Here is a 134,744-nt window from a genome sequence, read left to right as displayed (position 1 = left end):
GAAATCAAGATTTTGAGGAAAGTATTTTAAGAATAAAAAAAAAAATCAGATTTCAGAAGTTTCGTCCAGCATCCCCCTATTACAGGTTTAAAACTTCTGAATTTTAGTTCTAAAGTCTGGAATTTGAACCAAAACAAACGGAAATAAAACTTCTAAAGTCTGAATTTTAAGGTGGATCACCTCCGTTTAGACTAAAAAAGTGTTATCAAACACACACTTTAGTAAGTTAGTAAAACAAATGTTTCTCAAAGAAAAAAGTGAAATAGAGGGAGGGAGAGACGTACATTGAAAAATATTGAAATTAGAGTTTAATTATGTGAGGCTTTCTTCAACTTTTACAACGAATTTGAAAAAATAAAATAAAATTTTTTTTCTTTAAAGAAAAATAGAAATTTACAAAAGTGGGAAAGAGGAATTCGGGGTTTTGGTGGGACCTCTACTTCCAAGTTTTTTGGTCACGCTAAGTTTCTATTGATTTACGTTAAATCGAACAAACACAAATTTCAAGGATAGTGTATCTTATATCGAAAGTCAGAAGCACTTAAAAAGTCAATCCACACGTGCCCTAGACTTGTGCGTAGCTCAACCAATAAAATTCTTCCTCAAATAATTCCGTAACTTTTTTTGTCGTAATAATTTGTGGTAATTTTAAGTATTTTTTGGGGAGAAAAATCAAACAATATGGTGGAACTCACTTCTCATTTTAGCAAACAATCATGCATAAAATGTGAAAGCGCGAAATAATTTGTATATACAACTTTTTATGATCTTTCACAAAACAAACAAGCATAACTTTAGTTAATCTTCTTTTAATTTATATTCACATTACGTTTATACTCTTCTATCTTTCTTACCCAATAGTATATAGAAGAGTTGGATTTTTATAAATATGTAGAGTAAAAGGATAGAAGAAATAAATAAGGGCATTTTTTGTAAGAAAAATATAGAATTATAGTTCATTTTATTTTTTATCTTTATTATTTTCAAAAATAGTAAATTTTATGATTTTCAGACTAAGAAACCACCATTAGTGGGTCTAGGGTTGGAAACGGATCGATTCGATACCGGACTAGTGCCACTCCAATCCTAATTTTTTTAAAAGATGTACCTAATCCAATCCGAATGGTTAATGAATATGTGAACTGAATCCGATCTGTTTCATTTCATCCTTAACCCGAAATCGATCCGATTAGATCCGAATGCATGCCTTATTTTCAAATTATCAATGTTCAAAATTTTTAAAAAATATACTTTCCTACTACAAATATAGAAGGAAATAATTTTTAAAACATCATATATATAAATATATATATATATATATATATATAGATATCATTCAATAGCAAACTTTTTGGCAAAACATTTTTCAAAACATGAGTTAGAAGTTTTGGAATGGGCTAATTTTTGGTGATGATGATCTCCTCACCGTAGAGATCATCCTCACCAAAATCCAGCCCATTCCAAAACCTCTAACTCATGTTTTGAAAAATGTTTTGCCAAAAAGTTGGCCATTGAACGCCCCCCATATCTATATATATATGAAATTAAGAATAATAATAAAAATTATTGAAATATGTTCAGATTGGATTGGGGTAGATCCGAATCCGATCTAAAATTATTTCGGATCTAGGATATCAATCAGAGTCCAATTTTTCATGTTTTTTGGATCGAACCGGTTAGGACATCCGATATATTTCAGATCATTGCCAACCCTAAGTGGGTACCTTTTAGATTTTTTTATTTTTATCAGGGGTCCTTTATAGATTGAACTATTTAGTTAGTTCTTCAACCAGATTGACTAGGTTGGAACCATCTATTATTTGAAATTTTCTTTTGTCCATCATAATCGTCTAAAGTAATAAAATGGGTGAGCTAATTGCTTGCGTCCATCATAACCGTCCTGAACAATAATGGGTAAGTTATTGCTTGAAGTAGTATCAAGAAAAGGACACCAAGAAGGGTCTTCCATAACAACTCTCAGGTGCGTCCATCTCTCTCTTTATTATTTTTGTCTCTATGTTTGGGATACAAATAGATTACAGGTCTGAAATAAAATTAGAATTTTTTTTTTCTTTTTTGCACTTTTCTTGTGATTTGAGTATAAAAAATTAGTGGGTTTTGTTTCTTATCTAAATCGTTTCTTGAATTTTTCTCTATTGATTGATGCAAAGATAATTCCGCAACTTTTTTTGTTGTAATAGTTTGTAGTAATTTTAAGTATTTTTTGGGAAGAAAAATCAAACAATATGGTGGAACCCACTTCTCATTTTAGCAACCAAACACGCATAAAACATGAAAGCACAGAATAATTTATGTATACAACTTTTCACAAAATAAACAAGCATAACCTTATATTCACATTACGTTTATACCCTCCTATCTTTGTTACCCAATAGTATATAGAAGAGTTGGGTTTTGATAAATATGAAGAGTAAAAGATAGAAGAAAGATATAAGGACATTTTTGGTAAGAAAAACGTAGAAATTACGGTTCATTTTATTTTATCTTTCTTATTTCCAAAAACAGTTAATTTTATGATTTTCAGAATTAATTTGAATAGTGCAGCATTTTTGGAAAATTTTCAATTTTCGTGTTCCGATTAAGTAATTTGTTCATAATGATAATAATAATAATACAACAAAATTGGAATTCTCTTTTCGGTCTCAGACTAAAAAGCCACCATCAGTGGGTTTAAGGTTGGAAACGAATCGATTCAGTACAAGATTAGTGCCATTCCGATCCAATTCGAATTTTTTTTAAAGATGTACCTGATCCGATCCGAACAGTTAATGACTATGTGAACCGAATTCGATTCGTTTCATTTCATCCTTAACCCGAAACCTATTCGGTGAGATCCGAACACATGCCTTATTATCAATGTTCAAAAAAATTAAAATATAAAATTTTAAAATCAACTTTCCTACTACAAATATAGAGGGAAATAAAAAAAAAAAACTAAAACGTTTTATCTATTTATATTTATATGAAATTAAGAATAATAACAAAAATTATTGAAATATGTTTGGATCGGATTGGGGTAGATCCAAGTTCGATCTGAAATTATTTCGGATCTAGGATTGCAATCCGAATCCAATCCGAAAATCTGATTTTTCATGTTTTTTTCAAATAGGATTGATTTGGACATCCGATATATTTCGAATCATTTCCAGACCTAAGTGGGTACCTTTTATATTTTTATTTATTTTTATCAGGGGTCCCTTTTAGATTGAATTATTTAATTAGTTCTTCAACCAGATTGACTAGGTTGGAAACGTCTATTATTTGAGATTTTCTTCCATCCATCACAGTCGTCCAAAACAATAAAATGGGTGAGCTAATTGCTTGCGTCCATCATAACCTTTCATAACAATAATTGGTAAGTTATTGCTTGCAATAGTACCAGGTAAAGGACACCAGGAAGAGTCTTCATAACAACTCTCAGGTGGGGGTGTGTGTGTGTGTGTGTGCGTGTCTCTCTCTCTCTCTATTTATTTTTCTTGTCTCTATGTTTGGAATACAAATAGATTATAGGTCTGAAATCAAATTAGATTTTTTTTTTTTTTTTGCACTTTTCTGGTAATTTGAGTATAAAAAATTAGTGGATTTTGTTTCTTATCTAAATCATGTCTTGAATTTCTCTCTGTTGATTGATGCAAAGAGAATCAAGGATCTTATGCCAGAAAAACTTCATATGTTTAAGAAATTTCATTTGGTTTTGTTCATTTTTTAATTTTACAATCTAAGGGTTTTGATTAGAACTTTAATTATTCCAAATATCATCTTCGAAACTTTATCCCTAAGATTTGGGGTCAGAGCCACTGACTTCTTTTATTAAAAGAATGCTCATCTATGCTCTTTTGTCTCTCTCTCTCTCTCTCACTCTATCTCTTTAGAATCTTCAAATTGGGAAAATGCTCAAATCATTTCTATTGATTTTTTCTATTAGTTTATCGTGTATTGGAGCTACTCCTACATTTTCTCAAAAGCATTCGATTCTACTCAAAATCCTCATAACCATTACATTCAATTTATTAATATTCAGTAAGATTCATAGTGATGACCCCAATATTCAAGATGAGGTATGATCATTGTGGAGGGAAAAAATCCTATCCCATATGGATTGCTCATTCGCACCTTCATCACACATCTAAAAGTGGACACGTGACATCGTTTGATGATGACTTTATCTAATTAGGAAAGAATCTCAATTTAAGAAGATTCTTCCCTTTTTAGGTGATTATTAATTTGAATAAAGGGTAAAATGATTTAGTATAATTTAACTAGGATTAAAGTTTTTTTATTTAAAGAGTCAAAGGCCATTGTAAAAGGAAGGGTTTTTTATATATTAATGAATGAAGAACGATGACGAAAAAGAAAGCTTAGGTTTGATCTTCCCAATAATAGGTGAGGTGTGAGTCCATTTTGGAGTGAGTCCAATATAACATTCTTTTCTTCTAATATATATATTTTTAATTCTTTTATTTTTTTTATATTTTTTTAGTTCTTTACTCTTGATTTTCTTGATTCTAGAAATCCCTCTCTTGATTATTGATTCTTGAAACTTACAAACCTCAACCCTTAATCATTTCCTTACCCTACTAACCTTTAACCATTTTTATTAGGATTGTGGTTATACTTGTAAAAGTTTATAATTAAATACTTTAAACCTTCCCCTAATCATAATTTCAAAATGTTGTAATTAAAAAACTTTGGCCAATTGAGATTTTTGAAACCTTATTCCTATTGTTTCCCAAATCCTTAACCTAATTCCAAAATCATCCCCCAACTAAATTTTCCTAAATCTCTTTATTTTCCCTTTCTTCTCTCATCGTCCTACCTCAGGAATCCATCCAATCAACCCCGATCTATCCATTACCGAAGCTAGATCAGAACCCCTAAACTCACAAGATTGATTTTTGGGGTAGCCCTTATTCTTAATTGAGATCCTCACCATTAATGATGATTCCTCGTGGTTCTATGTTCATTATTCTTTACTATGGTTTCGTCGTGTCCCTTGTTATGTTTCCCATAGACGACACTATTTGTAAAGGTCGATTTTGTGATAAATTGACATCGATCATGATCACATCATTAAACTAACAAAACAATAGAAAAACATGAAAAAATAAAGAACACAAGGGTTTTTTACGTAGTTCAGCAAGCGTGCTTATGTCTACGGGCTCGGAGAACTGTTCCACCATATTCAACTTCCATTACATGACCTCTTCTCCTCAGTCTCCCTCATTTTTCCATCCCTCCCCTTTTACAATGGCCTTTGGTCACCCTAATTAGATAGAATCCTCATCAAATGATGCCACGTGCCTACATCAAAATGTGTGTTAAAAGTGCAAATGAGCAATTCATATGGGAGAGGATTTTATCCCTCCACAATTATCATGCCTAATCTTGAATATTAGGGTAGGCACCATGAATCTTACTGAATGTTAATAAATTGAATGTAATAGATATGGGAATTTTGAGTAGAATTGAATGCTTTTGAGGATTTTGAGTAACTCCAATACATGATAAACTAATAGAAAAAATCAATAGAAATGATTTGAGCATTTTCCCAATTTGATGATTTTAAAGAGAGGGAGGAAGCTCCAAAACAACATAGTTGAGCATTCTTTCAATAAAACAATGACAGTGGCTCTAACCCAAATCTTAGGGATAAAGTTTCAAAAGATGAAATTTGGAATAATTAAAGTTCTCAGAACACTTAGATTGTAAAATTAAAAAAATAAACAAAACCAAATGAAATTTCCCAAGCATATGAAGTTTTTCTGACATATGATCATTGGTTCTCTTTGCATAAATCAACAAAGAGAAATTCAAGAAACAATTCAGATAAGAAACAAAACCCACTAATGTGCTATACTCAAATCACCATAAAAGTGATATATATATATATATATATATATATATATAGGGTCAGGTTCAAGGGCCATGTGAGAAAACATGTAAGAAAACTTTCGACGGTAAATAAAATTTTAAAATATGGGTTAGAAATTTTGGATTGAGCTGATTTTTTGTGAGGATGATCTCTATGATGGGAAGATCATCCAAACAAAAAATCATCCCAATCTGAAACTTCTAACCCCATTAAAAGGGATTTAGAATGTGGACCATCGATTTTTTACCAATTTTTATCATTAATTTGTAAATCACTTTTGATGGATTTAGAAGTTTCTGATTGAGCTGATTTTTTGTGAGGATGATCTTTTCATCATAGTGACCATCCTTGCAAAAAATCAGCTCAATCCAAAACCTCTAACCCTTATTTTGAAAAACGAAAGTTTTCTTACATGTTTTCTCACATGGCCCTTGAACCTGACCCATATATATATATATAGGGTCGCGTTCCTAAGACTCATATCGCGACTCACGAAGACAGCCGTTCGATATTCACTTGATAGACGGTCCAGATCGCGATTTGATTTTAAAACGATGAAGTTTCTAAATTTAGAACTACCTCCCCGTTAACAAAATAAAAAAATAAAAAAATAAAAACGAAATTTCAGATCTGATTTCTCCATCCATCTTGGTCTTCTTCTTCACTCTCTTCCTCTCTCTTCCTCTTCGACGGATCGAACGGCATCTTCGTCTTCGTTTCTTCACTCTCTTCCTCTTCGACAGATCGAACGACATCTTCGTCTTCTTCTTCACTCTCTTCCTCTTCGACAGAGAGTTCTCCATCTTCGTCTTCTTCTTCCACTTCTTCGTTTCTAACCTCGTTTCAGCACAAATCGATCTCCATCTTTGTCTTCTTCTTCCTCTTCAAACTCACATCACCGTCTTGGATGATGGGTACCGCTGGCGCAAATATGGGCAGAAAGTGGTGAAAAGGAGCCCTAATCCTAGGTATGTGATTACATAGTCTACAAGACATACAGTTACAGAGAAAATTATCTTATTTATTTTGGGTTTGTTTCCCACCTTTAGTTTCTATACCCACCCAATCGATTTTATGAAATTTCAAGGTGCACATTTGGCTTTTTTCTTCCACTATACAGACTATGGACGATCATTAGTGCTCTGATTGTGACTGATTTCACACCGAGTCATTTAAATAAAATAAAATAGATTATTATTATCCATTAAGGCTTCCATGAGATCCAAACCTTAATCAGTCATTGGTCAAAAACTTTAAGAAGTAAGCACACTGTGTTAGATTTGTCTATGTCAAATGCTTGAGTTGGTCTGTGACGAGATTTGTTGCTATCCTTCCCAAAAATTTGGGGTTGACTCTTTGTTTTTCTATAATTTTGTTTTTAACAAAAATAAATGGGAATTATTTTTATTACAAGAAACCACACAGATTACTCGAATATGCACAAGTGGAATGTCTGTGGATCAAGACTATGATGTTCTCAATTAATAGAATTTTTGAAAAAAGAAGATTGTGAAATCAAATATGCCACCATTTGCACTCCACAAACTTCACTCAAAAATCCTCTTTGCACTTAGTGTATGATTGCACTCAGAAAAGAAAAAAAAAAACAAATGAGATAGCTGGGCCAAAAGCACAGATTGGTCAAGAGGAAGAGAAAGAGAAAGGCAGAGTTGGTCTTCAAGTGTACTGGAAATTTATTACTATGGCATATAAAAAAGCTCTCATGCCATTGATATTGTTATCACAGATTCTCTTTCAGATTCTTCAGATTGCGAGCAATTATTGGATGGTTGATGAGAAAATATCTATTTTCCTCCAACTGCAGCTTTTAATTCCTGTGGTTGATGAGAAACTACTGCATGTTCTCATGTAGGTAATTATGGTTAGTTCACATCCCTCTACCGTACTACAAATACAGCACTGCTTAGTATTTTGATGTTAAGTTGTTTTGGTTTGAATTTCTTTTATAATGGTACAAGAGTAACTGGTTGCTACTCATCCACAAGGACAAGTTACATTAACTCATATCCTGATTCCTGAGCATTCTCACATTGACTTATGTACTGAATTTTTTTTGGGTTTGTGACATATAACTAAATATGATGTCATCCTTCTCTTTGATTTGGTGATGATTTTCTTGGCTGAAATTATTTGGAGAGGAATCTGAAACAGATAGTGAAGAGTCGGATGTTAGTGGATCTGATGGGGATGACACATCTTGGATCTCATGGTTCTGTAATCTTCGAGGGAATGAATTCTTCTGTGAAGTTGATGATGATTACATCCAAGACGATTTCAATCTTTGCAACTTAAGTGGTCAAGTCCCTTACTATGATTATGCACTTGATTTGATTTTGGATGTTGAGTCCTCTCATGGTATGCATTGTTCTTTCTTTTGGTTCAAATGCTTTCTTATGGCTAGATTATTGTTATTTAATACATGATACTAATTGGAGTGACTGTAGAATTATGTATGCTTTGGCTGTTGATCGCATTAGCTCTAATGTTCCGCTACATTGTGAAGCACTATGAGCGATTGACCCACTGAAAGAACATTAATCTATTTTTTTTCTTTCTCTTTTGTTTTATAGGCATTGCGAGATTAGCGGTGACATATGGACTTAATTTGAACATGTTACAAGCCAGAGTCATATGGAATCTTTGCAATGTTGAGAACAGAATTATATCTGTGGAGAGAATACTTCAGTACACAGGTATCCCAAGTGAACCTCCTCTTGTTATAGAAGCAAATAGGCCAGACAGTCGTTGGCCATCAAATGGAGAAGTTGATATTTGTGATCTGCAGGTACTATGTGTTCTATGTCAAACATAAGCAATGCTCACTTGTACACATGACTCCTAGTCATATCGAATCTCTATGCCACATGTATGTAGGTCCGTTATGCCCCACACATGCCACTTGTCTTACGGGGTCTCACGTGCAAGACGGGTATTGTTGGGAGAACGGGTAGTGGTAAATCAACTCTAATTCAGACACTCTTTCGCATTGTCGAACCCGCCGCTGGTCAGATTCTGATAGATGGTATCAACATCTCCCCGATTTAGGAAGCAACCTCGACCCACTCAAAGAGTACACTAATGAACAGATGTGGGAGGTGGGTTTTCATTTATACGAATACTAAAAACTGTGTTGAACTTTAACTTGCACAAAGGTTTCACCAATAGGATACTCTTCTACATAGATGCTATTACATGAGGGTTCAGTTCGGTCAAAATAATATGATGATTGCTCACGGCCAATTTGCACCCATTATGCACATCCATCATATCTGCTTCATCAATGATGCTATTTACATCTTACATTAGCTTAAGTTGCTGAAACAAATCACTCTGTTGTTTTAGGCTCTGGATAGGTGCCAACTTGGAGACGAAATTAGGAAGGAGGCGAAGCTTGATTCTACAGGTTTTTTCCTTCTGATGTTTGCTAATATCTAATTTGCAGAAGCTGAAGCACGATTTCAGATCTCTACAGAAGGTGTTACTGATGTAAAGGACTGATCCATGAGAATCTAACACTAACACTGCTCCATTCTTCCAACGGTTCCTCGAGACACTTGGCTATTATACTGCTATGTTCGAGTCGATTGATCTGGCACTCCCGAGGGATCACAAGGAGCGGATCAATGTTGAGCAGCACTGCCTGGCCCGAGACGTCGTCAATATCATAGCGTGCGAGGGGGCCAAGAGAATTGAACTACACGAGCTTCATGGGAAGTGGAGGTCTAGGTTGACAATGGCTGGGTTTACTCCTTATCCATTGAGCTCAGTGGTCAATGGCACCATCAAGACTCTGTTGGAGAACTACTGCAACAAATATAGCCTTGAAGAAAGAGATGGAGCGCTCTATCTTGGCTGGATGAACAGGGAGTTGGTTGCATGTAGTGCATGGAGATGAAGATCAGAAGCTGATTAATGCTTGTTTTTCGGGGTCGAGGGACATTGAACAAGTAAAAAAAAAATTGTAATCTAATTATAGCTTTCGTTACTAATTATAACCATGGGCAGCAATTGGTTGCTGAGATTGTGTATATTTGTGTAGCTCTTTTCCTAAAGGGGCCATATCTTAAAAGCTTCAAACTTCGAAAATTTGGTGTAAAACCTCGAAATCTTGAAATGAAGCAGAATGGTTCTCTGGTTTATAATTCCTAGTCATATTTTATTTCTTGGATGAACAATATTCATTAACAAGGGTACAACAACAGACTGGGAAACATGTTTAGATAGAATGTTTTAAAACTTAGTAGATAAAATAGCAGAGAAAGCAAAATAAGGAGGTGCGAATGAGGTTTTTTTCCTGTGTGTAGCAACTTCGAGGCAGTGAGATAATAACCTACTAAGAATTGAACTATGAATTAGCAAAGGAGCTCCTCTTTGCTATGCTGGTCATAAATTTCACACATTTTGAAGCAGGATTCTATGTAGAGGAACTACTTATGTGATGTTCTTCTTTCATCATTTTTCTTGATAGTAATTAAGTGAATAAGCAATTATAGTTCTCCTTCATGTTTTTAAATAATTAATTTCATTTCAACATCAGATGGCTAAGAAGATACGTGCTCAATATGATGTGTGGTTTATGATGCATCATCAGGTTTTTAATTAAGGAGAATCTTGAAGTGCTTTGGTTTTAAAAGCATGTAACAGATAAAATTCTTTCAAGGGGAATATTTGCTTAACCATTACAATCAATGTGTGGGTCCATTGCACTATCTAAGAAGGAAATTACAATGAAAAATGGTTATAGTTAGTGGGATTGATTTTGCTTATATTCTAATTATTTCAAGATTCTATTATGCTTGGAGGAACCTGGTTGTAATAATGCCTACATTCAGTTTAAGTGGAGTCCATTTTCTGATGATGAACTTTGTCATTTTTATCATTAAGAATAGCAGGAGTCAAAGAACTAAAGAGAAAATAGAACCTGATAGGTTTAAGCACTAGGGCTTGTTTGAATTGGCCTAAAAAATAATGTTTAAAAAAAAAAAAAAAAACTACCAATTAGAAAGAAAAAAAAAATCTGCTTTAGCACCTATTTTTTTGGTACATTATGACAATCCATCTCAACTCTCTATGTCCAATAGGGTGACTTATCCATATCTTGAAACTGGAATCTGAATGGTTTGGAACTTCTTTCCAATTTTGTTTTTCAACTGATGTGTTATAGTGAATGCAGCATGAAATACTACCTAGATCTTTAAATAAGAATGACAGCTTAAAGCCTCAAAAGACTTAATATGCCCCTCGTATCAATTTTAAGCAGAGACCTTTGAGTAATACAACTTCAAAGACTGGCAGGCATGCATCCAGCTACAAAGCATCCAACGGTGTGTGCTCGCGTGTGAGACAGTTAAACATCCTTAAGTTTAGGTGGTGTCTGCAATTTGGGGGAGCAACAATCATGAAGAATAGCTAGGAAAGGACAAATATAACATTCGTTGTATCAACTTTATCCAAAGTAAAATGGGGAGGTACAGAATTGTATTTGTTTATCCTTGATCGTATTGATTTCAGAAATATTTTGTACAAAAATCTTCTACTTACAGATGTAAATGCACAATAATATACAGCTTTTAGACAAGGAAGAAAGCGCAAAACAGTGCTCATAAATAGGAAACCACGATGCATACACTTTCAACAAGAAAATTTTGCCTATCTTGATGAACGTATTTTATTTTATTTTTTCCAGTACCCATTGGAATAGCTTATAGACCTGTATTAATCATCCCATATCCCGCCGATTAGGTTTAGGGGAATGATTTAAAGATGAGAGTCTAGTCTGGAAGCTAAAGATTCCGTCCCCCATTTTCCTTGGATCCACGCAGATCTACACTGTTATTTAAACCGCCACAATATGTTGAAACTGGGGTTGCTTGAATCACCTTACTGCAGCCATGGCTGGCAATGTGGGATTGGCCTCGGGCAGGTTCCACATTTGGTGCTTGCTGCTTCTCATTGGATCTATTTTCAGGACTTGAACTGATACCAACCCCAAGACTAAGGCTAATTGGGTTGTTTTCTTCTGATCTAGTCCTCGACAAAACGTTTGTAACTGTGACATAAATTGTACGTCCTGCTGTGTCATGGCTACTAGTATTTACAGCAGGCACATCATGATTATGTTTTCCCTCGTATGTGGTTATAACTTTTTTCAGATCATGTGACGCCCTTTCCACATGTTTCCTAACTGGGCATCCGACATTTGTGCATTTATAGTAACTCCTACACAATAAGAGATCATGTTAAGAATCATCATAAACCTAGAAAAACAGAATAAAAGGAGCAATCCTACCCAAAATACGGTGGATGTATCTCTTAGGGTAAACTTACAATGTTGCAAGGGGAACGAGTGCAGCCTCTCTTTCTTTCTTTTTGCCTTTTTTTTTTTTTTTTTTTTTTTTTTTTTTTTTTCTTTTCTGAGTGCAATCATACACTAAGTGCAAAGAGGATTTTTGAGTGAAGTTTGTGGAGTGCAAATGGTGGCATATTTGATTTCACAATCTTCTTTTTTCAAAAATTCTATTAATTGAGAACATCATAGTCTTTATCCACAGACATTCCACTTGTGCATATAGGAGTAATCTGTGTGGTTTCTTGTAATAAAAATAATTCCCATTTATTTTTGTTAAAAACAAAATTATAGAAAAACAAAGAGTCGACCCCAAATTTTTGGGAAGGATAGAAACAAATCTCGTCACAGACCAACTCAAGCATTTGACATAGACAAATCTAACACAGTGTGCTTACTTCTTAAAGTTTTTGACCAATGACTGATTAAGGTTTGGATCTCATGGAAGCCTTAATGGATAATAATAATCTATTTCATTTTATTTAAATGACTCGGTGTGAAATCAGTCACAATCAGAGCACTAATGATCGTCCATAGTCTGTATAGTGGAAGAAAAAAGCCAAATGTGCACCTTGAAATTTCATAAAATCGATTGGGTGGGTATAAAACTAAAGGTGGGAAACAAACCCAAAATAAATAAGATAATTTTCTTTGCAACTGTATGTCTTGTAGACTATGTAATCACATACCTAGGATTAGGGTTCCTTTTCACCACTTTCTGCCCATATTTGCGCCAGCGGTACCCATCATCCAAGACGGTGATGTGAGTTTGAAGAGGAAGAAGAAGACAAAGATGGAGATCGATTTGTGCTGAAACGAGGTTAGAAACGAAGAAGTGGAAGAAGAAGACGAAGATGGAGAACTCTCTGTCGAAGAGGAAGAGAGTGAAGAAGAAGACGAAGATGTCGTTCGATCTGTCGAAGAGGAAGAGAGTGAAGAAACGAAGACGAAGATGCCGTTCGATCTGTCGAAGAGGAAGAGAGTGAAGAAGAAGACCAAGATGGATGGAGAAATCAGATCTGAAATTTCGTTTTTATTTTGTTAACGGGGAGGTAGTTCTAAATTTAGAAACTTCATCGTTTTAAAATCAAATCGCGATCTGGACCGTCTATCAAGTGAATAACGAACGGCTGTCTTCGTGAGTCGCGATATGAGTCTTAGGAACGCGACCCATATATATATATATATATACTATATACTATATAATTTGATTTCAGACTTGTAATCTATTTCTATACCAAACATAAAGAAAAGAAGAATAAAGAGAGACAGAGAGATAGGCATACCTGAGAGTTGTTATGGAAGACCCTTCTGGATGTCCTTTGCCTGGTATTATTCTAGCAATAGCTTACCCATTATTGTTTAGGACGGTTATGATGGATGCAAACAATTAGCTCACCTATTTTATTATTTTGGACGGTTGTAATGGACGAAAGAAAATCTCAAATAATAAATACACTACGTCACAAGCAATTAGAAATGACTAAATAAAGTGGAAAAAATGACAGACTAAAGCCGTTGTTTATATACGACGGGTTTTATCAGTTGTTTAGCCCTTAATGACGTCTATAATTATCGATTATAAACAACTAATTTAATCCGTCATTAAATAACTAAGCGAGCCATTATTGTCGCACCCACTTTTACTAATGCTACAGCGATTGGAGTGGCGTTAATAAAAATTTAATCTTCAAGTATTTATGTAGATCGATTAAAATTCAATGTTAATTAAAATTTGATTCGAATGTTCTTCTCTAAGAAACCCTAGAATCTCAAATCTCAGACTCAATTCGATTTGCTCTCTCATGATTCTAAGGTTTTTTATTTTCGATCTCCGCTCACAAGTTCCTCTTTTGTGATTTTGAGTTTCAGACTTACAATCTTCTCTCTCTCTCTAGAAATCAAGCGAGGTTCGACACCATCTTCTTCAGCACAAACTGTCCAAGTAGTTCTCTCTCTCTCTCTCTCTCTCTCTCTCTCTCTCTCTCCACGTTGTTGTATTTGTAATCCTAGGAAGAGGAAGAGATAATGTTCTTCCTCTTATTAGATCGGTTGCTAGAGACTACAAGTTGAAGATCTATTTCATCTTATTAGATCAGTTTTCAATTAGAATTTTTTCAAATCAATCTTATCTAATAAGATTTGTTTCAAGTCAAGACGAATGACATTGAGAACAATTTTAGGTTCAAGTTGAGACGATTGGCTTCATCTTTCTCTTAAGATCTGATCTAATAAGATATGTTTCATGTTAAGACGAATAATTTCATCTCTCTCTTTCTTGGTGAAAATCAGGTGTTTAGACTTGATGATGAAAATAATGCCATCGGATTCGAATTGAATTATCAGAAGTCCGAATGCGAATTTAAATGTTGAATATAGGTATCTAATTGGATTCAAATACGGAGATTGGTGATTTTCATATTTGAATTTGTACAATTCATTTTACTTATAAAAAAAAATGTTTTGACCTTCCTTCAAGTTTGCTTTGTGTGATAATAAGTTACTTCTATTTATTTAGAGAAAAAAAAACTCCAAAAGTTATAAAGACCAATACGCAAGTTCTAGCATGTTTGGTGAACTAATGCTTATACTATAGTTTTTATTCATTATTTTTTTACTGAAGTATTAGTTCATAGTGCAATGAAACTTATCTCTCTTTTGCTATTTTAAGTTCATAGTGAATGTATGTCTCAGTTGGTTACATTTTTTATTTTTGTGGTTGTGATTTATGTTCTTCTTAGCCTCTAATTATAATGTGAATAAAACTCAAACAAGTACCAAATTGTTGGCTGTTCGAAGGTGTATTGAACCCCAACCTCAAAGTCAATTCGAAAGTTATTCTATGTTTCTCGTTAACACTGTTGATTGGTTCTAAAAATAGATCGGCAAGGTTAGTGCTTTTACGACTTTCAACTCGAAACAAAAGTTTGTTTAGATAAATTGCAAACCATTTCTTCTACTGCATAAAAAGTACTTCTAAAGAAGATGTGACAAAAAGAATGGATTTAAATATTTTAATTTTGAACTATAAATGATTCAAGGAATTACATCAGTAACTTGGTTTTGGATTGAAACTTGGGACAATAAGTCCAATGGACAATGAGGTTTGGGTTGGGTTTAGATTTTTTTTCTCCAGTCTCCACCTTAAGTTAGACTCATGTTGGGATCTTATATATTATCCAAATATAGATATTAACATTTTGATGGGATGTATTGTACTTTGCAATCTATGTAACAATGATGCTTCTTATAAAATTCAATGGAAAGAGAAGTTTGATGGTAAAACTTCTTTACAACCTAACAACGTTATGAAACTTTTAATTTTTTTTTCATGTCAATTGTTGACATAGTTACAGTTAGCTCTGATAACCTGTCTTTTTATTAGTCTACTTTTTTTTATATTAAGTTACTGGATAGCTCTATGGTGTATGATAGGTTTCTTTGGTGATGTATGACTGTGAAAACTATCTTGAGATCAAGAACATATTAATACGGACAACTCAAAGTATGAAATAAAGCTCAATCAATCACAAATTAATTTAAGGTCTAATCACAATGAGATAGTAATAAACATTTAAGTAGTGAACAAAGGTCTTATGAAAGTTAGGACTTCCACTAGCCTAAGGTTCCCAGCCAATGGCAATCAGATTTCTTAGTGGAGGGTTTATTTTCAAAATTGTTAAATGAAAATCAGTTTTAGAAATACATATTAATTATCTTGGGTTGTTAATGGGTTGAGTTTTGGTCGGTCTGATATGTCATGATATATTATAACTTGTTATAACTTGAAAGCATTAAGTTTAATATTATATTACTGTTGTCAATCACTAAATTTCTTTCATTTTAGCAAGGTGAGTAGAAAAATTCAAGATTTTGATATTTCAAAAAACACAATGAACACGTCGTTATTGAATATTTAGAAGATGTCTTCGAAGCTATGGGTGTCAATGGATGGTCGAAATCCGAATCCGAATTCGAACTCGAATTCGAAAAATAAGATATTATCTGAAATTTTTGGATATCGGATTCGAATTCGGATGTTATTTTAACATTCGAATTAGTTTCAGATACGAATTCGGATGTTACGAAATCCGATTCGATAATATTCGTTCTGATTATAAAGACATGTGTTACGTATTCATGTTGCACAACAAAACTTATTTATATATACATATTTATTCTCGTGTATTCAAGTTTCACAACGAAACTAAAGTTCAAATGTTATCTTCTCAACCCATAACACAGAACCAACAAAAAACGCAGAACCAACTAATGGGTTTCGGTTGTGCAAGCTCCCACCGGCGAATATCAAGATAAGTATTTCCTCCCTCTCTCTCTCTCTCTCAAAATAAAACTAAAACCCTTTTGTTTTATTGTGCGAGCTCCATAACAGCATAACCACCATCTTCTTCGGCCGGCGAGCATCAGGTAGATGAATCGGCGTCGGAATCTCTTTCTCTTTCTCTCTCTCAAAAGCTCAACAACATCGTCAGGTTAGGGTTTTTTTTTTCGGATAAATTTTGGATATTTTGAATAGTAAATAATTTTGGATAATTTTCGAATAATAAATTTCGGATTCGAATCGGATAATACCGGATATCTGATAATTTATTCGGATACGAATTCGAATATTTGTTAGTGGTATCTGATCGGATTCAAATTCGAATTTGGATATCATTGAAAAAATTTGGATTCGAATTCGAATATAGTACTATTCGATCGGATATGTATCCGTTGACAGGCCTATTCGAAGCCCATACCCTCAAGTAAGACATGGATGACTGCGCCAAGGCTTTCTATTGAATACTTGGAAAGAATCAATTCATTTTTTGATTTCATAAAGGTTAATACACATAAATTAGGGGATGATGATTGGTATTGTTATCCTTGTGTGAAGTGTCGTGATCTGGTCGAAGGGAAGAAAACGATAAACGATATTCGTATTCATTTAATATGTGATGGTATCGATGCATCTTACACTACATAGATCCATCATGAAAAAACTCATCCTAGAAGTTGTGTAAACATTGGGGATGATACACCTGTTAGTAATCATATTGAAGATGTAGTCCCAAAAATGGTTGATATGGTAAATGATGCATTTGGATGTGTTTGTGACAAGGATAATGCTCAAGTTTATATGGGATCTAGTACATCTACATATATGGATGAAATTAATGATGTAGATGACGTTCATGTTGAGAATAATTCTTTTGAGAATATTCAGTATGAGAAGTTGATGGAAGATGTGATATAGTCCTTATATCCATCGTGTCGAATTGATGATACAAAATTATCGGTGACAGTTGAATTGCTGAGTATAAAGACTAGACATTAATGGTCTAATAGAAATTTCACAGAATTGTTGCAACTAATCAAAAGAATTCTACCAAAGGAGAATATTTTGCGTGATAGAACCTTCACTGTTAAGAAGATGATCAAGTCTTTGCATATAAAATATGAGATTATTCATGCATGTCGTAACGATTGCATACTATATTAAAGAAAAAATGAAAATAAAGACAATTATCCTACGTGTAGTGAAAGTAGATAGAAATCGATGAACTCATTAAAGTCAAGAAGTTCACGTCTACCTTGGAAAAAATTGAGATATTTTTCATTAACGCCAAGGTGGCAAAAAATGTACCATGGATTGCAAAAAACATGACATGACATGCAAATCCTAACTTAGTATCGAACGTATTAATTATGAATCACCCAAAAGATTCTTCTTGTTGGAAACAAGTAAATCGTAAATAGAGTAACTTTGGTAATGAGGCACGTAATGTTCGGTTGGGACTTGCAACTAATGGATTCAATCATTTTGAAAATAATAATAACTCTTATAGTTGTTGGCATGTTATAATTGTTCCATACAATCTTCATCCATCTTTATACATGCGAATGGAGTTTACTATCCTAACATTATTGATTCCGAAAAAGAAATGTACATGATACGATATTGATGTTTACTTGCAACCATTGATCGTAGAGTTGAAAGAATTTTGGTCCACAAGAGCTATAACATATGACCCTTACACTAAGAGTAGGTTCACCATGAAAGTAATTTTGTTGTGGACCATACACAATTTTTCAGCATATAGTCATTTGTCAAGTTGTAAGATCGTTAGAAAGTATGATTGCCCTGTATGTAGTGAAAATAGAATAAATATGACTAAAACATGAGAAAAGTTTGCTTATATGAGACATAAAAGATTTTTATCAGATTCGAGACATCCATTCAAGAGTCAAAAATCACAATTTAATGGGCATGAAGAACATGATAAACATCTTCTACGTTTGAATGGTTTTGAAGTATTAAATAAAATGGAAACCATTCAGACTAACTTCGAAAAGGCAAAAGACAATAAAAATAAAAGGTTCACGAATCAGAATGAACCTAGTACATGGTCAAAAAGATCGATCCTTTTTTAATTGACGTATTGGAATATGCGTTAGGATTATCTTTCTAAACATTAATGTAATGCGGTATATATTAATTCACTCATGCTAACATATGTTTTGTCAATCTATAGGATCTACCTATTCGTCACAATTTGAATGTAATGCATGTGAAAAAATGTGGCAAAAAATCTCTTAACAACAATTATGAATACAAAGAATAAGACGAAGGATGGTTTTCAAGCTTGTCAAAAACTAAAGGCTATGAAAATAACGAAAAAGTTGTGACCTGTAGAGATGAATGGCAAGTTGACTTATCCAAAAACTCCTTTCATATTGTTTCAATCAAAAAAAATTAATTTGTACAACTTTGTATCATTTGAATGTTTCTATTGGATATAGTTTAAATTAAAAACATAATGTGAGTTTAGAAGACAACGAATTCAAGAACCTAAAGTCACATGATTATCACATCCTTATGCAACAATTGTTACCAGTGTTATTGATGCATGCATTCAAGGGTCATAAGTCATTGCGGGCTATTATTCAACAATTATCAATATTTTTCAATGTCTTATATTCGAAGATTATTAATCGTGTGAAACTTTCGAAGATGAAAGACCAAATTGTGGAAACACTATGTGTGTTTGAAAAGTACTTTCCTCATTTTTTTTTGTTTCCATGACACACCTTGTTGTACACTTGACGGAGGAGGCGTAAGTTTGTGGACCCGTTAAATATCAATGGATGTATCCTTTTGAGAGGTAAATAAAATCTTAAATTAATGAGTTTATTTTTATAATTAAATTTTACGTCAAAATCTAATATATGATTCATGTATTAGGAAGATGAAAACATATAAGCGATATGTAGTGAATCAAACATATTCAAAAATATGTATTATAGAATGTTACCTTATGGATGAATCAATGATGTATGCCATGAATTACATATTCAATGGAGAAAGAGGAAGCCATATGAATGTGACTATCCTATTGATAAAAAAAGGAAGATTTTTCTTCTTGAAAATGTACAGTACCAACAAGCGCTCAAATGGGTACTGCATCAATCAATTGAAAATGTTAAGTGGGAAAAGTAAGAAATAATTTGATTTTTCTATATACTTATTTTGTTGTGATGATATATAGTTCATAATGCATTAATGTTGTATTTATATGTAGAAATTACATTACCTACTTTCAAAGTCACGTATCTAGTTGTCAAACTCAAAGATGTAATTCAATAATAGAAAAGTTAATAGATTACATACCTTGACTTAAACAACAATTATAGAATGAGGAGAACTATACCTTGAAAAGGCTGGTTGATGGTCCAAAATTTGAAGTCATATCATATAGTGCATACAAAGTAAATGATTATGTATTTTGTATAACGGATTCAAAAATGAACAAAACAATGGGATCTCTATGAAGACTGTGACTAGCTTCAGGTCAAGTACCAGGGATAATAATGTTTTTAAGAAAAAAATTACTTACTATAGAATTGTCAAATAAATCTTAGAGTTGGATTATCATGACTTTAGAATACTGATATTTTATTGTGATTGGGTTCATGTAGAAGACACAAACAGATATATAAATGAAACTTGATTTATGTTAATTTCAGGAGGTTACAGATAACTACAAGGGAAGTTGATGAGTCATTTATTCTTACTTCTCAAGAAACTCAAGTATTTTATTGCAAAGATTGTAGTAGGCTTACAGAAGATTGGCATATTTTTTGAAAGTTCCATAGAAATTGAATCGAGATGTTGATTCTTACGAAGATCCTTTAGTATTTGAGGCAAGAATGAATGAAAATTCATTAACATCAGCACTAGAAGAAGATATCATAGATTATAATAACATGGATGGAGATGAATGAAAATATTTGTAAAATGCATTTAATTTATTTATTTTTACTGTCATTGCCATTATTTAAATTACTTGACTTGAAAATACTATTTGTGATTTCATTATCAGCATCAGCATCTACGTCTACAGTTGAGAATATGTATAAATGGTGAATAAATTATATTCATTTGTTCAATATTTGTTATCAAGTTTTTGTTAATTCTTTTCATTTTTCATAGGTAATCTTATCCAAGTTCAGTTCAATCTAAATAGGCAGCCCATCGGCTTTAACTCATCTCAATTATACACTACCATTGGGCAGGTAGCAAAGACACATGTGCCACCTATATATGATAGGTGGACTAATGTGCCTACTAGGCTCAGGGAGCAAATTTGGGAGTCTATTAGTGTGAGTGCATGTGCATTAAATGATTTATTTTTACTTGTAAATTGTAACTATGACTTATTACAAATATAATACAACTTGTTTAATTTTCTTTGTAGAGCACCTATAAAGTTCAAAAGTGGCATAAGGATTGGATAATCAAAAAAGCAAACGTGTGTTGGAAAGAATAGAAAAGTAACCTCCGTCAAAATATATATGATAAATATCCAACGGATACGAAAAGAAAAAAATATGTACCCCATTACATAAGAAAAGAAGATTAACAGAGGTTTGTCGACTTCAACTTGATACCTGAGAGCCAAACTTAGAGGGCGACTGGGAAACGTGTTAGACAAGAAAATAAAAACACTCATACCTCTGGTAGAAAGAGATAAGTCCGGCTTGCCAATGAATTGGTAAGTTCAATATCATGTTAGGAATGAAATATATATATCATGTTCATTTATATTTAATTGTTTCATTTATAGAGTAAAGAAAATCCTCATAAGAAGATTACCAAGATAGATATATACATTGCTAGTCATGCCAAGAGTCAACAAACGGTGCGAACAATTTATTTATTTATTCTCATGATTTCTAAATAGTAGATATTTTGATAGAATCAAACATTTTTATTTATGTTTGTCTCTTCAATGTGAGGTTACTCTTTTTTAATCCTAGATCATTGATTGAATAGGTGTAAGCATAATACCATATATTGACTTATTGAGTATTTTTTTTTTATGTCGTCACTTAGTACATAGAAAGAAAAATGAGTTGTAAATATAAGACAAATGCCTTGATTGATCAAATTAAAGTCCGAGTTGTACCCAATGACAAACCTATGAAGTTTGCAATAATGAGATGTTTATTCATTTTACTAAGCTGAATTATATTAAGCTCAAATAAGCAAATTTATTATAGCTAATTGGCCATTGCAACAGTTAGGACTTGAGTTCTGTTTTACCACCCTTGTGACACTAGTCTTGTAGTTCAACTCGTTTGAAAAAGTGAAAGATAAAAAAGATAATGGAATCATGATGATGGAGAATAATTGAATGATCATACACTTGGATAGACACTGGTCTATCCAAATTTTTTGTTGTTATTTTGAAGGTTAGTAAGCTTAGCTTCTATGTTACGTGCAATTCTTTCATTCTTTTTTTCTTGAACACAAAAGATGCAATGAAGAATAGTATTGCCTTGTCAAGTAAACTATAATCTTGAGTAAAGCATCTCAAATTTGTATTTCTTGCTAAGACTCTCATTCTTTTTGTTTAGTTTAAAGGGGACTTGTTTTGTTCATTTTTTTAATAGTTGTTATTCTTAATATTTCTTAATTATTATTTATTTTGCAGGAGGCCATCAATAGAATGATTGCTAGTTACCCTTCTAATAAACATAATGATTTAGATCATGACCTTGTGACTGTGATATGTGTATCATTTTGATTAGGATATTTTGTAATTATGATATGATGTCGTGTATTAGGTATTGATATTAGTAAGTATGATATAAGTTTGTTAGCAGGAATTGATATTATACATTTTTTGTACAGGTTTGTGGTCCTGATGATCGAGGTTGTGTCTGAGGAATGGGTTTAGGTGTTTCTAAGACTGTTGTGTGTGCTTCAATTCCTTACAAGCAAGCCTTAACGTATGAGACGACAATTCTTCATAATAGAGTGGATAAGTTGGCGGAAGAGATGGAAACAGTGAATGAGACTTTATAATAATCTACTTTTTCTACTAGTACACAAATGCGGTCTTCCACCAATCTCGACAGTTCTTCATAGGTAGAACACTGGCATTTTAGCATTGAATCATGAATTTTTGTGTTTTGATAGAAATACTATAGTTTTTACATCAAAATTAGATAATAGAAAATGACTCCTTCAAAATCTACTCTAAGCTAGAATTTGTTAATGGGGAACTACAAATTGACTTGATTAAGATTCTTTGACATCTCACAATTTAAGCAATCTATTTTTCTGCCTTAATTATCCAATTACTCCTCTTCTCTCCAACATAGACAGGAAAATGGCCTATATGTTGCTAATCGAGATAGGTAACTTTTTAAATTTTAGGATAGATGGTTTCTTGAATATTGGGATTAGTGGTAGGAATGACTTTTTGTACACTGTCAGATGAGAAAACACTAATGGATAAGCAAAATTTTAGCTTGCAAAATTGTACATTGAATTAGCCACTTTCTAATATTCCAATAAATTATCTTGCTAACATTTAGCTTGCAAAACCCATGGTTTTCGTTCGAACGCAACTTATGCTTGAATTAGTGACATGTTAGGAAATGGAAGGATGTGATAGGTTCTAATATATCATAGAGCTGAGATTCATCTAGTTTATCAAAAAACATTCAGCTTTGAGTAGTGTTAGCAGCAAATGGCACTTCATGCATCATTTATGTCTAAAAGACACATAATTTTGTAACATTTCGGATTTATAATTATTGTGTACTGGTGTTTGTTATTTAGTTTATAACCTTAAATACAAGACCAAATTAATCGATTTTTATATTTAAGATAGGAAATCCAAGTGGATGAGTGTCGGTTATTGGGTTCTGCTTTCTGTATAAGCCATATGAGAAGCTGATTGGTGTTCATCAGATAAATAGAGTATACTTTATTCTCACCATTTTCGGGTAGAACAAATGATTTTAACTTAACGGAGTTGTTTTTATTTATGGGTGAGTTTGACTAGGATAATGGGAGTGTCAAGGCCTATTATGAATGTGGGGTATGGAAAAGAGAGTTGAAAATTCTAACATCATTCCATAAGAAAGTGCACGTTAAAATTGGGAAGGGGAGTAGGGTGTGGTTTTGGGAGGATCATTGGTATGGGAACTTGTTTTTAATGAGGAAATATCCAAAACTTTGTATTGTCTCACAAGGAAGGTTAGTCCATTTTTCCATTCATTATTAGTTTGGAAAGGGAACCATCACGCAATTTTAGGTTTAGAAGAGGCTTACTGACTTGGGAGGTGAAGGATGTTGCCAAATTGATAAATTGCACCGCTTTAGTGTTGTTGCGGCTAGATGTTGTGGATTGTAAGGTGTGAGAAGTCGTAATGGGATGTTATTAGTGAGGTGCTTTTATTTGTCGATGGTATAAGCAAGTTATAATGTTTTATTCCCAGCATCATCGGTTTGGGGCCCTAAGGTTTCATCCATGTTAACATTTTTCATCACACTGCAAAACAACTTGAGGTTGTGGGCTCAAGTCTAGCTTACCCATCAAAAACACGTTACCATTTTTGTATGATTGGCGATTTTGGGTAAGATTCTTACCTCGGATCAGATCATCTGAAGAGGATTCTCTTTGGCTAACATTTATCTTTATGAAAAGCATGGAGTTGTGGGCTCAAGTCATGCTTACCCATCAAAAACATGTTACCATTTTTTGTATGATTGGCGATTTTGGGTAAGATTCTTACCTCGAATCAGATCATCTGGAAAGGATTCTCTGTGGCTAACTTTTATCTTTATGAAAAGCGTGGGGAGCTAGCTAATCGTATCCTCTTTCATTGCTTTTGTGCACTTATTTTTTACTCAATTCTTGTCCTTGTTTAGTACTATTAGGTGCCTTCTAACACCTACATGCGCTTTATTCTGGTCTTGGATTCAGTTGGACTCTGCCTTCTTAGTTCCTAAGAGGATTTTCTACTACCTAGCCCTGTTTGCAATTTGTTGGGGCCTTTGGAAGAAGAGGAGTAGCCATTGATTTGAAGGGAAGGAGTTGTTCCCATAAGATATTTTCATTTCAATCTTGAGTTTGTTGTAAAATATGTAAGGACTGTTGAGCTGTGTTCTGCCATTAGAGTTGTTGAAAAACCATATGAATTCTCACCTCGGGCATTACAAGCGAATCTCAATAATGGGTTGAAGAAATTCCAATCTTCCCTACATGAATGCAATTTTAATCCAGTCAGCCCCAAAGGAAATCCTTCGATGCTCTCTACTAGCTTCATAGAGCATTTGGAAAGTAGTGAATTAGAAAACAACTAAAGTCACTTTGCCACAGCTGCTAAGCTGACACAGTATGGAGGCCTCTCTTTGAAAGATTTGTTTTTGTTTTTTATAGTTTATATAATTAAATATAGGATGATCACATTATAAAAAAAGTGCAAGCAAACTTTATTGTTTTATTTTTCCCATATTTATAACATTGATTATCTTTTGTGATTTCTCATTTTGTGTTATTGCTTCAATATCCTTATCTTAGCATTCCATATTAATTTACTGATATTACATTTGTGCTCTGTAGATATTAGAGCCATCTAGTTTCACCAGCCCCTTTAGTAGAGGTTTATATTATTTTATCTAAGACAACTCTTAAATTATTCTTACTCTATGTGTTGTGAGTGTGGATGTCCAGATGGCTTATGTGAAATTGTTGTGGGATTTGTAATGATATATTTGTATTCATGATTTAATAAATGAGTGAGCTTCTATTGTTGCAATGATATTGTCTACATGATTTTATAGGTAAGGCCCGATTCTCCACATCATGAGTCACATTCTGATCCACCAAGCATACAGACAGGTCTTTGTAAGGTGAATCGTTTACAACGACCACATGATTGTGTTGTCGAAGGAAGAGTGATAGGTGCATCTAATGCAGATTCAGATAGTTACGATATCCTTATAGATGAGGTCCTTAATGGGAATGTGATTCTACAGAGTAGAGAAGGAACATTCGCTGATTTGACATACGGTGATATTATTGATTGGCCTAAATTTAGAATAAAGTTTTACTGAAGAGAGGTACTTTTCTTGCTTTATATGATAGATACTAAACATAAAAAAAAAATTATAATAAAATAACTGAATGTTTGACAATGGTAGATATGAAAACTCTTTTACTTTGTAGTTTAAAATATTCATCTTTCTTGCATAATTACTTGGATTGCTTTAAGTTGTCGGTGTCACTACCATATATCTGACAATGATTTTTAATTTTTCAACCACAGATTTCGATAATATATCGTAAAAAGTAGGAATGCATATTATCATTAAGAATCGCTACGTCATTCTTCCAAGGACCGAGAAAGATAGATGTTGGTTTTGATTTCTACAAGTCAAGTGAAGTGAAGTTGGGATGTGGTGCTTCAAACAGTTTCATTTGAATTTTTGAGTTGTTGACACAAAGGATAATTAATTCTAAGTTTTATTGTTTTAGTAATGAACCTAGACTTCAGTTGAAACAATTTGGATTAAAATTGACACCATGAAAACAGAGCATGTTGGACTTTGATTGCACATGTAAAATTTGAAGGAAAATGGTTTCCATGTGAAAAATGTAAATTTTTTTATATAGTGTATTTACTTATTGTGTTAGATTTCAATTTTCTATCCAATGAAAATTTTCATTTCCCTCTGTAAAATCCCGAATTTTCAATTCGTATCTCGAGGAAAAAAATAAATAGTGGAATTTTAAGAAAATCTTGAAAGTGGGACTTAGGGGTAAAACTTTAGGATGTTTCTGATCATTTTTAATGGAATCTGACCTCACCATAGGATTCAAAACGATCGAAAAACATACTTTAGCCTGTAAGCACGCTTAAATGCGAGTCCGAATATAAAAGTTACAAAATCCTCGATTATCGGGTCGAACCAGGCTAAAATAGTGACTTGTTAGTAGAGAAAGAATTGTTAAGATTCGATCATACCATTGGGTTCATAACGAAAAATTATTGAACATGAACTTTTATATGTCATTTTTGGAGATCAGGAAGTCAAATTATCGTCAAAAATGAAAACGACGTCAAGTTCAAAGGTCACATCAGGTTAAAAGTGTAAACTTTTGATAGAGACATAATTTGTATAAATTGACTATATCATTAGATCCGGAACGAAAAATTAGGCGAAATAGAGTATTCATTTATCAGTTTTGGAGTCCGGATGATCAAATTATCGTCGATCAAAATAATTGATAAAATGTCGATTTTGTCCCAAATTTTATATAAATAAAATTTAAATTTTTTTTCTTATTACTTCGTCTCCTCCAACCGTTCAACAGCCGACGTTAAAAAAAATTGTTTTTTTCTTAAAACTTCAACCTCAGATCTCTCGCAAACGGTTCATCGTTGACGACCGAAGTAGAAGGGAGAAATGTCCGCAGCTACATTCTCTACAAAACCCATCCAACCTTTTTCCATTTCACTTTATTTTTCATCCAATATCGTCAAAAATCAGTCGTATTTATATATGGGAATTTCGAAATTTTAACCTCGGATTTCGTCCGTTTCGGGGTCAAATCGTCTTCCGACGCAGAAGGGAAAAACATCCGCAGCCTCATTCTTTAGATAACCCAACCAAATTCCTTCCATTTTCTCATCTTTTTCAACCCGTATCGTCAAAAATCAGTCGTACGTATATACGTGGATTTCGAAAATTTCGACCTCGAATTTCATCGGTTTTGGGGTCAAACTGTCCTCCATCGCAGAAGGGAGAAAGGACGACGGCGTCGAGATCTTCAAAATCACCAGGCCAGATTCAAAAATCAGCCACTTCAAAGTTCGATTTGTCTCAATTTTCGTACCGATTGCCTCGATTTCCGCGCACGTGCTTCGATCCTTTTGCCTAGACATTGTAAGGAACTCTCAATTTCTATTAGTAATCATAGATTGTGAAAATTGCACTTAAGATTTTATCGAAAAAATTTGGATGTATTTCTAAAATATAGAATTCTTTTGTTATTTCAAAAATTCATGCCAGAAATTGCATGTTTGATATGTTTAATTATATTTTTAATAAATTATACGTGGGTAGGGTATTTTAACGGGTTATTTCCATAAATTGGGTCTTGTGCACTGCTCGGACCCCGTTTTGATATGAAATTTGTATATTTTTTTTAATATTATTGATAAAAATAAATTCTATAGTTGGAAAATGTGATTTAAAATTCAATGAACTCATATTGAGTTGATGAATATCAGAAAATGGATATTTTATTGAAGAGATTGAAAACTGTAAAAATCGAAAAAAGGGAAAAAGGGTATAAAACAGTAAAATGTCAGAATCACACCCGAGGGGTGATGTCTGTATTTTACATTGTTGTGTTGTGTGCTGGTTGGTGAACAGATATCCAGGGATAATATTGTTGGTTGCATGTTTATTTAAATTTCTATTAGCGCGAGGCGCTGTTTCCGTTTTGTTATTATTTTAGGCCGGGTTGCCACACTTGCATGGTAGGAAACTGGATATCTATTCTCAATCTTGTATTGTTAATTTCTCTTTTATTTTCAAATGAAAATAATATATATATATATATATATATGTAATTATTTTGTAAGTTGTTAAAGAGTTTGTGAATGCCTGAAGGGATAGTGCGTCATATCATCCGGAGTGGTGTACTATCCTGGGATGTACGGTAGGGACCACCAAGCTCATACGTGGTATGGGACGCGTATGAGAGTGGAGTCACAACTGGAATCTGGGTTTATTCCTCTCTATCTTTACCAATGAACTTGTAATGTAAAGGTGGTCATATACGAATGATTTGTTTATTTGGGAATCACATGCACGCCTGATAGGCATAGACGAAGATGATTAGTCAGTGATCACTAACAATCTATAGTAGTCGAACGTTCTGACACATCGAAAAGAGACCCATTGCTTACGGTCACATCAAATGGCCAACCTGAGCCGGATAAATGGTTAACCAAATGTGGTAAGTGCAGCGACCGGCCACAAAATCAGGAACTAAGATCCAGAGAAGAATTGTAACATCATGTCGTGAATCCCAACTCTCTAATTCCAATACTCCACCATAGTGTATATTATGTATCTATTGCCTTACTTTGATATATAAAATGAAATGCATGTTTATTGTTTCCATTTAATCAATTAGATTTGTATAAAAAGATAATGTTATAGTGAGTACTGCTGATCGATGTAATGTGAGTTTTAAAATGTTTAGTTGTTCATCCCTGGCTATATGTACCAGTTAATCGTAGTTTTTTTTGTAAAATTTTGTATATTTTAAAATGATTTAGTATGCTTATTCGTTCATGTTAGAAGAGGTTATTGGTAGAAATTGTGTTATTCCTTACTGGGTAACCATTGTTACTCACCCTTTCTTTCTCCATTTTTTTAGTTTCAGATCCGAAGCTTGGCGAGGCAGGTATAGAGCACGAGTGAGAATCATCTGGTGGGTCAGATAGACAGTCAGAGTTCGTCACTTGGTGAGTATTGGGGTTATTACCCCTAGTGGTGTCGATTTGTTCAAAAAGTATTATAGATTTTGTTATGAGCGATAGGACTTATGTTAGAGTGAGAAATTTTCGTATAATCCTGTATTATAATTTTTTCTTCCACACTCTGATCTTTCGTACGTTATTAGACGTATATAGGCTTCCGCTAGTATTATATTTTGTTTGTTATATGCAGGATTGTATATCGTTTATCAGGTGCTGGTTGAACGCCTTCGAATGCTAACATAAACAGAGGAGACCATGCCAAAATTTCGATGTGCCACCTAGTACCTCGAGATCTGACATGAGGATTTGTGTTAGTGTTCGGCGGGGCGCCACACCCTCTCTGGTAAAAAAATATTAAAAATGACATACAATTGCAGTCGTTAAAAATGTCGAAAAAAAATACAAGTAATGACTGTTGTTTATATCCGTAAATTAATTTAAATTTGACCAAAAAAAAATGACGGCTTTGGGGCATCATTTTATTATGACAGAGAACACCCATCGTTTATATTTGTTAATTAAATTTAAATTTGACACAAAAAATGATGGCTTTGGACCATCATTTTATTGCAACAGAAAATGAACTTCGTTTTTCAACACACTTTGTTGATAGGTGGCAATGTCGTTCACTAAAAACTACATCGTTTTTACAACTTCCTTTGCAACGGCAGTGGCCGTCGTTGTGGCACCTCGCCAAACACTAACACAAAACCCCATGTCAAAACTTGAGGTATTAGGTGGCACCTCAGAGTACGGAAGGATAACAAAACACGAAATTATACAAACATCCTCACTCTAACAGAAGTCCTAATACTCAAAATAAAATTCATAATAGTCCTGGACAAATTGATACCACTATGAGCTATAACCCCAATACTCACCAAGTGATGAACTCTGACTGTCAATCTGACCCACCAGATGATTCTCACTCGTACTTTATACCTGCCTCGCCAAGCTTTGGATTTGAAACAAAAAATATAGAGAAGGAAAGGGTGAGTAACAATGGTTACCAGTAGGGAAATAAACAATTTCTGTCAATAACCTCTCCTAACATGAACAAATAAACATACTGAATCATTTTAAAATATACAAAATTTTACAGAAGAAACTACGATTAACTGGTACATATAGTCAAAGATGTGCAACTAAACATTTTAAAACTGATTTTACATCAACCAACAGTACTTACTATAGCATTTTCCTTTTGTATAAATCTAATTGACCAAATAGAAACATTAAACTTGCATTTCATTTTATATATTAAAATAAGTCAATATATACATAATACACGTGGTGGAGTAGTGGAATTAGAGAGTTGAGATTCACAACTGGATCGCTCCCAGTCGGGACATGATGTTACAATTCTTTACTGGCTTTTAGTTCCTGATTTTGTGGCCGGTTGCTGGATTTACCACGTTTGATTGACCATTTATCTGGCTCAGGCTGACCATTTGATGTGACCATAAGCAATTGGTCTCTTTTCGATGTGTCAGAACATTCGACTACTATAGATTGTTAGTGATTACTGACTAATCATCTTCGTCTATGCCTATCACGCATACATGTGATTCCCAAATATACAAATCATTCGTATACGAACACCTTTACAGTACAAGTTCACTGGTAAAGATAGAGAGGAATAAACCCGGATTCCAGTTGTGACTCCACTCTCATACGTGTCCCATACCACGTATGAGCTTGGTGGTCCCTACCGTACATCTCAGGATAGTACATCACTCCGAATGATATGACGCACTATCCCTTCAGGCATTCACAAACTCTTTAACAGTTCACAAAATAGGTACATATATATTATTTTCATTTGAAAATAAAAGAGAAATTAACAATACAAGATTGAGAATGGATATTCAGTTTCCTACCATGCAAGTGTGACCACCCGGCCTAAAATAAATAATATAACGGAAAAGTAAACAGCGCATCGCGCTAACAGAAATTTAAATAAACATGCAACCAACAATATTATCCCTAGATATCTGTTTACAAACCTACACACAATACAACAACGTAAAATGCAGACATCACCCCTCGGGTGTGACTCTGACATTTTACCGTTTCATACTTTTTTTTTCTTTTTTCGATTTTTACAATTTTCAATCTCTTCAATAAAATATCCATTTTCTGATATTCATCAACTCAATATGAGTTCATTAAATATTAAATCACATTTTCCAACTATATAATTTATTTTTATCAATAATATTGAAAAATAATACAAATTTTATATCAAAACAGGGTTCGAGCAGTGCACAAGACCCAATTGATGGAAATAACCCGTTAAAATACCTTACCCACGTATAATTTGTTAAAAAATACAATTAAACATATCAAACATGCAATTTCTGACGCGAATTTTGAAATAACAAAAGAATTTTATATTTTGAAAATACATAAAAAAAAATTCGATAAAATTCTAAATGCAATTTTCACAATCTACGATTGCTAATAGAAATTGAAAGTTCCTTACAATCTCTATGCGAAAGAATTGAAACACATGCGCGAAAATCGAGGCAAATGACATAGAAATCGAGGTAACTCGTATTTTGAGACGACTGATTATTTAAACCGGCCCGGTGGTTTCGAAGATCTCGATGTCATCGTCATTTCTCCCTTCTGCGACGAAAGACGGTTTGACCCCGAAACGAATGAAATTCGAAGTCGACGTTTCGAAATTCCCGTATATACGTACGGCTGATTTTTGATGATACGGGGTGAAAAAGATGAGAAAATAGAAGGAATTTGGGTGGGTTTTATAGATGTCGAGGCTGCAGACGTTTCTCCCTTCTACGTCGGTCGTCGACGATAAGCCGTTTGCGAGGAATCTGATGTGAAAGATCGAAGAAAAAAAAAAAATTTTAAATGGGTTGCTGTTGGACGGGTTGGAGAAAACGAAGTTAAAAGAAAAAAAATTAAAATTTTATTTATATAAAATTTGGGACGAAATCGGTATTTAGCCTATTGTTTCGATCGATGATAACTTGACCTTTCGGACTCCAAAACTGACGAATGAATACTCTATTTCACCTAATTTTTTATTCCAGATCTAATGGTATAGTCAATTTCTACAAATTATGTCTCTATCAAAAGTTTATATTTTTAGCATGAGGTGACTCCTAAAATTAACGTCATTTTCGTTTTTGACGATAATTCGACTTTTTGTGCTCCAAAAATGACAATAAAATAGTTCATGTTCAATAATTTTTCATTATGAATCCAATGGTGTAATCGAATATTAATAATTATTCCTCTAGCAAGAAGTCACTATTTTAGCCTGGTCTGACTCGATAATCGGGAATTTTGCAACTTTTATATTCGGACTCGCATTTGAGCGTGCTTACAGGCTAAAGTATATTTTTCGATCATTTTGAATCCAATGGTGAGGTCAGATTCCATTAAAAATGATCAGAAATATCCTAAAGTTTTACCCCTAAGTCCCACTTTCAAAATTTTCTTAAAATTCCACTTTTTTTTTCTTGAGATACGAATTGAAAATTCGAGGTTTTACAGTCGTTTTATGTGAAATATGACGTAGTGACGATTCCAACTTCGTAATCTGGTTAACAAACAAATTAAATAGTTCAATCTAAAAGGACACCCTGATAAAAATAAAAAATAAAAACTAGAAGGTACCAACTCAAGGTTGGCAATGATGCAAAATATATCAGATGTTTAAACCAGTCCAATCCAAAAAAACATGAAAAATCAGATTTTCGGATTGAAATCCTAGATCAAAAATAATTTCATATCAGATTTAGATTTAACACAATCCAATCTAAAAATATTTCAATAATTTTTGTTATTATTCTTAATTTCATATAAATACATAGAGATAAAACATTTAGTCTTTTTTATTTCCTTCTATATTTGGAATAGGAAAAATGATTTTTTTTTTAATTTTATATTTTTAAAATTTTTGAACATTGATAATTTGAAAATAAGACATGTGTTCAGATCTAACCGGATCGTTTTCGGGTTAGAGATGAAATGAAACGGATCAGATTCAATTCACATATTCATTAATCTGTTTGGATCGGATTAGATACATCTTTAAAAAAATTCGAATCAGATAGGAGTGACACTAGTCCAGCACCAAATTGATCCGTTTCCAACCCTAGACCATTGATGGTAGCTTCTTAGTCTGAGACCGAAGAGGGAATTCTGGTTGTGTTGTTTAGTATTATATTATTATGAGCAAATTACCTAATCGAAGCACGAAAATTGAAAAATTTTCAAAAACGCGGCATTATTCAAATTAATTCTGAAAACCATAAAATATATTGTTTTCAAAAATAAGAAAGATGAACAATAAAATGAACCGTAATTTCTACATTTTTCTTAACAAAAATGCCTTTATATCTTTCTTTTGTCTTTTTACTCTTCATATTTATCAAAACCCAACTCTTCTATATACTATTGGGTAACAAAGATCGGAGGGTATACACGTAATGTGAATATAAATTAAAAGAAGACTAATTAAGGTCATGGTTGTTTGTTTTGTGAAAAGTCGAAAAAACTCGTATCCACAAATTATTCTGCACTTTCACTTTTTATGCGTGCTTGGTTGCTAAAATGAGAAGTAGGTTCCACATTATTGTTAGATTTCTCTCCTCATAAAACACTTAAAATTACCACAAACTATTACGACAAAAAAAGTTGTGAAATTATCTTTGCATCAATCAACAGAGAGAAATTCAAGAAACGATTTAGATAAGAAAAAAAAAACTCATTGATTTTTTATACTCAAATCACAAGAAAAGTGCAAAAAAAAAAAAAATTGATTTTCGACTTGTAATGTATTTGTATCTCAAACATAGATACTAGAAGAATAGAAAGAGAAAGAAATGGGTGCACCTGAGAGTTGTTATGGAAGACCCTCCCTACTAGTAATAGTTAATCCATTATTGTTTAGGACGGTTATGATAGACGTAAGCAATTAGGTCACCCATTTTATTATTTTGGACGGCTGTGATGGACAAAATAAAATCTCAAATGATTGACGGTTCCAACCTAGTCAATCCGGTTGGAGAACTAATTAAATAATTCCATAAAAAATGAACCGTTAATAAATAATAAAAAAATCAAAAAGGTACCCACTTAGGGTTGGCAATGATCTGAAATATATCGAATGTACAAACCAATCCGATAAAAAAAACATGAAAAAGTCGAATTTTTGGATTGGAATCCTAGATCCAAAATAATTTCATATCGGATTCAAATCTACCAATCCGATGCAAACATATTTCAATAATTTTTATTATTATTCTTAATTTCATGTAAATACAGATAGATAAAACGTTTTTATCTTTTTGATTTTCCTTTATATCTATAATAGGAAAGTAGATTTTTTTAAATTTTAAATTTTTAAAATTTTTGAACATTGATAATTTGAAAATAAGGAATGTGGTTGGACCGACCGAATCAGTTTCAGGTTAAGGATGAAATGAAACGGATCGGATTCGGTTCACATATTCATTAATCTGTTCGGATTAGATTATGTACATCTTTAAAAGAATCAGATCGAATCGGAATTGCCCTAAACCTATTGATGGTGGCTTCTTAGTCTTAGACCGAAGAAGGAATTCCAATTGTATTGTATTATTATTATGAGCAAATTACGAAAATTGAAAAATTCCCAAAAATGCTGCACTAATCAAATTAATTTTGAAATCCATAAAATTTACTATTTTTGAAAATAAGAAAGATAAACAAATAAAATTAACCGTAATTTCTATATTTTTCTTATAAAAAATGCCCTTATTTCTTTCTTCTATCTTTTTACTATTCATATTTATCAAAACCCAACTCTTTTATATACTATTGTTTAACAAAGATAGGAGGGTATAAACGTAGTGTGAATATAAATTAAAAGAAGACTAACTAAGGTCATACTTGTTTATTTTTTGAAAAGTCGTATACACAAATTATTCCATCTTTTCACATTTTTTGGGTGCTTGGTTGCTAAAATGAGAAGTGGGTTTCACCATATTGGTTGATTTTTCTTCCCAAAAAACACTTCAAATTTTCACTAACTATTACGATAAAATATTTGCGGAATTATCTTTGCATCAATCAATAGAGAAAAATTCAAGAAACAATTTAGATAAGAAATAAAACCCACTAATTTTTTACACTCAAATCACAAGAAAAGTGTAGAAAAGAAAAATCTAATTTTATTTCAGACCATTAATCTATTTGTATCCCAAAAATAGAGACAAGAAGGATAGAGAGAGAGAGAGAGAGATGGGCGTACCTGAGAGTTGTTATGCCTAGTACAACTGTGAACAATAGCTCACCCATTATCGTTCATGACGCTTACGACAGACACAAGAAATTAGCTCACCCATTTTACTGTTTAGGACGGTTGTGATGGACGAAAAAAAATTTCAAATAATAAACGGATCCAATCTAGTCATTCCAATTGAAGAACTAATCAAATGGTTCGATCTAAAAGAGACCCCTGATAAAAGAAATTTAAAAAATCTAGAAGATACCCACTTAGGGCTAGCAATGATCCGAAATTTATCGGATGTCCGAACCGATCCAATCTGGAAAAACCTGAAAAATCGAATTCGAATCTATCCCAATCCGATTCGAACATATTCAATAATTTGTATTAGTATTCTTAATTTCATATAAATACATATAGATAAATTGTTTTAGACATTTTAATTTCCTTCTATATTTTTAGTAAGAAAGTAGATTTTAAATTTTTTTAAACATTGGTAATTTGAAAATAAGGCATTTGTTCGGATCTGGCAGGATCAGTTTTGGGATAAAGATGAAATGAAATGGATCAGATTCGATTCACATATTCATTAATCCGTTCGAATCAGATCAGGTACATCTTTTAAAAAATTTGAATCGAGTTGGAGTAATTCTAGTCCCATACTGAATCAATCCATTTCCAACCCTAGACCTACTGATGGTGTCTTCTTAGCTTGAGACTAAAGAGAGAATTATGATTGTGTTGTATTCTTATTATTATTATGTGCAAATTGCCTAATCGGAGCACAAATATTGAAACTTTTCCAGAAATATGGCACTATTCAAATTAATTCTTAAATCCATAAAATTTATTATTTTTGAAAATAAGAAAGATAAAATTAAAATGATGTATTTTAGATTTAATTACTATTATTTTTGTGTAATAGGAAAAAAGTCATAAATTTTCGGGAACAAATCAGAAAATTCAAAGAAGCCACTACGATCAAGGATCCGAAAAAGTCAATTGACCAAAACCTAGGTCAATTCAATCTACTTGGATCGTAGCACCTAGGTTGGCTAGGGCAGCAAGTTTAAGTTGGTGAGTCCAACCTCGAGATTCACACAAAAACTTTACGATTGAAGATTGTTCGCATTGAATTTGGGTTTTGTAATTTTTGTGTTTACAGAAGGGTCTCAAACCCTATAAACCCTAATCTGGACTTTATAAATAGGAGACCAGACTAGAGCTTAAGAGATATCTGTAGAATAAGGAGATCTTTAAATGTATATTTAGAGTTTTAGTAATTTTATTTCCTATTTTTTTAGCTTTTGTTTAAAAGAAGGTGTTGTAATCAAAGAAGTTCTATCGATTTCAGAATTGAGAATCAATGAAAAAGACTCTCTTTTCTCTTATCTCTACTCTCTCACTTTCATGATCTTTTTATTTTATTTTTTCTTTATTGATCTTGCAATGACTATCGGTTAAACTCTTCGTAAGATCGATCAAGGAAGCTTAAGCAAATTTTTATTAATCTCTTTACTGTTCTTATAATAATACCTTATTGTTTTATTGTTATAATCTTAAATAAATATTATTAAAATTAATATTAATTGTTCCTCATTTTTTATGGTTTATTTTTTGATAAGTTCAAGCTAAATCATACTTCATAGAGAACACTTAATACTTATCCTATAATCTTGACTTCGCATAATTTAAATTTCCTTTCTAATATAACCGTTAAATTTTTCAATCCACAAACATTGGCTTCGTTTAGTGGATCAAGATAAATAGAGGATAATAAAACTATTAATAGAAATTGTGATGGTGGATCAAACTGATCTAAAGTTCTTCATAGTATTTTAAATCTTTGAAGTTCGTGTTTTCTTTAGATAGTTATTTTCGAAAATCATTTTTTAATTTGTTGCATAAATTTGAATTGGATTTGAAGTAAAAAGAATATTGGATTAATGTTGTCTATGTGGATCGATCCTTGTTTGCCAAGGTAACTTTGTTCTTTATTTTTAATTGATAATCTACATTGAACAAATTGGCGTCACTACTTGGGACAACGATGTAATCCAATAACTTTTATCCGAAAATGTGATTCAATTTTCTATCGATCGAAGTTTTATTTTTCAAAAAAATCTGAAAAAAATTTCTCTGAATTCTAGAAGTTAGTATGAACAAAACCCTAAAATTTTATCGAATTTCATTTAGAATTTTACCGCGATACCTTAGTCAACTTGAGCACTGCAATCAAATCTCAAGATTTGTACTTCAAATTTTTACGTAAATTTTTTTCAAACTGTAGGAAATGAACACATAAGTTTTCTGGAAATCTAACTTTGATTTCTCTTCTACTTTCAACCAAAGGATTAGACGAGGTGCAACATGGTTGAAAATTTTTATTCCACCACCCGGATCTGATTCCTTGATAGAGAAATAGAGATTTCTTTTTTGTTATTTCCTGTTTGGATTATATTTGTAATATGATTTTCTTTTACAAAGTTATTTCTTTTTAGAATTTAATTTTTAATTGATTAATCTGAAAAGTCTCGGGTTGTAATAGATTTTGGGAAGGACGACAGTAGGACGTAACTGTCTTGGCACCTCAGGTTCATACATCGAAATTGGTGTCAGTGGCCTGAGTCGTCTTAATTAGCTCATTTCCTGTCTAAAACGGGAAGTAAGATTCTAACCCCTAACGTAACTTGTGCAAGTGGGTTTCTATATTGACTTTGGGTGAAAATAATTGCACACTTCTGATTGAACATAGTAAAAAAAGACAACCTTAAGAAGATGACACAAATAAGATAAGAATCAGATTTCATTACCGATCTCCTGGCCTTTAGGAAATTGAATTCACAATAAGCCCAAAATTAATTAAAATTTAGTTAGACTTGACCTTAGGTCCCATTGAGTTCAATAGGTAAAGCTAATCCGAATTGCCCCAATTGCACTTCTTGATCAAGGTTGGTACCTAAACAAGATCCTGTCCTACTGTACTAAGGGGATAAACTACGTCTATTCTATATGAAGAGGTGATTTAAGAGTGTCCTTACTCCGCATTATGCACCGCCTCTCATTTGAAGATTAAACTGGCTGACTTTGATTTTAAATAACTGGATTGGTAACTCAGATTATTTCTTTGAAATAGTTAGAGGCTATTCAGTTTGTAGAATCTATAAAGCAATGTATGAATTTCTCCCTATTTTCTATGCGAGTCTATAGTGTATTTGTTAAGTAAAAGTAGATACAAAACCTCAAGCAGATTTACATCATTATAGAGTTTAGAAAAAAATCATGGATCTCGTATGTCCTATGTGATAATTATGGTCATTTTCCCAAGTGTTGTTCGAGTATGCCCATGTTTCATGCTATGCAAATATGTGTAATTCGCAAAAAAATTTATTGGATACCGACACCTAATTCATTCGACCAACCATACCCTGTAAATAAAGTTTCCCTCGGATACCATACCTTGTTAGAATGCGTTCATTCAAGGTAGTCACTTTGGTAACCATGGTGATTTTTATATGCACGACACCTCAATGATGAATCCAACCATAATTTCTCAATAATCTTATGATTCTCAACAATTCTTTGAATATATAACTACAGAGCTAGAGTCAACATTCAATCATTCATTTTTGTCTTTTCCTTCAATTTCGTTATTAGAATCCTTGATGACTGAGTTGTTAAATCAAAAAAAATAGTTCATCCAACAACTATAGTTTATTAACAACAATAGCTCCAGGACATAGATCAAGTCTTAATCAACCTGGGGAAAATTGACCAATTCAAAACTGAGGATATCTCAATCTCTAAAAATTCATCATTCTTTCAAAATAACCTTAGTAACTAGTTCCACTCTTTTGAGGATTTTGATGATTGTCTATCAATAATTGATAACCTCCTCTCAATTGAAGTTCAAATACAAACCAATGAGGTTATAATTTCAATCGAAGCAATAATGAAAGTCCAATTAGGATAACTCATTAGAAGAAAGAAATAATGATCAATTTTAAAATTAGATAACTCTTGAAAGTCAAGTTGTACTTCAAATTCCCAATGAACAAGATAATTATACAAATTTGACTAAAAAAATTGATCCACTATTAGAGGAGACTATTGTCCAAGAGGAATTAAGGATAGACTCTAATTTGTTAGTCACACCAGTTCTAACCAATACCGATCCAACTTCGTACCCCATCCAACCTATCCTTTCACAAGATTGTAAAGACCATACCTATCTTACAACTTTCATTCTCTTAAGGAATATGATAGTTAAAAACTATTTTGAAAATATGATAACACTAAGAACTGAGGATAAACGATGGATGTTATTCATTTTAAAAAATCATTTTCATGTCTTAACGATGATCCAAATCTATCTGCCTATCATTTGGGGTAAGAAGTTGATGGTCGTGTCCATCAAATTAGATGTTAGGAAAATACCTAGGAATTAGACCTTTTGCTAGATCCGACTAAAGACGTTAAAATTAACACTACTTGGGAGGCAACCCATGTGTTTTTATTTTTTTAGGATACGTAGTGTAGTTAGGATTTCTAGGTTTTCTTATAATTATAGACTTCCGTGAAGGACCTTAATTTTTCTTTTCTCAATTTGAACTTATTAAAAAGTGGTACAAGGGTTGAAATTTTCAAGAATTTCTTGAAAATTTTATTTTCTTAGGATTTTCCAAGGAAGAAAATTTATTTTCCTAAAAAATTCAACTTAAAAACCTCAAACCCTAATCTTTTTCTCATTCTTTTTTTCCCCAACCCAACTCTCCACTTAACCAGTCAACCAACGCTACTTGGATCTACAGATTATTTAACATTTGTTAATTGAACAGCAAAGACAGATATTGACCTATATTGAAGAAAAGAAGGCAAGTGCGAATGCATAAGCTGATAAGAGTTTAGATTCAAATTAGGATATCTTTCTTAGATTATAGGATTTCTTTCTTTCTTAGATTAGGAAGTTCTTGTTTAGTTAGGCTGTTTTTATTTTTTTATTCTTAGGTAGGATTTCTTTTATGCAAATCTACTTCGAAAATTATAATTCTTATAACTTTCACTCTTTAAAGATTAGTCATAACAATATTTTACACATTAATGCCCAGTTCCTTTCAGGTGTGATATTGTAGAATCCTAAGTTTTTAATTCGTATCTCGAGGGAATAAAATAGTGAAATTTTGAGAAAATTTTGAAAGAGAGACTTAGGGTAAAACACTCGGATTTGGTTCTGTTCATTTTTAACAAAAACTGACTCCACCTTTGAATTCAAAATGGTCGAAAAACATACTTTAGCCCATAAATACATTTGAATTCGAGTTCAGATGAAAAAATTATAAAATCTCGAATTTTGTATAGGCAGGACCTTGAAAGGTGAATTTTCGTTAGAACGAGAATCAATAAAATTCAATCACACCATTAGGTCTATAACGAAAAATTATAAAGAATAGAGTATTTATTCATCGATTTTCAAGTCCAAAAAGTCAAGTTACTGCCAAAAACAAAACAAGTAAGAAAATACCAAAAATGCCCTCAGCCTTTTTTATAAAAGAAAGTTGACTTTCTTTTTAACTTATTTCATTTCTCTCCAACAAAACCCAAAACCCAACTGATACTGTGGTGCGCCGCCGAACGCTAACACAAATCCCAAGGTCACCTTGAGGCACTAGGTGGCGCCACGAAATTTCGGCGTGGTCTCCTCTGTTTATGTTAGCGTTACACGAAACTCAAAACCTGATAAATCAATATCCAAACAAATCTGGTATATAACATATGTCCAAATATATATAGTAGTAGTCAAACGTTCTGACACATCGAAAAGAGACCCATTGCTTACGATCATGTCAAACGGCCCGCTTAAGTCGGATAAATGGTCACCAGTATGGTAAGTGCAGCGACCGGCCACAAAATCAGGAACTAAAAGTCAGATTTATGTTGTAACATCATGTCTCAACTGGGAGCAATCCAGTCGTGAATCCCAACGCTCAAATTTCATTACTCCACCACTTGTATTATGTATCAGTATTATATTTCAGATTATAAACTAAAAAGCATATCTATTATTTCAGTGTTGTCAACTATATTTGCATAAATGGAAAATATATAATGAGTATGCATGATTGATGCTATGTGTAATTTTTAAACTGTTTAGTTGCTCATCCCTGGCTATATGTACTAGTTAATCGTAGCTTCAATTGTAAAACTTGCATGTTTTGAAATGATGCAGTATGATTATTCGATCACGTTAGGTTAGGTTATTAGTGGGAATTGTTTGTGGACCTACTAGGTAACTATTGTTACTCACCCTTTTCTTCCATTGTTTTTTAGTTGTAGAGCCTGCGTTTAGGGAGGCGAGTGTTAAGCCATCCGTCGAGGAGCATCTGGTTGGTCAAATCGACAACCAATGTCCATTACCTAGTGAGCATTGAGATTATTTCTCCTAGGAGTTAATTCGTCATAGGAGGTGTACATAGTGTTTTGGGCCGAGTGATAGGGCTATGTTAGAGTGAGGATAAAACTTTGTAATCATGTATAACTCTATCCTTTTTTACGCAACTCTAACCTTGCTTTTTAGTTGTTCATAAAATCTATCATCTCCAATTTCTTATTCATTGTGGATATGTTGCTTTATACAGGATTGTTTGGATTTTGTTTATCAGGTTTGAGTTCCGTGAAACGCTAACATAAATAGAGGAGACCATGTCGAAATTCGAGGTGGCACCTAGTGCCTTGAGGCGGCTTTAGGATTTGTGTTAGCGTTTGGCGGGGCGTCACAGGGTAACAAAACTCATTAGTAGTTCCGTATTGGGATTACGAGATTTTTCGTGTCTAGAATCCATAGAGCTTAGTAAGATTAAGATAGGACTTTAGGTTCGTTCAGTTAGTAATGAAAATGGTATTCATTACTAAATTCTTAATTAAGATATCGATTAATTCTTTCATAAAAACGACCATAACATTATGATAATGAATGCCTTGTTACTGATGAACAGAAACGAGATAAGTGGACGGGGCAAAGGTAGAGGCCGAACTGTAGTAGAAACGGGACAGGCATCAGATCAGTCCCCTCATCCGATAGCACAGCTAATGTCGTTCATGGGACAGATAGCTGAGTCCCAAACAAGTTTAGGGAAGAGATGCTCGAGTCACAGGCTAGGCTAGCCGAGGAAGTAGCTAAGTTGAGGGAGCGCCAGGCTTTTTCACAAGAGGCCGACCCTATTCCACCCCCAAAGCCACCACATGAGCCACGACCACAGGTTGTACCATTGATGAATGCGAGAACTCCTCCACCCCAAGCACCGACAGACCCGGGGATGTGGTTACAGAACTTCCAGCACTACGTCCACTCAGATTTGGAGGTTCTTCAGACCCAACTGAGGTTGAGGAATGGGTTTTGAAGACCCAAGAAATTCTGAGCACTATGCAATGCCCGAGAGACTAATGGGTACCGGTGGCCGCATTTCAATTTGACGGCGATGCTAGCCATTGGTGGCGTTCTGAGAAAAATGTTTTGGGGGATAGACCTTGGGAGTGGTCTGATTTCGAGAGGATGTTCCTAGGTCGATTCATATCCGAAACGGCCCAAGAGATTAAATATTAGGAGTTTTCAAGTTTGGTGCAAGGCAACCTATCCGTTACAGATTATGAGCTAAGATTTACTAGGTTGTCGAGATACACACCCGAGCTCATTCCGACCGAGCTGCAGAAAGCTCGTAGATTTTCGGTGGACAACGACCCTACCTAAGGGCCAGGATGTCAGTGATAGAGACCACTACCTACAGAGACATAGTGGGTCGAGCTCAGAGGGTTGAGCGAAAGGATAAGGAGTTACAGACTTCGAGGGGGCAGACTAGTCGACCCCAGACTTCATTTCCCCCTAGGGCTGATCCGACCAAGAGGCCGATGTTTTCTAGACCGAGTGCCTCTGAACCCACATATTTGCAGTATCGAGCTCCTGCACCACCGAGTTATGGACCAATTGGGGCTTCAGTGAGGCGAACAAGGCCAAGGGGACCAACCAGACCGAATGTGAGACCACCCATCCTACAGAGACCTATTCAGACAGGACCGTTAGCATGTTTTGGGTGCGGACAGACGGGACACATCAGGAGAAATTATCCTTCATCACAGTAACATCCAGGGGTGACTCCTAGACCCCATGGTAGAGTTTACCATCTGACTTAGGAGAAGATACTAGTGTCAGACGAGGTGTTAGAAGGTACAATTTTGATTTCCAATATTAAGATTCGAGTTTTGTTTGATACCGATTCTTCTAGATCATATATTTCCACTGAGATTACACGGTTGCTAGAATTAGAAATTTCTGATACGGGCCGGTTAATGAAACTATCTACGCTATTGGGAGGCCGATAGATAACTCAAAAATTATGTCGAAACTGTGTAATTAGGATAGAGGATCAAGAGATGAGTACCGACCTCATGACATTAGGTTGTTCTGACTTTGATGTCATTTTGGGGATGGACTGGCTAGTGCAGAACCATGCCCACGTCGATTGCTTAGCGAGATCGGTAGTCTTCAGACGGCCGGGTTATCCGAAAGTCAAGGTTCGAGGATCCAGGTATCGAGGAGACGGTCATTTATACAACCAGTTGGGGACTTTGAGTATATCGAAACTAGAGACATCGACGGGTATGGTAAAGGTAGTCAGGGAATTTGGGGATGTTTTTCCAGACGAATTACCAAGTTTGCCTCTATGTCGTGAGATAGAGTTTTCTATCGATTTGGTACCAAACACAAGGCCTATCTGCATTGCACCATACCGAATGGCCCCGGTAGAAATCCAAGAGTTGAAAATGCAGATTGATGAGCTTACTAACTTGGGGTTTATTCGATCGAGTTCCTTAGGGGAGCACCGGTTTTGTTTGTTAAGAAAAAGGATGGGTTACTCCGTTTATGTATTGACTATCGGAGGTTAAATCAAGTGACCATCAAGAATAAGTATCCCCTTCCGCGCATTGATGATTTATTCGAACAACTACAAGGTGTCCAATACTTCTCTAAGATTGATTTGCGATCTGGGTATCACCAATTGAGGATCCGAGAGGCAGATATTCCGAAGACTGCATTTCGGACTAGGCTAGGGCACTTGGAGTATCTAGTGATGCCTTTCAGTCTGACGAATGCACCGGTAGCATTCATGAATTTGATGCACCGGATATTTTGGGAACACCTCGACAAGTTTGTCATTGTGTTCATAGATGACATTCTAATCTACTCTAAGTCGAGGGAGGACCACGAGAGACACCTCAAGATTACACTTCAGATTCTACGAGAGCATAAGTTATATGCCAAGTTTAGCAAGTGTGAATTCTGACTCCAGAAGGTGAAGTTCCTTGGACACATGGTTTCCAATGAAGGGATAGCAGTAGACCCTTCCAAGGTTGAAGTTGTGCTGATGTGGAAACAGCCGAAGACAATGACTGATATTAGGAGTTTCCTTGGGATGGCCAGCTACTATAGAAGGTTTATTAAGGAATTCTCCACCCTTGCAGCACCGTTGACGAAACTGTTGCAGGAAAACGTCCGATTTGAATGGGATGACAAGTGCGAGATTGCATTCCAAGAATTGAAGAAAAAGTTGACGACCGCTCCAATTTTAATATCACCAGGTGAAAGTCTAGCGATATTTGCAGATGCTTCTGGGATTGGTTTGGGAGCTGTATTAATGCACTATGGAAAGGTAGTAGCATACGCATCGAGGAAGTTGAAAAATCATGAGAAGAATTATCCCGTTCATGATCTTGAGTTAGCCGCTATAGTGTTCGCATTACGTATTTGGAGACACTACTATATGGAGAGAAGTTTGAAGTATTCTCCGATCATAAGAGTCTCAAGTACATATTCTCGCAACGGGAATTAAATATGAGGCAACGACGTTGGATGTAATACCTCAAGGACTACGACTTTACCCTCGAGTATCACCCGGGGAAAGCTAATGTGGTTGCCGACGCATTGAGTAGAAACACTGTAGCGCACATGATGATGAAAGAATGGCAATTGCTTGAGCAAGCCATAGAAACAGTGTTCGAGACTCCGAGGGAAACGTACAGACCGCACATCTACTTGGGTACATTGAGGAATGAAAACGAGTTGATAACACATATTAAAGAAACCCAGCAAGTAGATGAAGATGTAGGAGAATATGAACTGAGGTCTAAGGACCTGACCGACTTAGATTGGTCGATAGGATCAGATGAGGTTCTCAGATTTCGAGGCAGGATGTGGAGACTGAAGGACTCACAATTGAGGTCCGACATACTGGGTGAGGCACACCGTTCTCGATATTCAATACACCCAGGAGGTACGAAAATGTATAAAGACTTGTGAAGAAATTTTTGATTTCCGGGTATGAAAAAGGTAATTGCAGAATATGTAGGTAAATGCCTAACTTGCCAACAAGTTAAGGCAGAATACCGCAACCCAGCAGGCTTACTCCAACCATTACCCATAGCGGAATGGAAATGGGAGCATGTGACCATGGACTTCGTAGTTGGGTTACCGAAAGCCAATGACGGGTTGGATGCCATATGGGTAATCGTGGATCGACTAACGAAATCGACATATTTCATCCCAATTCGAGTTTCATTTGACGTTGATAGACTAAGCCAGATATACGTAGCTGAGATACTTCGACTACATGGGGTGCCGGTTTCCATCGTGTCAGATAGGGATCCCAGATTCATTTCACGATTCTGAGAGAGTCTCCACAAAGCCATGGGTATTCAGTTGAATTTCAGTTCAGCTTTTCACCCACATTCTGATGGATAATCTGAGCTAGTTATTCAGATTTTAAAAGACATGCTACGGGCATGTGTGTTGGATTTTGGAGGAAGTTGGAAGCACCATTTACCGTTGGTGGAATTCTCCTACAACAACAGCTTTCAAGCTAGTATTGGAATGGCACCATTCGAAGCCTTATACGGTAGGCCGTGTCAATCACCGATATGTTGGGCAGAAATAGGAGATGCCACAGTGTTGGGATCCAAGATCGTTGAGGAAACTACTGAGACAGTGCGTATTATACGGGATAGACTAAAAACTACTCAGAGTAGACAGAAAAGCTATGCAAACAAGCGACGCAGACTTTTGGAATTTTAAGTTGGGGACCGAGTATTCTTGAAAGTATCGTCCCGAAGAGAAATCTTTAGATTTGGCGTGAAGGGCAAGTTAAAGTCGTGATTTGTAAAACCATTTGAGATATTTGAACGGATTGGTCTAGTGGCTTACAGATTGATCCTACCCCCGCAACTTGAGCAGGTTCATGATGTATTCCACGTGTCCATGTTGAAGAAATACTTGCCAGACCCTTTACACGCGGTAGACTTGCGGAGTTAGAGGTAGAAGATGACGTATCATATGAGGAAGGTGCAATACCAATACGTGACAAGAGGGTAAAACAACTCAGATCCAAAGTCATTCCTTTAGTCAAAGTATTGTGGAGGCATCACAACATTGAGGAAGCCACTTGGGAAAAAGATGTCGAGATGCAGGCTAAGTACCCAGAACTATTTTAAAGACTAAGGTACTATCTTAATTTCGAGGATGAAATTTTTATTAAGGGGGGGAGAATGTAACACCCCGTGTTTTTAACTCGTATCTCGAGGATATCAAATAGTATTTATTCAAAGAATATTCTAAAAAGATAACTTAGAGTAAAATATCCGGATTATGTTATGTTCATTTTTGTTGAAAATTGACTTCGTCATTAGTTTCAAAATGATCAAAATATATACTTTAGCTTGTAAGCAAGCTTGAATTCAAGTTCGGATAGAAAAGTTAACAAATCCTCGAATTTCGCGTTAAGTGGGATCTCAAAATAGTAGAATTTCATTAAAGAGAAAATCAGGAAGATTCGACCATACCATTAGGACCGCAATGAAAAATTATTCGAAATGGTATACTCATTTTTCATTTTTCGAGTCCGAATAGTTAAGTTACGATCAAAATTAGAAATAGTAAAGAAATTATAAGTATGCCCTCAGCTTTGTTATAAAAGAAAAATATGACTTTCTTTCATTTCATTTCTCTTCTTCTCTAAAGAACCCAAACATCAGCCATTTTCTCAACCTAGGGTTTCTTCTCTTCACCTCAAGATTCATTGAGAAGGAATGACCGTTGAAGCCCGACGAAGAAGACAAAGTTGTCGGCTACGACGATAGGTACGACCTCACCCTCTTTGTTAACCCATTCACATACGTTTCCTCACCCTCCATCAGAAATCAGCGAGTAACTTAGGGTATCGTCACACTCAAAGTTTTACCTTGTTAGTAGAGGCTTGTCTTCTAGGGTAGAAGTGGAGGAGAGTGTCGTCGTCGAAGGAGTTACAAACCATTGCCCTCTTTACATCAAACTCAGCTCAACACCAACTCTTTCACCACCAACTTTGATCCTTGTACGAGTTCATCACCTTTGGCGTCCACAAACAAGTAGGGGACTTTCAATTCCTATTGATAACTTTAGATTTCCGAAATGTGCATTTAGGTTTTGAAACAAAATTTATTGTTTGCATTTAAATCGTAGAAATTTGTGTTTGATTTCAAATTCATGGTAAAAGTAGATGTTTTGATGATGTTTTATCAAGTTTTAACTATAAACTCGTGGGTGAGTTGAATGATTCGAAGAACGGAAGAAGAATCTGAAAAAGGGATCGAAAACTCGAAAGTTCGAGTGATGATTCAATGTGGTCAGTGGGAAGGGTCGATGCCACCGGTACTTGCAGAAGGCATTCTGTCGGTCCCACCGACAGAATGAGATTTCTACCACCGACGAACCCAAGAACCGCGAGAAATTTTTATGCTGTCGGCAAGAGGCGTCGGTCCCACCGACATCTGTTGAAGGCTATACTGTCTATCCCACCGACAGAATCCCGGTTCTGCCACCGACCATCTGTCGACAGAAACAATTCTTCATAACTGACTTATGTCTTTTGTGTTGCCCTCCTCACACCTTATACTTGATTTCCCACCCTTCATTTCATTAAAAACAATGGAAATGGATGGTTGATTTGAAAAGATGAAAAGTGAGAATGTCGAGAGAATGGAAAAAGGGAATGAACGGTAAAATGTCAGAATCACACCCGAGGGGTGATGTCTGCATTTTACATTGTATGTTGTGTGTAGGTTGGTGAAAGGATATCCAGGTTATTAATGAAAGGGTTGCATGTTTATTTACGATTATGTTAGCGCGTGCGCTGAGTACTGTTATTTATTTTTAGGCCGGATGGCCACAGTTGCATGGTAGGAACTGGATATCCATTCTCAACCATGTTCTGTTAATTTCTCTTTTGTTTTAAATGAAAAATCATATATATACGTAGCTATTTTATGAGCTATTAAAGGATTTGTGAATGCCTGAAGAGATAGTGCGTCACATCATCCGGAGGAATGCACTATCTAGGGATGTACGGTAGGGACCACCAAGCTCATACATGGTATGGGACGCGTATGAGAATAGAGTCACAACTGAAATCCGGGTCCATTCCTTTCTTATCTTTACCAATGAACTTGTATTATAAAGGTGGTCGTATGCGAGTGGAGTGTCATTTGGGAATCACATGCACGCCTGATAGGCATAGACGAAGATGATTAGTCAGTGATCACTAACAATCTAATAGTATTCGAATGTTCTAACACATCAAAAAGAGACTCATTGCTTACGGTCACGTCAAACGACCTGTCTGAGCTGGATAAATGGTCACCAGTGTCGTAAGTGCAGTAATCGACCACAAAATCAGGAACTAAAAGCCACATCATGTCCCGACTAGGAGCGATCCAGTCATGAATCCCAACGCTCAAATTCCATTACTCTACCACTTGTATTATGTATCAGTGTTATATTTCGGATTATAAACTGAAAAGCATGTCTACTATTTCAGTGTTGTTAACTATATTTTCATAAATGGAAAATGTATGAGTATGGATGATTGATGCTATGTGTAAATTTTTAAACTGTTTAGTTGCTCATCCCTGGCTATATGTACCAGTTAATCGTAGCTTCAATTGTAAAACTTGCATGTTTTGAAATGATGCAGTATGATTATTCGATCACGTTAGGTTAGGTTATTAGTAGGAATTGTTTGTAGACCTACTGGGTAACCATTGTTACTCACCCTTTCCTTCCATTGTTTTTTAGTTGCAGAGCCTGCGCTTGGGGAGGCGAGTGTTGAGCCATCTGTCTAGGAGCATCTGGTTGGTCAAATCGACGACCAATGTCCATTACCCGGTGAGCATTGTGATTATTTCTCCTAGGAGTTAGTTCGTCTTAGGAGGTGTACATAGTCTATGGTAGAGTGAGGATAAAACTTTGTAATCATGTATAACTCTATCCCTTTTTGCGCAACTCTGACCTTGTTTTTTGGTTGTTTATAAAATCTATCATCTCCAGTTTCTTATTCATTGTGGATATGTTGCTTTATACAGGATTGTTTGGATTTTGTTTATCAGGTTTGAGTTTCGTGAAACGCTAACATAAATAGATGAGACCATGCCAAAATTTCGAGGCAACACCTAATTCCTCGAAGCGGCCTTAGGATTTGTGTTAGCGTTGGCGGGGCGTCACAGTATGCTTACTCGATCATATTCAAGAGAGGTTATTAGTATGAATTATTTGTGGACTTACAGGGTAACCATTGTTACTCACCATTTCCTTCCTATTTTTTTAACTTCAAAACTTACTGTTATTGAGGCGGACGCGGAGCTGATGAGTGATGAGCATCTGTTTGTCATATAAATCACTAAAGTCCGTCGCTTGGTAAGCATTGAAGTTTCTTTCAGGATGTATATAAATTTTAGAGCGAGTGTGAGGTTCATGTTAAAGTGAGGAATTTTTGTAATACTGTATATTGTTAATATTCTGCACTCTGATATACCTTTATATTGTTAAATGTATATAGTTTTCCGCTGCTTGTTCATTTCTTGGCATATTATGCAAGATATTATGTTTATTTTCAATTGGATTTTCGAGTGCCTTGGATCGCTAATATAAACAGAGGAAACTATGTCGAAGGCGCCACCTAGTACCTTGGAATTTGTGTTAGCGTTTGGTGTGGCGCCACAGATGGTATCAAATCATAGCATTAAATCTGTAGGGGATACAGATCGGTTATGTTTTGAAAGATTTGTTGATACCACATATATTATAGGGATATTAAGAATCTATATTCGAGCTCATTAGTAGTTCTGTATAGGGATTGCGAACTCTTCTATGTCTAGAAGTCTGTATAACATAGTAACATAAGATAGGATTTTAGGTTCATTCTATTAGTAATGGAAATGGTGTCCATTACTAAATTCCAAGTTAAAGTAGTAAGTAACTATTTCATAAGAACAATTTTTTGCCATATTCTGATAAGTGTTTTATTTCTGATAAATACAAGATTATTGAATTTACAAATTAGGAAAAATGCAAGGAAATAAAAGTACAACTGGGCCGGTGACAAGGAGTCAAACTTGTGGGGAAAATCTATCAAGGTCAAGTAGATTTACCAAGATAGAACGATTGATAGAAGTAGTCTCCAAGTTATCCCAGAGTTAAGCTTGCATGGAAAAAAGACAGTTGCAAATGATTGAAGCCCAAATGATCATGGTGGGTCAACTATAAAAAGATTAGAGAGGATTGAAGAAAGTCTCGACTACCATTTTAGGAAGAAATCCCAAATAGATCAGGGGGTAAATGTCCCACCACATAGAAGACTATAAGAGGAAATATGGATAGTACAATCACTGCCTTAAAGCCTAGCAGAAGGAAGGTAATTAGGATCCAATAAGATGCAAACAATTACGAAATTAGGAAAACAACCATACATAAGAAGTGAGATTATAGAAATGCCAACTCAAAAGATAGAAGAGTTTTACAAAAAATAACAACATATACTATTAAATCAATCGAAATAAAGAATTATAGCATGTTATGAATGTGGTAAATTAAGACATAAATGGGAGCAATGTTCAAGTTGACGTCAACCAATTAAAGATGCGTGGCTCAGAAAGATAATAGACGGGCCAATTCAGGAAAGAATAAAAGGCCATAAGGTTTTAACAAGTTGATAACATAGTCGTACCACCCCGAACAGATATAACTAGCGGCCGAAAATAAGAGGAAATGAAATTACAAACATCCATGAGACAGACCAATCAAACCCAAGCATTTTTTCTTCCCCGATCAGATTCGGCCAAGAGACCAATGTATTCGAGGCCATTCACCTCTAGATCAATGTATCCATAGTATAGAACTTCTCCACCATCGAGTTATAGAGTTTCCCTATCATCGAGTTATAGAGAAGTTGGAGTTCTAGTGATGCCATCAGGGCCAAGGGAACCAATGAGGTAGTCCAAAGATTACAGGCTCCAATTTACCAATAGCCTACTTCACAGAAACCTATGAAGGCGAGATCGTCAACATAGTATGCGTGTGGTCAGGTAGGACATTTCAAAAGGTATTGTCATCTATCATAGTCGCAAGCAGGGATTATGACCCAAGATGATGTACTTGTTCTTCACGAAATTTTAAAAGGTATGATTTCTACTTATAATGTTAAAATTCGAGTTCTATTCGATACCAATTCCTTTAGATCATATATTTCTACTAAGATTTTGCATACTTGCTAGAGTTAGAAATTATTTACATGGGTCGAGTAATAAAACTATTTACACCACTAGGATACTATGATTGATAAAAAAAAGTTGTTGAGTAGTATAAGGTAAAGAATGTTGATGAAATAGGCACGATAGAGTAGGGTAGAAAGGAATATTATGAGTGAAAATATGTGTTGTGGGGATGAGTGTATTTATAACATGATAATAGTAAGGTATTGTGTTTGTTTGAGTAAAATTTAAAATTATTAGTTGGTAAGGGATGTTTTAGAATGATATAGTGTTGAATGATAAAAATAAGGTAGTATACGGCAATAGTAAATATTAGAAGGCCTAGACAATATGGAAATGTAATGATAGTAGCACATTAATGGAAAGTAGCTTAGCCCTTTCGATTGGAAAAGATTGGGTAAAAGATTTTATCCCCTTGGGAAGCTTTGTGAAGAAATAATGAGATTTTTGTAAGATTATTTAGGAACCTGCAGAACAAAGGTGTGCAATCTAAAATTGAAAATTGGTATGTGACAAAAATGAACAAGTATTTGAAGGTAAACTTGATATATAAAAATGCACTTCTATAAAAAATATAAGAAATAAATTTATGAATAGTGAAGCATGTTGGATTTGACGATTGCATAAGTTAAAAATATTGTTAATAAGATAGAATTGTAATGTGTAGGAGTTAGATAGAGAAGGTAGTTTTGAAAGTAAGATGTGTATTAATAAGAGGGGCGATAGTGACGTGTGTTATATTAATCAATGAGTATATTTTAGGTGTTAGAATGGTTGTAAAGTGAGAAGATGAGTGCGATTGGTAAGGTTGGTAATGTGACTATGTAGTATGTGAAAGTATGTCTTATAATTGATACTATATATGGTTGAACTGAGAAGTTGGAGAAGTTTGGGAAGTATAACGTACAATTTCGAATAAGCATGTAGTATGTAAAAGAAAAGAGATTTAGTAGAATATAAGTTAAGAGGTGGTGAATGTCAATGTAAGATGTGAGAAAGAATAATTTGGTGACAATGTGGTATTAATGGTGATTTAATGGAATTGTGAAAAAAATAGATGAAGAGGTTAAGATAGTACTAAAGTAAAGTGATTGTTATGATTGCAAAAGATAATATAGCAATAGTATGCTTATGAGTTGAAGTTCATGAAAGATAGTTATGAGATTTGTAAAGGTTAATTATGGTAATATCAGTATTGGATGATAAGTGAAGATATGTGTAAAATGGACAAGATAAAGTCAAATGAATAAGACTTAAGTGACATGACAATGATATTTAAAGTAATAATTAGTAGAATTTGTGATTTTGGGGGGTAGAGTAAGAAAGTGTGTGGCCTATAGATTGTGGGACTGTTTGAGATAGTTGAATGAATAGGGTCGGTGGCTTACAGATTGATTCTACCATCGCAACTTGAACAGATTCCAAATGTAATCCACGTGTCCATACTGAAATGCAAGCTAACTATCACGAACTATTCTGAGACTAAGTTATGATTTTAATTTCAAAAATGAAATTATTATTAAAGGGGGAGAATGTAATACCCCTAGTTTTTAACTCGTATCTTGAAGGAATAAAATAGTAAAAATTTGAGAAAATTTTGAATGAAAGACTTAGGGTAAAACACTCAGATTTGATTTTGTTAATTTTCAACGAAAATTGAATCCGTCATTAGATTCAAAATGACCAGAAAAAATACTTTACCCTATAAGCACACTCGAATTCGAGTTCAAATGGAAAAATTATAAAAACCTTAAATTTCGTGTCGGGCGAGACCTGAAAAGGTGAATTTTTGTTAGAACGAGAATTAGTAAAATTCGATCTCATCATTATGTCACAGCGAAAAATTATAAATAATAGAGTATTTATATGTCGATTTTCGAGTTCGAAAAGTCAAATTACAGTTGAAAATAGAAATAAGTAAAAAAAACACCCTCAGCCTCTTTTATAAAAGAAGGTTGACTTTCTTTTTAACTCATTTCACTTATCTCCAACGAAATCCAAAACCCAGTTGATTCTCAACTCAAAATTTTCAAACCCTTCTCATCAAGATCTATCGCGAACGAGTCCCAGTTAAACCTCAACAAAGAAAGAGAAATTGTCGGCATGGACAAGTTCTACAACCTTACCACCTTTGATATTCGTTTTCCTTTATTTCTTTATGTCTCTCATAAAAAATAGCGAGTAGGTTTCGATACCACCTATTTAGAGTTTCTTCTAGTTAGAAAGAGAGTCATTCTTCATCATAGAAGAAGGGCAAACACTGTCAATCGAGAGCTTCGCAGCCAATCCATTCATTTTGCACCCAAGTCAGTCTAGCCTTGAGTACCGTGTTGTCAATCCTCAAGTTCTATGTTAGCTCATTGTTTTTTACAACCACGATCTAGGTAAGGGACTCTCAATTCTTATTAGTAACTGTAGATTTTGAAAACTTGCATTTATGATTTTTTTTAACAAAACTTGTTATATGTTTTTAAATTTTAGAATGTCATTTTGTTTATTTAAAATTCATGTTAAGACTATCATGTTTGATGTGTTTTCATTTTATTTTAACAATTATACGCGGGTGGGATGATGGATTCGAAGAACCATCGACGAAACCCGAAACATTTGATCGAAAAAAACCAAATTTTCACGCAACTTACGAGTTGCTGACGGCGACACCGTCAGAATAAAAATGTTGACAGAAATTGGTTTTTGTTTTTGCTTTGAACTTCCCATTACTTGTTATGCGTTTTTGTACCCTTTATTTCATTAAAAACATTTAAGTAAATGTCCTCCTTACTTTCCATTTACTTTTAGTTCTTTAAAGAAATTAAGGTTTTACCTTCATTTCAAAATAATAGATATAGTTTCAAAATCCAAATCTCAAAGGATCAAAATCCAATTTTTGATTTCAAGAATAAAATGTAAATTTTGACATTTTCATTAGATTTTCAAAATCAAATATCTTTTGCGTTACTTTAAATTGAACTATAAAAATTACATGATGTCAAATCTCATGTTTAAGGCTTTCATTTTCAAAAATTCGTTTTCAATTTCAAGAACTTTGAAAAATCGTGTTTCCAACACTTAGCCAAATTTCCACCAGCTTTTCATAATTTTGACAGTTTGATTTTGCACATTGTCGAAATCCCGTTTTGACTAAATTTGTGATGATTTTTAAATTGAATTATTCACATGAGTTTTAAGGTTTCAAAAAAATGATTTCTTATTCAATGAACTCATACGAGTTGATGAAAATCAGAAAAGAAAATTGTGTGTTCGGAAAGACTAAAAGTGAAAATAACAAAAAAAAAATGAAATGAAACGGTAAAATGTTAGAGTCACACCCGAGAGGTGATGTCTACACTTTACATGGTTGTGTTGTATGTGGATTAGTGATTGGATATCCAAGGATAATTGAAAGCGCCCTCGATCCGTGGGGTGCGCGGATCCGCTTTTGACTCTTGAGGTTTGGGAGTCGCCACCTAGTTATTGTGGTCTAGGAACCAAACTGACTCTAACATGGATAAAAAGAACTAATCTACCACAAAAAATCTGAATTCGGGGATCATGTTACGGGGTTGGAAGGTGTTAGGCACCAAACCCGCCCGGCCAAAGTCGGTCTCTACTAACTTCCCAAATATATCACATTGCTAAAAACCTAGATAAAAATAAAAAAATTACATACCTTTCCGATAGCAAGGATTTTTTCCCTCAGATCTGACAAAAAGAGCTCCTTGTACTGTACTCCCTTGCTTCGTTCTGTCTCCGGATTTGAGTTCGGATCTCCTAAATCAAGGTATCTCCTTGTTTTTGGATCTGAACTCTTCAAGTTTGTTGCGGATCTGGGGGTGTTTTTGGAGGGATTTTATATGTTTTCTAGACTAAAATTGAAGAAGGGATGTTAGGTAAGAAGTTGGGGCTCCAAAACTAGGGTTTATGGGGGGCTAGGGGAGCTTCTAGACCTACTTCTCTTAGGGTTTATGATTTGATACGAAAATAGGATGTGAGCACCTCTATTTATAGATGTTTTTAGGGGTTGATTTGGATAGAGTTAGTGTTTAATTAGAGTTGTTTTAATTAAAGTTGTGTTTTAGTTAGACTTATTTTAGGTAGAATTGTGTTTTAATTAGAATTATTTTAGGTAGAATTGTTTTTAAGTTAGAACTCTATTAGATTGAATTATTATTTAATTAGAACTCTATTATGACTTTTGGTCTTATTTGATTGACTTTTAATGTTTTGACTTTAGTCTTAATTGATTGACTTTTAATATCTTGACTTCAGTCTTGCTTAATTGACTTTAATTTTGACTTTAGTCTCACTTGATTGACTTTAATACCTTGACTTTAGTCTTGCTTGATTTACTTTTAATTTTTGGAGAACCCCTCTCTAAAATATTTTTAATTCTTTAGACCCCCAAATGGAGGGGTCCTCAAAGAAATATCTCACGAACCCTCAACAATTTTACTTGAAAGCCCGATTGATCGATTTCTTCGGTTCAAAATTTTAAATTAATTTCATTAATGTTTCACTTTAATTATTTAATGTTTTATTTATTAATTTCGAATTTTTTAATTATAAAAATTATGAAATTACTGTTTTACCCCCGGAGAGGACTTTTCACGTTTTAAGTCGGTTTTTAATGTTCTAAGATGTTTTAGAATCGATTTTTCGTAAGGAATTCAATGGAAATATTAGTTTGTGTCATTTATGAAATTTTTTGTGTGAAATGGTCATGAACTTTATGAGGGGCATTTTCGTAATTTTGTCGAATTCTGTTAAAATTGGCGAAATGATTTATTTGGTTCCGATTTATTATTTTATGTGTTCGAGAGAGTTTTCCTAAGCGTAACGTAGGCTCTAGGGTTATTTTGAGGTTAGGGGTATTTTGGTAATTTGATCAATTTTTAGTGATTTTTATCGTGAAACTTCTTTTTGATCTGCAAGATGATGATTTCTATATTTCTGGGGTCGTATTTTCCTAACGTAGCGTGATTTCTAAGGTTTTGTCAATTCGAGATACCTCATCCGGATTTCTGAAACATATCGGGTAACAAAATAAAGCAATGGAATACACATCCATCATTGGGAATCATTGCGATCGGGTTGACGAGTTGATTAATCAGGCGGATGCAAAAATGGGGTGTCTACAATAATAATATCGGTTGTATGTTTATTTACTTTTTGTAGAGCGAGGCGCAGTTTATGTTTATGTTTTATTTTTTTTTTAGGCTAGTGGGCCATAGTTGCATGGTAAGAAATTGGATATCCATTCTCAACCTTGTAATATTAATTTCTCATTTATTTTCAAAGAAAAATGACATACATATGTAGTTATTTTTAAGTTGTTAAAGAGCTTGTGAATGCTTGAAGGGATTATGCATCATATCATTTAGAATGATGTACTATCCTAGGATGTACGGTAGGGACATTCAAGCTCATACATGGTATGAGAAGCATATGAGAGTAGAGTCACAATTGAAATCTTAGATTATTTCTCTATATCTTTACCAATAAACTTACAATGTAAAGGTGGTACACGAATGGGGTTGTATATTAGGAATCACATACACACCTGATAGACATACACAAAGATGATTATTTAGTAATCACTAACAATCTATAGTAGTCAAATGTTCTGATATATCGAAAAGAGACCCATTACTTACGATCATGTCAAACGGCCAACCTGAGCCGAATAAATGGTTTCACAAGCGTGGTAAACAATGACCAATTACAAAATCAGAAACTAATACTTTATTAAAAAATATTATGTCCTGACTGGGAGCGATCTAGTCATAGAATCTCAACTCTCTAATTCTACTACTCCACCATTATGTATTATGTATCTATTATTTTATTTTGAATTATAAAATGAAAAACATGTTTACTGTTTCAATTTTATAAATTAGAATGGTATAAAAAAATTATTATAGTGAGTACTGCTGATTGATGTAATTTAAATCTTTTAAAATGTGTACTTGCTTATCCCTGGCAATATGTTCCAGTTAATCGTAGTTTAATTTGTAAAACATTACATATATTAAAATATTTCAGTATGCTTACTCGATCATGTCTAATAGAAGTTATCTGTAGGAATTGTTTGTGGACTTATTGGGTAACTATTGTTACTCACCATTTCTTTCCTATTTTTTTTAGCTTCAGAACTTGTAGTTGTTGAGGTGGACGCGGGGTCGATAAGTGAGGAACATCTGGTTGGTCATATTGACCACTAGAATCCGTTGCTTGATGAGCACTAGGACTACACCCATTAGCATTGTCAATTTCGTCAATGATGTATATAAATTTTGGGGCGAGTGTTAGGTTAATGTTAAAATGAGGGTATTTTTGTAATTCTGTATATTATTAACCTTCCATACTTTGATTTATCTTTATATTGTTAGATGTATATAGTCTTCCACTGTTTGTTCATTTCTTGGCATATTTATATACAGGATATAATGTTTATTTTCAATTAGGTTTTTGAGTGCCTTGGAACGCTAATATAAACAAAGAAAACTACGTTGAAATTTTAAGACGCCACCTAGTACCTCAGGATTTGTGTTAGTATTTGGTGGGACGCCACAGATGGTATCATAGTATAACATTAAATCCATAAAGGATATAAATCTTCTACGTTTTGGAGAATTGGCTTATACCATAGATATTATAGAAATATTAAGAATTCGATATCCAAGCTAACTAATAGTTCCGTATTGGGATTGCAAGTTCTTCTATGTCTAAAAGTCCGTAAAGTCTATTAAGCCTAAGATATTGTAGACACCTCATTTTTGCATTCGCCTGATTAATCAACTCATCAACCCGATCGCAACGGTTCCCAATGATAGATGATTATTCTAATGCTTTATTTTGTTACCAGATATGTTTCAGAAATCCGGATGAGGTATTTCGAACTGACAAAACTGTAGAAACCGCGCTACGCTAGAAAAATATAACCTAAAAAGCTCAGAAATCATCATTTTTCAGACTAAAAAAAAAGTTTTACGATAAAAATCACTAAAAAATGACCAAATTACCAAAATACCCCTAATATCAAAACGACCCTAGAGCCTACGTTACGCATAGAAAAACTCTTTCAAATACATAAAACAACAAATCGAAATCAAATAAATAATTTCGCCAATTTTCACAAAATTTGACAAAATACGAAAATGTCCCTTATAAAGTTCACGACCATTTCACACAAAAAAATTCATAAATGACACAAACCAATATTTTCATAGAATTCCTTACGAAAAATCGATTCTAAAACATTCTAGAACATAAAAAACTGATTTAAAACGCGAAAAGTCCTCTCCGGGGGTAAAATGGTAATTTCACAATTTTCATAATTAAAAATTTTAAAATTAATAAATAAAATATTAAATAATTAAAGTGAAACATTAATGAAATTAATTTAAAATTTTGAACTAAAAAAATCGATCAATCAGGCTCTCAGGCAAAATTGTTGAGGGATCGCAAGATATTTCTTTAAAGACCCCTCCATTTGGGGGTCCAAAGAATTAAAGATATAATAGAGGGGGGTTCTCCAAAAAATCAAAGTCAATCAAGCAAAACTAAAGTCAAGGTATTAAAGTCAATCAAGTAAGACTAAATTCAAAATTAAAGTCAATTAAGCAAGACTAAAGTCAAAATCTTAAAGTCAATCAAGTAAGACTAGAGTCAATGTATTAAAGTCAATCAAATAAGACCAGAAGTCAAAATCCTAATAGAGTTCTAATTAAATAATAACTCTATTTAATAGAGTTCTAACTAAAATATAACTCTACCTAAAACAATTATAACTAAAATACAACTCTAACTAAAAGAATTCTAACTAAACACTAATTCTATCTAAATCAATTCTTAAAAAAAATCTATAAATAGGGGTCTTCACACCCTATTTTTGGATCAAATCATAAACCCCAAGAGAAGTAGGTCAAAAAGCTTTCCTAGCCTCCCATAAACACTAATTTTGAAGTCCCAACTCCTTACCTAACACCCATACTTCGATTTTAGCCTGAAAAACATCTAGAAGCCTTCAAAAACACCCTAAAATCCATAAAACAATTCGAAGAATCTAGATCTGAGAAAGAGATACCTTGCCTCGGAGATCAGAAATCAGATCCGGAGACAGAACGAAGCAAGGAGTACGGTACAAGGAACGATTTTATCAGATCTGAGGGAATAAATTCGTTGCACTCGGAAAAGATGAGTATTTTTATTTTTTATTATTATTTAGGTCTTGTTAGCAATGTAGTTTTATTTGAGAATTAGTAGAGACCGGCGATTGCCGGGCGGGGTTGGTGCCTAACACCTTCCAACCCCGTAACGTAATCCCCGGACCCGTATTTTTTCTTTCGTAGATTAGTTTATTTGTCTTTTAGAGTCAAAATTTGGTTCCTAGACCGTAATAACTAGGTGGCGACTCCCAAACCTCAAAGGTCAAAAGCGGATCCGCGCACCCCGCAGATCGAGGTCGCTTTCAGATATGATTCTAGCTTCATTCTGTTAGTAATAGAAATGATGTCCATTACTTAATTCTAGGTTAAAATAGTAATTAACTATTACGTAAGAATGATTTTTTGCCTTATTATGATAAGTGTCTTATTTCTGATAAATAGAAAATTATTGAATTTGTAAATTAGGAAAAATGTAAGGAAATTAAAGTGAACATCAACACCTCTCACAATCCTAGACAAGATGTATAGTTTCAAGTTAGAACTTAGGTAGAACCTATCATTCTTAGTAGTTAGGAGATGAAATCTTATTCTTGAAAAGATGTTACTTTTTAAAAGAAAAATAAAAAAATTACACAAGTATTCAAGTTATTTTTTGAAATTTTCTAAATTGAGGAATGAAAATTAGAATTTTGCTCAAATGTGAGGAACTTTGACTGATTTATGAAATGTCGTTATGTTCGTTTTACATACATTGATTTTGATTTTAATATATTTAAAATGTTAGAATTTTGTGGGTATATTCACTACAAACCCTCATGAGTCAAACTTTTCTACTGGAGGTAACCTAGGGGTGCAAGGGCTTACTGTATTCACTAAATACAGTCGTGTAACTTAAGAAAGTGGTTTGTAATCTAATTCTTATTTTATTTTTCTCAGGACTAGCAAAATCTAGGTTTGGGGTGTAATTAGGGTTTAGAAAGTGATTTCTAATTACATAAACTTTATCAATAATTAAATATTAAACCCTCTAATTAGATATAGTTCATTGTAGGTCCATAATAATTATTGATTTCAATAAAATGATGTATTTTGGAATTAATTACTATTATTTTCGTATAATAAGAAAAAGTAGCAAATTTTTGGGAACCAATCAAAAATTCGAAGAAGCCACTACGATCAAAGATCCAGAAAAAATCAATTGACCAAGACCTAGGTCAATTGGTCCCACTTGGACTGCGGCGCCCAGGTTGACTAGGGCGGTACAATTAAGTCGGTGAGTCCAACCTTGAAATTCATACAGAAGTTTTACGGCTGAAGATTGTTCGCAATGAATTAGGATTTTATAAGTTTTGTAGTTATAGAAGGGTCCCAAACCCTATAAACCCTAATATGGTCTCTATAAATAGAAGACTAGACTAGAGCTTAAGGGATATCTGTATAATAGGGAGATCTTTAAATATATATCTAGAGTTTTAGTAATTTATTTCCTATTTTTCTTTTTACCTTTTGTTTAAAATACTCATATTTTATAATAGTGTTTTAGGATAAAATACTTATATTTTAATATGTTCATTTTTAACGAAATTTGACTTTGCCATTGAACTCAGATTGGTCGAAAAACATACTTTAGCCTGTAAGCATACTCGAATTTGAGTTCAGATGAAAAAGTTTTAAAATTCTCGAATTTCGTGTCAAGTGGGACCTAAAATGGTAAATTTTCGTTAAAATGAGAATTAATAAAATTTGATTATACCATTAAGTTCACAATGAAAAATTATAGAGAATGGAATACTCATTTATCAAGTTTTGAGTTCGAAAAGCCAAGTTATAGTCAAAAAATAGAAACAAATGAGAAATACCAACGTTGCCTCTCGAACATTTAAGTAGAAGAAATCTGATTTCTTTCATTTCACTTTTCTTTCTCTCTATTAACCCTCAAGCCCTAGCTATAGAGAAACAAGGGTTTCCACCCTTTCCCTTTCTAGATCTATCACGGTCGAGTGATCGTTGAACTTCGACAACAAATAAGAAGTTGAAGACAATTCGAGCTCTACAATTTCACCGTCTTGGAGCCTATTTTCTCTTTCGTTCTCTCCGTCCCTCACCAAAAATCAATGAGTAGGTGTCAATACATCCCACTCGGGGTTTCATTTACTTGGGAGAAGATTCGTCCTTCATCATAGGAAAGAAAGGGAGCGTCATCACCAAGAGTATCGCAACCACACAAGCATTTCGCATCTAAGACCACCAACCTCGACCTTCATGTCGTTCCTTGCCTTCAATCAACCATCGAAATTTGTCCAAGTAGGATGCCTTCCCTTTACCTCCTAGTTATACAACAACTTCATAAAAAAATGCATTTATTTCGTTAAACTTTGATTGTTCTTCCAAATTCCAAGTTGTTCGTTAAATTGTACATGTTTGAATGAGTTTGATCATGTTTGCGTAATTATTTACGATTGATTTTGACTCATTAGATGTTATTTAAGTTGTTTATAAGTTTTATAATGTTTTATAACCAAATCTATAAAGTTCATTTCGATTTTTGATCGATTTTGGGCAAAAAAAATTGAAAATCGATGAAATTGGGTGGGCATTCCCGCTTGTTGATGGCACCACCGTCAACCTGAAATGCCTCCACCACCAAAACCAAAAACCTCTAGAAACTAAAAAAACAACTCCAGCATTTATCTTCCCATAAGTAAATGTCCTCTTTATTTTTCTATTTTCATCTACTTTAAGTTTTTTAATAAAAATAAGGTTGTAGACACCCCAATTTAAACGAACCCATACTCGAAAGGGGTCCAAAAACAACAGTTTTCAGCAAAATGTGCCAACGGGCCTCAAAGGCCTAAACCATTGAAAAATGACATTTTGATCGAATCGAGGCCCCTAAAACCCCTAAGGGTCTAATGGGCCCACCAAAATGACTGAGCCTACCCTTCACTTTCTCCACTCTCAAAATCCAAAAATATCAATTTTCCAACAAAATTTGTCAATGGGCCTCAAGGGCCCAAAACATTGAAAAATGACATTTTGATCGAACCGAGACCCCTACGACCTCCTAATGGTTTAGTGGACCCACCAAAGGGATTTGACCTACCCTACACCTTCCCAACCTTCACTCTTGTATCCAGAAATACCCGATTCTCCAACGGGCCTAAAAAGCTCGACTTACCAACATATGGCATTTTGATCGATCCAATAATTTCGAAAACGTCAAAAAAATGAATAAAATTAAAAAATGAGACTTGGGACACCTACCACCTCCTATACCCTCCACTGCTCCATTTCCAAACCCGAAAATACCTTAAGGCCACTTAAGGCCCATAAACCTTCAATCATCCAAAATCAATCTCTCACCTTCCCCCCTAACCTAAACTTAATCTCACATCACCTAATATCTAAAACCAACTTAAACCATCATAACCATTTCCAAGGTAACCCCCAACCAATTTCTAAAATCCAAAACCATCTCTAAAATCTAAGCCCAACACTACAAAGCCCACAAATCATTATCCAATTCATATCCAACCCATAACCCTAACCCACAAACCATCATCTACATCAAACCAGTCACCACTTTATTATCAAAAGGTGACACATGTCATTATCCATTTTCACCTCCCTCATCTAATCACCTACCCCCATCATTTTTTTTTAAACAATTCATTTACCACATCACTTTCCTCCAAAAATCATCTCAACCCATACCCTACCCTAGCCTAACCTATCACCACTCTCTAACACAATCAACCACCCATATCACAACCTATATCCTCTACATCCTAACCCATCACCTTCCCCTAAAACACTTTACCAACTTACATCACAACTCACACCTCCCATCATCATCACCAAACTACCCATACCCTTCTCTCTAATCAAACAACCACCATCACCAATAAACATACATCATCACTTTACTCTCTCATTACCTTTGTCACATGTCATCATCCCCTCAATTCTCCCAAAATCCAACCAACCAACCTCGTACACAACCCACTATTTTAATCTAAACACCTCACCTCCTCAACCAACCTAACACTCAATCAAATACCTAACACCTTACATCCCCATTCTCTCCATCAACCATCACTTATCTCACCTCACCAAACACTCTACCCAAATGGATTTGGATCGGATCCAAACCATTTGGATCTAAACACTACCCATTTTCACTTATTACACAATTACCCTCCCTTTAACCCCCAATTGCATACCCTTTATCCTTAAAACCCATGTCATTAGCTATTCTCCCAACTCTTGACCCTATTATATCCTTAAAATACCCTCTAAACATCTATAAATATCCCCTTCCTCTTTCCAAAATGGGTTACCAAGTCTCACTAAAAAATTTACTCTCTACTCATCTCTTCTCTATTTTTACACTAATCTTCTAAAAGGAAAAAAAATATATTCTCATATTCTACTAAGGACCTTAGAGGACATTGAAGAAGAAGAAGGAAAGAAAGAAAAGTAAGATTAAAGCTTCAAGGTGGGTCAAAGCAAATCCTCCCTCTCTTGTTCTCTATCATCTCCATATCCCGCTTCTAATATCATCCTCATCTATTTAATTTTGTTTTAGAATGCCTCTAAGATGTAATACTCCCCTCCCTTATCTCCGGTAGATTGGACTTCAGTCCGGTTGAAAGTATAAGGGTTGTAACCCCTTTCAAAAATAAAATCGATTTTAATCCTAAAAAACTATTTTGAGGCAAGTTGGAATTCAGATTCTTCTCAACCCCTGAGAATAGATCTGAAACCTTAGCCAACATTTTTTTAATGTCAACTATGTCTAAGGCTCATACTCTTAGGGATCATCTATTTCAATGAGATGATCCTTACAAGTTAGATAAAAAAAATCCCTACTTAGGGTACAAAGACACGACACGTGGCACTTTATTTTTCATAATTTTTAATCGAAATGATCGAGTTGTGTTGAGGTTACCACCACTTGGCGGGGAGAAAAGGGTGCCTAACAACTTTCCTTTTCTCCAATTGAGTCGATTACCCTGATCTCAAGATTTGATTAGTTCCTATCCATCGTGAGTCACTAAATGTCAAAATGTCATTTTTTCTGAAAAATATACATCGGGTGACCATTCACACCCATTTATAATATGAATGGTGGCGACTCCAATCCTTAGTAGATGTGGCCATCGTAATTAAAAATCACGTATCTACAAAGGTTTTACCCCCCATTTGGAAACTTTGGAAATGATTTTAAAATTAAAATCTTATAATATCAAAATATAATTTTGGGTTTCAAGAACAAAATATAAATTTCGACGTTTTCATCCGATTTTCAAAACGTAGTATCTTTTGCATTACTTTGAATTAAATTATAAAAATTACATGGTCTTTCTCATATTGTTGAGGGTCTTCATTTACAACAAAATTCACTTTTTTCAATTTCTATAATTTTGAAAATTCACTTTTTTCAACACTTAGCCAATTTTTGACAGTTTTTCCAATTTTTACGTCTTATGATTTTATCATATTTTTTCAAGCCTTTTGACTCAACCAAAACCATCAAATGGAATTGGTTGATGTCCTATGGGTCTCGAATAATTTTAAAAACAAAGATACTTTGATAGATATGTAGGAAGTTAGACGATAGATTGATTGATCGATTGATTGATGAATGGATAGAAAGAACGAATGTTCTCGACTGAATGATTGGATAGTGCCTCTAGTCTTATGCAATGGTCATACCACATAATACATGATAGGTAGATGGATTGATAGGTTGATAGATTGATAAAAAGCCAGATAGATGTTATTGGAGGACACTACCGAGCTTGCTTATATTTTCTATAAAAAAAAAACTAGTATATAGTATATAAAACAAATTATTTTGTTTATCAAAAAATAGTTATAGAAAACCTAGAAAGAGTGATGCGTTGCTATATATCCAGTAGCGATGAGGCAATTTAGGATTAACAATAAATGTCATATGCTCTTCGGTAGTATGGGATACCTTAGAGTATATTACAACTTTTGAGATCCTATAATTTCTCCTACTTCTTTTTTGGAAAACGTTGTGTGTGTAAAGACGGTCTCTATATAGTATAGAGGTAGGTAGGGTTCACATGCATTACCTATTGATAGATTTTGAAGCGAGAGGTTTCTTGGGCTAGTTAGTAATCACTATTAGCCTATAATCGTTAAACGGTTGACCTCACCGTTAGTTAAACTCAGTATTGGGTTCTTAGTCAACGGTTAGTCTGAGTCAGATAAATAGTCAACCAATCGTGGTATGCTAAACCGCCCACAAAATCAGATTATAACGATAAGATTTCACATCGGATTTGAAGTTTGGAATATCAAATTTACCATAGTCGAGATGGTTATATCGGTGTGATCTTCTGCTCTCTTAGCGATTATACCGTCGTGTTCGTATTATGTATCTTTTCGTTATTTAAAATGTTGATAAATGATTTTCATTTGAAAGATGTATATGCTACTTTAAATGATAGATCGAAGTTTATTATAATTGTTTACTAATTATGCTTAGACAATTCTCGTATATTACATTATGAAAATTCTGCATTATTTAACTGTTTAGATGATTACTTGTGCATGTATGACTCGTTGTTAGAACGACATTCATTCACTGAGTAACATCCTCATATTATTCATCTTATCTTTCACCCTTTCAGATTGTCCAGATTTTGAGGAGCTTGTTTATGATGAGCTATTCGAGGAGGTCCCCGTAAAAGGTTATGTCGACGATTTGCAACCCCATCAATTTGAGAATCACTTTAGGGGTTTATATGTTGTGTTTAAATTTTGAATTGTGGGAGATGATGTAATTTTTTTGGGAGTTGTATTTGGGATATGGTTATGATGTTAAGGATTGCCATAGATTATGATTATGACTATTTAACTTCTGCTACTCTAATATGAGGTTATTCAGTATAGTTTTTGCTGCGTATATTTTTATCTCTTAGCATTATTATTTTTGTTGTTCTATCAGGTTGTGTGTATGTTTACCTCACACCTCGAGATTCTGATTGATGAATCATAGGAATTCGTGTCGGGATTTCGGGGTGTGACACATAGAGACAATTGGAAGCAATAGCTTACCTATTATTGTTCAGGACGATTATGATGGACGCAAGCAATAACTTACCCATTTGATTATTTTGGATGATTGTGATAGACTGAAGAAGATCTTAAATAATAGATGATTCCAACTTAGTCAATCTAATTGACGAACAAATTAAATAGTTCAATCTAAAAGGACCCCTTAATAAAATAAAATAAAAATCTAAAAGGTACCCGCTTAGGACTAGCAGTGATGCAAAATATATCAGATGTCCAAACTAGTTTGATCTGAAAAAAACATGAAAAATTAAATTTTTGGATTGGATTCGGATTGAAATCCTGGATCCAAAATAATTTTAGATCGGATTTGGATCTACCCCAATCTGATACGAACATATTTTAATAATTTTTATTATTATTCTTAATTTCATATAAATATAGATAGATAAAACGTTTTAGTCCTTTTGATTCCCCTCTATAATTATAATTGGAAAGTAGATTTTTTAAAATTTAATATTTTTTAACATTGATAATTTGAAAATAAGGTATGTGTTCAGATTTGACAGAATCGATTTTAAGTTAAGGATGAAATGAAACAGATCGAATTCGGTTCACATATTCACTAATCTGTTTGAATCGGATCAAGCACATCTTTAAAATAATTTGGTTTGGATAGGATCAAAGTGGCACTAGTTCGGCACCGAATCGATCCGTTTCCATCCCTAGACCCACTAATGGTGGCTCTTAGTCTGAGACTAAAGAGGGAATTCCGATTGTGTTGTATTATTATTATTATTATTATGAGAAAATTACCTAATCCGAGCATGAAATTTGAAAAGTTCCCAAAAACGTTGCACTATTCAAATTAATTTTGAAAATCATAAAATTTATTAATTTTGAAAATAAAAAAGACAAAAAATAAAATGAACCGTAATTTTTATATTGTTCATACCAAAAATGCCTTATCTATTTTTTCTATCTTTTTTCCTTTTCATATTTATCAAAATCCAACTTTTTTATATATTATATTGGGTAACAAAGATAGAAGGGTATAAACGTAATGTGAATATACATTAAAAAAAAGACTAACTAAGGTTATGTTTGTTTGTTTTGTAAAAAGTCATATACACAAATTATTCCACGTTTTATGCGTGCTTGGTTGCTAAATTGAGAAGTAGGTTCCACCATATTGTTTGATTTTTCTCTCCAAAAAACACTTAAAATTATCACAAACTATTACAACAAAAAAAATTGCGAAATTATATTTGCATCAATCAACAGAAAGAAATTTAAGAAATGATTCAGATATGAAACAAAACCCACTGATTTTTTATACTCATATCATCAGAAAAGTGAAAAAAAAAATCTAATTTGATTTTAGACTTGTAATGTATTTGTATCCCAAACATAGAGACATGAAGAAGAAAGAGAGAGAGCATGCCCTTCCAGCTATCTTTTGCCTAGTATCACTGTAAGCAATAGTTTATTCATTAGTGTTCAGGATGGTTATGATGGATGTAAGCAATTAGCTTACCTATTTTATTATTTTGGACAACTATGATGGATGGAAGAAAATATCAAATAATAGACAATTTCAATCTCGCCAATCTGATTGAAAAACTAATTAAATAGTTCAATCTAAAAGAGACCCCCTTGTAGACGCCCAAATTTAACCGGGCCCTCCACGTAAAATGCCCCAAAAATTTGAAAAAAATTAGAATGGGCTTCGAAGCCCAAACCTACAAAAATCCAATGTATTTTGTAATTATTTTTCAATAATAGCCCAAGGCTTCTCACTTGGCCCACAAACCAAAAACCCACTTCCCCACTCCTTTATATTCCTCAATCCATCTTAAACCAAACTTAAGCCCACCCAACTCAACCCTCAAACCCATTCTTACTCTACCCATTATCCAAGCCCATTCAACTAAACCAAAATCTATTCTTATTCAACCCAACACATTACCCGAGCCTAATTCTCTACCCAAGCAAAACATCACAACCAATCACCCAACATCATCAAAGTATGACACATGTTATCACCCCATCTCACCTCTCTCGTCATACCACAAACTCTCATCACCTTTCTCTAAAAAAATTAACTACCCCATTACTTTTTCTTTAAAAAATCATATCAATTCACATCTCCTCCTAACCTACTATCATCACTCTCTACTAACCAACCATCACCTTCCTCTAATCAATCATTATCATTACCTCCAAATCCATCTCTATAACCTAAACTTACACCCCTCATCTCAAATCAAATACTTATTCTCTCCTATCAATTAATCTAAACCCCTAATCTTTACACATCTTGTCACATGTCACCATCTCTTTCACCCTCTTACAACCTCAATTCTCTTAAATCAAACACTACTCAATCACAATTACCATCTTAAACACCCATCATCTCACCTCACCAAACACTCCACCCAAATGGGTTGGGTAGGATCCAAATCATTTAGGTCAAAAATCACCCATTTAACCATCTTACACAAATACCCTTAAATCCCTTCTAATTTACCCCTACACCTCTATTAAACCCCACACCATTCTACCATTCCTCATCATTTCACCTAACTTTACCCCCCAAAATAACACCCCAAATCCTATAAAATCCCCTCTCATTCTCCACTCACAACCTCTAATGAAAAACCTAATGTCTAATTTCCCAAAAGACTAAAAAAAAAAAGAAATCACTTTCTCTAAAAAACTCAACTCTCAACTTTCTTTCAATTCTCAACCTTCTCAAGCAAGTTAAAAAAGACTTATCATTTGAAGAAAGTCAAAGAAAATTAAGAAGAATAAGTGGGTTTGCATAAAAGAACACCCCCTCCAACTTCCCTCTTCTACTCATCCCCTTCTTTACACCTTTGCACACACCATAATGGTTTGAATCACCAAAGGACCCATTTTTCAATAAGGGTGCTTTCAATGGTTTGAACCAATATTAAAATCCCTCATACTTGAGGGCAGATATAAGATTTTTTATTCTTTTTATTTTTATTTTTAAAAGTTGACTGAATCCGAGGTAATCACCAATAGTGAATGGAGTAGGGTGCCTAATACCTTCCCTACTCCATAAAATGGACCCCTTACCTAGATCCAAAGTTGGACCAGTAAACCTTATTTAATCGAGAGTCACTAATGCCAAAAAATATGATTTTTCCAAAATATGCGACCCGGGTGACCATTCACACCCATTTTCAATATGAATGGTGGCGACTCCAAAACACCCCAAAGTGGGAGAGATATTTCGAAATGAAGAAATTCTCGTGTCCACACCCCTGATAATAAATAAAATAAAATTTTAAAAGGTACCTACTTAGGGTTGGCAATGATTTGAAATATATTGGATGTCTGAATCGATCTGATTCCATTAAATATTACAAACATTTCTTCACCGGAGCAATTGTTTTAAAGTACCAATAACTACTACTTTGAAGGGCCACTATTGGCACCGCAACTTTTTCTTACTATACTCCAATTAAAAATAAAGAAGTCAATAGAAATTTGTTTTTTTTTTTTGTTGTTGTTGATAGATTTCTATTTTTGGTGTAATAAGTAATATTTGGTGTGCCAACAGCGACTTTCTTAATTTGTAATCTGCTCACGCTCTTTGATCATGGAACTATAATTAGACGGACTAGATTTACCACAAAATTAAGAGACCAACACTTAGTAACATAATTACGACACTACCGTAACATTGTGCGTGTTCCCTGGTTTCGGTTGGAGACCCGGAACTGAAGGCCACGTTCAATCCAGTTAAATACCGGATTCCAAATAGATATTGCAATCCGGTTTTGGGCAAGAGAGAGAGAGAGAGACTCACATATAAATATCAGTCTAATTTATTCTGATTTTTTCAGGTTTGGTTGAGAGCGGGAAATTTTGAGCTTGCAAAACTCGAAAATGGAGAGCTCTGCAGATAAGGAAGATATCAAACTTGGAGAGCAAGAAATTCATGTCGAAAACCAGGAAAATCGAGAGGAGATCGTTTCAGTTGAGCTGCCTGCACCGACAGGCTGGAAGAAGAAGGTTTGATTGCTCTAATTTCTCTTCGATTTATGTTCGTCTTCTCTTGCCCTAATTCGCCCTCTTTAGAGCTTCTCTGCGATTGGAATCTCGGTTTTTATTCTATTTTTGTGGGTTCTTGGAGCATCGGTTTGGTTATTTTGAAGCTTTCTCTGTATTTGCGATTTTTGAAGTGGCTTAGGGTTAGATGTGGAGTTTTCTTGACTGTATCTTGGTTTGGAAATCGGCTTCTTGTGCGGATTTTGAATTTCATTTAGGGGACAGCTTGATTTTTTATGTAGAATTGTTTCTATGTTTAGATTATCTAGGTTTTCTGTAATTGGTTAAATATATTTGGTTGTTTTGTGTTTTAGTTCTAGATGCAGAAGATAGTTTGTTTTTCTTGGTTAAGTATCTTGGGTTTCTTTTAAAGGAGTATAGTTTCCAATTCAGTAATTTGGTCTTCCAGTATAGTGTTTGTTTTATATGTAGGTACTGTTGATTCTTGATTTTGTATGCTTTCGTCAGTTGTCTGTGGATATTTGAGGTGCAGTTTTTGTTGATCAAGGTTACCTTTTTTTTTTTTTGTTCTGTGGCATTATCTCATTTAGCTTAAATTATAGTGGACCATCCATATAAAATTTTTTGGTGGCACGAGATGTCTCGTGGATCAAATTGAAGATTCTCGCCCTCTATCTAAATTAAGTGTCTGGAGATGACGAAGAATGCTATGAAAACATTTTTGCAATACCGAACTCTTGGATCTTCACTCTAGGTATCCGACACATTAACACACTGACCTTATTGGTGTATTCAATAACTCAAAGAACTAAATCTTTTAAATAGAAAAAAAATCAAAAAATTGTATGGTTTGCATTAATGAAAAAGTTGTTTAAGTCACTTTGATCAATGGGAGAATTCTTGCATATACATGTAGATTAAGTAGAGATGAACCAATTAGTGAGGAAGACCTCTCATATTCATGTATGTACATCAAATAGAGAAAACTTGTTTTCATAAAATAAAATAAAAATATCGTGAGTTAGAGTTATGCTTTTCTTTAATGATCAAATCTCTTATATAAATGCATGCATGTTATTTCATATTTATAGAAAAAAGACCTTTTAAGTTGTTTTGAGTAAGTGCGTCATATTAACGTGTGCATATGATAAAAAATATTTTTATATTTATTAATAGGAAAAATTAGTTTTAAAATAGAAACATGCATGTGGTTTCATCTTTGGAATTGAAACCATGTCGATATTAGGGATAAATCAATTTAAGTATGGGCCTTGGGGTGAAATCTCCACCGGTTGAGAGTATGTGCCTGTACCCAATGCAATAATGCAATTACTATTGACGTAATGTGAAACAAAGAAGGAATAATGAAATTTGGAATCCACCATAAAAGAGGACTTTCAAAGAGAACTTCTATTGATTCAATGATGTATTTGCGTTGCAATAACAAGCCTATTTATATCGGAAAAAAATAACAAGCCTATTTATAGAAAATAGTTTTATTCATAGTAATCATGAAAATAATCAAAAATATAAAAAGAAACAAAAAATATTAAAAATGACCTAAGCATGGAAATGGATACTCTACTTAATCCTAGAAGTAATGCATAACTAAAGATATTATCAAAACAAAAGGTTCCTAAAATGCAAAAAATGGCCTAGATTAAGGTGTAAACAAAGGAATTAGGTTTAAAAATGAATAGTTCATAGTGTACCTGTGGATCTTGAACATCAATCTACACATTTAATTGCATTGTGATCCTTCTACATACTCAAGTACCCTATTAAATGTCATATAATCTCACTCGTTAATATTTTTTCCACTATCTCAGCTATTAAATGTCATATCATCTATTGTGGTAATTGTGATAACGATTTTTTGTAAACCACTTTTGATAGGGTTAGAAGTTTCAGAATGGATTGATTTTTGGTAAGGATGATCTCTATGGTGAGGAGATCATCCTCACCAAAAATCAGCCCATTCTGAAACTTTTAACCCCAATTTACAAGTTGAAGAATCCTAGACCGTCAATTTTTTTGTAAACCACTTTTAATGGGGTTAGAAGTTTTGGAATGAGCTGATTTTTGGTGAGGAGATCATTCTCACCAAAAATCAGTCCATTCCGAAACTTCTAACTCGTTTAAGACAAAAACGGTTGTCACAATTGTTGCCCCTTGAACCTTCCTATGTATATATATGTAACACTTAAAAACATATTTGATAAAAAAATCATTTGGAAAAAAACTCATTAATCTACATTTTACTTTTTTTTGCAAATATTAAATCATTCAAAGAGTGAAAATACATGAGATAGTCATTTTGAGGACTCCTTTATTGACATGCTCATGAGCTTAATTGGTTCCCCAAAACATCTGGTATATTTGTGAATTAAGACCTCAAGATTTTGACAAAAAACATTTTTAAAGGCCCGTTAGTTAAAGGTACCAGCTAGCATAGTTGGTAAAGTCTACAAGTGGTGATATTTGGGTTCAATTCCTGTCATTATTGAGTTAATTAATCTAATTAAAAACATGCTTACCAATTAAAAAAGGTGTGTGAGCCTTATGCCTTGGGACTCACTTTAGAGTGAGGCTCATTGAAAATGCCCCAAGGCGCAAGGGAAAAATGTAAAAAATGGTTGAGAGGTACACTTCATATTAAGAGACACCCAAAAGACATGTCTTAGTTGAGGCATGACTAAGGTCTATGCCTCATTTGAATTTTCTATTTTAAACTACATATATACTTTATTTTATATATATATTTTTTATAAGTAAACTTTATTTTATATTTTATTATGTTTCTCTTCTTCTTTCCTTTTAATTTTTTTTCCTTTATTGCTACTATCATTCAACATAATCGAAACATTTAGACATAAATTCGAATAGAAAGAAAGTTGTTGAATTGGTTTAATTCATAACTCATTTTTTGTAATATTTAGTACTATGCACATTAAGCTAGTGAAAAAATGGTATGTAATTGTATTTTGCAATAAATATAAAATAACTACTTACTTTAGAAATTTTCAATTATTCGCATATGAAATATTTATTTAATTTTATTGAAAATAAATAAATAATAATTTATTTTACTATTGATGTATGGGATTAAATTTGGAATTTTGATTTATATGGATTTTAAAATATGCGGTGGTCAATTGGTTATCTTAATTTTTTATTTTTCAATATTAGTTATTTATATATGTTATATTATCTATTTAAAAATTCAATGCTTGCAAGCCTTTGCCCAACAACACTCTGCATGCCCTAGCGCATTCTAAAACATTGATTATAACTCATAAAATTGGATATGATTCATAGGTATAGTTGTCATATGTTATTATATATTATTTTTGGTCAATAAATTGCATATGCCATGATGACATATCTCATACAAAAGTCTGCTATGGCACGTGTTATTGCTTATTTTCCATTGTCTACCCCCCCCCCCCCCCCTTTTTTTTTTCTTTTTTCTTTTTTCTATTTTTAAAAGACAGATTTTCCTTACATGCGACCGCATATGCGCACATGCATTTGTTGATCGACCAGTACAACGTATGCGATTTGTTAACGTTGTTCTTTGGTCAAAGGGATGGTGTGAATATACACATAAAAAGATCTTTAGAAGCCTCATCTAATGAGATCAAAATTACATATGAACAAACACATATTTAGTAGGAGAAAATTGTGAGGATCTTCTACGTGATTCTCTAATATGTCCCAATGCATACTCATATTGATGGGACCATCTTGCTGGAATGAAAAAACTCGAATCTATAAAAAAGATTATTATACATGTGAGGGCTATAGAAAAATGAGTTGTCCAACGCTCACTTTTATAGTCTTGATTTTCTTGAGGTTTACAAAGATCCGATGCATTTGGGTTTCCTCCATTGACTTACCATGACCCAAAGTTTCTTATAACATGGCCTCAAGACAAAAAACACCCATATCTTACAATTATCATAGTAGTTACCCATAATATAGAATGGTCACATATATTATAAATTTTGGGCTTCTTGAAAAGGGTGCCAAATGTGGAAAGCAATGACAACGGGCCATGAGGAATTACACATGCAATTGAAAATATGAGGGAATTAGAGGTTAGACTATCATTTATGTTCAATCTTTAATAGGGGTGAGTTTTGTTGTGAATTGGCTAGAAGGTGGAGTAAATAAAAATCCTCTTTGTGTATTGGGGATTTTTTGTTCTAATGTTATGTATTTCTTTAAATAATGTAATACCATAAACTTCCATTACTGATATAAAAAAAAAGGTAGTTGGTTGAGTAGCATCAATTTAAATTGGAAATTTTCAATGACGGCTGCATTGTGGGTAACATGATTTAGAAGAGTTGTTTTGTCTTGATTTTGATTTTGGCTGGATCATAAGGTGGAATTGAGATTCCTATCTTGATTATTTACTTCTATGGATGATAGGAGGAGATTATAGTTTATAAAATTTTGCTTTGCCTATAAAACAAAAGAAGGGTTACAGACAAGCCCAAAAGCAAGTACCACATTTTTTTTTGGGGATAGGTATAGGGTTAGTGGTTAGCAAATGAAGTTGGATTCAAGGGGATTTGAACTACGACGTGGGAACAACACTCCACACGTCTTACCATTTAGCTAAGTTGGCACTTCATCAAGTACCACTTTTGTGTTAGGGACTTGTCAAAACTTACCTTGGGTTTTTAGTGATTGGTGTTGGGAGATTGTAGAGTTTTGTTGGTACCAAAGGAGGAGATAACTTCTTCTGGATGGCCAGTGAGGGGCATGCTCAAGTTTATGTAATATTTGGAGTATAGAGTTTGACGTTATAAATTTGTTTGTTTTTTAATATTGTGCTCAATAATGATGGGAATATTTTCTTTTGCTAGATATGTGGCTCAGATGTAGCGTCTAGTTCTCATTCCAACAATCTGTTTTGAAATAGTGGAATACAAAGAAAGTTTTAATGAATATGCTAGAATCAGTACCTTTGGGTTGGGATGAAAAAAAATTCATAGAGAGTTCAAAATTACATAATCTACTATGATAGTTAGGTGTAGTATTCCATGAGTGCGATGATTGAGTTTTTTGTTTATTGAAGAAATTCTTTTCAGATCATTATATCTTGGCATCTTTGTCCTTGACATGCTTGTTCTTTTTGTAAAAGTTGTAATCCACCCACAATCAACTATTGTGGTGGATTTTATAGGTAGTTGATGGGGACATTAGAGTTCATGGGCCTAACCTATTTGGGTTATGTTTTAGTTTTATAATTAATCTTATTTTAATTATTGGCCTTTAGTTATGGGACTATTTCATTTTTTAAGTGTTATTTATTCTAGAAGTTTATTATTAGGTTAGTTTAGGAATTTGATTTAAGTTTAGGTACTATTCACGTCACTTTTATTTAGATTTTATTTTGAGGGGTCAAAACTTGTCGTATTAAGTTGATTTTGGTGCCATTTGAAAGGTTATTCAGTAATCTTTGCAATGAGTCCAAGATATACGATTCCAATGAGTTTTGAGAACGTTATGATCAAAATACTGGTAGGGTATCAGTTCTATACAGGATTGGTATCTCAAGGTCAAAATTATCAACTTTATATAATTTTAGGATTAGGGTTTTGAGTTTGGCCTATATATATGACTATTGTAATTGATTTCATATGGAGAGTGAATGAAATAAACAAAATTATAATTATTGTTTGGATGTTGGAGCATTTGTCTTGGTATTGCCATGAAAATCATTGGGGTGATTCCAAGATAAATCTATCATATTATTCTTTTTAATCTATCTCATTTTTTTTTAGATTCATCAAGAATCCTTTTTTATTTTTATTTTTATTTTCTTTTAAGTTTCTAGTTCTTAAATGTTGAATTTTGATTATAGAATCTTGAAATTTTGAAACCTCTTTACCGCAACCTTTAATTCTTACCCGACAAATCTTAACCTTTAATCCTTTCCTCTACCCTATTGAAAATATTGTATTTGTAAAATTTTGCACTTTTTAGGCCATAGGGATTGTGGTCATAATTGCAAAATGTCAAAATTAAATCCTTTTGGTTTACCATATCGTAGCTCAAATCCTTAACCCAATCCCAAACCAAATTCCTTAATCTCTTATGTTATCTTCTTCTTTCCTTGCTGTCCTGCATCAGTGGCCTTTACAAACGTTATTATTCCTAATAACCATATGACTAGAAGTAGTACCTCCTTGTTGAGTTGCAACATAATTATTGGTAATCGCAAGTGGCATAGACATGGTTTGTTGGTAGGGAACATCATGTGCTTGTGTGTTATTGTGGGTCGAATTAATTCCTCTATTACCTTGTGTAAAGGATGGTTATATCTTTTCTTTTCCTGATAAGTAGTATGGTTATATCTTTCTTGTTTTGTGTTATACCATGAGATGGATATCTCTATGTTCTAGGTACATGAAAGGCCAAAAATGGGAGTCAAGTTCTTTTGCTGATTTGAAAATTCTGAACGTGTTCTGTGAGTTTCTTGTCAACGAATGGTTTTTATATCAAACATTAAAAGCAGGAGCAAGATTCCTTTGGCCAATTTCAATTATTTTTTAGGGATAAGTCTTTGATGGAGATGTTGATAAAATATAAGAGGAAAGTTCACATGGAGACCTTGATTGGATGAATAGGCCAAAAAAGTTGATCGGGCTTGGCTTAGAAGTCGGTGGTGGTCTCTGATGGGGCGAATTTTGTCTTTTTTTTTTGTTTTATTTGTTTGGGGCCTATGTTATTTTGGAAGAGTTGGGCAGTGAGCTTATTTGGACTATCCAGCTGTCCAGAGATAGCCCTGGTTAAGGGTTTGGGTTAAGAAATCTTATCTAAAGGATGGAGGACCTTTTAACATTTTATGAATTTGTAACTCCTCTCTGTGAGAGAGCGCTTCAAGCTTCTGCGTGTGAGGCTTATGCTTTGGTTGTGCTATTGTTGTGGAATTTGGCATGATTCCATCACCATATTTCTGCGTTTATTTGTGAGATGCACTTTTATACTTGATTCCCTAGCCATGATTCTATCAGCTTGGGATTTTCACTGTAATCAGATTATCTATTTTTATCCTTTCTTTTTTCTGTTATTTATTGTATCCTCTCCATTTTCTCCCATTTTACAAGCCAGTCACTCCCTCAGGGTTCCGTTTAACTTGTCTATGAGATGCTTTCTTGCATGATGTGTATTCTTGGGCATTCAGTGTCATGTGAATCTGCAACAGATTTCTAGTGACAGGTTGATATGCTGCCTCTGCCAAGCAAGCACAAACCTGTAACCAAATGTCCAAGGAGAATACTAGGTTTAAAGGAGGTTTTGTGGAAGAAAAAACAAGTGTTCCCATCCATATTTTTTCCCATTTATGCATTGCAGTCTCCAGTCGTGAATATGGTATACTGTTTTAGTCTTTAGCTCAGGTGAACTTTTGTTATGCATTGATCACTGAAGAGTGTTGTGCATGACAGCAGTTTTTTTTTTTTTTAAATATTTTAAAATATGATAGCAGCCCACAAATCTACAAGAAGCCAGCTGATGAGAGACATTTGGTGCAAAAACCAATTTGTGCCGTCTAAAGACAGAGCCTTCCATAGAGCTCTCCTTGTTGAAGACCCTAACATTTCTCTGCTATTTAGTCCAAATAATATAGAAACAGAGAAGTTTCCTCTATTGCAAGGCTTTGGTTGACCAAGCCTGAATACCTCGAAATCTCTCCTAGGCATAGCCCAGTACATTCCAACACATCAGGAATATTGGCATACTCTGGAGGAGAACTAATGGATAAGAAGATGGCCAATTGTTTCTTCCACTCTTTTGTGTATCATACTTATGTTGGGCATTTGGAAACCCTGCTCATTATATGGTCAACCTCGATGCAGGACAACTCTGTTCAGTTTTGAGTAATTTAATGAAGTTGTTTGGGCTTTTTATATTGAAGTGAGTCAATGGTTAAAGGGTGACTGATTTCAGGGTTACGGGGGCTAGAAAAACAAGGAAGAAATCTAGAGTTTAAGGTGGGTTATTTAACTAAGATGAAATCAATCTGTAAGGGATTGAAATTAGGGCTCAAAGCTGTTGATGATTGTGCTAAAAGCAGGTTACAGAGGTCTGAATATAGGGTAGAAACAGCACCCTAAATTTACAGTTTACTTGATGATTTAGAAGGAAAAAAAGAAAGAAGCGGTTGCTTGAATTGACCAAATCTCTGGGAACTTGCTAATTAAGAAACTTAGGATTCACTCCAACTGACATAATAAACCCAATCTTTTAGGTCTGCTTGAATTGACCAACTATCTTCTTAATGGGCTGAACCTTGGCCTTGTGGGATTGTTATAATGGGCTTTTCATTTGGACGAATATTGATTGAATTGGACCATGGGCTTAAAAATTTCCAGATTTTGCATGAATCATGGTTCTAATTATGAGGTCCAGTGGTGATGTAGGCTCCATATTAAAAAACACTAAAGTGAGCCACACGTACCTCATTAGATCATACTTTTTAGGGACAATCTTTAAAGTTAGGACTCTTAGTTTAGCTAGGACAGTTTTTAATTCCAGAAAAAAGGATTATGGAACTTCATTTTATGAAACAAAAGAAGATTGTCGACATTCTAGACTGTTTTATACTGATTTATGTTAAACAGGTTAAGTTTCTTCCTTTTTAGCTGCTCCCTAGTCTTATTATTATTGGATAACTACTACTTGAAGTACCAACTTAACTAAGTTGGCAAGGCGTGTGCAGTGTTATTACCATGTCCTTTGTTCAAGCCCCCTCAAATCCAACTTCACCTTGCTAAGCACTAACATTTTACCTATCAAACAAAAATCTAGTTGTTCCTTTATTTTAAAGAAAGAAAGCTGCAGTTTGCATTATTTGACACCAGAGCATGTCAAATACCTTGGATAGTGAGCATGCTGCCACCAAAAAGGGATCTTACAATGAATCTATAGCTTGATCGAGAGGGGCTAGATCTACTCACATACGAGCGTGGGGTGAGTTGACTGATGGTAGGTGTATTGTCTATACATATCATCGATGAGGGGTTCTAGCCATATTTTGGCTTGAAAATCAGCAAACCATGGTCAATATTATGATGAAGATTATGGAATCAAGGTGGAGATGCAGAGTCTCATGGTAGGATGTATCTCTAAGAATTTATTGAGTAGTTGGGGAAGGTAGAAATATTTTTGTCTTGAAAGGAATACCCGTATGGTGAAATGTTTAGCTGCTAGTTTTCCAGGTTCTGCATTGGCATTGTGCGAAGATGTTCGACTGGGTTGTTTTCGACCAAGAAAGGAAAAAACCATGTTTAGATCCATAGCTCAATTGATTGATAAATTGCATTGCAACTTTGAGGTCATGAGCTCAAGTCCAGCTTACCCATCAATAAGTTTAAAAAAATAAGAAAAAGAAAAAAGATCTTGTCTTTGGAGAAGATGAAATCACAACTATGTTTCAAGTTTTTACCAGCAAACTACTTTAGAGACCTCCATCAGCAATGTCAAAATTTATGACAACGTGATAAGATTGTCAGAGTATATTCGGGATTTTTATCTCCTCACAACATGAGTTGATGTTAATGAGTCAGATTACTATTGGGTTAGTCGATAATGTTTACTTCTGCAATTTTAGGCAAGATTGCTATGCATGGAGGAAATATTTACTAGAAATTCCAGTCGTGGGATGTTTTTTTGTTATTCATTCCTTAGAATTCCACTTCAACCCAATGTGAAGCTAGTCACATATGAGGTGCTAGTTTAGTTCTAAGTCCAAACTAAAAAGATGATCACTAAAACCCTCAACAATGGAGGGGGATGCGACCAAGTTGCTACCCATACACGGTCTATATAATCTAAATTTAATTGTTTTAGGTGTTGTGAATGGGAACATTGCTTTTCTAATTTCCCTAAATGTCAAATTGAAATAAGAGTTAACTTGGCGGAAGAGGAGAACATCCATGAAGAGGAAGAAGTTGCTGAAATTTACGATGGGGAAGGTGATGTAGCTGATGGTGAAGAGGTACGAGTGAATGATGATGATGATGATGAAAGTTTGTTGATTCGAAGAGTCATGCTCACTTTACCAAAAGTTATTGATGAGGATCGATGGCTTCGTTCCAATACAATCAAATGTGCATCCAGTAGACAATCATGTACTGTTATTGTTAACGATGGTATCAACACGAATGTATTGTCACAGAAGATACTGTACAAGTTGAACTTAAAGGAGGAAAGGCACCCAAAGCTCTACATACTTCAGTAGTTTAAACAAGGAGGTGAGATTCTACTAGCTATTTCTTTATTTCTTTTTCTATTGGAAATAATCTTGTTGATAAATTTTGGTGTGATGTGGTCTCTATGGATGCATGTAACATGATATTTGGTCGTCCTTGGCAATATGATCGCTACACATAAAGGGAAGACATACTTATTCTTTTTTTTTTTTAAATGGTAGAAAGTTGATGCTATTCCACTTAAAGAAGGTTTTCCATCCAAATCTCATGGAGGATTGTAAAAACCTTCTTCACATGTAGGAATCAAGGAATTAGGATTGGATTTCACTTTGGCGGCTAAAAAAAGTGCAGACCCATACCAGGCTTTATTTTACCATATTTGTCACAATGTCGGATGAGTTCTAAAATGCATGTGAAACTACACCATGAAGTGATTAGAGAGAACATGAGTCCATTGATTATCGTAGCCCTCCTCATGCCAGAGAAAGATGGAAGCTGGCGTATGTGCATTGGTAGTATCACAATCAATGAGATTACCATCAAGTCTCAATATCCTACCTTGAAACTAGATAGCATGGTAGACATGTTGCATTGTGTCAAAGTCTTCTCAAACCTTAGATCTATGAAGCGGTTACTGTGAACATGGAATTTGATTGGATCATGATTGGAAAATAGTTTTCTAGACAAATAATGTATTCTATGAGTGGTTGGTTATGCCATTTATACTTTTGAATGCACCTAGCATATTCATGAGTGATGACCTAGGTACTTCATTTTCTTATTGGCAAGTTCGTTGAACATGTTAAATACTTGCACCAAGTTTTTAATGTTTTACCTGAAGTGCAGCTCTATGGAAACTTGAAAAGGTGCTCATTCCTTACGTATAGGATTATGTCATGTCTTCAAAGAGGATGTAAGTAGAGGGAGCAAAGGTGAAAGCAATTCTTTAGTGGCTGGTACCTCACATTATCGCTGAAGTGTGCGAGTTTCCATGGTTTAGCAGTGTTTTGTCACCATTTTAATTGTAATTTCAGTAACCTTATAGCACCCAAAACTTAATGTATGAAGGCTGGACAGTTTGTTTGGATCCCTAAAGTTCAACAAAGCTTCCAAATTATTAAGAAAAAAATTATGAAAGCTCCTGTACTTGCACTTCCCAATTTTGAGAAGATTTTTAAGGTGGAATGGGACACTTTAGGCATAGGAATTGGAACAGTCCTATGTCAAGAAGATTGGCAATTTGTCATTGGTGAGAAGTCATGTGATGTTAAGAAGCAGTATTCTAGTTATGATGAAGCATTGAGGCATATATTTACAACATCATTTGATTCAACATGAGTTTATTCTTGATCCCAATCGTGTAAATATTGAAGCTTTTGTTTACCCCAAAAGAAGCTTAATCATCGTCATGCTAAATGGGCAGTGTACTTGCAAGAGTACACATTCCTAATAGGTTATAAATTGAGAAGTTAGAACCAAACAAAGGATGCATTAAGTAGGAGATCAACAATACTTGGCACTTTATTGATAGAAGTTGTGTGGTTTGTAACTGTCCAAGAGCTCTACAAAGATGACCCTAATATTAGCCAAGCACTGAGAAATGTCAACAAGGGGGCAGTGCCATCGGTGAGTTTATTTTGGATGATGGTTTCCTTTTTAAGGGGACTAGGTTCTGGTTAACGAAAAATTTTCTGAGAGTAATTACAATTAAGTTGTAGTGAAGGACTGACATTTTTTTTTTTGTGTGTGGCGGGGGGGAATGTTTCTCTAGTGAAGAGAAGTATTTTGAGCCTAAGCTGGGGTTGGATTTAGCACAATTTGTGGAGGGGTCGTATATGCCAAGGCTCAAATGGGTACACTCAAAACACCGGTCGTTTATACTCCATTGTCCGTGCCTACCATGACATGGATTGATGCTCTGTGGATCATGTTTTGGGACTTTCAAGAAGTATGGGAGCAAGGCATATCACAAGTAGAATTTTCCTATAACTGTCCTGTAATTTGCACTACTGGAATATTACTGTTTAGAGTTGTTTATGGAAGGACTCCTCAAGGCAAAAGCAGTGCCAATGGTGTGATACTTTCCCCGACATACTTGGGGAATTCAGCAATAAGTTTCATGATGCATTTGGGAAACCAATGAAACATGCAAGTAGGCTACTAATGAACATAGATGGGGAAAAATGATTTATCGATGGCTTACCTGTGCAAGGACAGATTTTCTATGGGCTTGTATAGAATGTGGTACTTCCCTATGAAATGGGCATCACAGCTATGTTCAATGTATCCAATATTTTGACTACCATGGCAAACAAGAAGAAATTACAACCGATCAAATTGCCAAAGTAAAAGCGTTAACAGAAAGAATAAAGATGAAACCCAACATGTTGTGGCCCTAAAAGCCAAGAAAACAATATGAGGATTTTCGTCATTGTCAGTATTTAATCAAATGGAAGATCGCCTTATGGTGGAGAATATGTGGATTACAGAGCCAAAACTAAAGAAATTTAATAAAGAGCTATTAGAAATGTTCATTAAAGACGACTTGCAAGAGTTGAGTTCCTCTCAACATGGGAGGGATTATGCAGTCCCCAATTAAAAGTCACTACAGAGGAACTATTCAGTTCCTCTCAACCTGCGTGATCCTCTGTTTGACATGAGAGGTCTACGCATACATCATTTAGATCCTATTTTTTTAGGAACTTTTCAAATCTTCTTTTCTAGGATTTATTAGTTTTTGTAGTTGAGACTCAGTTTAGGTGGGACTTTTATATATTTTTTATTCTTTGTTTTTTTCTAGATAGAAGTGTGTCCAAGTTTTATTGCTGCTGTTTTATGAAGATAAAGAAGACTGTTGACGTTCCATGCTTTGTTTTTAAACAGATTTCCATTGGAGAAAAGGTTAAGATTCTTCCTTATCTTCTACTGCCTGGTTTTGTTATTATTGATTGCTTGCTGCTCTTTCATTTATATTGTTGAAAGCAAGCTGCAGCACAGTTTTAAAACTTGTTTTGACGTCTCGTCCATGAATGAGACCAAGGCAATTTGGATGAGATGTCCAATTTATTTGAGTCGTCTCAGATGAGATTTAAAACAACGCCTTGGAGTCAGAAAAAACCATGCCAACAAGATGACTTGTCAACCCATCTCGTTGGTGACTGATACTGAGACAAGTTGTCTCAGACAAAATTTAAAACCATGAGCTGCAGTTAGTGTCAAACGGAGCCCAATAAATATTGAATTCCAATATCAGATTTTTGGGTGCAGCTCCTACATCACATCTTGAGGATCTTTCCAGCAATGCAATCCAAACAGAGATAGCAACCTTGGTCCTATGTTTTTTTTATTGTTGTTTGGTATGGTGGGATGTTTTTCCTGTCTCAGTAAGGCCCTTATTTCAAGCATGGTCTCATTGGGGTTCGTTCTTTGCAAAGTCCAAGAGGATTTTCTGGAGCAGTACTCCCTTCCCAAAGAGCGAAATAGCCGAATCTTTTAAAATAAGGAGCTATCATTGTAGGATATCTTCGTGTAAATCACAGGCTTGTTGTTTCTTGGGGTGAGATGTCTAGATAATTTAGAAGGATTTTCTTTGAAGATTTCTTAGTGAGATGAGATTGGGTTTGTAATTTATCCTCTGTATAGCTGTTTTGCTTGGATCTTGTTGTGGTCTTGCTTATAGCTTGTTTTCGGTTTGGTCTTCTCGACCATCCTCCTTTGATTCTTTAATATATATATATATATATATATATATATATATATATATATATATATATATATATATATTATGAATAAAAAATTGGCTTGTAAAAGGATGGGATTTGGATTAAGGTTTTTGTAGAAAGAGCAAAGTGAAAATAAGTTGTTAGGGTTCCATTTCTGAACCATCCTTTGTGCGTCCATGGCATTCAATGAAATAGTGTTTATTTCATTCAAGAATGATGCCATAACATTTATTTTCTTTCTTGAACCACAATTCTGGTTTAAGAGATCATGCTCCTCAAATATGATTTCACTTATTGCAACTTGCTAGTGATTTGACAAAGCATAAATAGTGGGAAAATCCTAACATAACTGAGACTCTCCTTACCAGAAATCATGCCACCTAAATACGAAAATCTTCACAAAGCAACTCATTGAACTATTTACTTCAATATCACATAGGCAATGTCCTTGAATTCTATGCTCAAATACAACCGTTTCTCTTGTCCGGACGCCCCCACATATGGAAAAAAGAAGTATTTTCTACAAGGTATGACCCCAAGAATTGAAAGCCTCTTGAGTCACCCTTGTAGAAACTCTAGAATGCCCTCCTGGCCAACTTACCTGATGCCAAATAGCTGGAAGTAGTTTCACACTTTACTATCAACACAGCCATACTGGAGCAAATGATCTACTGACTCTCTACAAGATCCGGACAAAAATGAGTTTGAAATGATCTTATCTTTATTTTCAAATGATTCATTTCGAGGATTTGGTGTGTGCTGCTGTCCAATTAAACCGCATCCTCAATGGGACATTGGATGACCAAATGAACAAAGCCAGGAAAGATACGAGTCAATCAACTCTGGGTAGAAACATTTTACTGAACAAATTGTTCTTTCAAATGTAGTTTGCTGTGTTTTAAATAGAAAAAAAGATAATGAAATACTAGTTGAAAACATATAATATTTGTGTACATCAGCTCTAGTGAGACTGGGAACAACATTTTTTAAATTTTTTTTTTTTTTTTGCTTTGCCTGACAGAGCAAATCTTATTACAGAGCCTTTTGGGACAATACTCTGATATTTTTCTTTATGTACAATTCCCAAAATGATTGTGTTTCATAATCAATTAATGGAAATTTATTGTAGCCTATGAGTGTTTACATCAGAGTTTCTTTGATTATCTTTGAATTTGGCTGAAGCCAACTTAGAACCATTACCTCCTTTGAATTGGCTGTTGTGGTCTTTTACTCTACTGATAGTTTAAGTTGTAGGTTTGTTGAATGTCTCATTTTTGCAAAAATAATTCTGGCTCCTAGATATATATGAATATCGAGTCAACAAGGATGCCAGATATTCTTTCAATTTTTTATTTTATTTTGTTAAGATTTATCTCTTCTCTTTTGTTTATTAATATACATATTTTTCTGTCCTCCAGTTCACTCCAAAGAAAGGTGGGACCCCCAAGAGGAATGAAATAGTTTTCATATCGCCCACAGGTGAGGAGGTCAAGAACAAGAGACAGTTGGAACAGTTTCTCAAAGCTCACCCAGGAGGCCCTTCTTCTTCTGAATTTGATTGGGGCACTGGTAATCTCTCTCTCTCTGGCTTAAAATGGGTCAGGTTCGGGCAGGATCTGAGTATATCCATATTCAGATCTGAATTTTTATCCTGATCTGAATCTGACATAGCTTCTATTAGCTAAAACAATATCCGAATTACTTTGCTTTCACTAAATCCGAATCCTATTCACTTGATTTTTTTGCTGTTTTTCTTTTCTAATTGTTATGCTATTCTATTTTACCATTATTATTATTGTATTTTATAAGAATTCATTTTATATTTAAGTAGTAGAAAAAAGATATTTTGAAATAACATAAAAATATAATTTTCAAAGCAATACATCATTCCGTATCTGACTCAGTTCAAGGCACTTCAACCCATCCCCGCTAAGTTTGGATCACTCGGGACCCATTTCATTCTCTCTCCGCAGACATACATGCATGCCCTCACGTGCTTGACACTGCTATAAAGAAAGATATGTATAGGTTTTTTATGCTTCAGTATATAATTAATAGGTATATGAACAGGTGACACTCCGAGGCGTTCTGCAAGATTGAGTGTGAAGTCCAAGGCAATAGAGAGTCCAGAAAATGAACCTGCAAAGAAGCGTGCGAAGAAATCAAGCTCAAAGAAGGGTGCAAAGGAGAAAAAGGATGGTACCAATGGAGAAGAAGGTGATTCTACTGCTACAGCTGCAGATGAAACCAAAGGAAGCTTGGATGTGGAGATGAAAGAGGCAGAGGATGGAGGGGACAAGAAAGCAGAAGAGTTTGCTGCTGGAGAGGTCACAGGAAGTAAGGGTGCTGCTGCTGCAAAGCAGGAATCTATGGGGAAAAATGGAGAAAAGTTTGTGGAGGAAAACACCGAGAAGGCTGAGAATCCAGAAGAAACCAATAGTACGATGGAGACTGATATGAAGGGAGGGAGTATAATAGAGAACAATTCACTTTCAGTGGCCAATGAGGAGCCATCTTCCTTGAAGGAGGTGAAGCCTATTATTGAGGAATCATCGGAAAAAGAGGCCAAGGTGGGAGAAGAAGAGGCCTCTTCTGAGAAAGAGATCAAAATTTTACCAGATGAGGAATCAAATCCCAAGGAGGCAGACTTAGTAAGCAATGAGGAAGTTTTGGAAAAAGAAGCCAAGGTGGGAGAAGAGGCTTTAATGGAGAAAGAGATCAAAATGGGAGAAATCGTAGCAGACAAGGAGTCATCGAAACCCAAGGAAATAAACTCCATAAGCTGCGAGGAGAAAGTATCAGAAAAAGAGCATCCAATAAGCCATGAGGAAGTACCAAATCAGCCTAAGGCATCTCCAGTTAGCTGTTGAAGACTTGTATTTTCCATTATCATTTTTTTTCTTTTGACCTATTAGTTAGGATTTATAGCTTGATGATGATAATGTGTTTCAAATGCTGTCTGGCTTTCTTGGAGCATTTGCTTGGTGCGTGCGTGCATGCATATCTGCAGAACCAGATGACCTATCATGATCATCATGTGTAATTTTATTGACCTTATCTAATAGCATCTGACATTGACTAAGTGCATCATTCTTGACATTTGCTACTCTTTTAACTATGTGTGATTTGATCGAAATTTAATTCACAGATCGGGACTGAGAGTCATCACATTTACTTCAATTAGGATTGCACTGAATCTGATGTCTATTTTAAGGAGCAACACCAAGTTCAGAATTCGTGTATTCGATAATCTTATGATTTCAAAATAGAAAGCTAGTGGCAGATTTGAGATTGCAAGAAGTTAGAATTGACTATGAAGGAGAGAATTGGATTGGATTGTCCACACCATTCTTTCACCTTTCGTATCTGCTGTTAAAAAGGTGGCTTTCAGTATGTCCGGAAGGATTTTTTGCTGAGTACACTGGCCTTTTGAACTTCTTGATTTCGCTTTTCCAGACTAGAGAGAAGAAAGCAAACAAATGCTACATAGGTGGAGTTTTTGGACATAATAGGTATGCAATATTTTGAAGATGCTGCTTGAATTAGAAATATCCCAAATCTATCAATTGATTGAATATTCTCCAATGGCTACAGGAATGTTGAATTATCCCAAATATGTGAATTGGATTGAATATACACCGATGACTACTGGAATATCAAAGATGAGTTCGTCAAATTTTCCAAAGAACGTAGAAATCTCAAAGATCAAATTTTCTCAATGGGGCCAATTTGAAGTAATAGTCCAAGTGTACAAGCACGTGGAGCTGTGAAATTTTAAATCTATATTACTGCAGTGGTATCAATCCCATCGTTCCATCTAAGAAAAGATTGGTTGGTTTGCAAGCCAGTAAAAGATCAAACAGGTGAAGGTAATGCTAATCCCATATTTGTACCGCCCGTGGACATTTCAGCTTCTCCTTGTGGCCTCCAAACCTAAGAAAAAAAAAAACACATGATCCCAACCATTTAAGCACAAAATTCTATGGTTGAGATTAATCCGCAGGATAAGTATCCCAAAATTTATTTTATCATGCATCTCTTAATCATTTGTGTTCACACAATCATGAGCATGTGTTTTCTAATGACGCACCGAACCCTGACCTCCTATATCTCTACTATTATAATGAAAGAAGACCAAGTAAAAGTGGTTGGACACCATAATTTGAGTGGTTATATAAGCAAAAGACCATTTTAGTCAAAATCCGAGAAAATTGCAACTCACGATCCTTGAATTATGTTGCTTAATTTTGAAAATTACAAAGATATCATTTTTACCATATAATCTTGAAAAATCCTTTAATCAATATTTTAAATTATAAATAAGCCCTTTTGATATTATGTGCGTCCACACCCTATTCATTGAATATATAAACCAATGGTTACAAGAATGTCGAAAACAACAATAAGCCCTTTTGATATTATATATGCGTCTTTCAATCGTAAATTTCAAACTTGGCTGGATCACCTCCTTTTCAAGGAGATTGAATGCTTACGTCTAAACTCAGAGATGAAAGTCATTCTTTCATTTCTTGATGGTGAAGTAAGATCAAGCTCGTGAGCTTATAATCCTAAGTCAGACAATTTGATAGGAACCCCTTTTTAACGTCCCCATATCCCCCTCCAGTGTAGAGACATGGGGGCACAAAAAGGAAAGAGAGGAATCATCATGTTTGCTTACCCTACCAAGAGCACGTGCATTGCAAACGTCTATTATGTGCCTTTTGATAAGTTGTTGGGTTCCACGTGTCCATTGCTTCAAATAAAGATGTTAGGTAGAGTTAGAGAAATAAGATGTTGAGTTCCACATGTCCACGTCACATTGCTTCAAATAAAGATGTTACGCAGAGGTAGAAAATTCTATTGTGTTGGCTGGGTATACGTGAGTGTAGGTTGTTTAGCCTTATCCATTAATATAGTTGTTATCTAGTTTATTACTATTTTGTAGGAAGTAGTTTTTAACGTTACTAAAAACTCCTATTTCTTTGTAATTTTAACATTGTAAAGAGTCCTATCTATATATATACAACAAACATTTTGGTAAAACATTTTTCAAAACATGGGTTAGAGGTTTTGGAATGGGCTGATTTTTGATGAGGATGATCTCCACGGTGAGGAGATTATCATCATCAAAAATCAGCCCATTCCAAAATTTCTAACCTTAGTTTACAAGTTGAAAAATTGTGGACCGTCCATTTTTTGTAAACCATTTTTGATGGGTTTAGAAGTTTTGGAATGGGCTGATTTTTGGTGATGATGATCTCCTCACCGTAGAGATCATTCTCACCAAAAATCAGCCCATTCCAAAACCTCTAACTAATGTTTTGAAAAATTTTGCCAAAATGTTTGTTGCTGAACATTTCCCATATATATATATATATATATATATATATATATATATATATATATATATATATATATATATATATAAAGTTGAGAATAGAATAAGGAAATTGGAAGTATGTTCTCATTATAACTCTAGAGGAAGGTTTTTCCCTCGAAGCAAACCAATTTCTCTCTAATTTTCCTACTCCCATTAACTCAGCTTAATCACTTAATTTCTTTCTTTTTCTTTTTTTATTCCAACTCGATAAGATAGGCCGACAAAACAAAAGAGGAAGAGGCAGGGGACGAGGTGAACCATCAGACCAAGTTGCACACAACAGTGTCCCTTCCCTGGTCACATCATAATGGATGAGTCCCACAGTCCACTCACACGCAGAACACAACATAACAAAATTATATAATGCGAAAAAGGATACTCTATTAATGCGTGCTTCGGGTTTTAGTAGTCACATAATGCAGCAAATATGATGTTCAAGATTCAGAGAATCCAGTAGAGTCTAGTAAAGTAAAGTCAGATGCAAGTTCCAGGTTTAAAACTACATGAGATACTCTTTACATGCCAGACTCTCCGGGAAGTCTTCAGATTTCAGCCACAGATGATACAAATCCAATGCTGAAGCCAAAAGTAATGCATGTCAACTGGGGCCCATTTCCATCATTCATCTTCAACTTGAGCGAGTATGAACCCTGTAATAAAATAAAACTCAGTCAGTATCGATGAGCAGGACAAAGATGATGAAATAATAAATAATCCCATCCGTGTTCTTAGGAAAGCGGTTTTGCTGTCATTGCTGTATTAAAGGATATCTCACTACTTCATCTAAATTCTTATTCATGGAACAATTAATTGAAAGTTGAAACAGTGGAATTACCATTGATAGAACAATGATATATGAGAATTCTGCATAAAAATTACATAAGATCTCCTTAAATAATACGAGATTATTATTGTTGCTTGCGATAGATAAAGGGAATGATAAAATTAGAGATGAGAGCATTTGAGAAAATATAAGAGTAGATCCAATAGGTGATTAACTAAAAGTTGGATGGTTTGTTCACTTTCAACAAAGACTGATTATAACCTCAATTAGATGGAATATGCAAGTAAAAGGCTCTAAAAGAGGGATAGAAGACTTAAATAAAATTGGATTGAGATAGTGAAGATGGACGTGAACACACTTTCAATAACAAAAGACGGCTCTAAACAAAAAGTGAATGGAGAAACAAGATTCGTTTAGCAGACCCCAAATCAGGCTTTCATGATGATGCATGCAACACATACACGCTGAATACCTGTAGGGTAAGTTAAAATTTCCATTTCAAGATTTCATTAATAGCAGTGTACTTGTGTAGATGGACGAACAGCTACTGTCCCCGATAAAATTTCTGTTCTATTAGATGGAAATTATTTTTATCTTCTATGAAAAGGACATCATCCAGTGATATAGGAAAATTAATAGCAGAAGAGAAATTTTGTCTTGATTTGTGTGGTGGGGAAGGAAAGTACATAATGTTTGTCTATGCTCTTGGAATGACTGCAGCACACATTTATTGGATGAAAAAGTTACAACAAGATTCCCATACATTTTGTAAAGGAGATCAATTTTATGGCCTCAGATTCATGGAAATATTTGTGTAAAACAATAGTCACCATATAAAGTGAACAATAAATTCATCACATTGTGATATATCAAATTTGTAAGGACAAAATATTAAATAATTTTTAATTTTAGCAGGTAATCTGGATTGAGTCTCAATCTAAAACTACTAAGCCAACATAGACAAGATACATGAATACTTTGGTTACTCTCGCTAAAACAACTTGCAGTTGAATACAGTACTTTGGCTTCAGTGAGTCAGCATATACAAAGGTGCAAGAATGTTACCCCATACATTAAAGTAGAAAGTTGATAGGCTGAAGTTACTTACTGGTGGAGTTAATGAAGGTAAAACTTGGCTGTGAGAGATCACAAAGTCACCCGGTGCAACAGGGCAAGATGTCTCTGAGCAAAGGTCATGTTTCTCAGAATGGACACGTATCCCAAAATATGAGACCTCTATCACCAGTGTCCCTCCTGAGATGTCTTGACCTGTATGCGAATGTAAGGAGTTAGTTAATAATACTAAACTAGAATCCCGGACAACTTGTTTTCAAATGACATGGGAGCTCATAAACACACACACACAGGGAGGGAGAGAGAGAAATGCAGGGAATTGTATACAGTTTTTTCAGGGAAATTTCAATGCAAGTAGCTCTATCATATAAAGAAATATTTGGAAACAAAGACAGAGGGAGAAAGAAAACCTATTAGAAAAAAGAAAGAAAAAAATTTAAAAAAGAAAAGAACAATTAAGTTTTGTTTTAGAGAGAGATTAGTAAAAGAGACAAGGAAAACATTTTGTATATACAAAATCGTCAGTGCTCAGGAATAAAAGTAACAGGAACCTTCAGGGGATTTCAGATAGCTCACAGGAATAACCGTCTACCCAACACTGAAACATATGTTTAAGACATACCTCTTCACTTGCAAGGATAAATGCCCTTAACCCTTACTTGTACACCTACTGTCTACCTGCTTCCCATATCACATTGTTCATCGTACCCAACGAAAGTAGTGGCTCGCCTACTTCCAAGTGCACGGAATACATTTACAGATAAGTACCATGGTTTCAAAACATTCAAATATACGAGATAAATACACAAAAAATTTTCCTTTTATATTGGTTTAATTGTGAAAGTGGGGCTTTGATCCCAGGTCAGAGGTATTACCAACTCACAGAGGTGGCACCCTCGGAAAAATAGGAATCTTCCCAATATTATGAAATTTTATGGATCAAACTTGTTGGAAATATAAACTTCTTGGAAAGATATGGTCTCCATGGGCATCGCATATACAGAAGAAATATCATTGCCTAACTTCCCTTTCTCTGGTGGAAACCATAGAAACCATTCAGCTTTTCCAGGCTAAGCCAATCCACTAATATGTGAACCAACCATTCTTTGTTACTAATGACAAGAACTGAAACACCATCCGCTAGCTAAGGAGATCCAAAATAACTAAATTCCACAGAGGTTCAACAAAAGAGAAACTCTCATGTGAAAAAACAGGAAGTTTGACAGCTAGGGTGAACTTGATAAAAAGAGAGTTACTTCAAAGTGAGAACAATAAATACAAGTATTCGTTCCATGTTTAGATTTTGGACATAACACAAAGTTCATCATACCACTCAAAACTAGAACTGGGATCGATCATAAGCATCACGAATCCTAGGAAGAGATAGAATGCTGAAGCAGTTTAGACTTATTCTGGTCCAAAGAAATAAAATACATCAATCATCATCATCTGCATACTACACCTTACCCCAAATATTGGGATCAACACCACGAATCCTATTTCACCATTCCATTCTATCTTCGATCAAAGCATCAACCAAGGCATATTCTTCATCTCATTTCTTATTACCATCATCAATGCTACTGTCAGCATCCCTTCTGCTCTTTTAGAACCCCTTACTTAGAAAAAAGTGCTAATTATTTTGGTGGTCTTACTGATTCTCTTTGTATGTGCTCACACCCTCTCAAATGACTTCCTTTAACTATATCTTATTAAGGTTATTCCCAAACAAATGTTTGAACTCAAGAACCTCAATCTAGCTGTCCAATTAGGCTCATGTCTTGAGTTAACCTTTAATCGATTGAGGCTTCAGAACTATATATATGGGTCCCCGTTTAGCAGCCAACGTTAGGGAGTCAAAATTTGTCCTATATGGGTTAAAAGTTTTGCATTAGGCTGATTTTTTGTGAGAGTGATCTCTATGGTGAGGAGATCATCCTCACAAAAAATCAGCCCAATCTAAAACTTCTAAACACCATCAAAAGTGATTTACAAATTAACGGTAAAAATCGACGGTCCACAATTCTTCAACTTGTAAACCACTTTTGATGGATGGGGTTAGGAGTTTCGGAATGGGCAGATTTTTTGTGATGATGATCTCCTCACCATAGAGATCACCCTCACAAAAAATCAGCCCAATCTGAAACTTTGAACCCATATAGGACAAAACGTTGGTTGCCGGAACACTTCCCTATATATATATATGATATTATCCTCTTTTTTTTTGGACTATATAACCTTAATCCAAAATGCATTTGAATATGGGATTGATTTCGAAAAATGCCCTCATCAAGTAAAGACTGGACATTTAATAATGCGGAACACAAATTAAGTCAACAGTCAAGGATTTCAACAAAAAATTTGTAACTATTTAGGTTTTCATTTAATTAGGTCTAGATTTATCGTTCTATCATTCGAGATTATTTTAAATTAGTTGTTTTTTTTTTATAGTTTTGAGTTGTTTTAGGACTTATTTTTATGTTTTGGGCTTATGTCCACGTTTTATTGGCCCATGGTCTTAGTATAATATTTATAGGTAGTTTAGTAACTTTAATTTATCTTTTATTTAAGTTTATTAGGGTTGAAAAAATAGGAGAGAGAAAGTTACGAAAATTAAGTAAATTTATTTGGAATTTTAATTTTATTAGGACTCTTGACTGTTTTTCCTTATTTATAGATTGTATCAGAGTTTATTGAAGGAGAATGAATGAAATAAACAAATTACAGAAGTTTCTGTTTTCTTTTGAATGTTGGTGCCATGAAAATCATCGGGGTGATTTCGAGGTAAATATCATTTTTTTTTCTTTTCTTTAATCTTCTTCTTATCCTCTATCTTCTTTTATTTATTTGTGAGAGATTAAGCAACCATCGAGAACCCTCTAATCCTTTCAAAAACCCAACTCCTAAACTTTGTTTTCTTAATTCTTAATTTTTCAAGAAATCTTGCATTCTTGATTCTTGATTTCTTGAAGTCTTGGATTCTTAAATCTTCAAATCCCTTTCTTGATTCTTGAAACCTACAAACCTCAACCTTTAATCCTTTCTCCATTCTCTTAACCTTTAATCATTACCCTATAAACCTTAACCTTTAACCCTTTTCATCTATCCCGTTGTAATTGCGAAAAAAAAAAATTACTTTTGGGTTTACCCTATCCTAGCCCAAATCCTTAACCCAATCCTAAACCAAATTTCCTCATTCCCCATTTTTCTTTTCTCCCTTCACCGTCCTGCATCATTATACCTCAGCTAAACATCACCAAATTTAATAGTAGTTGGAATTGTTGCATCATGAAATTTAAAAGTTTGCAACATCTAAAATAAAACGGAATTGATTTTCTTCATAGTAAACTTTGCTTCTTCCATAACAACTTTCTCCTCACTATGCCTTGCTTTAAGTGAAATAAATGAAGGGGTCAAGATCATGGTTTTCAATCTCGGAATATTGTCTCATGTTGTTCATGAACGATACCAAGATGATTTGAGAAGACGTCACAATTATTTGGGATGAGATGGGAGGTTTCGTTTGGATTTCTAAACTAGAAAGGAGAAGGTGAAGAAGAGAAAAGAGGGAATTCATCCAAAACATCTCATTTTGTTCATGAAAAATAATACCGAGACGACTTGGGGGAGTCATCTCAGACGATTTTTGAAAATATGTTCAGGGTTCATGTTAGGAGATGGCAAAGTTTTTACACCTGATGTACCCTATCTACTATGCGATGCAAAAGAAAATCTACACAAATGAAATTGCATAACAAATCGATGATAGAGTTTCTAATATGACTAAGTCCTTTGTTTGAAAGAAATATCATTATAAAAAAAAAAGATGAAGTATCAAGCCTATGGAATTCATGAAGGACAAATGAAGGTTAAATATACTAAGAATTTCAAGAAAAAAAAAATATGATGTAGATAGGCTTGCTGACACTTATCGCAATGCATATGATCGAGTTAAGATGTGTCAAAGAAAGAAATCAACATTGACTGAGTCAACTTGGTCTAATCTTTAACCCATCTACAAAACCTACTCCAACTTTTCTTAGGACTCTTTCTTTTATTGGGTTTCTATTTTTTAAGTTGTTTAAGTAGTCCTAGTAATGTAGAATGCAAATTAAGTCAACGGTCAAGAGTTTCGATGAAAATTTGTAATTATTTAGGTTTTCACTTATTTAGGTCTAGATTGATGGTTTGAGATTATTTTAAATTAGTTATTTATTTAGTTTTCTGTTTGAGGACTTTAATTTGATGTTTTTGGGCTTATTTTGATGTTTTATTGGCCCATGGTATTAGTATAATATTTAGGGGCAGTTTAGTTTGTCTTATATTTAAATTCATAGGGTTAGAAAATTAGGAGAGAAAGTTACAAAAATAATGTTATTTATTTAGTATTTTAGTTTGACTAGGATTCTTGATTTATTTTCTTTAAATAGATTGTATTAGGAATTTATTTTTATTAAAAAAATGATAAATAAAAAAGAAAACTTGAGCATGATCTTCCCAACAATGGGTGTGGTGTGAGACTATTTTGGAGTGAGTCCAATATAACATTCTTTTCTTCTAATCTTTATTTTTCTTTTTTTATTCTTTTGTTTTTCTTGATTTTCTTTTAGTTTCTTGTTCTTTGATTCTTGATTCTTGAAACCCATTTTATTCTACTCTTAATTTTTTTCCCATTTTCTTTAACCCTTATTTCATTAATCTCTTTTTCAGATCTTTAACCCTTAATCCTTTCCTTACTCTACAAACCTTTAACCATTTTCTCTATCCTACAATAATTGAAATAAAAATTTTATTTTACCTTTTGGGTCCTGTCCCAAATCGTAAACTCAAAATCAAATTCTTAATCCTTACTCAAAATCCTAAACCAAATTCCCTAAAATCCCCATATTTTCTTATCTTTCCCATCGTCCTGCATCACCCTGCTAGTTTCTATTTCAAATTTAGAAAATTTCTTTTCCTAGTTAGTTTCTAATTTGTTTTATGTTTAAAATTCATTTGTATAATTAGAAGTCTGTTTAGTTGTTCAAATTGAGTTCCAATAGGATTAAAGGTTAATAATATATTATAAATAGATTAAGAAATTACTTTTTAGTATTTTAGAAGTTTTCTAAATTGTTATGGAGTTATCTATATAAGGAGCTCCAATAAACAAATTCAACAAAAGATTAGTTTTTTTCAAGACTGATTAATAAAAGAAAAAGAAGAGATTTTTCTTCCCTTTCTTTGTTATTTTTTTAGCATAAGAGCTCAATATTGGTTCTTAATTTTAGTGTTTGCGATTGATTCCCATCAATCTCAAACCTAAATTGAAGTTTCTAGTTTGTTTTGCTTGACATAGAAATTCTTCGTTACTCACAGTTCTTGAGATTCCACCCTAGAACCGGATTTTTAATATAAACTCTAGGTTTGTGTGTTCTACCCTACATCAATATATAAGAAGAAGAGAATTCACCTGTAGATGCAGAGATACTGAAGGTAGCTGTCTTGCCTCTCTTAATTGGATCCGGAGTTATCTTGATTTCGTTAACCTTAACGGCATAGTCAGTTTTCTTATCTGCACTCATTGCAAAAGCCCTACAAATATCAGCCTCATCGACTCAACTAACACCAACTAATTAAAAAAAGATGAAAAATATTCCTCACTGAGACAAAATTAAACATGATTTTTCAATTAAATCGTCAAAGAAGTGCTATAATTAAGATCATGGACTACGATGGAATCTAACCAACTAAACAAATAAATAATTGATCAAAAATACCTCCAAACACTATTCTTCAAATTACAAAGACAAATAGCTATCCTGTCCACTATACAAACATCAACTAATTTAAAAAAATAAATCCCCATTGAGACAAAATCAAACATGAATTTTCAATTAAACCGTCAAAGAAGAGCTATAATCGAGATCATGGACTATAATGGAAAAAATCAATCAAAAAGTACCTACTTCACTATACTAACACTAACTAATTTCAAAAAATTAAGGAAAATAATCCTCAATGAGACCAAATCAAACATGATTCCTCAATTTAAACCGTCTAATAAGTGCTAGCATCAAGATCCATGGTGTACAATGAAATCTGATCCATTTTTTAAACAAAATATCAACCAAAAAGTACATCCCAACACGATTCTTCAAATTACCGATACAAATCTACATTACCAGACTAAACGATTCAACATTCATAAACAATATATCACAAACAAAACAAAAAACGACTTGTAAGGGAGAAAGAAGGAATATAAAAAGAAAAATCTAGATGCCAATTCGAAAGAAGAAAACCCTAGAGATTGAAGAAACTTACCGCAGTACGAGATTTTACTGCCTTGGATAGAAGGTATGAGGAGAAGAAAGAGCGCGAAAAGGATCGGGAGAATGAGCTTGAACTGAACTGCTTCCATGGATTTACAGATCTACGAAGAAACTCGAGAGAAGCAGAGCTAGGGATTTGAGTTGCAGAGATTTGGGCCGGGCGGATTTCTCAATCTCAATTCTCAATTCTCAAATGAGGAAAGTTGTCCCGTTGTTGTAATGCTGTTAGTGTTAGCCCTGGCAAAGTGTCGTCCGTAGGACTGCGATGGGCAGCTACTTCAAAATTTTGAAGGAACCATTCGTGTACGTAACACCTGTTACGTTTTTGTTGAATATTAGAGCAACTCTTCCGGACGAATGACCGCAAAGATCTAATTTTTTAAAATATTTATCAAAATGTCCCTTAGAAAAAAAATATCATAATTACCCTTTCAAAGATTGTTGAAATTTAAACAAATAAGTTTATTTGAATATATTTTTACTACTCTTATATTTTATAATTAATGACATATCCCTTAATCATGATCATCTCTTATAGATCATTTGTTAAATCCTTTCTTTCATTTATAAATCCTAGGAGTAACCAGAAGTGGACTCAACCTTACTACAGAAGGCATTTGCTAAACCCTTTCTTTCATTCATCAGTCCCAGGTGTAAGTAGAAGTGGACTCAACCTTACGACAGAGGACACACTACTTTACTGCATCAACATTCTATTTATTCAAAATATCATTCTCAGTCTGTGTTTTATAATTAATGACATACCCTTTAATTATGGTCATCTCTTATAGATCAATTAAAAAAATAAAAATTTATAATCTTTAAATCACATAAATGATGATAATGACTACACCAATGATGATGATGGAGATGAGTATAATCATCATCAAACTAATTTGGTATATGTATACTAGATGAGTCAGGATCCGTAAACATACAAAGCTACTCATAAAGTTACAATGTGTTTTGTCTTATATGGGAAAAATGGTTCAGAATGGGCTGATTTTTTGTGATGATGATCTATATGGTGAGGGGATCATCCTCGTAAAATATCAGCCCATTCCAAAACTTCTAACACCCATTAAAAGTGGTTTACAAAACATGAACGGTCCAAAATTCTTCATCTTGTAAACATGGGGGGCTACAAGTTTTAGAATGGGCTGATTTTTTGTAAGGATGATCTCCTCACCATATAGATCATCATCATAAAAAACCAGCCCATTCCGAACCATTTTTCCCATATAAGACAAAACACGTTGTAGCTTTATGTGTCTATAGATCCTGACCCATATTAGATTTATTAAATTATATAAATAATTAAAACATAATTTTAAAACTTGACTTAAATGCCCATGCAATTTATTCAACTAAAAAATTAGCAAGTCGACACAAATGAGTCAAATAAATTATATTGAATTTAATTTTTAATAAATAAAATATTTATTTTTTATTTTTCACAGAACTATTAATAACTAAATAAATTAGTCAAGTTTTTTATTTGATTCCTGATATCTTTAGATCAAACACTTTGTAAAGTTGTTAAGAGGGTGTTTCAAGTATTTTTCTTAAAAAATCTTCAAAAGATCCTTAATAGGCTTAGGGGTGTCAATGGGCCGGTTCCAGTCTGATTCCTAAGGAACTTAGGATTATGACCATGATATTTAGTTTGAGTTTGATTTTTGTTGGTTTCGGGTCCGGTTCCAAAATAAATGAAATTAGAACCAGGACCACCAAAAATCATGGGTACCCAATGGTTTCGATTCTCAAAAATCGAAAGAGAAAAAAGTATTTCAAATCATTATAAATAAAAAAAAATCCTTTTTAAAAAATTAACATATTATTAACAAAATTATTAATTAGTTATACTTTTTTATACTAAATTTGTTAAAAGTAATAAATTTTCAGAAGAGTAGCTCATTTTAAGATCCAATTGATAATTTATATGAAAAATTGATGATTTTTATAGAAGATGTGTTTATTTTGAAATAAAAAAATATCTTAAATCAACTATAGCATGTAAAGAAATGACAAAATAAATTGGTTCCAGATACCCATTGGATAGAACATACTGGTTCCGATTTTTATTGGTTCGATTCCATTTTAGACGCGACACTAATCGATTCTAATAAAAAAGGATCTGGAGCTGGAGTTTTTCGATTCCAATTCTGATTCAATTTCGGTAAAATGGGTCCCCGTTGACACCCTTAAAGAGATTAATATTTTATTGAGTGCTGATATTATAGTGCATTTTTTGGCGCATGCCCCTGACGTGTTTGCTTATAGTCCAACAAACGTTTGACATGTGGCACGAATGACATCAATAGAAAGAAAGCTTCTCTCTTGTCCACATGTCCTATGCCCACATATTTACTTTTTAAGATTTCAGATCTTAGAAAAGGTTGTTGGACTCACATTGATTATCACATTAACAATCCAACAACACAACCTTTTAGATTTCATGAAAATATTCATATTTAAAATTTAAAAAAAAAAAAATAATATATATATATATATATATATATAGTGTTTTTGACCTTGATCCAAGGTGTTAAAAATGGAAGGCCACCGATCACCCAATTTAAAAATAAAATTCAATAGTGAAAAATAACTACTTTTAATTTTTTATTTTTAAAGTTCATATAATTTTGTCCTCTATAACTCCCTTTCATCGGATCATATTTTTAAATGTTGCAAGGTGATCATATTAGAAAGTTTTCTTTTTCAATATGGACAGGAGTGAAAGGGGCGTGCCCCAAAAATGGGTGTTATATTATCAAAATTCTATTTTATTAAGTAGGACTTAAATGATCCGTATTCTTTACTAGGGGACTATTCGGCACATATTCTCAATAAAGAGTCCTTGAGAGACATTCTCCCTATTTTCAATTTGATGATGTACCTATTGACCTAAGTCTTCCTCAAAAGACTAATGAAAAACAACCTAAACGTCCTCATATTCAACTTTTGCCCAGAACCCTTATTTTTGGGGAAATTACTTGAAGGACCCTATCGTATGAATTTTTTTCCTAATTAGTCCCTAAGTTTAGGACTTCTCTTAATAGACCATTTAAGTATAACTTTATTTCTAATTAGTCCCTGAACGCCATTCATCACAATTTTCACGATTGAATGCCCTAATTGTTTGATATCACCATTTTCATCCAAAAAATTGGATTTTCTACATCCCAATCAAGTTTCAGAAACTCCATTCCATCGAAAAGGATTTAAGAAGGAAGAAGAAACCATTTTCAAATTTTTTTTCAAGCTTTTTGAAGACGTATGTAAAAAAATATTAGGATTTTTTCAAAAAAACATTTTCTACATTTTTGGATGAAAATCGATCAAAGATGGTTCTTTTGGTTGGAAACCATCTAGAAAAGTCATTATCTCAAGTTTTTGGTTGATTTTTTCATGCATTTTAGTCTGAAAAACTCGAAAAATGAATATGTGTAGATTTTACTAGTGTTGAGTTCACCACTTTTTATTGTCAAGTTTGACATTTTTAAAAAATTGTCGAATGCAACAATACAAAGTAGTGAGCTCGACAATAAAAATATTGACCTTGAAAATAAATAAAAAGTGGCGAACTCGACAATAATGAGGGACCATTAATAAAAAAAAATGTTTTACTGAATGGACTATTAAAAAACTATCTAAAACTTATGGACTATTTAGAAAAAATCCCTCCACCAAGGTCTTTTAAGTAATTTTCCTTATTTTTTTTCTTCACAGAACAATTCCATGCGAAGGAATAAAACTTCAAAAAACACTTTCTTTAATTAAGTTAGTAAGGAATATTCCTCATCTCTATGTGACATCTGTTGGGTTTTGTGGAGCATAGTTATGTTTGATCCGGTTGACGACCCGACCCGAATAATGTTTGCATGGTATTTTGATGGGATATTTTCTGAGGTTTAGTCCATGGAGTGGAGGCTTAGGCCCAAGCTGGAGCGCTTATGGATAAGCCTCCTGGGGGCAACGCCCTTGGGAAAATTTTTTGGGCCCGTTTTGTAACCCATTGTGTATCTTGTGTGCAGCATATAAAAGCCACTTTTGGTGATTAGGATTTTTTTTAAGGTTTTTGGTTGTCGTTTTTGAGACGAGAGCCGCACTTTGTAATTCTTCTCGTCTGTAGTGAAATCTCTATAACTCCGTGGACGTAGGCAAATTGCCAAATCACATAAATACTGTCTTGTGCGTATAATTTTTTTTTTTCGACGTTTGTTTTTCTCTATTTATTGTTTCTCACAGGTTGGAATTTCGAGTTGAATTTCTTACAACATTTAACAACACGTACAATCCAATGCCATTGGGATATAGATTCCACAATTTTAAGAACTTTTTTAAAAGGAATTTTTTTTGAAGTTTGCTCCCCTTCTATTTTCAAAACCTTAGTCAAGCCCTTTTTTTTTTTTTTTAATATAATTCATATATTAAAATCTAAAGACATGTGGTGGTGGATTGCCAATGTGGCAATCCATGCAAGCCTTTCTATCTCTTCAACCTTGAAAACTCAATAACAAGGATTATTGAGGATATAGCCCACAAGTAATTTTTGTTTTTCTGAGGATTTTACATACAAGAGTAAGACTAAGATTGCCAATGGAATTGGTACCAATAAAGATCCGATTTGATAGTCTATCTGATCAATTTTGGAGCAACCATTCCTTTATTAGATAAGGTCCCGATCCTATATAATATGAGAAAGTATATAAATTATATTATATATTTTATTTTGAATATAAATTTATTTGTATGGTTGAAGCTAAATTTTACAGAATCATTGAGGTTTAAAATGTTGGATTCTTACGTGATTGAAAATAATTCTTCATAGAGAGTGAAAAACTTGAAGATAATGAACTTTTGGGAGAAAACAAGTCGCGTGTGGATGAGAGTACTTTTTAAAAGTTATTATTTAAGTAGATTAAGATAAAGAAAACATGGCGATGTCTCAATTATTCTTTAAAACGTAGAGGGATTTTTGTAATTTGTAAGTCACCTTTTAATAATGATAGATTCTATTGGCACACCGACTTTTATTTTCAACATATTAATCTTTATTTAATTGGGATTTTTTTTAAAATGTGCGCAACTTATGTTCAAATTCTGATTTTGGTATGTTATTCATTTTAATTTTCAAAACATGCATTTCGATCAAATTCATCATTTTTAAAATCAATGAATTTCATATAATTTGGTGTGTTATAAGTTAAAAATTGGTGTGTTAATAGAAGCTCACTTTAACATTTGGCTTCTAAAGCGCATTGACCCGTAGGTTGTCGAGGAAGTGTCAGACTGTTAGTTGCAACTGTAGTAATGTCGTCCTAAGATCATGATTGTCAACAATCATCGAGATTATCTAATTTGGAGGAAAATCTAACGATTTTGGAATGGATAACGACCACGAAAATACGAAATATGCATCTTTTTGTCTTCCTCTCTCAATCTATCTTTAAAGTCGTGCAATAAAAGTAATATCCCATAATACCCCTTTGATCTGTTAAAATGACATCGCCCGCCATTTTCATTTAAAATAAAAGGGTAAAGTCTATGTGTTAGAGTACGATGGAAGTATAATAAAGACGTGGGGATAACCAATTGTCGGTCAATCAATTTTAATTTGGAAGGTAGGAAAATAATTGACTGTCCTAAGTAGACATCAATTTGGATGGTGGAACCTGAACCGAGTCTCTCATTTGGATTATGTGGACTGCCACATAGGTTCAAAAGACACCTATCCCTTTACAATCAAGGATTAAAATTATGTTTGAAACAGAAAAAAAAAATCTATATGTATATATATATATATATAGATTTTTTTTTTTTTTTTTTTAAATTTAAGACTTTGTAAATAGATAATTATTGAATTCCCAAATTTAAAATTGAAATCCAATGGCGAGAACAAGTTGTTTTTTATTTTTTAAAGTTTTTAGAATTAATGCTTTGTAAACATGCTGCATTTGATAGTGTTTTTGGAGGCCACATAAAAATGTAATTGTAGTCCATATAGATGGATCGAAGGACCTCAAACAACTTTAATTGAAGTCCTTGTGGAGGGTTTTTAGACCCAATTTCTAGAGATGTGCAATGCCCTAGATCAAACTTGATGAATCTTGATCTGCCAACGCTGTTGTTTCAGTGGATGATGCTTCAATCTTGCTCTTTTGCTCCAAGGGATATGATCATATCCGAGCTCCTAATGGCGAAGATGGTGAAAGATGGACCTCCAATGTGATTCTTACCAATGAATATCTGAAGATCAAGTTAGATTGAAATGATATTGAAATATAAAACTAAATTCAAGTAATTTAGAGAAGATGATGAATAGTGAACTCAGAGGGGTGATTTTATTTAAGCTTGATTTGTTTCGTAAAATCAACAACCCTTGGTCTTACTTTAAGTGGGATTTTTATAGTTCTATGATTGGACAAGTATCATGACATAACTTGCCTAGATGTACAAGTCGGGTGAGTTATGAGTTGACTACTGTACTTGGTTGCACTCTTGGGTTTTGTTCTCACGTCACATTAATGTTTGTATTTGAGTTTAATTAAAAATATTTCACTGCATTTAATTACTGAGTTGAACCGATTTTATAATTTTGGGGTTGGTGAGGCAGAGGATGTCGTTGTTAGCTCTGTTATGATAATTGTTAGTGGATATTGCATCAAATGTAAAGATATCTTCTTGATTTTTTAATTTAGTTTATCTTGAATTCTTTGTCGTATTGAGTCTAAGGCAAAAGTTCGGATGTTATTTCTTTTCCTCCCTGCGGTGAATATTTTCATGAATTCTCAAGCCGGGGGGGTATTGTAATATTGTGGGATTTTTGGGACACGTGTCATTTTTCAATGTTGCGATTAAAATGGGCTCCAGAGTCCTCATTTGTTCACATTGACTACCGTGTTGGCCAAATGACACCTCAAACATCTAGAATTCTTGACATGGGTTTTGTTCGAAAAAAATGAAAGAAAAAAAAATTTGTGTGATAAAAAACTTTGAAAATAGATGACCGTTGAACTCTCAAATTTAAAATCCAAATCAAACGGAGAAAAATGTCTTTTTTTCGTTGAATTTTTTAAAATTTTGTGCTCTACAAGATTTTATGCTTGTGCGTTTATATGTTCCCAATAAATGATTAGATTAGGATGATGATCTAATGGCTTATGAAAAAAACATAACATCCTAACCATTAAAATGCGAAATATAATGATATGGATAAAATACTTATCAATGACACATCATGCGACCCCGTGATAAATCTTGACTGTTAGCTTTCGTGCTTTTTTTTTTTTTCATGAATCACGACTCATGGGACACCAAATTCTAAACGATAATCTAAGAGAAAGTATTTGAGATAGTTTGATCATGTAGACTGAATGTCCATAACACACCGAGTTGAAATGAAAATGCAAGTAGAATGTCATAGAAGAACATTAGAAAAACTTACAAGAATGTAGAGTGTGGTGGTGTGAGTATGTATGAATTCATTTGGAGTGTATTGTATAGTTTTTGGCATGTAGATGACACATTATATGTGTCGACGTTAGGTGAAAAAAGCCATCAGACGTAAGTTGGCATATTAAATTATGCTTGATAACTTGTACCATGACCAAAGTGTTACATGACAAATTATACTGATAAATTTTTTTATATCATGGACTAAGCCATATTGACATGTGGGGCAAGAAAAAAACAAGATATAGTTTGGTGTGGATGGGGGGAATGGCTCTTGTAATAATAGTCACAAAGCCGGAGTACAGTTTTAAATCGGCAAGGGAAAACTTCGAAAAAAATATATTAAAAATGATGAAAATAAAAGATAAAAATATATATTAAAAGTTATGAAAAAATATATATCTAAATTCATAAAATCAAGTTATTATCATCAAATCTCGTATTTTTACATTTATGAATTATTAAATTCTATTATGTATCAAAACCCACATTTTAAAAAAGAGAGAATATTCAAAATTTTGTCCATGTGAGGGGAAAAAAATATGCAAAAATGACAACTTTAATTTTGTTACAATTGAGAAAGTCGTGTTTTTATTTTGATTTTTTATTTTATCATTTTAATCACCAGGGATGCAAATCGCATTTTAAGCGTGTTTTTTTTTTCTTCAAAAAATTGCCAAATTTTGTTACTATACATGTGTGTTAAGACTAGATGATCAAATTGACATATATAAAATGATGAATGCCTCATTGCATTTTCGTAACAACCTATCAATAATTCACAAAAGACTTTGGAACATGGTTTTAAATCTCGTCAGAGACCGAGATGACTCGTCTTGGTATCGTCTACCAACAAGACGGGTCTGACAAATTGTCTCAAATTTGACGTGTTTCTCAAAAGTCAGTATTATGTCTCAAAAGTCAATCTTATTGTGTCATTGTTAAATGAGATGTCTTGACTAAGTTGGACGACTTGTCTGAGATAACTCAGTCTCTGATGTCTCTTTCGGAGATGAGATGTCAAAATGAGTTTTAAAATCATATTTTGAAAATCCACTTGCACATATTAATCGAAGTCAATTTAAATTTGAAGATGTTGGAAGACACACGAATTTTTATATGTTATATGTATTTCTGTTCAACCATAAATATTTCAAAATCGTCTTATTTAGATTTTTTTATGGAAAATTTACTCAATGCATACCACCAACGGACTCCTTTCTAAATCCCCCAAATTTTTTGGATGGTAACTCGATGGTTCATTTGGTAAACTTTTTCTTTTTTCCCTTGACCTCTTTTACAATTGTCAAGATCAAGGATTTAAATGGTTGATTTTAACTATTTGAAACATCAATCTCGACGATTTGACTTCCCTGTTTTACTAAGTAATGTTTCCTTTTTTTAAATACCATAAATTGTTATATTGTGTATGTTATAAATACTTTTAATTGTGGTATTAAAAAAAAAATGTTATTATATTCATCTCAATTCTATTTTAATTTGATGAAAAAAATTCAAGAGATTTCTTCATGGACTACGTAGGCAATGGGCAATGGTCTGACGTGGCCCTCCACGTGGCACAAAATAGATATCCTTGCAGGAAAGATATATATGAGACAAGGACAAAAAACTTTACTTCAGTTTTTTACTTCATCATCTCTCTCTCTTTTACCGGAGACAATGGTAAAGTTTCAGATTTGCTTAAAGGAATCCATGGAGATATATAGGCAAAGCTCTGTGATCTTGAAAATGCTCTCTCGAAACTTAGATTTATTCGAAGATGGATCGATTTCTCTGTTCGTGCTTTGCTTGTTCTCAAAATTGCGATTGGAGTCGCAAGAGAGGTTTTAGTCTTATTTTCTTAATTTGATGATATAGTGTAGGTTGAATTTAAAGAATTTCGAAGGATCTGTTCTTGAATGCTACGTTTATACTTAATTTTGAGTGTAATTCTTGACAATTATTCTCGACTTGTTTTGAAAGATATCAGTAGACCTGAAAATTAAAATTGGATGTATAATTTTTTCTTTTCCTGAATTTAGAGTGCTATTCTTGATATTTATTCTCAAAATTTTTCGAAATTTTATTGATTATTTGAACTTGAATGCTTAAAGTTATGCCGAATTATGAGTTTGATTCTTGTTATGATGTCTAATTTGGTGCAAATATATCGGATATTTAAAATTGGATGTATAAATTGTAGTGAATTTTTTGAGTGATTCTTTTTTTTCTTTTATTTTTTGAAAGATGTCAAATAATTTGAATTTTTGGATGCTTAATTTATATGGATTTTGAGTGAGATTCTTGAAAATTAACCTCACATTGCTTTGAAATACATTAGATGATTTGAAACTGGATGTGTAAATTTTACTGAATTTCGAGTTTAATTTTTTATTATTCTCCTTGATTTTTTTTTTTTTGTGTGTGTGTGTAGAATATTGAAGGATTTGGACTTGAACGATTTGTTTTTGAGTGTAATCCTCGATCTATGAGGAATCATTTAGGGTTGGATCTTTGGTTATGCTGATTTTTTAGTGTAATTCTTGATAATTGTATTCAACTTGTTTCAGAGTAACATGAAGGATTTGGATCTGTATGCTTAAATTACAATGGTTTTTTTGAGTGTTGTCCTTAATAATTCTCAATGAATTGTTGAGAATGGACAGTGTTCTGAGTCAGAAAATAAAATTTTGAGGTTTATTCCAGAAAGGGCTATACAAATTGGGAGTTTGGTGTAATTGTTGTTGTAGTTTTAGACATGAAACAAACTTGTGTTGTAATTTTTTTTCTTTGGACCTACCCCAATCTACCAGGGATAGTGAAACGTGTTCCAAGATCTTCACATTGGCAGTACCTTCACGTGACAAGACCGAGGTCAATCCTGAGCACTTGAGTAGTAAGAAGGGAATCCAAAGATCTTGGATCATCCCCTACACCGAGGATGAGCACACGTCCTCCTAGATGAGCCCAGGGGCAGTAAGACTTCCACCTCGCCACCAGCTCGGACAATAGCCATGTGACATCTTCCTCATCCCTTGACCACGGATACTAGATTCACTAAAACACTATTAGAAACTCAGATGATAGAAAAAATCATATGAGCTCGGAAAATCCGTCAACTTGGCTTGACTTTGTCAAACATAATAAAACAAAACATTTAAGGGGATCTGAGCTCCTCTCTCTCTATCAGATCTTCACATTTAATGTGATATCCTCCTTTGCTTATCAAAAGAGATAGACAAATGATTCTTGATAAAGCTATTCCCAAACAGTGAGCTCCCACCAACCCTACATTAAATGCATTGAGACACTGCTAATCTAAATCAAGTGTAACATTAATGAGGCATGGACATAGATCATAAGGAATGCTTGACCATCCATCCAACCGACTCAGCAAACCACTCATCTCTTACTTGGATCAACTGTGTGGTGACACTTATTCCTGGAAAAGTCTATAAAAACCCCTCTCAAAGACTGACATAGGGTTTAAATTTGAAGTATCAGTACTCACTACTAAGAAGCTCCCCAACATTCTACAGTTCATCTTCTCTTACACCTTTCTTGTTTTTCATTTTTTAGCCCTAACATTGGAGTTTCTTTGGTAGGCAACACACTGGTGTCCCACTCATTCTTTATTTCTTACCTTCTCACTTGTTGGAAGAAAAGTTGGAGCCCCCCTGTGCAACAAGGATCAGTCACTTCAAGATTAAAGATTAAAGACTAAAGACTTCTCTAGTGGATCAAACCCTAGGCTTTGGATCACCTTCAACACCAATCTCAAGGAGTGGAAGGCCTAAAACCTCCATAGGAACGCCAAGTGTAGACCATCTCAGTTGGTTTCTATATGATGTAATGTTATGCCATGGCAAGATTGTTGAGGGGAACATTGATCGAGTAGCCTATATAATTTTGTATAATGGGTGTAGAATGTAGATATTGAATTTTCATTAAAGAAAATTCAAACTACTTGGATTCAGGAGTCATCACCATTCATGATTTTTCTTTGGGTGTGAATGATCACCCAAAACAGAAATTTCTTTTGAAAACCCTTTTTTAAAGAAAGTGACTCCTATGATCAAACCATAGACATTTGAGTAAGGGGGTTCAATTGAAGAGTGGGGAAGGTCTTAGGAACCCCACTCTTTGATCATTGCGATGGTTAACTACAGAACTTGGCCATTTTAAAAGACTTTGAAAACTTGGAGATGGTGTGTATGGGGCAAAGATTGGACAAATGTAGGTTCTATGTTAGAACCACATCAATTTTTTGAACCAAGGCTTAGGTTGATCCCTTTTGTGCGGGGAACCTTTGAACACATTTTTTCTTCTTCTTCATATGAACAACATATAAAAATGCATAGAAATGGATTTTTGAACCTTGGTGATTAGAGATTTCAACAATCTGGTATTTTGATCTTTAAATAGAAATCATTATCAAAATCTGATTAATCAACTCTAATTGGAGAGATTTTTTACTAGGATGAAGTAGACTTCAAGATGGTTCTAACACAAAAATAACCAATCCATTTGAAGTCCTGGTTTGGGTATTATAGTCTTGGGAAGTTGTTGTCTCCAATTTTCTGTCGGTGCAGACATATTTCTCTTCTTCAAGTTATAACTCCTAAACCCCCAAAGATTACTGATCCCTTTGGTGGACAGAAAGTTGACTTCAAGTGATTGTCTTCCAGTTGAAATTAACTCAAAAGCTTTTCTCATGAGGGAGAACCCTCCATCCCGTCAGCCCAATTATCTGATCTATCCACTGTTCTGACAGTATTTTTCCATTAATGATGAAAATGCTTTAAGAATTGGAAACATATATTATGAAACATGAAGTGTGTCCTCAAAGGGAATTTTGATTTGACATAATTGCAGAAAGTGGTCTTCTAAGAGTATCTCTCACTAATATTGCCTTATTAAGAGTTATACTACATGAATGCAACTTTTCCCAGGAATAGGATTTTGCTTTTGGCAAGGAAAAAAATGCGTATCTCTAGAAAGAGATTCTCGGTCTGTTTATCTTGCTATTTATGCTTGAATTTGATAAAAATGAGTTCTAGATCTAGGTTACCCCTTCTCTACCCTCTTCTGGGTCCATTGCTTGGAAGCCTTCCCCAAGCAAGGTTTGACTTGTTGATTTAGATAGAGATGGGGGGTGGTTTGCATACAAGGCTTCTAAGTTACCCAAATGAAAAGAGAGGGTTAGAAGGAGAAGTGCCTAGAAAATGCCTAAATTATTTACACACTACCTAAGTTGCCTTGGAATCCTTCTTGATCTTTTTATTCTTCAAAGACTTGAGGGAGGTAGAGAGTTTAAGAGGATGAGAGAGGAGGAAGGGATTTTTGTAGAGTTTTAAGACTAAGAAATTGATGATGGAAACCATGAGATCCCCCTTTTTTTATAGATTTGTTTTTGGGAGCTCTTTGAATATAATGGTCCTCACCTAACAAGTTGCATTACTTTGCAATTGAACAATGAGAGTGAACTTCATTTATCCTCCATCAATAGAGTCTTAATGGTAATTTACGACTCTTTGTCTCTTACCAATCAAGATGATCAAGGGTTAGAGTAGTAAATTGCCTCAAGAGTTCTAGAGAAATCATTCGAGGGTAGGAATGTTACTGTCTTACAAACTTCAGATAATTTCAATAATTGTCTTTGTGATGGCATGGGTTTATCTTAAAAAAGGAGGCCTTTATAGTAATTTACCTCCCATGTGCCTTAACAAACTAAGGTTAAGGTGGTAAATTCCCATTAGGAATTCTCTAGAGCACTTTTGGGGCACAAGAATCAAAATATTTATTTTTCAAAACTAGCCCAAGATCTCTTTTTTATTTGCATTAGAAAGCAAGGATTTGTTGGAAGGATTTTTGATAAAAGGGTAAAACCATAGCCCATGTGCATGGTTGGGCTTGAGATTTAAATAAAACAAGAGGGTTAAGGTGGTAAAACCACACTTAAATGCTTTAGTTTGTTGCTAAAAAATGAATTGGAGGGAGCTAATTGTCTTAATCATAACAAATGCTTCAAAGAACAAGTGGCAAGTGGTGATCAGGAATCCCAACAGAAACATGTAAGGTCTGATCCTGTGTGTTGGACATTGTTCAATATAGAGTATTGATGTCTACAATGGGTTATCATTGGATCTTCTATGTCTTATCTGTTAGTACTAGGTGGCTAGTTTTTCTTCCTACTTTTACTTTTAATAATAAATTGAAGTAACAGGATGAAGAGATTCAAGGTTTTGGGGCTTTCGGTATGCATTATGAACTATGATTTAGTGAAATGTATGCCACTTGTGTGATATTTATGATGCAAAGAAACATTAAGTTGGTTTCTATGTGAAATGAATGAATTGAATTTTTTTTTTTAAAGAATTGTGGTTTGGATTGAGAGATTGAAAGTGAATTCTCTCTTTTAATAAATATCTTGCCTTGGTGCAAAAGGTATGCCCTAAGCTTTTGCTTTGAAATCATCACAATTCCAGGATGCTTTGGGCACTAAGGTATCTTATTTTTAGCTTCATGTTGATGCGATCGTACCTCCTATGTATATTTATTTTTATCTGCTATAGTCCAACTAAATCCCTTGTATTGATGGTTACTTATTGTCAAGATAGGAATATTCAGTACTTATCTTCATCCTTGTCCTCACCATACATATGTTAGACATTCGAAGGGATTGGGATCCCAAGAATACCTCTGGAGATAAAACTAGCCCAATTGAATTGTCTTAATATTCAATCTGGTATATTTTTGGATGGTCTTGGGAAAAAATGGAAATCCAGAAAAAAAAATCCTTGAATCTGAGATCACCATATTAGTTAACTTTTTGACATAGAAAAGCTTTTCAATGGGACCAACCCACTAATTATGGAATAAGTTGATTCCAAACCCCTCGCTATGCCATATGCATACGTAGAGGCAAAGGGATGCTCCTTTCCATCTGATGTGACTATTGTGGATGCTTTTTAAGCCTTCCATTCCTAAAGATGCTTTTTAAGGTTGGAATCAACGGTTGAGAAGCTTTAGCTATCCTCCATCTCCAAATGAATGCACTCTACTGTGTTATAGACTTCAAATCATCTAGTACCATGCAAGAAGGTGAGAGGGAAAGAATGAAAGGGACACTAGTGTGGTGCTTGCCAAGGAAACTCCTATGGTTAAGTTAGTACTAGAAGAAGGAACTGTATAAGGTGAGTGAATGATTTCTTGAGGAAGAAAATGGGAGAGATGATGAACAGTGATGGAGAGAATGCTTGAGAAAAGCGGAGACGAGATTTCAGATTTTGAACCCTCTCTCAATCTTTGAGAGGTGTTTTTATATATGTTTTTATTAGGAGTGGTGTCACCACATAATTGGTCCACATAAGTTGTGTGCTGGATGCTGAGTTGGATGGGGGTTACTAACTTTTCCTTTCGAGGACTGTGCCCACGCCTCATTAATGCATACACTTGAGTTTGATTAGTAGAGTTTTAGGGTAATTAATGTGGGATTTGTGAGATTTACCGTTTTGGGGTAGCTTTGGTAGGGAATGTCTATCTCCATCTTTTTTTATAAGTAAAGGGGATATCATATTTAATGAGATGATTTGGAGAGAATTGATATGTAGAGCTCAGATCCTCTTAAATGTTGTCTCATTTTGTTTTGTTAATTCAGACCGAGTTGATATGATTTCCGAGCTCACTGTATCTTTTTCTATTATCCAAGCTTCTAACTATGTTTAGGAAATCTGGGTGTTCTCGGTCAGGTGGCAGAGAAAATATTCGAGCTTGTAGTTCTTGACCTAGCTGGGTGGTAGGATCAAATTCATACTACCTCCATCTTTTTCTTCGTGCTATTTTCAGCTCAGACCTTTTATGGAGATTCTTTTGGCTTGAAAAGAGGGTGCTCGTCCAAGGGTATGCCCCGCTTGTCCTCGGAGAAAGGGACAATCTGAGACTTTTGAACTATAGTCTACTATCATTAGCACGTCCATGTCCACAGTTCAGCATCTTCCATTCTTACACAAATGCTTGGTCTTGGCACGTGAGTACATTGCTGAATCCGAGGACACGTGTAACCATCCTAGGTGTGGATAAAAATGGTATCCATAAGTATTTCTCCTGTTACTTTTGTATTATATTATTCTGTAGATTGAGGCCTTTTCGTAGCCCGCTTGGGACTTTAGTAGCTGAGAATTGTCAGATGATTCTTCACTTGTTAATTATTTATTCATGCTCATAATATATTGATCTAACCTATCCTCAACTTTGCTTTTTATTAGTGAACTATGATCCTTTTTTTTATTGCTATGACATTGTCGATAAATGTTGTGAATCCAGATTTGGGTTCTCAGTTTGTCGTATGATCTTCATAGCTAATATCAAATCAAACCATGGAGTTTAGCAGAACTAACTCAGTCAAATATAATATTGAAAGAACCAATTGTTTTCTGGCACTCATCTATGATCCTTACATTGTAACCTGATAAATTGGCTTCTGTTATCATCATCATCAAAGCCTTATCCCAAAGATTTGGGGTTGTCTAAATGAGTTCTGTTCCTCCATTTTGTTCTGCCTAAAGCCACCATCTCGCTTCTGCTATATTTCTACTACTTCACAAGTATTTAGGAGGAAAGCCGAGTTATGAGAAGTAAAAAAAATCTTTATATGTATTATTTATGGAATAGCCTATTTCTACAATTATTATTTTTGGTTCACTAAAACTTTTAAAGAATAAAATGAATCAAGTGCCTTATGATCTGATTATGCAATTCAGATAACATCTCCTTCAAGACAGGATTACCTTCATTAGGAGTTACATTTGCCATGTATGTGCTGTCCAGTTAACTTCATTCTTGGGTTTCTTGGTGTTCATTTCTAGCAGGCCCATTACCTTTTGTTAGGCGCTTTTCATACGAGGATATAAAGAAGGCAACTGGAGGATTTGGCAGAATCTTAGCTAAACGCACTGATGGTGCTGTTTACAAGGCTCAATTTCGGGATGGTCTTCTTGCTGTTGTGAAAGAAATAGGAGCTTTTCATCAAGAGAAGGATGCCTTCTATGGGGAAGTGCAACTCTTGGGGCGATTGCATCATCGCCACCTTGTTTCTCTTAGAGGTTTTTCCACAGAACATGAGAGGTTGATGCCTTTCCCTTTTGATCATTTGTCACCGAAGTATCTGAATTTTTTCGTGCAATATTCTTCAAATTCTATAAAATTGACAAAAGAAGGTGCCGCCTTCATGAGGTGATAAATTTTGTCTACGTTAATATCACAGATCTGGGATCAAAATTCCCACCTTTACACTTAAACCTATCACAAAAGGGAAAAAAAATGACAAAAACTGGAGTTTCTCATGAGAAAGTTATATATCTGTACAGAATATGGTCTTTGAAAAAATTGTGGAAATTTTCACAAGAATATCATGAGATTTTTTATGATCTGAATTTACTGCATGAAGAGCTTAAAATATCAGACTAACAGTAGATTCTTCTTTTTTTTTTTATTATAATATATATTTATTATTATGTTGTTATTTTTTATTTTTCCCTCTTGAGACTAAAAAAATTTAGATAAAACATCCGGAGTCTAAAACCTCCTAAGTTCCTTTGCCAGATTTCTTACAATGGATATACCTCTTTTATTTTTGTTGTCAATACCTTTCGTCTGGAAAAGATTATGCCTTGAATGTATTGCACCGATAAGAAATTCTCTTTTTACAATTTTCAGGTTTCTTGTGTTTGAATATACAGAAAATGGAAGCCTAAAGGATCATCTTAATGGTATCATTTGGAGCACAAACCTTGTTTTGTATTTTCAACTTATGATTTTGTTATAATTTTTTTTTTAATAAAATAGCTTTTGTGCAGACCCTCTTAAGACTCCCTTGACTTGGAGGACAAGGCTGCAAATTGCCATTGGTGTAGCAGCTGCTTTGGTAGGTGATCTAGTCACCATATTAATTTTACACACACACACACACACACCCCTGATGTAAAAATCTGCCACCCCTTAACATGAATCCTGGTCAGACATGTCACTCTGTTCATGATGATGTTAACTCGTTGGCTCAAGAAAGTGTTCATCTTTGAAGCTCTTGTTACCTAATGCCTTACCAAATTTTCCTTCTGCAAATCCTGAAAATTGATTTTGCATTTACATTCAAACTTAGATTTTGAGAGGGAAATTAAAAGTTGTGCATTCAAGAACAAATACAACCATAAAGATTGGTTTGCCTTCTGATAATATTCATTAGTTGTGTGTGTGTGCACTATTTTACTTGTTTTCTATGTTGGTCTCAGTCTCTGACAATATTTTTTTTAGTGGTTTTTATTAGTAGAAATGTCATTAAAAAGGAGATCGAAGTGACCAACCATATACAGATCAATAGTTAACTCCCGGCCCCAAGCTAACTATTATATAGAAATGCTACCTACCCAGTCCCATCTAGCCAAAAAGTCTTCAACCCCAACCCTCTAAAGAGTTTACACCAATAAAAGTGGAAAACCAATTCCATCTATCCAAAAAGTATTCAACACCCTCACCCCTGCTCCCGTCCCCTTCCCCTGAACTCCTTGAAGAGTTCACTCCAATAAAAGTGAGAACCCAGATTTGATACAATAATGTTCTGCACTGATTGTTCCCTACTCTCAGGAATATGATTGAGCAGCCTCATTCTTTAAGGTTCAAAGTAACTTCGGTTTTTTGCCTTTTCGTTTTGCATTACATGTAGGATCAAAATTCATGAACTAAATACAATCACATGCCATCCAAATTAATAGTAGTTCCTTATTTAGTTTAGTAAGCTAAAGGCTGTGTTGATGCATGATTGTAAAATTTTCCACAACTGATATTTTGGCCCAACCAGTGTGGTGGTTAGGTTTAAAATAAAATAAAATAAAATAAAAGAAACAACTATCCCAAAGATTTGGGGCCCGCTAAAGGAAACTTAATCCTCTGTTCAACTTTGTTCATAGCCAAGTCTTGTGTTTTTGAAAGTGAGTTCTTGCCTACTTTTACTATCTCCATTCATGTTCTTTTGGATCTTACTGTCGCTCTATTGGGATCATCACTGTAATCAGCTTTTGTTGAACATCCCCAAACCATCCCAATCAAATTTCTCGTAGTTTATCACCAGCCTATTGAAGGTACACTTACATTTTCTCAAATGCGTTCATTTCTCGAATGTGTTCATTGAACTTGACTATCCAATGGATGGGCCACCTTTGCCTGGTCTAAGCTAGAAATATGAGTTGTGGCCAAACAAGTAAGTGAGCTTTGGTTGGACTATCTAGATGATTTGGCACATGCATAGGGAATTTTATTGTTCTAAAATTTACAGAAATTGTGTGTGTGTGTGTGTGTTATCACCATGATTACGAGTCATTGTCACTATATGGTTTTCTTCTCCAACATGATCTCCATGTTTTTATACATTATGATCCATATTACTTAGCGTTTGTGTTATCTACACTGCAGGAGTATCTGCATTTTTTCTGTGAGCCACCTATATATCACGCGTCCATCAGTTCAAGTACTGTTCTGTTGGATGAGAACTTTGTTCCCAAGGTAAGGCATATTAACGTTGTGCCCCATATATATTTTTCTTTTGTGAAAGCTTAGGCTGATGTCCGTGCCTCAAGGACATAAAAATTTGGAATACAATGGAGAAAAATTCAGGAATATTGACAATTTTGTCTACTTTTTGCAGCTCTCTGACATTTGCATTCTTGGTTCTACGGAAACCCGTGCTGCCACACCAAATGCCGCCTCATGTTCAAGGCGTCTCCTCCCAGGTTGCATGGACCAAGATCGCAGGAACGCAATTTCCCAGCTTGGCGTGCTGATTCTTGAGCTAATAACTGGACAATCATTAGAGAAGGAAGGTACTGACTTAGTCCAATGGGTTCAAGGGTCTAGCTTTACTAATTCCATGCATAAAATGGTAGATCCAGATCTTGGAAATAGCTATGATTCTAGAGAACTAAAAACCCTTTTAAGTGTGGCAAGGTTTTGTACCAAAACAGGAGGTAAACCAACATTTTCTATTCAACAGATACTTCGGTATCTCCAAAGGAAGGTAGAACCATCAATTCCACTTGTTTAGTATTTTCATCCTAGGAAATTTTTGTTCAGTATTGGTATGGGAGGGATTTTAATTTGTAAGAAATTACTGAAAGAAAAAGTGACAGAAGTTGCACGTTTTAGTTATCTCTTTATCTTAAATTCATATTTGGTTTGTTGCACAGTTTTGGTTTTTGGCTTTATAGGATTTATGGAACTTGAGAACATCTTTAAATATTCTTTTGACATCAAAACTACCTTCATAAGTCTTGTTGCCTTTTTAAATTCCATGTGTCTTAGTTGCATATGGGCCAAATGAACAGTGTCAACCAAGAACAGGTTCCATATTGTTTTTGATGTTTGAAAAACTGGTACCTTTCCATATTCTCTTTAGAAAGTGATCTAGTTGGAGCTATGTAATGAATTGGCTGAGAAAAGAATTTAGTCTTAGAATTAAATATTTATTCATGATTAAGTATCATGCAGTCAGTGATTTTAATGGAAGGAGAGGAACAATCGCATTTTTGAAATGAAGGATTTAATCATTTCTGTTTTGGCAGTGGTTTTTTTTTTTTTTTGTCTAAAGTTTTTGAGGTGTTTAAAAGTATCTCCTTTGAGGATTTTCTCCAACACTTTATTTTTCTAATAATACTCCTATTCATTGTCTTTTAGTGAAAACAAATTGGGGTTTGTTTGCATTGATTATCAAATCATTTATTGTAACAACATATTTAATTATAAAGATTAAATACCCATAGCATTTATTATGAAAGAGACAAGTATTAATTACACATATAAGTATTTATTATGTAAAAAGACTAATATAACCATATATTTTTCATTAAATGACAAAATGAATAGGGGTATTCTTAAAAAAAGAAAGTTTTGTAGAATGCTAACATCCCCATGAGGTCTTGGACGTTAACATTCCATATATATATATATATATATATATATCATAAATAGATTGACACGATTAGCTCCCACACCTGGAATTGAATCTTTGACTCAACTAGATAAACCCTTTTGCTTTGATAGATAATTCCGAATTACTTCCATGGCTTGAAAAGGACTAAGAACTCTACAAGCGAAAACCACGTAAACATTTTCTATCTAACAAAACTATTGTACCAAATATAAATATAAATATAATCCATGGAAGTAATTCGGAATTATCTATCAAAGCAAAAGGGTTTATCTAGTTGAGTCAAAGATTCAATTCCAGGCGTGGGAGCTAATCGTGTCAATCTACCTATGATCCATTTGTCTTTAGGATTTTGTTTGGTCTATAAATCTAAATTGATCACCATATCTTGTTTGATTTCTATTAGCTCTCTACCATGTGATTAGCCCTTCAAACCTCAAGTCATCCACATCATCAATTACTGATAAATAAGATTTCATTATAAAATAATTATTGTGCTTTACAGATGAAGAGAAAGAAGTCTCTCTCTTTACTCATAGTAGTGATCACAGATCAATTTCATTGTAAAAAATTAGACACCCAATTTTATGCTTTTCATATACAAATTTAAAGCATAGTTAAATGTAGGTCCAAGAAATTTTGATCCCGAGGGGACTGAAGACTTCATTATAGGTGGAGCTTTGCCCTATTTTGTACGCAAACAATTGAAAAGTAATCCTCAAAACAGATGTATTTCTAACACAATTTGACTCTAGAGTGGGTTATTTTGGGATCATTTATAGTAGTTGTGTTCTATATTGAGATTAGTAATAACATTCTGGGACCAACTACTTGGAGCTTACAAGTCACGTGGGACATTGGTGTGCACAGAACCATAGATACTTTCATCAAGATCTGACTCATATCTCAATGAAAAACATCTATGTTTCTAATAGCACACATCTACGTCATTTGATGTTCCCCCACAACGTTACTCTAACACGACTCAAAAAAAAAAAAAAAAAAACCATTTTTTAGTTTGATTTTTTAAATACTTATTTGAACCTATTACGGTCTCCCTTCAACTCAAGTCACCCCCCTGATGCTCTCCTATTTTCTCGACGTTAATGCTAATCCACATCACAACCACTGGAGGAAAGGACTTCTTGAGTGATGGGTGCAACTGATTCAAAGTGGTGGTTCCTCGTAGTTTTTAAATATCATAGCTGAATCTGCAAGACTTATTTACATTGGCAACATGAAGCCACAAAAAGCGCGCTAACTTGGTTATGCACACAAACAAAGAACCATGAAGAAAATCATAAAATCATGATAAATAACTGGTTCTACTAATTAATCAACTACAAAAACATGCAATTTAATCTGGATTAAAAAAAATAAAGAATTTCAACAAGACATTTAAGATGACTGGATTAAAGACATGATTGAATAAGTTAAAAATAATTTACCTTAACAGAAACAACTAGATGATGAAAAGACTTCTATCAGCTTCACACTCCCACCTGCAAACCTCAAGAACAAGATTTGATTTTTGGAGAAGAATTGACTTCTGGATAGTTTTTCAATCTCAGACAACCTAGACAAAGGGGCATGTCATCAGTTTGAAAACACGGGCATCTGTTCCCCTAATACTGATTAAGGGTGGACCATAGAGGGGTAAGGCTAAATCACCCTAACTTCAAAGTTGTACCAATGGAGAAATAACCTCAATGAAAATGGCGATATGAAGTCATGGTAAGTAATATCAGTAATAAGAACAAATCCAGATACAAAACTGGAGTTCATCATACAGAGATCCTTTCTTTCAATCCTCACAATTGAAGGACCACTATAATACCGTAGAAAGGTTCTTCCAATTATCCCTTCTCTGGGCACCACCACCAGCCCCATGTCCTCTTTGTAGGCCTCCTGTGCTTTCTGAGCCTGTCTCCTCCTCAATGTTTACATCGGGATATCTGTCAACTCCATTGACGTCCTTGGTGGCAGCACTGCTTCTAGTGCCTTACACTGCTCCATCGTCAGTGAATCCAGGAAATCAACCGAGAAGTGGATGTAAAGTTTCCCCTTTATGAACAACCTCTGATACATCGGCATCCCCTCATCGTTGATTGCCTTGAATTGATCTGTTGTACCCCACAAAACATTAGTACTACATGCCATCAAGAAAAACTTGAAAAATTATTTAATTGCAGAGAATGCTAGAGAAGCAGCTTTCTGTCCAAATGGTTCAATATGAACTGGAAGCCACAGAGAGCCTCGGTGAGGGGCAATGTGTGCTCAATGAAGGGGTCTATCATGACCCTTCCTCTTTAACCCGGGGTGATCCTTTTGTTGCAGGACAAATACAATGTCCCCTGTTACAATGTCCGGCAGAAATAGAGTACCACCACAGTTAGAAATGCTGAATCCATTTTTCAAATCCCGATTAGAAGCAAGAAAAAATAACCAATATAAAGAACCAGCTTAACATACAGCTTCTCCAGGGAAAGTTATCCTATGTCCATTCTGCATGCCCTTCTTGACAATGACTTCCAACACCTTCTTCTCCTGGACAACCTTCTCGCCTTTGCACTGAGGACAGAGATCTCCCTATCATTTATGATCTCTCCAGTGCCCTTACACTCATTGCAAGGGTGCTGCAACTGCTGGCTCATAGAGGGGCCAAGGTGCCTATTCGAAACCTTCATGCCCGACCCTTGACAACCAGAACATTTCATCAAGGCACTCAACTTCGATCCCTCGCTGGAATTAGTAATATAAGAAAGCAATTTTTTCATGTGGTTAGCTGTGTTGGGTAAACTTTTGACTCATCTAATAAAAAAGGGCTTCTTCATCCCTAATTATTACATCCTTCTTAAGTTGTCTATGGAGTTACTCATTGTAGTTCTTTTGTAAGGGAAATATGGGCTCATCTCCTTTCTTTGTTCCATGTTCAATTAGGTCTAGCTCCATCTTGTCATTGTTCCAAAATTGATGATCTAAACCTTTTCATAGAAGGAGAGAATGTTATGAGTACTAATTCCTTTTTCCAGTGTTGGGGGACTTGGATTGAAAGGAATGGAAGAAACTTTGATGGAAGGAGCAGCTCATGTAACACTAATAAGAATCTTAGAACTCTTATATTTTTGGTGCAATATGTTCGATGAATTTAAAAGTGCATTTTTTCAGGACTTCCATCTTTAAATGGGACTTAATGTGTTAGATTTTTTTTTTTGATAAGTATTGTGTTAGATTTATCAAAAAAGAAAGAATTGAAAAAGAACCTAACGTGTTAAATTAATCAAAAAAGAATTGGAACATAATGGAGATGAAGCTAAATATTAATATGCAGGCCTCCACACTAAACCACTCACCTATTGCACTTTGAACAGATGACATTGCTGGGGGGGGGGGGGGGGGGGGGGCTTCTTTGATGTTCCAATGTTCAAGCCCTCCGAAGATACCTTCAGGGTTGAATCACATCCTCTCCCTTTCTCTGCCTTCAACCTCTGCTACTCCGACCGCCTGTTCACCCACAATTCAAATTTCTATTTTAGGTCTTCTTCATATAAAGCTGAAAAAGATCAACCAAAACCACCAGATCAACCCCAAATTCCAGATATTACAATCCTCACTAGCCCCTTAAATTAAAAAATTCAATAGATCTAAAAGATTTCAGAGTTAGAAAGCCAAAAGATCTTACTTCTTTGTAATCAAAACCCTAACTTCCATATTCGAAACCCTAAGGGGCCGTTTGTTAAATTGAAAAACAAAAAAAAAAATAAGTGCTGAAAGATTTTAAGCACTGAACATTCTAAATGCTGAATTTAAATGCTGAAAATAATGTTTGTTAATATGTCTGAATAGTGTTGAATTCATTCAAATAATACACTTCAGTCACAAAATCCAGTTTGATTCATACTGCTGAAAAATGGTAATTGGTCTATTTTGCCCTTTCAATCACATTATGCAATGTCTACCTATCTCATATGCCTGTTTTCCATCACACATAATAGAATATATTAAAATTTCTTACAAGTTACGAAATCAAAATATTGTTCCACAGTTCCTCAATCACTCTATTTTCCTCTCCGATTACTCTTCTCCTTCTTTCATGCCTGTCGATGTAGGAGTCTTTGGCTGAATTTGGCCTTTCTGCAAGAAGATTCAAATAAAAAGGCATACATAAAACTACTTGAATTGTGTCATTTTCCTATTAAAACAATCTTTAGCGAAAAGAACTACTATAACATTTTCAAACCCTATAACAACCAAACCGAATTATTAACATTCAAATCCAATAACAATCAAACAAAATTATTAGCATTCAAACCCTATAACAAAAATTATTTCTAGTGCATGCATTCACAGTAATTCCCACAAGAATGCCAACATGCACTTAAAAAACGGTAAACAAACAGGACCTAAGTTGGCTGGAAGCCTCAAGTTTAGATGAATATTATATAAACCCTACCCAATATCATCAAATCCTCATAAACAATTCCATGACACAAACATAAGAACAAGGCACTAATATGACATATTTCAACAGATAAAAAACATAACTAAGATATGATGTAATTAAAATTAGTTCCAAAGACACGGTTCGAACCTTATTTAGGATGGAATTTTCTTTCTCTTGATACCCAGTACCAATGAGATGGTTTATCTTCGAACCATCAGATTCCATATAGTTCTTTGTTGGAGACACACTCGAAGACTCAGCTTCACAAACAGGAAGGAAAAGCAGAGGGTTTGAAAGATCCCCACATACATTTCTATTAGCTGCAACCCAACATATAGAACACTTCAAACAATCAACTAAACTGTGAATAATTCAACAAAATAAAGTAAAACTGTGGATAATTCAACTAAATAAAGTAATGGAGTCCAAATGTATACTCACCGCACCGTCCTTTGACGCCATAACAACAAGGGCAGACTGTTTCTTCTTCTTAAAACCCTTCGATCGAATTACAACATCTCCAAATCTCCCAAACAACTCTCTCAATCTTTGAGCACTATAACCTTTACCATCTCCCTCCCAAGAAACCTTCAAACCCCTCTCTTTATCCAAACCTTCATTCTCCATTCCCACCGTTGTCGTCTTGAGTGACCTTCGAAGCCATTGCTGATGCGGCTAGCGATCTATTCTTTGAGTTCTCTTGCGATTCTCTCTTCATCTTCATCTCGAGGATCATGATCATCATAAGAAGCACGTTCTCGTTGTTCAAGATCAGACATCATTTTTCTTCGTTTGGAATCAAAGAATAGGGATTGTTGGCGACTTGGTCGATTACACCTAATAGAAAGGAGATCGTCACATCCTTTAGGGCGGGCTTTTAGCCAGCAGGATTTAGCGATTACATTCAGAGTCAGCTTAGCACCTTCGTCCCCAGAAGGTAACCTATTTATTTCCAACTCCATTAACGATACTGTGAAATTCAATGGGTTCAAGCAAACTTAATAAGATTAAATTCTCTCTGTCGAGATCGTTAAAAAGACAATCTATTTGGGAGATTAGGGTCTTATTGACCAAAACCCAAAGAGATGAGAGGTTAATAGGAAACTATAGACGCGCCTGTCCGCAAGCACTGGAGACTGCACACAGAGAGTGAGAGAAAGAGAGAGACTCTTCGATTGGAGGGTTACTATTGCCACACCAAACTTTTACTAATGCCACATCAAAGAATTGCAGAAATTGATGTGGCGTTAGTAAAAGTTGGTGTGACAATAGAAACTCTCTTAATTAATGGGACTGTCTATTTGCACACCACCCGTTAACCATTGCACTCCATCACTTAAAAATTCTCATTTGCACTCCATTTGGATGTTTACACTCCAAATATATTTTTAAAATGTTGTATTTTTTTACCTATTCTAATTCCTCAATAATGCCCATGATATTATCATTGATTAAATAATATTTGCAAGGAATATTTAGTCATTTCAAAACCATGTTTACAAAATTGTACGTTCAAAATTCTTTTGTAAGAAATACTTTAATTTCAAAGAGAATACAAGCAAAATCAATCACAAGAAAAATAGAACATGAGTAGAGATCACAAGCAAAGGATACAAAGCAGTAGGAAGGTGAATAAGTTTTAAATCCTCAAAGGTTACATATTGAAGTGCAATCAATACATAAAAAAAAAATTGTTATAAAAAATTAAAAAAAAATAAGAAGAAAATTTTAAGGTTGGTGTGCAACCAACAATTGATGGTGTGCAACTAATACGGTCCCTTAATTAATATTTTATTATTTTGAGAAGCCCAACTTCCGAAAACAAATATAAATATTTGAGAAACCCTCTCGGTTTCCTCTTCAAGACCTTGTTTTCTAAAGTTTAATGCCCTTGACATTGGTCTTTTTAGCAAGATCAGCCTTTCTTAATGTTTTGCTATATAAATTTAAGACACCTATAATGTGTCTTGAAATTGTTAATATGATCTTAGTCTTTCAGGGAGGACTAAGGGGCCGTTTATTAAACTTAACAAATTAAGTGTTGAAAGATTATAATTGTTGAAACTATATAAGCACTGAATTTAAGTGTTGAGGTTACTGTCTGTTTATTGGTTTGAATTGTGTTGAATTAATTCAAATTAAGTAATGTAATCACATAATACTATTTGTTACTTAATGCTGAAAACTGATAAATTGACTATATTACCCTTTTCAACTGTTATAATCACATAATACTGCCTGTTTGACTATTTTAGCTGTTATTTTACATCACACATAATAAAAAGAGCATACATGTAAAAGATAATCCGATTTGATATTTTAAATTACAAACACAATTCATTATACCCAAATTTTGAATTACATAAAATTCTATTTATCTTTTTTTAGATCTAATTTTGCTTTCAAATTTTTTGCATATGTGTATAATGTTGGTCTAAATTTTCTCAATTTCTCAATTTTTGTACTTAATTTTGTCGTCATTTTCCTTCACGTTTGTTGATGAAATAACATTCGACTTCTCATACCACGTAAATAAGCCATAACCATTTTGCATTGATTATAATAAAAATAACAAAAAAAATTAAATATATTAATCTATAGTATGATATTGAATTATATCATTATTGTATTATAACACATTTAATTAATATCTTATCGTTGATTTATGATAACAATAAAATTTTCGTCCTTTGTTACGAATTTTCTTGGATGTAATTGTTAATAGCTTGTATGATCCACATCCACATCCACATTTACACCATCTCAATTCATCTTACAAAATCCAAAATCTACATCCCTTGTTATTTTCCATCTGAAATAGACAAATAAATAAATATTACATTTTAGATATCGACATTTGATTTTCAAATGAAATATCATAAAAAAAAATTATAAAATTATCGCATTTGAACATTTTATATACAAACGATATGGATTTTTTGAAATTCTTGATATACAAACTTGGCAAAGGCCTTTACCACACACACATGGGATTTTTACATCAAACTAGATAAATAATACAATATTACAAATAAAACAAGTAATAAGCATAGAAACAAACATGAAAATAAACATACATTGACATAAATTTAAATGTTTGTAAGGATTCACATTTATGTATTCTAATAACAAATAAATAAGAAAATTAAGATGTATTCACATCATACAAAACGTCTAAATATAAATTCAAATAATATAGTTCACATAAATTCAAGGATTTGCATTGGTAAATTGATTCGCAATTTGATTGCGTAAACCAATCATTTTGCCCATATAGTTTATTAATCTCGTGAAAGTCATCTCTATCATTAATAATATTAAAAGGAATTTCATCATTTTCAAATTTTCTGAATAGTTCATTCGTCATCGAAATCCTACGAAGAAAATTGTAAATTGCAATGGATGCAATCACTATATTCTTTTGTGTTGAAAAAGTAAATGACACTATCCTTTTTAAAATTGGGAAATACGCATTTAGAACTCCGAAAGACCTCTCTATTACATTTTTCAACTTGGCATGTGAATGATTAAATATATCTTTTTTACCCCTACCTTTACCACGATAAAAATCAGACAATCAATACTAAATATTATGATATAATGCCATAAACCCACATGTGTGCGTATAAGTAACATTAAAAAGATAATATTTATCTACATCAAAACGAAAATAACATCACATTAAGCTTATAAAATGTAATGATTAATTTCTAATATAAAATAAATAAAGATTATATTTATCAGGTGGAAGTCTTGAAAATCTATTCGCAGGGTAAAAAATGGTCTCTATTAGGATCCATGAATCATGTGTCACTCATTCCTATCCGGCTTGGACATATATGAAAATCATATCAAAATTACAAATGACCATAATATTTTGATAACAATCGAGCTTTCCTCTTATTTTATAAGATATCTATTTGTATATTGGAATACACGTGTGGATGAGTATTCCATATAATGCACCAATTGCCTCATTCACAATTTAATAACATCAATGTTAGTTTTTTAATGGTATGTATATAATTATTATGGAACCCCTAATATAAAATGTACCTTAAATATTTATCTAAAACGTATGTAACTTCTAATTTCCTCTATGGATCCATCAAGAGATGGAACAATAATTAATTTATTTAAAAAATGTAACATTGCAATTAACACTTTATTAAAAGTATTTGTAGATGGTTTGCAATGAATGTTGGAATTGATTTTTAATCAATATATACCTACAATTATGACTTATTATAATAAGAAACATTACAATCATCTTTGATACTCTAACATGTCGACTATTTTGAAGCTAGTATCGATTTTTGAATAGATGACAAATGCTTTTAAATGCATTCTTCTCCATCCTTAACCATTCATAACAATTTGAAGAAGGTCCATCTAAAAGTTCATTCATATATTTTACACCAGACAGTAAGGATACATTCACAGGTTCATGTGTGATAAATAATCATTTGAGACTTTCTAATAATAATGTGGCGCCTCGCCAAACGCTAACACAAATCCCAAGGCCAAATCCCAAGGTACTAGGTGGCACCTCGAAATTTCGGCATGGTCTCCTCTGTTTATGTTAGCGTTTCACGGAACTCAAACCTGATAAACCAATTTATAACAAAACCTGTATATAAAAATGTAGATACAGGAAAAATAACAGCGGAAGACTAATTACATCTAACATGCAAGTAGATCAGAGTGCGAAAGATTTATCAATATACAGGCTTACCAAAACATTCTCACTCTAATATAGGCCTAAACTCTCAATCCAAAAACTACACACATCCTGGATGAATCTGACAACGCTAAGGGATGTGGCCCTAGTGCTCACCAGGCAATAAACTCTGATCATCGATCTGATCGACCAGATACTCCTCAATTACTGACTCTACGCCTGCCTCGGTAGCTGCAAGTGCTGAAACTAAAAAAAATAGGAAGGAAAGGGTGAGTAACAATGGTTACCCAGTAAGTCCACAGCCAATTCCTACTAATAACCCTTCCTAAGCATGATTGAATAAAGCATACTGAACATTTTAATACATGCAAGGTTTTACAAGATAAAATACGATCAACTGGTACATATAGCCAGGGATGAGCAACTAAACAGTTCTAAAAATTTCACATAACATCAATCATCCATACTCATTATACATTTTCCATTTTATGCAAATACCGTTGGCAACATTAAAATAATAGACATGCTTCTCAGTTTGTAATTCGAAATATAACGACATATACCTAATACAAATGGTGGAGTATTGGAATTAAAGAGTTGGGATTCACGACTGGATCGCTCCCAGTCAGGACATGATATTCCCCAATAACATCGTAGTTCCTGATTTTGTGGCTGGTCGTGTCTACCACGCTTGCGGGACCATTTATCCGGTTCAGGCTGGCCGTTTGACATGACCGTAAGCAATGGGTCTATTTTCGATGTGTCAGAACGTTCGACTACTACTAGATTGTTAGTGATCACTGACTAATCATCTTAGTCTATGCCTATCAGGCGTGCATGTGATTTCCAAATGACACTTCACTCGTATACGGCCACCTTTACAATACACGTTCACTGGTAAAGATAAGAAAGGAATGGACCCGGATTCCAGTTGTGACTCCACTCTCATACGCGTCCCATACCACGTATGAGTTTGGTGGTCCCTACCGTACATCCCAGGATAGTGTACCCCTCCGGATGATGTGACACACTATTCCTTCAGGCATTCACAAACCCTTTAACAGCTCACAAAATAGCTACGTACATATATGATTTTTCATTTAAAACAAAAGAGAAATTAACAGAACAGGGTTGAGAACGGATATCCAGTTCCTACCATGCAACCGTGGCCACCCGGCCTAAAATAAATAACAGTACTCAGCGCACGCGCTAACATAATCGGAAATAAACATGCAACCCTTTCATTAATAACCTGGATATCCTTTCACCAACCTACACACAACATACAATGTAAAATGTAGACATCACCCCTCGGGTGTGATTCTGACATTTTACCGTTCATTCCCTTTTCCCATTCTCTCGACATTCTCACTTTTCATCTTTTCACATCGACCATCCATTTTCAATATTTCAAAGTCATTCTTTTGGTCTTTCCATTAAAAACCATCAAAGTTTATAAAAATAAAGTCCCAGCGATGCTCGGGACCAAGGCTGTTAAAATAGAGAAAGCTGGTGAAAATTTGGCTAAGTGTCAGAAACTCAATTTTTCAAAGTTTTCGAAATTGAAAATGGGTTTTTCGAAATGAAAGTCTCGATCATGAGATTCGACACCATATAGTTTTTGTAATCTAATTCAAAGAAACGCGAAAGTTATTTCATTTTGAAAACTTGCCGAAAACGTCGAAAATTACGTTTTGTTCTTGAAACCAAAATTCGGATTTCGATCCTTTGAGATTTGGATCTTAAAACCATTCCCATTGTTCCGAAATGGGGGGGTAAAACCTTAATTTCATTAAAGAACTTAAAGTAACTGGAAAGTAAAATTAAAGAGGACATTTACTTAAGTAAATGGAAAGTAAAAATTAAAGAGGACATTTACTTAAATGTTTTTAATGAAATAAAGGGTGAGAAATAGTGTATAAGGTGTGAGGAGGTCAAGCCAAGAGTCAGAACACTGTTCTGGTCAAAACTGTGTCTGTCGGTGGCAGAATCAATATGCTGTCGGTGGAACCGACAGAAAACACATCGGCAGGTGTCGGTGGGACCGACGGTCCTGCCGATAGAACAAAGTTTTCAGCGGCTTCTTGATTTCGTCGGTGGCAGAAGCAACATTCTGTCGGTGGGACCGACAGAATGCCTTCGGTAGGTGCCGATGGCACCGACCCTTCCCACCTACAGCCTGAACCTCACTCGCGATTTTTTTGGGTTTTTCGATCCCTTTTTCGATTTCTTCTTCCATTCTTCGAATCATTCGACCCACCCACGATTTTGTTATCAAAATTCGATAAAGCATAAACAAAACACCTACTTCTACCATGAATTTGAAATCAAACACCAATTTCTACGATTTAAATGCAAACAATAAGTTTTGTTTCAAAACCCTAAATGCACATTTCGAAAATCTAAAGCTACCAATAAGAATTGGAAGTCCCTTACTTGGTTGTGGACGCCAATGGTGATGAATCAACACTAAGGATCAATGTTAGGCGGCTCGAAGTTCCGAAAGTGGTTGAACTCGGGTGCCAACGAAGTGGTTGGTTGTGAAACCCTCTTTGAAGGTGTTCTCCCCACTTCCTAATGACCACCAACGACTCTCCTATGATATGGATGAGGTTCCAAATGATTATACAAAAACCTACTTGCTGATTCTTGTGGGAGACCAAGAGAAAAGAAGAGGAAATGGAGGTTGGATGGGGTGAGGACGTAGAGCTCGACAACGCCGACGACTTTGCCTTCTTCGTCGAGGTTCAACTCGGACTTGATTGGGATAGATCTTGATAGAAATGGGTTCAAACCCTAGGTCTAGAAAATGGCTGAGTTGAGTTCTTTGGAGAAGAGTGAAGAAGTGAAATGAAATAAAAGAAAGTGAGTTTTCTTTTATAAGAGGGCTGAGGGTATACTTGTAATTTCCCCATCATTTCTAGTTTCGATCGTAACTTAACTATTCGGACTCGGAAAACGACAAACGAATATACCATTTCGAATAATTTTTCACTACGGATCTAATGGTATCATCAAATCTTTTCGATTCTCGCTCTAACAAAATTCCACTATGTTGGATCCCACTTAACGCGAAATTCGAGGATTTGTTAACTTTTTCCTCCGAACTCGAATTCGAACTTGCTTACAAGCTAATGTATATATTTCGATCCTTTTGAATCTAATGGCGAAGTCGGTTTTTCTCAAAATTAATCATAGCAATATTCGAGTATTTTACTCTAAGTCTCTCATTCGATATTTCCCTCCAAATCTCACCATTTACTTTCCTCGAGATATGAGTTGAAAATCCGGGGTGTTACAAATAACATCATTATTACTAATAATATTTTCCTTCATTGCGGTGTCCTAAGTATTGGATGTACATCTGTTTCCAAATAAGAATAAAACATAATAAAAATACAATTACCAATAAAATTTTATGATAAAAATATATCCACCCACCAACAAAATATTACATAAGTAAAAAGCATCCATCACAAATGTTTAATACATAACCCATACTTCATAAAAAATATCGTATCACATATAATAATGTTCATATAAAGTTCATTCATAAAAATAACATAGTTCACTTAAACAAAATTTTCTAATCCGGACAACCGCTCATCTTCATCATCCAACACCATCCATGTTTCACGGTACTATCTCGATTTAACAAACGTGCTGAGCGTAAGATAATAAAAATGATTCCCCTTATCCAAATTAGTCATTTGTTTCCATATTTTAATACAATTGAGAACAAATAGGCTATTATCGGGTTCTTTTTCAAGTATAGTGATGAGAGACTGCACAATACTTTGAACCTCATAAAGATCATTATTTTTTCGATGCTTACTGGTTAAAGAACTACGAACAAATTCTTGAAGATCTTGAGTTGCATTTTGACTATTTGGAGCAGTGGGCATGGTCATTTTCTCTTTCTCGTTAAATGCATTCAAATTTGGTGCACTATCATCATCCAAATTTGTGGATGCAACCGAATCCATAGGCAATCTTTTTCGGTGTGGACCCCATCTACTATTTCACTATACCAAGGTGTATTCAAACAAAATAGTCAACTACTTTACATTCTTTAATGAATTCGAACGGAATTGTTTTGCAATAGGGTACTTCTGTGATATGAAATGTATTTAACATAATTAGAATGTTTCGTCCACATTTTGAAAGAAAAATAGAAAAAAAAATATTTTTGAAATTTACCTTAATGAAATCACCCCATTTATCATCAGGCCAATCGAAGGTATCTGTCTCAGTGTTATATCCATGACCAGTAGTGGTCATAAGTTTCACCCAAACACCGTAGAGCCTTTTTAGATAATCTTATTCATTCTTTAGTAATATTATTTATCTTAGTAATTATCCTTATCGAGTAATGGAATTTTAAACTCCCTTCTGACCTTTCACCTTGATTGACTTCTTCAATGCATAGGTTGATAATCTTATTCATTCTTTAGTAATATTATTTATCTTAGTAATTATCCTTATCGAGTAATGGAATTTTAAACTCCCTTCTGACCTTTCACCTTGATTGACTTCTTCAATGCATAGGTTGATAAACAAATTCTTAAGCTCCGTAATCCAATTTACTTTTTTATTTATTTAAGAGACATATCTAATCAATAACCAATATTTTAAATGTTTGATTTAAAAAAAATATCTAATCAATGAAAAAAATTATAGATGTTCTAATACCACCTTAGTTACTAAGGCACAAATAAGTAAAGAATACTACATATCCAATAATTATTTCTTAACAAATAAATAATCAAAATCTGATTAAGAAAATTGACAGTTAACAAAATGAAGATTCGTCGTGAAGAATAAACTTCTAAAGAAGTAAATGATGTATGCAACATAAAAGTATCATCCAACTAAAAAATTCGGAATGTTTTCTTACTCATTCAGTCACATTCCCAAAGTCTTAAGTACAGCATAGTCATGAAGGATGTTGAGAAAAAATAAAAAAAGTAAAGTCCTACAAAATTATCTTGTATTTCTTGAAAAATGCTCCTGTAATAACATTTTAATTGTGATATCTAGAGCTTGAATGGTCACTCCACTTTGGTTTTCAATTGCTTCCACGACTCAAGCTTTAGATTTAGGTTCAATCAACACCAGGAGATTTGTGTCAACGAGTCCGTCATTTTCATATATTTGTAACTTATTTTCTTTAGTTAAAAGAGAACCTGTTCAAATTAACTAAGGAACTACGAGTTAGGGGTTTGATACTAAATTAATATGATTTTGTTGTATAATAAAACTTATAAAAATTAAAATTAGAAGAAATTGATCCCTTTGAGGGGATGAGACTTCTAAGACTACTTCAAAAGGGTGCTCAACCTCTTATGCCTACACTGAATTCTTCATTGTCTAATAAATTATTCATTACTGTTTGTATTTAATTTTCAAAATAAACCTTAAACCAACTAATTCTACTTACCAATTAGAACCCAAATTCCTAGAATTTGAAATTAAATAAATAACAAAACATAAAACCAGGTTGCATAATCTAAACTATTTCTAAAAATAAGGTACCATATCAATAATCTCCAATACATACCCACTCATGGGTTGCTAAGTGGAAAGGGCGAGCACGTGAAGTGTGGGTTAGGCGCACGTCACGGGTTCGATTCCCTTCTTGGGTTTTTCTCATGATTTAACTGTGGGACCATGACGGTGGGTTGCTGTGGTAGTCTTCCTTGAGATTAGTCGTAATGCGCGTTGTAGACACCCCATTTTTGCACTCGCCTGATTAATCAACTCGTCAACCCGATCGCAATGATTCCCAATGATGGATGTGTATTCCATTACTTTATTTTGTTACTAGATGTGTTTCAGAAATCCGGATGAGGTATCTCGAACTGACAAAATTTTAGAAATCACGCTACGCTAGGAAAATACGACTCCAGAAACATAGAAATCATCATCTTGCAAATCAAAAAGAAGCTTCACGATAAAAATCACTAAAAATTGACCAAATTACCAAAATACCCCTAACATCAAAACAACCCTAGAGCCTACATTACGCTTAGGAAAACCCATTCAAACACATAAAACAACAAATCGGAACCAAATAAATCATTTCACCAATTTTAACAGAATTCGACAAAATTACGAAAATACCCCTCATAAAGTTCACGACCATTTCATAAAAAAAACTTCATAAATGACAAAAACCAACATTCCCATTGAATTCCTTACGAAAAACTGATTCCAATACATCCTGGAACATGGAAAAACGACTTAAAACGTAAAAAATCATCTCCGAGGGCAAAATGGTAATTTCACAAATTTAAAAATTAAAGATTTCAAAATTAATAAATAAATCATTAAATAATGTAAAGTGAAACATTAATAAAATTAATTTTAAAATGTGAACAAAAAAATCGATCAATCAAGCTTTCAGGCAAAATTGTGGAGGGTTTGCAAGATA

General features: G+C 34.1%; 4 protein-coding genes and 3 long non-coding RNA genes across 11 annotated transcripts; 4 read left to right on the top strand and 3 right to left on the bottom strand.

Moving 5' to 3' along the window:
• Positions 1–7,529: 7,529 nt before the first annotated feature.
• On the top strand, positions 7,530–10,056 carry LOC147400184 (uncharacterized). The gene is made up of 4 exons (XR_015179222.1): positions 7,530–8,269; positions 8,485–8,699; positions 8,789–9,009; positions 9,257–10,056. It is a non-coding gene; the product is annotated as an uncharacterized LOC147400184 (long non-coding RNA).
• A 1,182-nt stretch (positions 10,057–11,238) lies between these two features.
• Positions 11,239–19,605, bottom strand: LOC147400183 (putative WRKY transcription factor 20). Its single transcript, XM_086446592.1, has 3 exons — positions 19,577–19,605; positions 12,950–13,279; positions 11,239–12,133 (listed from the first exon to the last, which is right to left on the bottom strand). Exons 1-3 carry the CDS (start codon positions 19,603–19,605, stop codon positions 11,698–11,700), a joined length of 795 nt encoding a protein of 264 aa, XP_086302718.1. The 3' UTR covers positions 11,239–11,697.
• Positions 19,606–21,027: 1,422 nt separating this feature from the next.
• On the top strand, positions 21,028–25,675 carry LOC147400182 (uncharacterized). The gene is made up of 3 exons (XR_015179539.1): positions 21,028–21,316; positions 22,459–22,695; positions 25,405–25,675. It is a non-coding gene; the product is annotated as an uncharacterized LOC147400182 (long non-coding RNA).
• A 45,370-nt stretch (positions 25,676–71,045) lies between these two features.
• LOC147400181 (uncharacterized) lies at positions 71,046–88,282 on the top strand. Its single transcript, XM_086445782.1, has 3 exons — positions 71,046–71,252; positions 86,619–86,769; positions 87,271–88,282. The coding sequence occupies exons 1-3, from the start codon at positions 71,127–71,129 to the stop codon at positions 88,068–88,070; spliced, it is 1,077 nt and encodes a 358-aa protein (XP_086301908.1). The 5' UTR covers positions 71,046–71,126; the 3' UTR covers positions 88,071–88,282.
• A 2,654-nt stretch (positions 88,283–90,936) lies between these two features.
• LOC147400180 (uncharacterized) lies at positions 90,937–98,992 on the bottom strand. The gene is made up of 4 exons (XM_086445780.1): positions 98,745–98,992; positions 97,891–97,992; positions 92,473–92,633; positions 90,937–91,230 (listed from the first exon to the last, which is right to left on the bottom strand). Exons 1-4 carry the CDS (start codon positions 98,839–98,841, stop codon positions 91,123–91,125), a joined length of 468 nt encoding a protein of 155 aa, XP_086301906.1. The 5' UTR covers positions 98,842–98,992; the 3' UTR covers positions 90,937–91,122.
• Positions 98,993–107,871: 8,879 nt separating this feature from the next.
• LOC147400179 (putative receptor-like protein kinase At1g49730) lies at positions 107,872–118,490 on the top strand. 2 transcript variants are annotated; one of them, XM_086445778.1, is made up of 6 exons: positions 107,872–108,054; positions 115,078–115,336; positions 115,928–115,980; positions 116,068–116,135; positions 117,677–117,766; positions 117,909–118,490. In XM_086445778.1, the coding sequence occupies exons 1-6, from the start codon at positions 107,991–107,993 to the stop codon at positions 118,302–118,304; spliced, it is 930 nt and encodes a 309-aa protein (XP_086301904.1). In that variant the 5' UTR covers positions 107,872–107,990; the 3' UTR covers positions 118,305–118,490. The 2 variants fall into 2 exon arrangements, with proteins under 2 accessions (XP_086301904.1, XP_086301905.1); XM_086445779.1 differs by having other exon boundaries at positions 107,874–108,054; positions 115,081–115,336.
• Positions 118,491–120,887: 2,397 nt separating this feature from the next.
• On the bottom strand, positions 120,888–124,792 carry LOC147400178 (uncharacterized). Of its 4 annotated transcripts, XR_015179221.1 has the most exons (6): positions 124,072–124,792; positions 123,778–123,950; positions 123,202–123,320; positions 122,540–122,690; positions 121,659–121,928; positions 120,888–121,540 (listed from the first exon to the last, which is right to left on the bottom strand). It is a non-coding gene; the product is annotated as an uncharacterized LOC147400178 (long non-coding RNA). The 4 variants fall into 4 exon arrangements; XR_015179220.1 differs by having other exon boundaries at positions 120,888–121,928; positions 122,540–122,739; XR_015179218.1 differs by having other exon boundaries at positions 120,888–121,928; positions 124,072–124,790.
• Positions 124,793–134,744: the final 9,952 nt, after the last annotated feature.

This window comes from Akebia trifoliata, chromosome 6, assembly GCF_017979445.1.
Source record: "Akebia trifoliata isolate Shusen 1 chromosome 6, ASM1797944v1, whole genome shotgun sequence".
Lineage (NCBI taxonomy): Eukaryota > Viridiplantae > Streptophyta > Magnoliopsida > Ranunculales > Lardizabalaceae > Akebia > Akebia trifoliata.
The sequence above is the reverse complement of the archived record's forward strand: the minus strand, read 5'-3'. Positions and strand labels throughout refer to the sequence as shown.

Bases quoted from the DNA above. Each gene is read 5' to 3' on its own strand.
- LOC147400183 (XM_086446592.1), bottom strand. From the start codon at position 19,605: ATGGCATACATCATTGATTCATCCATAAG. The intron at 13,280-19,576 runs GTAACATTCTAT...ACGAAATTTCAG, and splicing joins ATCATTGATTCATCCATAAG to ATCTGATTTCTCCATCCATC. The intron at 12,134-12,949 runs GTATGTGATTAC...CTTATTGTGTAG, and splicing joins AAAAGGAACCCTAATCCTAG to GAGTTACTATAAATGCACAA.
- LOC147400181 (XM_086445782.1), top strand. From the start codon at position 71,127: ATGGAGAGCTCTGCAGATAAGGAAGATATCAAACTTGGAGAGCAAGAA. The intron at 71,253-86,618 runs GTTTGATTGCTC...TCTGTCCTCCAG, and splicing joins CGACAGGCTGGAAGAAGAAG to TTCACTCCAAAGAAAGGTGG. The intron at 86,770-87,270 runs GTAATCTCTCTC...GTATATGAACAG, and splicing joins TGAATTTGATTGGGGCACTG to GTGACACTCCGAGGCGTTCT.
- LOC147400180 (XM_086445780.1), bottom strand. From the start codon at position 98,841: ATGGAAGCAGTTCAGTTCAAGCTCATTCTCCCGATCCTTTTCGCGCTC. The intron at 92,634-97,890 runs GTGAATTCTCTT...ATTCGCATACAG, and splicing joins CAGTATCTCTGCATCTACAG to GTCAAGACATCTCAGGAGGG. The intron at 91,231-92,472 runs GTAAGTAACTTC...ATTTTATTACAG, and splicing joins TACCTTCATTAACTCCACCA to GGTTCATACTCGCTCAAGTT.
- LOC147400179 (XM_086445778.1), top strand. From the start codon at position 107,991: ATGGATCGATTTCTCTGTTCGTGCTTTGCTTGTTCTCAAAATTGCGAT. The intron at 115,337-115,927 runs GTTGATGCCTTT...TACAATTTTCAG, and splicing joins TTTTCCACAGAACATGAGAG to GTTTCTTGTGTTTGAATATA. The intron at 115,981-116,067 runs GTATCATTTGGA...GCTTTTGTGCAG, and splicing joins CCTAAAGGATCATCTTAATG to ACCCTCTTAAGACTCCCTTG.